Genomic DNA, 144,179 nt, shown 5'->3' with positions numbered 1-144,179 from the left:
CTGCTTTATGTGCACTTTAAACACTGATATTTAGAGGGAGATTTTTGTGTGATGTCACAGGATAGAGGAAGCATTTAACAGCAGAGGAGGAGAAGCAGAGTTTAATGGAGCGACCGTGTACCAAACTCTAAAGACGTGTTCTTAACGCACCACCCCGCCAATTGACTCCCACTTTTTATTCATAGTTTTTTTGTCACTGCCAACTCCTGTGTCGGCACCCGGGAAAGACAGACTACTGCTAACCGTGGGAGCAGACTTCATGTTCGCCCACGTTCACAGTGGATTGAGAGGGGGGGAAATAAATCATCTGCATGCACAGCTTTATTAATGTGAAGCGCACGCCTTTCTTTGTGGCTACTTTCACTCGTGGAACTCGTGCATCCAGTGCAGGCTTTCTGCAGCGGTGCAGATCAGCTGAGCGTCACAAAAAAAGCCAGTTTGACAACTCTCTCTGGGCCATTGAGCAACAGTGCTGAGCGGCGCTCGAGCTCGAGATTTGATGATTTTGCCCCTTGTTTTGTAACCGACATCCCAGTGGACTTGGCGTGAGCAGAGGTGTGGCTTTATGAGACCAGACTTCACATTCAACCCACTCAACATCTGCTCTCGCTGAGACATTTTGAGAGGCGTGCAGCAGCTTGACTGAACAAACAAACAAGCAAACGGGTGGACAAGGACACCTCTGCCAAAGAGGACATGGAGGGCCTGAGCAAATATAGACTCTCAGCTCTGAACATTACACTACACCACACACTGCTCTGACTCTGGACTGACTCCAGATCAGCCATTGGCCCCAAAAAAAAGAAAAGCACTGATTTGACGGCCGTTTTTTAACTGCTGTAATGATCCAGTCAGTGGTTCACAATTGTTGGTCCGACGTGTTCAGAAAGGAACCACGCGTGAGTCAAAACAACACACTGTATGCTCCAAAGTACACTGAAGCTGCGTTAAACACGTTTGTGTTGGGGTCGCATTTTAAAAAAAAGGAAGGGCGGGACAAAGAGCCTCCCACAAAGACAAGATCAAATGTGCTTTATTATGAGTACGTTGTGGTCTTATTAATGTTGGTTATGCTACTGATTTATTGCTCGTACTGTCTGACTTCATATCTTCATATCTGGAGCACTGGAGCAAACGATGGTACTCGCTGGGATTTTACCCGCCCACAAAACCTCATAGACCGGCGGGTCCGTCCTCTCTCTCTCTCTCTCTCTCTCTCTCTGCTTCAACCAGTGCAAGTACTCTGCTTTGAGCTGACATTTTTGACCTTTGCGTATGTTGCGAATGAATGATAGCAATCAGTAGGGTTGTGCGGTATACCAGTTTCAGATTTCCGTACGGTATGAATTTTGGCAGGCAACAACATTTAATGTTCACAGCTTAAAGCTGAAGGAGCAGCGGACCGAGCTACTTATGTCTCATGTTAACTCACGTGACTCATGGTGTGCAAGAAATGACATCGTCAAAATGCATGCTGTGTAAATGACACCGCCCACACAGGAAGACTTTTCTTGTGCCGGAAGAAGTATTTTCCTGTGCAGCTAAGAGGGCGGGCTTTACCCATCATGCATTTTGGCGATGTCATTTTTTTCAAACCATGAGTCAACTTCTGTCCATGAGACGTAAGTTGCTCAGACCGCTGTACACGTATCTGTGACTGTAAACATTACATTTTGCTGCCAGCCGAAGAATGACAATAGTCGTTACGGCTGCGCATGCGGCACTAGTGTCAAGGGATTCCCCTGGGTCCTAAATCCCTCCAGGTTAGCTCCCTATGTACCAATCAAAACAGCTACTGGCCAGTTGCGAGCGAGTGGTGAATAACGATGGTGGTCCTTTTCGGCGTCAATAAATAAATGTGTTTATTTGGAAAAAAAATACTGTGATATACCGTGAAACCGCCAGAATCTTACAAAATACCGTGACATGAATTTTTGTCCATACCGCCCAGCCCTAGTAATCAGAAGCAACCAAAGCGGCTCATCTTATAAAAGTGGGGGAAAACCCCTCTTTGGTGGACACGGTTCCTGAGCTACTGTGTAAAAAACCCAATGTGTTGACTGTAAAACACAATAAACCAGCAGAAGACAACCCACTCTGGTGATGCTGGAAAGCTTCGGTGCTCTCCTGAGTCTTGTCCCATGACTGGACCACAATACATCTTTCACAAAGCATCTTAATGTCTTAACTTGATACTCATAATAAGTTGAATAATAGCAAGCTTTTCTTTCTGCCTCTTCATTTGCTGCAAATTGTAAAAATGCGCCACCTGGAAATATAATCGAGGGACGTGGTCGGACATCTTGAGAGGAAACATGGCATCCCCTCTCCTTTTCTAGCAAATCCCTCACACAAGTCTTTCCCACAACTGCTGGCTCTTCCCCAGATGGCCGGCTTCTTCGGGCCTCCTCTCCAACTGGCTACTTTTGTGCTTGTAATTTATTTATTTTCCTAAACGGTCACGCATCCGTCCCCATTTGCACGGAAAAAAGGGGAACATTTGCTGTTTCCTAACCCTCCCAGTTTTAAAACATACACATGCGAGCGTTACCTCCGCGTGTAACCGGATGTGCAAAGCCCTAACTTGGCATATTTCAGTTATTACGAATGTGTAAAGCCGCCCAGCATGAACACGAGTGCGGTGAGTCACACATTGACCCGTTTGGTTTGACTCAGCTCAGCTCGACACAGCTCTCGGTTATTTGGGATAAATAATGAAGCAATAATCCACGGAAGGCCACAGTGCAGCGATATTAAATCTGTGACAGAGTAACACAGTGAGTTGTTTGGCTGGGGAACATTGTGTTACAGCTGCATCTTCAGGCTGCTCTCATACGCCGATCGTACCTGTGAAAAGTAATGCCCTGTATTTCATTTTGTACGCCACAAAATGAAATGGTATTTATTCCGCTTTACCACAATCAAAATTCAGAGGGCGGCAAACGCCACAGAGGGAGGAGCTCAGGGTGGAGTAACAACGTGAGAACGCTTTAGTCATGTAGCGCAACATCCGAAGGTATTTTAACCCAAACCACGATATTTCAGTCACCTAAACCAAACAAAGTCGTTCCCTGCGAAGACGGAAGTTTATTTTGAAAAGCCTGTATCCATTTGGTTTAATACGTTGGTGTCTGCTGCGTGGATTAGACTAATTGAACGTGATTAGGCTGATGCGTTGTAATAATAAAATCCTCAAAAGAGAAGAGAAATTGGCTCAATCTTAAAATGATTTTGAATGATAACGTCTCCGATTTTAAATTGAAAAGAAAAGAGGGGAGCTGGTTTGTTCCTCTTTATTTGCTGATACCGATTCTCTTTGCAGCCCCGGGTGTGTAATCAGTATTGTCCACCTGTAATAATAGTGATGCCGGGCTCCTATTTAATCTGTTCACGCTTATTTCCACTTGTTTAAAAGTAGAGGTGGTAGTTTGTTCCTGCTCAGATCAAGAGAAACACTTTTCCTCCATAAGCTAATGCATAAACTGCCGTTTGTTACAGAGAGAGAGAATAAAGTATCAGTCTGCTTTGGCTGACAGCTGTTCAGCGTATGTTGTTGTGTCAATAAATTAACGAGGTGATATTTTGAAAATCGTTTCTTTCTTTTTCTTGCCAAAAGGTTCAGGTAAGGATGCTCCATTGTGTCCTTCATTGTGTGAGCGGAGGACAGTCAATTATCCCCATCGCTCTCCTTCAATGTCAAACCTCTGTCTCCCTCCTTCACATAATCCTTTCATGCTTTTAGAATAAAGTGTTTTTCTAGCTTTCCGTACACAGAGCACATACTGTATGTTTGCGTTGAAGGCGTCGCGGTGCTTTCATGAAACCCAGGGAGATGCGGCTCCTCGCAAACACCTCCGTCTCTTTGAACTGCTCTCTCCTGAGCTCCTTCTGCTCTCATTTCAAAAAGCCTTTTTTTTATAAATTTGATTTAGGGGACGCACTGATAGTCCCCCGATACCGATAGCGATACCTTCGGGCTTTGGGGACCGGCCGATCTGATACCGGTGTTTAATTAATAAGATGAATGCCTCACTGTGCAGAGGTGACGGGGATCATTCTTTCATGAGGAAGGCGACGTCGGGCTCGACTTAAACATTTCTTTCCTAACTTTGCAAAAGAAAATGTAACAAATATATACCTAAATTGTCATTTATCACTTAAATAAAATTGTGCACCAGCAACTTCATGAACAGGGATTACAATTCAAGCGTGAACATTTTATAATGCAGCATCAAATTCCAGTACATCATGTGTGTAGTATGTAAAGATACAATGTATCCTCATACAAGGGTTCTATTGTGCATTGCGTGCTTTTGCATATACGAAAGTGTCAATTTCTTCTCGTTACATGCATAAAGTCCTTTTAAAATAAACAACTCAGTTGGGTTTAGGCAACACGACTACTTGGTTTGGTTGAGGCAACATTTGGGTTGTAGTTACCACAGAAATGGAACTACATCGCATGAGTTGCGTGACAAATAAATCAACAACAACAACACGTCTTCTGGCCGGAGGATCGCCGTTTCTTGGACCCTGAAGTCCCGCCCTTCCTGTGTGTCTTTGTTCTTCTTCTATCTACCAATTACGGCACATTATTGTTTGTGGGTATAGCTCCAAATAGTGGATGAGACCAGCCTGGAATATAATTTAATTGAGTAGATCTGCCCCATTGTTACCGATACCCGATCCAGCTATGTGAGTCAGTGTCGGCCCGACAGAGGCATCCTAATTTTAGATTTTGGGCTTTATTTGCTCTACAACCTCCTGTTTCTTCTACTGCTTCCTCCTCCCTTTCTACTGTACACTCTGTAATTGCTACCACCACTTAAAGGGAGACAAAACCTGCATCAGCATAAAAGCCACACAGATATAATTCAATTGTACGGATCCGATCAGTTTAAAAAAACAACAACAACGCTCAGCAACTCTGTTCGTGCTTAATGTTAAAGCAAGCAAGTGGTTCATTTGGTGCTCTGGCCCTTTAAAAGCCATAATCATTTATCCATTCTATGTATTTGAAACGGCGTGACGGTGTTTTATTGTGACGCCGTCACAGGGAATGCAATGTGTTCGTCACAGAGGTCAGCGCTGACAAGACAACGGGAGCTTTTGTTCCTTTTTTCTTCTTAAATCAGTCAATCAGTTTTTAAACAATAAATATATAGAGCAACGCAGCAGCTTCACCGTGTCCCTGCTGTGGAAAACCGCTCATGGCACGCTGGAGAAAAAGCCACATTGTTGACTGACGTCTTTATTAAAACAATGCGAGTTTGTTTGGCCGCTCAAACAGACACGGCAGCTGCTCTTCTGTCACGTTTCTGACAAACTACCCAAAGTACGTCTGTTCGTACTCTCGACTACGTCAACTACGCACACATGACGTCTGTTTGCTTGATTTCATACACCTGAATAGCAGATCATCTTTCCTTCTGGCGTGAAACCCCAAAAGGGGAAGAAGTGCTTCACATCTGGTGAAGTCAGCGGATTCAAACATTTGGACTTCATTATCAAGAGAAAGAAAGAAGGTGAAGGAGTCGGGAGGAAAAGACTTGGCTCTGCAAACAGCTGATTGAGGAAGGTCTTTTACGGCTTGATTGGACGCTTGAGGTTAATTGCGGCGATATAAAAGGTAAGCCCGATTATGACTTGATTGATAATGGGCCGGCTGTCGTTAGGCCTCATTCTGGACTCAGACGTGAATCGCTCAGAGCAGAAAGATTTTATCTCTGTGCTGCAAAGTGTACATGAGCGGGAGGGAGGCCTCCATAGCTGTGTGCATACCCGTCTGTCTTTCCTGGTTCTTTTCCTGCAGCAGGACGCCATGTTTTTTTTGGCATTATGGTTTTGGGTTTCCCTCCGTCCGTCCGTCCGTATGTTTGCCTGTTCTTGTGAACGCGATATCTCGGGGAACGCATTCATATTTGGCACAAGCATCCACCTGGACTCACGGAGGAACCAATTCCCAATTTGTCCGGTCAAAGGTCACGGGAATTCCTTCACTGTGACACCATGACTCAACAATATCTATTTGGCAGAAAAGTCCTGGATAAAATGGCAGACATGGATGTAAACGGCTTGGCGGAGGCTCGCCACCAAGAGGCGGTAATGAACAGTTTCCAATGAACAGTTTTTTGTTGAACCAAAAGTTGAACCAAACTGACCCCAAATCTGACCTCCACAACTCATGTCTAGTGGGATTCAGAAGTTATGGCAGCGACAATCTTACTGTAAAGGCGAGAGATGAAAAAGTTGATTTTGTTCGCGTCTGAATTTCAACCCCACTGGGACGAGGAGGGTAAGTATTGTTTTTGGGTACACTCTGATTAAGTACAGTAGTCCGTAGAGTCTCCTTCAGCTGCCTTCTGCTCTTCACTCTGCCCACTGCCTGGTGAAGACTAGTATCTCTGCTGTCAGTCACAGACACAGAAAGTGCAGAAACTATAGTTTGAGCCAGAATCACCAAAGTCGGACAAAACATTTAAGTAAAATGTTCTTTTTTGGCACACTTTGACTTTTCTCTGTCACCACTCTTTCTCATCAGTCTGTTTCCGCCCGGCTTCACGCATGCGATGTGATACTCGGTAACTTTTCAGATAAACACCTCCGATTACACGAACACGGCTGGCACGGGCTCCAGCGCTTGTCATCTAGCTTCTGCGTACATGTAATCAAACCTCACTGCATGGAATCCAAGTGGATTACAGGCAGCAGGCCGATGACATCACACAGGATCTCAAGCTGTTTCCTCATCACAGAGAGAGACTAAACCAAATGAACATTATGGCACGTTTACATCAATATATATATATATATATATATATATATATATATATATATATATATATATATATATATATATATATATGTATATATATATATATACATATGTATTTATTATATATGTATTATATATATAATAAGTAAATATCTATATAATAAATATATATACTGCATATATAATACACATAAACTTATTAAAAATATTAATAATATATATATATTAATAACATTATATTATAATTTTATAAAATAAAAGAATACATATAATATATAATCATAAATAAATAAAATAAATATATGTATTATATATATATATAATAAGTAAATATATATAGTTAATATATATACTGTATATATAATACAAATATTAAAAATAGATATATTAATAACATTATATTATAATATTATAAAATAAAATAAGAAATATAAAAATAATATATATATATATATATATATATATATATATATATATATATATATATATATATATATATATATTTAAATATTTTCTCTTTCTGCTCACCCAGCAGGGATCATAGGTCATTACAATAAATGTGTGTCCACAAAGAGACCACAGACATGGAACCTGAGAGTCTACAAAATATGCACAACATGCCCAAAAACATTATCCATAAAATGACCTTGAACCTCAGAGTAAAAACGGTTAAAAAAAAGAAAGAAATCTGCATCTAATCCCAAAGTAGCTGTTCTTTCTTCTCCTCGTGTTGCATCACAGTCGAGTAGCTGCAGAAACAATTGCAGACAGAGAAGACAGGGCAAGCGCTGCATTTAAATAGACACGGTGTAATATTCTCAGTGTAATGCATAATTCAGCCCCTTGCTGTGGATTAAACCCCCGCTCCCCAGCTGTGACACGGAGACACTTAAAAACAGCATGCAGCGCGACAGCGATATCATGAGCCGCCTTGTTGCTGTTCAGCAGCCCAATTTCACTGCAGAATGTGCGGTCACACAAAAAGTCATTCATATATTAGTTTTCTTTTTTTTCTTTTAAAGCCTTCCCTTTTCTCGTTTGAAAAAACTGTAAAATGCAGCTCTCCAAAAACACATATTTTCCGAAACCAAGGGTGAAATATGGGGAAAAAAGTACAAATGTACACACACAGATGTTGTTGTTTTTTACAAACACACACACACACACACACACACACACACACACACACACACACACACACACTTAGAGGATAGTGTTTTCCACAGGCAAATAGAACCTATCAGAGATTCCTGTCTCCGTGATGATGATTACATTTACCACAAACACTGGTTTTGGTTTTTCATGACTGATTGTGCCCTCCACCCGATCCGTAGGGAGAGTGTTTTCAACCTAATGAATGCAACCCTGGAACAACATCACATAGAGGCAATTGATCAAGTCTGACACGCGGGGCACGAGGGTTGTGAGCAGGGAGGATACGTTGACACATACACACACACAAAAAGACACAGAAACAAAAAAAAGTATCTACTTCGACAACGCTAAACAAACTAGAAGTCTCGTCGGGCGATGTCATACCTGTCACTTAAATCTCAGGAGTTCCGGCTGAACCTGCATACGTTTAATTTAAAGTAAATCCGTTTTCTGCTGCTGTCGGATATACTGGCTGCAGCCTGCAGGAACCTGGCTCAATGCTATGCGGAACAGTCTGGATCATAATAAAAATAAATAACATTTATGTGAAAGATACGCAAAGCCAGCAGAGCTGTTCACAAAATATTGTTCTTTAAGATAGAATCTGTTACTTCACGGAGATTGTTACCATGTTTGGAATGTGGAGTAGTGACGTAGAGACGATGTACACGTCTCTGGTCGCGGCAGAGACCTGTCAATCACCTTGTAGCCCCGCCCCTAAAGCGTCCCCTGCTTTATGGTCTGTTTGACTCTAAATGACCATAATTTACTAAATGAACATCATGCTGTATTGAAGAAGACTTGAAACTAGAGATTGAGACATAAGCTCATGTTTACAATGTTTACTGAGGGAATACATCAAGAGAGAAGTAGAGTCATTTATATATACTTCTATACAATCATAGGAGTCTCACCCTGGTGGTCAGAAGAGAGAATGCAGCCATCAGACATGAAGTATATACTTCTATACAACCAGAGGGGTCACCCCCTGGTGGTCAGGAGAAAGAATGCAGCCATCAGACATGAAGCATAGACTTCTATACAACCAGAAGGGTCGCCCCCTGATGGTCAAGAGAGAAAATGCAGCTTTAACACATGAAGCATATACTTCTATACAACCAGAGGGGTCACCCCCGGTGGTCAGGAGAAAGAATTCAGCCATCAGACATGAAGGATAGACTTCTATACAACCAGAGGGGTCGCCACCCGGGTGGTTAGGAGAGAGAATGCAGCTATAACACATGAAGCATAGACTTCTATACAACCAGAAGGGTCACCCCCTGATGGTCAAGAGAGAAAATGCAGCTTTAACACATGAAGCATATACTTCTATACAACCTGAGGAGTCACCCCCTGGTGGTCAGGAGAGGTAATGCAGGTTTTAAGACACTTCCGCATAGACTTGACTCGTCAGAACTGAGAAAAGTGGACTGGCCTTAGAATCTTTAACGGTGCGAGGTGCATTCAGTGTGCCAGACTTTCACTTCCAGATGAATAGAAAGCGATGCTTAAAACTGATTTGTGACACCAAAACAGTGTGGTGACATGGCAGTGTATATGTGGAATTACATTTTCAAGTTGTCATTTTCATTTCAATAAAGTCCCCTCTGGGCCTCCATACCACTGGGATGAAATTGACTATTCAGTCAACAGATTTGTGTTTTTGTTGTGTTATTTTACAACACCTCCCTTGTTTTCTTCTTCTTCAGTATTTCAGTGCATAATGTATTTTGTTCGCACTTTCACACGCTCTATTTCAGACAAAGCGGCCGCCACCAGAACTAACCCGTGGAGCCGAGGTGGCTCTTTCTGAAACACGGCAGGAAATGCTGCACCTATTTTTAACCGCAAGCGCGCCGTTTTTTTCTCTTCTTCTTCTTCAGCCGGGACACATGGGAGGGCTCCAATTAGCTCACAGGAAACCCACAGAGGCAAACACGGAGATGACTAATCACACGTCTCTCCCCGCATGCCGACACACTGCACCAGAAGGAAAGCTCATCGTGTGTGGAAAGATTATGAATTATATTCAGATTATCAGATGTCGACGCAGTGACAGTGTGGTGACAGCAGAGTGCCATGTGTTGCACAGGATGCTGTGCGATCTCGGCATTAGAAGCATAGCCACTGCACAGTACAGCTTCATCGCCATCAACAGCTTCAGCATCCGAACCAAACGTTGATACTTAACACAAAACCTCTGACTGTTGCGATCCCGTCGAAGATGAAGCACAATTTTACGATCGTAGACGTCGCCGAGTGATACAGCCGAGATTAGTGATGAACCAAAATGGTGTGAAAGAAGAGATTAAGGTGAAGGAAGGATATTATCTGCACTGATGACAGATTTAGCTAATTGTCTCAGTCGCAGTTAAAGAGGCAGTTCAGAAGCAATAAAAGCGAGGTGTAAATTATGAAGTACAGATGATGGCTTCAGATATATTAGACATGATATTAAAAGGACAGGAGAGGTGAAGGAGCGTAATTAAACTGACTTCTGTGTGTCGGTTGTCGAACATTCGAGCAAAACTTTTCTCATTCCCTCTGGTGTTTAAGTTTTCTTGATATCGCGGGCAGAAGAAGATCTCTGGCCCACACAAGGAGATAACGTGGCTGCGGGACAAATCAACAAATCAGCCATTTGTGATGTAGAAAAAAAAATTAAATGGAATTTTCCGTCGCTGCTGCGGTTGGCAATTTAAATCTGCCAACTGCACAGAGTCGGACGTCTAATGAAGAGGAAGAAAACCGTGACCGTCTGAAAACCGGGAGCTGGCTGCAGGGAGAAAGGATTTACTGTTAGTGGCCTGAGAAGTAAAACAAAAAAATCCTAAAAGGGACGCTGTGGTTTCTCTGCATCATCCAACAGACGTCAGGGAGAGGCTTCCAAAATAGCTGCGTGGATCCGGCCCAAGGAAAATGAAACGGCAAAGTCCCTTGAACATAAAGACGCTCCTTCACCCGGGGAGGTGCGAGCGAAGCCAAAAACTGGGAACATTATTTCCACGTCCTGTTTGGACAACATGGCGTGTCTCATTTGCAAAAAAAATCAACTACTGAATATTATGGAAACGCAACTCTGCAGCAAAGCAGTCCAAGCTGCAGCCGACGAGACATCAACGAGAGGATGAAACCAAATAAACAACGCAGTCAGTTTATTATTCAAGCCACTTAAAATAGATGATCTCTGAATCACTTAAAGGGTCAAATAGCCCACCAGTACTTCACACACATTGAACAGCAGCGCCGTCCTCACTGGCTCCTGCAGGGCCGGTGAGATGTAACTCACAGGTGAGGGATTCTCCTACATCAAGCTGCAGAAAATACAAATGAATCGCGTGCTCTCGCCTCAAAAGAAGACATCCAGAACTCACTAATTGGAGAGGAAGAGCAGAGAGAGAGAGAGATGGAGAGAGAGAGAGAGAGAGAGAGGAAGAGCAGAGAGAGAGAGAGGAAGAGCAGAGAGAGAGATGGAGAGAGAGAGGAAGAGAGAGCAGAGAGAGAGAGGAAGAGCAGAGAGAGAGAGATGGAGAGAGAGAGAGTGAAGAGAGAGAGAGGAAGAGCAGAAAGAGAGATGGAGAGAGAGAGGAAGAGAGAGCAGAGAGAGAGAGGAAGAGCAAAAAGAGAGATGGAGAACGAGAGAGAAGAGAGAGAGCAGAGAGAGAGATGGAGAGAGAGAAGAGAGAGAGCAGAGAGAGATGGAGAGAGAGAAGAGAGGGGAAGACCAGAGAGAGATGGAGAGAGAGAAGAGAGAGAGGAAGAGCAGAGAGAGATGGAGAGAGAGAGAAGAGAGAGAAGAGAGAGGAAGAGAAGAGAGAGAGCAGAGAGAGAGGAAGAGCAGAGAGAGAGATGGAGAGAGAATAGAGAGAGAGAGATGAGAGAGAGAGAAGAGAGAGAAGAGATAGAAGACAGAGAGAGGAAGAGCAGAGAGATAGATGGAGAGAGAGAAGAGAGATAGGGAGAGAGAGAGAGAAAGACAGAGAGAAGAGAGAGAATATATAGTGAAGAGAGAGAGAATAGACAGAGAAAGAGAGAAGAGAGAGAGAGAGAGAGAGAGAGAGGAGCGGTAACACATTATCTGAAGAGAGGTGAAACAGAGACCGTGGAAGTCGGTGGATTGTGTGTGTGTGTGTGTGTGTGTGTGTGTGTGTGTGTGTGTGTGTGTGTGTGTGTGTGTGTGTGTGTGTGTGTGTGTGTGTGTGTGTGAAATTGGGGAGGCTGCGATGCGCCACTAGGGAACCGGCGCAGCAGCTTGGTTAATCTCACAGGTCTCAGGTTTACATCCAAGGAGCGTTTGAGCTAACGTGACTTCTCCGGTCGGTACCAGAGACACGAGCCGACATTTAGAGGACCGGTCGCTCGATCCCATCACCACTACCCCTCCATTGTGTCGTCCCAATGCTTCCTCTCAATATTGGCAGAATGCAGATTGACACAGCAGCCCACAAGTTAAATTTATGAACAACTTATTTGCAGTGGAGCTGCATAAATAGATTATTTTCTTGATTAATCAATTAATCGTTCAGTCAATAAAACATCAGAAAACTGGGAAACATGTCTGTGTCAGTAACCTAAAGCGCTTTGGATTGTCTGACCGACAAAAACCATAAAGTATAAAACTCACTTCCACATTAAACCAAAAGACTGGTGACTTTTTCAGATTTGAAGACTGAAATGTTTGGCGTTTTTGCTCAAAATAAATGAATTGCATGACTACTTATTTAACAAAATATTTACAATACATTTTCTTTCAATAAACTTGAATCATTCAATTGACTGAACATAATATATATGTATATATCTGTCTGGTGCTGAATGGTGAAAAGTGAATATATGTTCACTGTTTTCTCGCTTGCAATTTATTTTCCACTTGTTGCAACTACAACCTTTTTCCAGCAATGTGTTCACATTAAAGCAACCATCGACAGCCGGCTAACGTAGCTTAGCACAAAGACTGGAAACAAAAAAATAACCAAACACCTACCAGCACCGTAGAAAGATCACCAAGTAACACATTATGTCTTATTTGTTTTATTCCCGCATAGAAACTGTTGTGTTAAAAACACATTTTGCTGTTTTTCTGGCCGTTATGTGTTATTGTTTTACTCTGGTCTCACGCTGCTCGTTTCTCTGGTTATGTTTTGGCACTCAAATATGTTGGTCTTAGATTAATAAATCATCAGTGACTTAAAGCTCGAGAAGAAATGTGTTTGCTTTAACGTTTAACCAAAAAACACGATCTTTGTGACCTTAACCAAAATGCTCGGGAGTCAAAGTGGCTACGCAGTATACTCCCAGCATGCACCTCAACACCCTCTCTCTCTCTTCTGTGTGGCAAAACATATCTCTTCCTCTTCTCTAAAGTGAACAATATCCCAGCAGCAATTACGCCTCCTGTCAAGTTATCAGGAAAACAAATAAATAGCATACACAGGCAAGGGGAAAAGATAATGTGTGTAAGAAATCGTTGATTGATGATTCGCCCGCTAGCCAGCTGCTGCTTTGAATTATTTTCTTTTTTTAATATAAAAAAGCTCTTCCTTCCCCTCGGCTCTTTATTTCTCCTCACAGCAACAATGCCCTGAAGAGAGCGGCGGCGAGGACAATGATGGTCTTTTTTTTTTTACGCCGCTATACTTTAACCGCCGCTAACCAGTGAACAATTACCTTATTACGGTGCAACGCAAATACGAGACTCCAGACATCTACCAATACGTGATGAAATCAATGAGGAACAGCGTGCACACTGTGCATCCACGTGCACACTCTGCATCCACGTGCACACTGTGCATCCACGTGCACAAGGGAAACAGAGTGCTTGTAAAATCTAACATTTCATAATTTATTGCCACGTATCACGTTTACTGCTAATGCTCAGGGGATGTTGAACAAATCTGAAGTACAGATTGTTTTTTTTTTACTTAGAGAGATGTTTTTGAGTTATTGATATCAGTTTTTTTCTTAATTCACGAGTGAATAGATACCGTCATCCACAAATACGTCGTCTAAATTGATCATAAAAAGCAAATTGTAACTCAAGTTTCTCATCAAAATCTGAATTGTGTTTATGGAATCACCCCCAATCTTTTCTTTATCGTCTGTATCTGTGTGCATGTAGACATAGTCGCTGTGACGCTGGAAGTATTCGTTCATTTTTCACCTATAATCTCACTTGAAACTGCTTTTATTGCTCATAAATTCTTGACGACACGAGGAAAAACTGAAGTAGTGACTACTTTTAATTTATCAAGAATTGGATTCACACAGAAGTATAAAAAATATCCTTTTACCATCGGGTTGTTGACGATTCATTTTGTTAGACATGCTATTTCGTGATATAGAGCGGCGTTGTGATACGACAATGACCCCCTCATGAGCGATAAGGGCGTTTCGGGGACGAGACAAAGACGATCGCGTGTCTCTAGAACCCTTGAGATTCCCACCGTTCCACACGATCTCCGGATTTTTTTAAGTCCAAAACCAGGCGCCCGGGCCCTCAGTGGACCTCTAACCCGTGTGTCCTTACACGCGTACGCATTAGCGCCGGGCATTACGCTCCGCAGTGACTCCCGTTCACGAGTACAAATCAAACCCATTTGCCTGGATCGAGATGAAGCATGCGTGTGTGTGTGTGTGTGTGTGTGTGTGTGTGTGTGTGTGTGGGTGGAGGGGGGATCTCGGTCTTTGCAGACCACGAATCTGACTCATCTTCATGTAAGCGAGTCAAGGCCCCAGCCTGCCGATTGGTTGCGTACAGCATTTGCGCGTGCACACACACACACACACACACACACACACAAATGCACGCACAGCGAGATACACCCGGGGCTCTTCAGAGCGAACATTAGTCACTCCACATGAAAAGCATGTAGTCACTCTAAAGCAGCAGAGCAGAGAGAGAGAGAGAGAGAGAGAGAGAGAGAGAGAGAGAGAGAGAGAGAGAGAGAGAGAGAGAGAGAGAGAGAGGTTCTGCAGAGGTTTGGTCGTGGCGGCCATTCTTTCCCCCCCTGCACGTACAATCGATGCCCGGGCAGAAAAGCTCCACTGTCGGAGAGCAGGGCTCAAGTTTACATAAGAGCGATCGATACGGGGAGGAGACGCCCCACCCCCCCACCCCACCCACCCTCTGATCCAGGGCTCATCTAGGATTTGTGTTTCACGTCCTCGCCGGCCTCGACCGAGCACGGGGTGAACGCTGAGGTCGTCTGAGTCTAATACGTGTTGACTGCTCACGCGGGCGCTTGTATAACCAGATATTACCTATCGGCACTTAACATTAACGGTCGCCAGGCTGTCCAGAACTAGAAGAAGAAAAAAAAAAGTGTCCGGTTGTATACGTAGCAGTGAATAGAGCTCCGATCCGATCTGGATCTTGAAGTTGCCTCTCGTTTAATAGCGCCACGAGTGAGGGATTTGCCGGGCGCCCGTATTGTCTGCGAGATAACGGCGGCGCGCGGCGCTCGCTGACAGTTGGGTGAGATGTAATCATTGAAAACATTTCGTCAAGCCGCTGCTATCTTGACAGACCGAGGAAGGAATGCGACAAAAAACCCCAAATGGGTTTTGGAGCAACAACAAAACAATAAAAAAGATAAGTAAGCAGAAGAGGGGGGATTGTTTTGCTAGCATGTAGCTGTAGTATGTAGCATGTAGCGGGTGTTGAGATACTCAGACACCAGAAAAGGTTGTGGGATATCCAAAGATATCCAGACTGGTGTGCAGTTTAAGTCACTGGCAATCACACACGTTGTGCTCTCTGCTCTTCTGCACTGTGAGAAGGAAAAACATGTTCCTCAGCCAGTTTGATCGCCGCGTGTCGTCTCGCGTGTCGTCTCGCGTGTCCGCCGTCCTGCACGAGTCGCTCCGTCAACTAGAGGCGATGGTGATGCGCTGAATGATTCATCGGCTGAGACGTGTGTCACTTTCCCCTCGACCTTTTTAGGAGAACTACCTCGATGCTGCATTCATGTGTTTGTAGTCATTAAGTGACTACTGAACAACACACAGGATACACAACCCCAATGTGTTAAATACGATATGATTCGTGCAGCAAATGTGTTGGCAAGAAGTTGACTTTTTTACACATCCACGAGTCGAGGAGCAACATTATCCACCTGTTATATATATATATATATATATATATATATATATATATATATATATATATATATATATATATCTATAGATATATATGAGGCCTGTGTATCCAAAACAACGACCGAGGCTGGAGAAGCTCTTCAGAAATTCTGGTAATAATTGGTAATAATGATCTGAATCAAACAACATTCATTAGCAAACCTTTTAATTTAATTAAACAATATTCCTCTTCATTAAATGTTACAGTGGAAGGTCCCGTAGAGATGTTGTAAGGTCGGATGTTGCTAAAAGTTAAGGCTGCATGAGCCGTCCGTATGCTTTGGCCTAATATAGCAGGCCTGCATTAATAATGTAATATGACTCATCATTAGTCAGGGCCTCTCTAAAGCCGACTCCTGTTATTTGGGCTGCATTATTCAGCAGCGTCCAAAGAGCAGATGTGTTGATCGAAAAGGGAAAAAAGAAAAAGCTCCATGGTTATAAACCTACAAGGTCTTTTTGTGTGTTATAATTCATTGAAATGCACAGCTGCCTTATGACTGATGCAGTAATGCCGCCGTCCCCATTTCGAAAGGTTTGGTTTGTCCTCGATGAGTCTTTTGTGCACCGAACAGGATAATTTGTCTGTTGTCTAATCTCATCATGAGGTATTTTTAGGCAAACTGCTTTAACAGCACACGGTCGACAGGACCGGACCGAAGGTCTGATAGCTACTGAGAGATTATGGAAACAAAAATCTAATGAATCAATAATGGATTGATTCTTTTGACGGGCAAAGACGTCGGACAACCAACTAAGAAAGTGCTAAACAAAAGTCCCAACACAGACATTTGCATATGTCGGGTTAGTTTACACCACAAACTAATTTCAGCTTTGACAAAAACAAGCTTTAACGGGCCTCATCTGACGTCACAGGAGCAACAAAACTGGATATGACCACATCTTTCTGAACACAGTGAGAGTTTGTGTCACGTACGATCTCGTGCCCAGACCCACAGACTTCCATGTGGTGCTTCAACCACTTCAAAATAAGGGTGGTGTGCTGTATGGAGATCAAATGCACCGCATGCTTATTTAGAGAGTTGGGGGACGATGAGAGCACCTTGGGGGGCGAATTAACACTACGGACCTGCGGAATAATCCACATCCAGACTTTTCATTTCGGAAAGGACGACCAGCTACAGAGATCCCATTGACCCTGGCAGTCCGTCTGGAAGCTATTTTTATTGAGTTTCCTCTCCTCTGGTTAACAGTCACACAGTGAACTGGATGTGTCGAGGGCTTTTAGTCTAAAAGGTAAGAACCTTCGTTAAGGTCAAAGAGAGGAATAAAGTTTGCTGTCTTGGAATCGGTCGACAGGGCATCGGTTGAAGCCTTGGTTCTTTGCGGTGGACTTCACTGGATCGTTATTTATCATTAAAAAAATGTATACATAGTGGTACTTTATTGCTTTGTTTAGTCCTTTTCTCTCATCCTCTTTTCAAACCTTTATTCTTGTTCAAGGCAGTGGGTTAACTGACACTCGATAAGCGTTTCAAAGTGCTTCCTCCTGTCCAAGAAACCAGCGTTACCTGAAGAGGAAACTCAACACATGTACTTGATAACGTTTAGAAAGCCGGGTCTTTACACTGTGCAACAGAGGACTCCTGAAGTGCATGCACGGCTATCAAGTTCACCCTGCCAATGACGCTGTGGACACGCGCAGGTGTGTGTAGGTGTGTGTGTATGTGTGTGTGTGTGTGCTTCTTGATTCCCACAGCGTGATCAGCATCTGCGGCCCTTCGAAAGTTTACAGGAAGCAGCAGGGTTGCCTCACAAGCTCATCCTCACAGGTAGCGGGAGAGGAAAACTTTTTTTTTTTACGGCTGAGCAGCTGCTCCATTTAAATCAAATCTCAAGCTTGTTTTTTTTTTTTTAAGCGCAGCGCTGTGGGATTTTAGGTAGCACTCTGGAAAATGAGAAAAAAAAAAAGAAGCCTAAACTTGATATGACAAATCTTTGAAACGCTTACCTTTCCCAAATCTGTAATCCTCTGTTGCCCCAGATTGTCTGTGTGACGGCGAACTTATTCAACATTTTGACCACTCGTACCTCTGTGTCTACTGCAGGTGGAGCACCGCACCTCATCATCATGAATATTGATCTATTTTTCATCTCACATCTGCCAGCAACTGCTGTTTTGTTTTGTGTGTTTTTTTTATAACTGTAAGGCAATATAGCGTGAGCACACAACAGCAGCAGATATGTTTCCTGCAGGGGGAGAAACCCAACACGGAGGCACAAGTGTAATTAGCAATACAATCTACACGTTCTGTAATGAAGTAACGTAATAAAGCCTCGGATGCAGGGGGATACAGTGGAGTCGTGCAGAGACTCGGGTTGCTGACCTTCAATAGAGGGACGTCATGCAGCGGCCGCATGGAAACCACCGGCTGGCTTAAACTTACCCCTTTCATCCCGACCGTGAACGTTTTGTTCACGTGGAAAACGGGAGGCGACAAACAAAAGTCTTGGTAGCGATTACGAGGTTGCCCAGTTGCCTGTTGGTTGGTCAACGAAAGGGCAAGTTGTCGTTTTTGTAAACGTCCGTGATCATCCTTGGAACGTACGCATCCTTTGGGCCAGATGAGGAAGTCCCATTGACCCTCCTCCTAACCAGCCACGAGTCCAGCCTCTGGCTCATTCAAAGAAAATAGCTTTTTATGATTTAATTTAGGGCTATTCAAGTGTTTGTATTGGGAAATTGATTCACCTCAAACATTTGATTTGCAGACGTCTCTTTTCCAATGTAGTTCTGTGTAAAACAGTCTTTTTGCATCCGGTGGTAATTGTGAGGTTTGACTACGACATGGAATTGGCTTCAAAGTCTGGCGCTCTTCCTGGAGGCTTAGGGGAAAACCCTTTTAGTGTTTTAAAAATGGGAAGTGACCAGTTGTCTGAAAGAAGCCCTGTTCTTGAACTGCAGTGGAGAGATGTTTGGTCCGAGAGTTCTAAGTATGGCAAGGTAACTTGTAAGATATGAATTATTTACCTCTTTGGGCTACTTAGCTTACATTTTCAAACAGCATGCCACGTTTTTCACATTTTCCAAAATAGTAAGAATTGAAAACTGCGGGCATTTACAGTTCTGCCATCAATTGTCAAAAAAACGGGCCACAAGTCAGTTTTTTTCACCATGGTTAAGGTTGTACTGTGACTGGTAAAACTGGATACTAACTTTGTAAACTGGAGATGTTTGATGGATGTTTAAACTTACACTTAACAACTAGTCTACAAGTAGGACACAAACAGAGGCCTCCTGGGTGAAAGTCCCGTGTTTGTTTGACGCATCCGCCAACACGCCCACGCCGCCCTGCGCGTGCTTTCTCTCTGTTTTGACTCCGATCAAGAATCTTATTTAACGAGTTCGGAGTTGTTTAATCCTTTCCCAACGGGTTTGCTTTTGTGTTCTTGGTTTTGGAAATCCGATGGACACCATTATCCGAACCCTTTAAATATTCAGCTTGCCAGGCCTGTAATTGCTTGTTATGGTCGCTGAGCTGCGATTGGATAATCTTTGTTTGGGGGGGAGGGCGGGTCTTCAACCTCGCTGCTTGCTCAGTACTCTTTCTCTCAGCTTCCTCCGGACCCGAGAGGTTTGGACGGCAGCTCGGCTTCTTGAGTTGAAAGTGATGAATGAGTCCCGTCCCCGTTAATGTCTTTACAAGAAGGTAACTGGAGCCGGCTCTTTTCTAAAAGGGAACAACAATTATCGTAAATACTCACGCGGCGACTAAAGCTGGGATCGTGTGTTGTGTGTGTTGGCAGCGAGTTGACAGGCCTTTATCAGGCCTGATTAATGAATTGGCCGGACAGATGAACGGAGAGACATTCCAGCCTCATGAAATTCCACTCTGTTTTCTGTTGTTGTTTTCTTTTCCTGTTGCTTTGGTTACTGAGATTGTGTCAGTGAGTTATGACAGCTCATCTATGGGTCGATTATTTACAATACTGACTGAAAACAGTGCACTCTTTACTCAAACTAACAGGCGTTTATTATGTAATTTCGCTTGATTAATGTTTTTTTTTTCACAAAATCATTACTTTTTTTGAAAAAAAGAAAAAATGACTGGCTGCATCAGTGGAAAAAAATAAGAGAAGGAAGAATGATCCTGCACAAATTGTTAACCCAACCTTTTGTTGTTTTGGAGGCAGCAATGTGCTGATGCAACATTTAAATGCCCCACACACCCTTTGGTGATTTCTCTTATCTGGACTGATTAGATCTGTCCTCAGGACTGAGTGAGTACTTTCACATTCACATCGTTTGATTGACAGCTCCCTCTCTCGCTCTCGTAGAATGGCACACGGTACACCTTTATAATACTGTTAAGAAGTGAGGTAATACACATGATTATAACAATGCAAAGAAGACACACATTGCCATTGTGAATGTGCATCCCCATGGAAAAATAACACTTCTTTTTACAATCAACATGACATGATAAAGGGACTTGCAAAGGACACGGTAGTACAACATGTAAACCATACTTTGGTGTTTCATTTCCACCTCTTTACTTAAGATTTTTTAAGACCAAAACTGTGGCGACGAGGAAGATCTTGGGTAGATAATGAAAAAAGGAATAAACATGAAAAAAAATGTAATCATACTCTCTAAAGTAAGAAGGCAATCTGGTTTGAATTGACATCAAACTCTATTAATAAGCTTGTTTACAAGATATTTAGCCATGGAAATGCTATTGACTCCATGAAAAAACAGAGCAAAAATGGCGGAGAGCTGTTGTTCCGTTACATGTCCTCAAGTAGTGCGCTCAAAGGAACGGTGGGCAGCATTTGGGAGGAATCTATTGGAATATCACATTCATGTGTGTAGCCCTAGCCCTAGCCCTAACCCTAATAACCCTAACCCCTAATCCTATTTATTGTTTGAGTTGTGTTTAGAGGTTGTACATTGGGATTATATATTATTGTAGCCCTGATTTTTATGTTTAATTTGATACCTAACATGTTTGTTTTTTTGGGGGGGAGGGATTTATACCATGATTTTTTATTGATTTTCCTGATATAAAAGGGTCCCCCAATCAGGTTAATCTCCCTGAAAAGTATGTTTTTGTTGCCTGAGAATGAGCCGCTGATATCTACGTACGGAGTCGAACGCCATGTTTCTACAGCGGTCCGGAAGGGACAAATCAAACACTGGCTCCAGATGGGGACGTTTGCGTTCTGCTGCCGGCTCGTTCGTCTCGATACCGACCGGGCTTTCAAGTAACTGCAGCGTGAACCCAGTCGCGTCATTACCAGACGGCCAGAGAATAAAGACCGGAACGGTTCAAACAAACACAAACACAGGACTTTCAAGCAGGAGACCGGCGTTCAAGACCGGTGTTTGTGTCCCAAGGTTGCGTTTGTGGGCTAAACCAAGTTGTTTCTTTTGAATTCACAATGTACATTGATTGGTTGAAAGGGATGCCAGGAGGTTTGGTTGAAGCGTCAGTCATTCTAACCCTCGGCACGCGGAAGACGTTTCAGTCGGTCCACAAGCATGCGAGTGACGCGGTGCACATTCCTGCCGGTGGTTCGGGTTACGCAATTCACACTATTCAGCTGATTGACGGGGTTGATGTCGATGAGGCAACAAAAGCAGCACCGCACCACAAGAAGAGGACCACAGGCTGTCCTCATGTAAACTAAAAAAGGGTTTCAAGTTTTTTTTATTTTTTTTAAAGGAAGAATATTTTAATCTAATCAACCATAATAACCATACAATAAATATGCACATATAAAATTCAATGTTCCTTGTACATGTTCTTTGTGTACTTTGCCTTTAAGAATTCAAAATGGAGAAGTAAAATATAAAACACAGTCTGCCCATGATGCATTACTATTACAGCAACGACCCGCCAATTAATTTCACCGTCTATTCTCACGTCTGAAAAATAGAAAAATACTTTCAACCACCATAGCACCCACCCTCCGGTTCCTCCTCACATAACACTATTAGTGGTAAATTATAGGCAGGAGGAAGAGAACAGTGAAGTAAAATGATTCATCTCGTGGCTGAAACACTGTAGACTCAGAGCGGTCTGAAGACGAGGCTGAATGCATGCATGGAGTCCATTTACCAATTATCAGCTAAAAAGTAATGCAACAATATAGATTTGTGATATTTACTGAACAGTACAAATACAATTAGCTTGGATTGTTCAGTTATTTGCAGAATCTGCTTTAATAATGGTTATTTTGTTTGTGGTGCTTTTTCATTGCATTGTGTTTTAATGAAAGGTTATAATATTTACTGGGGCCTTCCTCAATTGATATAAACTTGATAAACTCTCAGAGTAACACAACACAACACATCGATCAGATCCATATTCAATTCCAGCCTTCAAAATAAAGTAAACTTTAACTTATTATTATTGTTTTTTTCTTCTTTTTCTTCAGGCTGAATTAAACCTGGTCAATAAATAGCGGCATCGTCGTCTCAACATAATGTAAAGAGTTTCAGTAAAAGCTGAACATTATAACCTTCATAAAGGATGTATTGCTGATGTGTTGAAGAGGTTGATGTCTTATCCATCATCGTATACTTTAAGGTCGCCATTCATGGTCGAGTATCATCTCAGGTCAGATTCATTGGAGACTTTAAATTCCCTTCGTGGGGGGGAAATAAGAGTAAATGTGTTTGTCTGTCTTTATTTTGGCTCCATAAAGAACTGGCAACTCGTCCACAGTGCTTCCTGCCTCTCGCCCAGTCCGGGCAGCCGTCTGTGACCCTGAACAGGTTTTAGCAGTGGCAGAAGATGGATGATTGTCTTGGCTGCAGGTAGGGAGTCGTTCTCCGAGCCCTTTGTCAGCGGGGCGAGCCGTGACTTTGACCCCTGGGTGTCAGCACAATTTGGCTCATGTTATGCAGAGCAGGTTGTTTCAATCTAGCAGAGTCGGCTATGGGATGCTCGGCGCCTAATGCAGTAAAACACCGAGATGCCGGCGTGGTAACCACAGTGGAGACCCTGAACACTGGCCTGTTGCATTTAATCGACACTGTGGGACTCTGGGACATATTCGCTCTGGAGATGTTCTACCTTTCAGTCGCTGACCCCCTTTGCCAGCTGAGGATCATTATAGTTCTGTGAAAGTGCATTGGTAATTAAGGCAATGCTTTCCTCTTCGGTTCCAGATGTTACTGTGTGTTCAAAAACACTGCAGGTGGAAATACATTTTGTATTTGTGACTTTGTACCATAGACTGTAAGATGTGGACGTAATCAATGTGACGTGTCGAAGCCTTGAGTTTGGCATTTTGGCGGTCGCCATCTTGTTTTTTTATGCTTTTTTAGGCCAACCAAAATGTTAGAATTGCGGCGTTGTAAGACGCAAACATGGACCACTCCCAGACTCGACAACACCGGGGTAGCGACCTGTCAATCACCTTCTAGCCCCGCCCTAAAGCATCCCTTGCGTAATGGTCTGTTTGACTCTAAATGACCATAATTTACTAAATGAACATCATGCTGCATTGAAGAAGACTTGAAACTAGAGATTGAGACATTACAATGTTTACTGAGGGAATAAATCAAGAGAAGTAGAGTCATTTATATATACTTCTATACAACCAGAGGAGTCTCCTCCTGGTGGTCAGCAGAGAGAATGCAGCTTTAACACATGAAGCATATACTTCTATACAATCGGAGGAGTCGCCCCCTGGTGGTCAAGAGAGAGAATGCAGCTTTAACACATGAAGCATAGACTTCTATACAACCAGAGGAGTCACCTCCTTGTGGTCAGCAGAGAGAATGCAGCTTTAACACATGAAGCATAGACTTCTATACAACCGGAGGAGTCGCCCCCTGGTGGTCAAGAGAGAGAATGCAGCTTTAACACATGAAGCATATACTTCTATACAACCATAGGAGTCACCCCCTGGTGGTCAGGAGAGATCATGCAGGTTTAAGGCACTTCAGCATTGTCTTCACTTTTTAGAACGGGAAGATGCCGCCTTATTTGAACTAATCGAACTCTTCATTCTCCAGAAAACACTTTTCTCTAATTCTCTAACGTGTGTTAATTAAATACTAATTAAAGGCACTTGTTAGAAGTTTGGTTGAGTCCAGCAGAGTACAATTTAACAGTAGGTTCGAGGCTACAGGCCAGGTTGATGCATTTCCGCCCAGTATCCTGGAAACCAACCAGTATTCATCAGCTGGAATATAACCCGCCACTCACGTGAATACTCTACACTGCTGTAATAAGCATCCCTAACATATTAGGGATGCTTATTACCAAACTAATGAGTAATTATTTAAAGTATAACAACGTAATTGGCACACAGAGAACCTGAGTTGCCCACTTTGCCCAGCTGGTAGTCCAGCTTTGGATCTGTGTTGTACGAATGTGCCTCTGACCCTTAGAGTTCCCTCTACAAGAAAACCTGAATCACTGGGGCACACTGCTGTTTGCGCTGCATATAGTATGGAGTATTGTAAACAACACCGCAAAAAAACACAACAGAAGTCTTCCTGTTATATCGGTGCAAATGATCACCTCGGTAGTCCCTACAGCCGTTTAATGACTCAAACTTTTGGTTGATTTGCAAAAACGGGCGATACCCTTTCTGTCCAAGGACCCGACTCCCTTGTGCCATGATTACATAACCTCTGTCTGACATTATGTACCGCACACTCCCTTTTCTTTCCACCTCCCCTCTGCGTCCTCTGACAGGCACGGAATACCTTTTCGAGAAACGACCGCAAATAAACTCCCCCTTTGTCACGTGGCCAAGGCCGCACGGTCTAAATCTGCACTACAAAAGACTCAACGTGACGACGACGGGGCGCCACGAGACAGTCCAAAGCGCTCAGCTCCGTCCAGCCGGCTCAGGGCGACACACGCTGTTTTCACAGTTGGCTCAGAGCGGCTACAAGCCTAAGAATACGCCTGACCCACGCACTTTGCTCGGGGGAAACAAATCCACATTGCTCTTGCCATAAGCCACATTATGTAAGCGCTAAGTGTGAGGTATCCAGAGGAGTTGGCGTCTTGCCACGATGGTGCATTTGTGTGTGATTGGTTGTGGGGGCAGGTGTTGAAAATATCTTGTGTGAAGAGTTCCTCTGAGGGTATAAACACACAGTGCAATAACGTATATGCTGATGTAGGGATAATGTGCTGAGATGCCCGATGGAGGGAGTGTTTGGAACTACTGTACGCATCTCTTCGCTGTGACGGGAGAACGACACAAAGCATCTTCTGGTGCCTTTCATCTAAACACTGCAAAGTACTGCAAAGTAAACAAATTCAGAATTCTCATGACAGCAGCAGTTCAGAAGGTTTTAGTGGATTATAAATAAATGCTGAAAAATGTAAAATATATTTATATGTACACATATATATTGGTTCTTGTTTTAGTTTCACATCTTTCGTGATCCCATCTGTACTCTAACACCCCTCCACACTTGTAATAGGCCATAAAATGCTCCGCTGTTGACTAATGATTTGTGTCTAATACCATTTTGGCACACTAAAGTCCAGTCATCCAAGAGGGACGTCCCCTCCTTCCTCCCTTGAAAATCAATCGTCAATGAACATGCACACGTTTTACATTTCAGAAGTTTAACTGCTGGACACAATATTTCCCTGTATAAGTCCACTGCCAGTGTTTTGTGCACTGGAGGCCTCGCGGTTCCACGTCACACTTCAAAGGTGTCAATCACACTCTTCAGGGAGAAGCGGGAGCATCCACTTTATATCCAATTTATATCTGGAGAAGGACACGTGAAAATGTGGCGAGGTAATATGTTTTTGGGCTTCACGTGTCACCATGTCCTCGTGCTGCATCTGTGGAGACATACACCTCACCTCATCTATGAGGACGACTGCACAGCAGAGACAAAACCAGAAAAACTACAATAATACAAAATAAAAAACTACAATCAATCATCTTCTGATATGAGTGCCCATCAAAACAGGAAGTGTGAACTCTGCAGCAAAACAACAACAACCTTTACAGCAGGTTGACCCGGTGTCTCCTTATAATAACACCTATTAATATGAATGAGGATGTGTCAGTGATATTGTTTGGACGCATGAGACCCGAGTGTAGCATAAACATTGACTCATCGTCATCCATCACAGGATTTTTACACACGTGGAACCATCTTTGTTCCTGGTGGGTTGTGCAGAGACACCAGACTGACGAGGAGCCGCTACGCCGGCTGTTCTCACCTCACTGGCACACAGCAGTCTGCGGGCTACATACCTTCTGGAAGACGTCCGCGTCCCGGAGGTCCTCTGAGCTCGGAGATAATCACATAAGTCCTCTTGAGTGGAATCAAAAACCAAAAAAAAAACACTTTGTGCACGAAGTCCAAGCGGACAGGAGAGGAACCCCCACCTCCATCCAATGAGCTTCCACAACAGAGTCTTTTTTGCTATAGCGTTCCATCGGCGTCCGTGTAAAGGGATATTGTCATTTTTGAGGTGGTTTAAATGAAGCTGGGAGGTTTGGGGGGGTCTTGGTCCATACAAAAAAAAAACTGCCGGGGCAAAGTAATTTATCCAGCCATTTATTATTTATTCCTTTAATAAAACTCTGATGTTTCCTGTGCTTAGCTCTCATATTACTGGGTCAACGATACAAGGCTGTGTGTGTGTGTGTGTGTGTGTGTGTGTGTGTGTGTGTGTGTGTGTGTGTGTGTGTGTGTGTGTGTGTGTGTGTGTGTGTGTGTGTGTGTGTGTGGAGATGTCACAGACATAATTCTAGCCCTGGTTTCATTTGATGTCTAGATCCTCTGTCTTTGTCAATGAGCTTGTCTAAAAGTTGGATCACTCACAAAAGTATGTTATCTGTCTCTGGCTTTTTTTTCTTCTTCTCCTTTATTGGAGTCCAATTTTGTATTGGCAGCGCATGAGAGAGGTTATTAATATCCTTAGTTTGCTCTCTCCGAGGAAGTTAGTCCAACATTCTTCCGCTAAGTGGTCAGAGAATGACTAAATTATTGCCATTTGCATGGCCTACAGTTTCTGTCTCTGAAATTTAAAAAAAGAAAACCAGCCAAACCCAGAGCTAAATTATATTATAGTGCAAACAATGATTATATTTTGCCTTTATTGCATGACAGCAAAAAATGTTTTTTTTAAATAAAGCATCCCTACCCTTCCCTGTTATTGACAGACGGAACTCATAAAGTGCGAATGCATATATAGCCACGTCTTGTCTGGACTTTTTTGACCCTTCGTGTCAGAATATTGATCATAATTTTTGGGGGAGAACCCATTCTGAGATGGGGAGAATGAAACAAGCCAATAGGTGACCTGTGAAGTGTGTGCGTTTGTGCCTTTGTGCGTGTGGGGTTGGGGGTCTGAGGCGCGTGCGTAAAACCACCTGCTGTTTGGGCATACGGTATCTTTATAGGGCGTTTTCGTCTTCTTTTTAAGAACAAAAAAAGGGGGTGGGAGGGGTGGACGAAACTCTACTTGTAATCACACGTCAGTCTGAATGGATTTTGAGATGGTACTGTTCCTCCTGCCTATGTCTGTGCCGTTCCCTTTACTGGGGCTCTTGTCCAGCCCGCACAGCGACTCCGTCACCCCCTCCTCCATCTCCATGTACTCCGCCTTGTCCCCCATGGAGGAGCCCGAGGGCGAGCCTCTAAACTTCCGTAAAAAGTCCGGGAAATACGGGCATCCGGGCGGCAGGCTCTCCACCGCCGGCGCCGGGTCGTCGTTGTTGTCGGTCTCCCGGTGGTAAAAGTAGTTGAAGTTGGACACGATGACCGGCACCGGGAGCGCGATGGTCAACACGCCCGCGATGGCGCAGAGCGAGCCCACGATCTTCCCGCCGACGGTGATGGGCTTCATGTCCCCGTAGCCCACCGTGGTCATGGTCACCACGGCCCACCAGAAGGCGTCCGGGATGCTCGTGAACTGCGACGTGGGCTCGTCCGCCTCGGCGAAGTACACCGCGCTGGAGAACAGGATGACGCCGATGACGAGGAAGAAGATGAGGAGGGCCAGCTCGCGCATACTGGCGCGCAACGTGTGGCCCAGGATCTGCAGCCCCTTGGAGTGGCGGGACAGCTTGAAGATGCGGAACACGCGCACGAGGCGGATGATCCTCAGGATGGCGAAGCTCATCGCCTGCTGCCCGTTGTCCTGGTGCTGCGCCAGGTCCGTGCCCAGCGTGATGAAGTAAGGCAAAATGGATACAACGTCTATCGAGTTCATAATGTTCTTGAAGAAAGCCGCCTTGCTGGGACACGCGAAGAAGCGGACCACGAACTCGAAGGAGAACCAGATGATGCAGACCGTCTCCACGAGGAAGAACGGGTCGTTGAACGGGGTGAACCCGTGGTCCGGCTGCGTGGAGTTGCCTCGCGGCTGCAGGTACTCCCTGTCGTCCCTGAACTCCGGCAGCGTCTCCATGCAGAAGATGACGATGGAGATGACGATGACCAGCACGGACACCACCGCGATGCCCCTGGCGGGACTCGAGCTCTCCGGGTACTCGAACAGCAGCCAGATCTGGCGCTTGAACTCGTCCTCCGGCAGAGGCTTCTCCTCCTCCTTCACGAAGCCCTCGTCCTCCCGGAACTTGAGGATCGCCTCGTCCCCGAGCTCGTAGAATTTCACCTCCTCGGAGAAGATGTCGAACGGCACGTTGGCGGGTCTTTTCAAGCGGCCGCCCGACTGGTAGTAGTAGAGGATGGCGTCGAAGCTCGGCCGGTTCCGGTCGAAGAAGTACTCGTTCCTCAGCGGGTCGAAGTACCTGCTCCGCTTGTCCGGGTCCCCCAGCAGGGTGTCCGGGAACTGCGCGAGAGTCTTGAACTGAGTTTCAAACTTCAGCCCCGACACGTTTATGACGACTCTCTCGCAGCAGCCGCACTCGCTGTACGCGTTCTCGTATCCGGAGTGCGGGCGCCTGTCCGTGAGCGAGCCGGTCTCCTCCTCATCATCCATGTTACACAGAAAGCTCGACCTCTTGCTTCCCCGGTCCCCCTCCTCCCTCTCCTCCCTCTCCTCCTCCTCCTCCTCTTCCTCCTCCTCCTGCCCCTCCGCCTCCTCCTCCTCCTCCTCTCCCTCGGCCTCCTCCTCTATCATCATGTCCTCCTCGGATCCGAGCAGCGCCAGCTCCGAGTGGCGCAGGTCCCCGCCGAGAGTCGTCCGGCTGCGTCTCCAGCGTCCGCCGCCGCGCTGCTTTTTCCGCTCTCTGAGAACTCTGTGCTGCTGCTCGGGCTCCTGCTGGTGCTGCGAGGAAGAGGAGGTGGAGGAGAAGGAGGAGGAGGAGGAGGGGCGCGAGGCGGTGCCGCTGCTCGCGGAGGAGGAGGAGGCGCGAGACTGATGCTGGCGGTTGTTAAGGAGATGCGCGCTGGAGGAGGAGGAGGTGGAGGTGGAGGTGGAACCCGCGCCGCCGCCGCCGCTGCCTCCTCCCTCCGCGCCGGTGCCACCCTCGGCAGCAGCCGCCGCCGCAGCCGCCGCCGCTCGCGACTGGCGATCCCTCTCCCGTGCGCGGGCATACCCGTAAGGCAGGCGACTATTGCACCCGTTGTCCGCGCCCACCATGGCAAACTCCATTTTTGTATTATTGTTTTAAGCAGTCAATGAGCGGGTTCGGCGTGGTGCATCCAGGCCAAGAGGATAAAAAAAAGTTGCAGCTCGGCGCGCGCACGGAGAGAAAATGAGGAATGAACCAGTTCGACCAATCAGTTGTGGATGCGAGGACGTCAGAACAACACACACAGACACACACACACGCGCACACACACACGCACACACACACACACACACACACACACACACACACACACACACACACACACACACACACACACACACACCTCAATCAGGTCCACGCCGAGAGCATGTCCACGTGACAGGAGGCATCGATCAGCCTGTCTTCCCGTTTAGGCACACGGGGCCTCCAATATGTCATGACATCATTAAACAAAACCACAACAAACTAAACAAAAAAAGAAGAAGCGTGGGGGCCGGCGGCATGGAGCCTGTTACGCATGCGCAGCCGTGTCCAACTTGCAGCGGCCCCTTCTATTTGTTGAGCATCATAAATCACCGAGTCAACAAGCTACGACCGAAAGGGTCTCTGCTCGCGTCCTCCGGTGCCCATCAGGTGGTTATCTGCTCCAACGGCCCAATGCGTCTTCTGATCCTCCGTGGTCACTGCTGGTTGCCATTTTATGTCATGAGATAAAAATAAAATAAAAAAGAAGACAAAAAGAAAGACAAAAAAACCCACAACAACTGGATCCGTGCTGCTGTATTATGGAGCTCCGATGGATCCGAGAGACTTTATTCCGCTGAGAGGAAGACAAGAGGAACACCAGCAGCGTGTTTAGGCAGCAAAGAAAACATACACATGCATATTGATGTCTGTTGGTGATTCATATAGAAGACGCCTCTTTTGCAATACAAGGGCGGTAAAACTTCATTTGCATATTATTATTATTATTATTATTGTTGTTATGATCAGGCTCGGAAATAAACGCATGGCAGAGATGTATGTTCAGATCAGACATTACGCACGACACCCCCTGCCCCTTCAAACAGACGTCTGGCATTCATATACTTACATGTGAAAAGGGGCCAAACGAGATCGCCTACAAACAAATCTGCTTCAGGAGGAGGATGAGGAGGAGGGGAGCTAGGCTAGGTGAGGATGCAGTTCTTCGCTCCTGCCCAAATTCCCGTCTTGATTTCGGGGAGGGGTGGGGGGGTAATATCGCAAATCCCTCGTCGTATCCAACCAGCGGACACATCATCCACTATATCCATCCGTGCTCTGACGCACTCCCGAAGAGGACACTTTTTTTTTGGTCTTCTTCTTCTTCTTCTTTTTTTTTTTTTAGGGGCTGCGGTCTCGACGTCTCGCCTCCAATTCAACAGGATCTATCTCCACTTCAGCCCCCGCTGCTGCTGCTGCTGCTGCGTCGCTCCTCGTATACGCTGCCAGCAATTACCATTGGAGAAGAAAAAAGAAAAAAAAGCCAAACAGAAGCAGGTGTGCGAGCGACGAACGACGGCTCCGCGCGGTCACGGCGAAGAGACGCGACGCGAGCGGTAAAAGTTTAGCCTTCACGCGGGCGACAGGCTTCGGCCCCGCGGTGAAGTCTGAGCATCGCGCGTCTGTCTGTCTGCCCGCCGCTGTCTAAGCCCTACCTATACTCCGGTATATCCCTCCTATTGTGTGTGTGTGCGCGCGCGTGCATGTGTGCGTGTGTGATGGTGGTGGGGTTGATGATGATGATGATGATAGAGAGCATCGGTGAGAAAGTCGTCCGTGTACCGCAGCGCACGCAAGCGGTGCTCGGTCCTCCCCCAGTGGACGCAGCCGGTCACTGCATGCGCGCACCGTGACTGCAGTCTCACACCCGAGCCTGCTCTGCCCTTCATCATCACTGCTGGGTGGCAACCGGTGTCCTTAACACACACACACACACACACACACACACACACACACACACACACACACACACACACACACACACAAGGTAGTCCACTACTCTCCATTCATTCCTCAAGTAGTAGATAGATACGAGCAGCTTGCATGAGGTTCCAGTTCCAATCCATCCTCCCGAGACAGTTGCAGTCTTTGTTTTATCTTTTAGAAATGATTCGAGAAGAAGATGTAATAGAAATATTTATTGAGCACCTTTTTTTCTAATCTTTTGTCTCTATAACCCACACGACCAAACAACAAGATTTCACCTGAACCTGCACGCGTTGGTGTCCAAAAATAGAGATATAAAGCATTCGGAATAAAGTACTCCGAATGCTTTATTCTTCCATAATGCTTTATTCTTGAATAATATATTTAGTTGTGTGTTAAAAACATTCAAACATCTCCTCACATCTGCAGTTTCCCTTGCAGTAAACAGGACAACTCAGCATAATTCACGTGTTTTCTTTCACTCCTTTGACATTTGAACAGTAAACAGAGCACTTAAATGGGAATGCCAACCATTTTAGGAGGGAGTTAATTTATTTGTTTGTTTTCTTTTTACTGCGTCACAGAAGGGTTTAGTCAATAGAAAACCATAAAGGAAAAACCTGCAGCTCAGACGAGTGTAATGAGCTCTTACATTACGTTGCGATGCAGCTTCATGTGTCTGCGGCGGTGGACCTTTAGGACACGAATGAGCCGCATAAGGCCGTCTCGTCCTCTTCATTCTCGTCCTCTTCGTTCTCGTCTTCTTCATTTCCTCTCACAAGTAAAACTAACACTCAATCCTTCCATCTGAGATCCAACGTTATTAGTAGACCACGATCATCGGATCAGTGCGAACAGTTAGGCTCCCTCCCAGGGGCGTTTCTAGGTTTCAAAGAAAGGCGGGGCTTAGCCCCAAGGGGAGTTTTGGCATTTTTTTGGGGGGCCCATTTGGGGCCGCGGATAGCCATTATTTCAGACAGTAGGTTGGTTCAATCAGAAATAGTTTGATTTTGCTCTGTAGTTTTGCTTGCGTTCAGTATATGATACACAAGAGACAGCATTCCAGGGTCATAGTGGAATTTGACAACACAAATATGAACTTTTCTTAAATAAAGAGAGAGAAGTACATCAAAGTCAAAGTCTGCTTTAATGTCCGATCTTCCATTTGTGCAAACATACAGAAGATTCAAAAGTACGTTTCTCTCCTTCCTGTCCAACATAAAGGGAATTATAATAACTGCTTGTAAAGGAAAGACGGATAAAAGCTTTCATATCTGGGGGCTTACAACGCCCCAGCTCCCTCTTGTGACTTAAAAGTGAACTGCAGACTTAAAAACGACAGATAAAAGACTAAATATATTTGGGGACACTAATAACGTCATCATCGGGTCCCTGTTTCAGGTCAGACGTCTTCAGTAATTTGAACCATATAATGTTAGTACACAATATAATAAACGGTATAATATGGTGGTATATGTTGTAATAGAAACAGCAGAACACTTTACTGACTCAGCTCTTTATCTTTCACTCAACGGAGATATGAACTAATTGGACTTTTTGAGAGTTAGAAGACTGTAACGCAGTCCAACAAATGACTGCCCCCATTAATTAGTCAAACAATGCACTACTATTGAAAAAGCAATGAACTGTGTATTACTTTCTGTGAGTAATGAGCATTGAAAACCCCACAGACAAGTCACTGGATTGGATATCATGGTGATTTGTCATTGATGTGGCCACGTGTTTGTACAGTAGTGCCTCTGTCTCGTGGGAATAATGACACTTAACAAAAGGGAAGGTTGTTTTACTGCACGCAATAAGCAATATGATGATTAGAGACCAAACAATTACAGCATGTGCTGAAGTAGTCACAGCCTTTTGCCGTAAAGACAAGTGAAGCAGAGATGTGTGGCAGTTTAAAAAGGCAAAATATTACCATATATCGTCCTGTAATGTGACATTTGCTTCATCGTTTGTTTGTTTTTTTGCTTGAAAAGCCAATGCCAGTAATTATGAAGCTTCTCAATAAAAATAAATGATGTGAACATTCTTATTATAACAGAGAGGTAAGTGAAACATTCTCTAAAAGCTGAATGACATGGGTTCATGAAACGCACACGGATTAGATAGTGCGGGGACAATGTTGGTGCGCGATCTTATTAGAGATGCGCTCACATTTCCAACCCAACGCCATGACGCCAAAAACAAGATAACAAGATATTTGGCACACAAAAAAAGCAAAAGTGTCCACTGGTTTTTAGGTTTGAATGTCGACCAAAAAGCTTAACCATTTTAATATCAAATAAACTACAATTGCCCGCATGGTCAATTAATATTACACCGCTAGCACTGCCGCTGGAACATCCGCCCCGCTGTTCGGCTCATTTTCTGTCACCAGCGTAGCGTGAAAGCGTGGCGGAGTTCGCTAGCTAACTAGTATGCCGTCTACTGGCTAGCTAGCTTGTTGATTCCACCATGCTTTCATGCTACGCTAAATGAGCGTCTACCTACGCTGTGACGAGAGTGTGTGGATAAGTTTAAGTTGTTTTATTATACTCATTCACTATTGTCACTGAAAGAAACCACACCTCACCTCACTTGCCGTAAGTCGGTTTCGTTTCAGGAAGTTTGCCGGCTACGACGGTTGCAACGGGACACATGAAGATGGCCGCCGCTCTGACCATCCTGCTATACGTCGATTTGAACGGGTGGCTCTTCCACTCCTGTTCTATTTCTCTGTTCTGCCATTTCCTGTCTCTGATCTGAATCCCTCCTGAGCTTGAACTTTTTTTGCTAGAAATGTTTAGGCTAATTCAGGAGCTCCCCTGAGAGTATACTGTCAGAATTGTTGTGAATACACCTGCAGATGTCTGTGCGGCTGGTCTTTCCCTGAGCATCAAAAGTGCACATTTAAAAACACAAAAAAAACTGACATTTCAGCACCTGGCGATGTAACTGTGGAATCACTGTAATTCATCTACCGCTCTTTTGCCACCACAGATTCATTTGGATCACTTTTTTCGCGACATGGGGCGGTTAAACTCTCATTTATTGCGGCTTTGAAACCACCCAGGTTTAATTTGACTGTGTAGATAATTGTTGTTTTTTCTGCAGGTGCGTGGTGCTGGGAAGCCCAATTCAGTGCATTTGATTCAGACTATCCGTTTGACTCCCAAAAATCTAATTAGGACAAGAACAGCCTGTTACTCCGGAGCAGATAACGGATGCAACATTCCTCTAAGGAATCCTAATCATTCCCGCAGGTGCATTTGAAGTCTCTAGTTGTAACATTCCTGTGCAAAGTCTGTTTCTAAACGTCTCAATCACTTGTGTTTCTTTTTCATAAACCTGAAACAAACTGTAAAATCCAATGCGTAGGCTTGTGCTTGTGAAATAATCAGTACTACAAGTAACACCCACTGATTTCTATATTTTATTACATTTTTTAAAGAGCTTGTCTTCTCTCTGTACTTTATACTCAACATTAGCAGAGCTTCTTTTTTTCTAGTCTGCACAACATGCACACGTCATGCACACTCCACCACTTGCACTTCACCGAGCATCCACCTCAGCCAGCACCAGGGGGAGTTGTGAGGTCGGTGATGATGAGAGGTGGTGGAGTGAGCAAGGAGGGTGCCTTGTTGTGCACAGGTTTGGATGCACTTTGAACTGAAGCCAGAGCTGCAACACCGCTGCGCCTTGTCGACGAAAGCCTCCTGCATCTTATCGAATACACATACACACAACAAATCCAAAAGCGTAGGAACATGCAGGAACATGCATTTATTTAGAATTCGCCCCTCGTTCGACTTCTAAAGAAAACGACAAGCAAAAAAAAGTAATATGAATTTTGTAAAAAGAAGCAAAAAAGAGTTTCCTTTGTGTCATTTGTACAAGATCAGAAGTGCAGAAAAGAGGAATACTTGTTACACCTAAGTGATGCAATGATAGCCTTTAATAATTGTCAGTGTGCTGGGAAATCAGTGGACATTCAGGGAAGTTTAATTTAGTAAAGGCGCATTTGTCTCTTTAAGTTTCCCAGCAATGAGTTGCATAATACTGCATTTAAAAAATTGTAAAAAGTAATTTGGCTGAGCAATTGGTTCAGTGTTCTGATATCGTGATGCATTTGCCTAAAGTGTCAACTAAAGTGTCTCACCTTGCTGCAGTGGTCTACAGGTGGACTCCAGGACACCGTGACATCACTATCGGGCGTGGTCACACAACTCTGGCGCCTAAAAATGTCATTCCCGTACAACGAAACCGCTTTCTTCATTACGTTATGAGGGAAGCGCTTGCAGTTTTTAAATTTGTGGTAAAGAAAACACACAAAACTACTCGGTTATGTTTAGTATAAAGTTTAAAATATCATGTTTTGGCTTAAAATGAGTATGTTTTGTCATGTAACTGAATTTACGTGAGATAAATAAGTCAACGTTGACTTTTCATTCCACACGGGACACAAACAGCGGTCGCCTGGGTGAAGGTCCTGTGTTTGAACTCAACCACCCGACCCGATCTCCTCACTGCGCGGATGTGTTCAGATTGAAAATTCTGATTTTTTTAAAGAAGTAACATATTGGAGAGGATGGGTCTGTGCTGTTAAAATCAGAACTTTGTTTTTAAATCCTGGCTTAAAAGCACAGTTAAAAAGAACATATATAGCAATAAGAACATTTTGACTAATAGTCCATTGATTACTCACATTAAGACAATTATCTTTTGTATTACAAGTTTTCTGAAAATGTATGTTTACATATGCAAATGAGGCATTATCTAATGGTAAATTTAGGAGGAACGTGAATACACAAAGTATTGCAAAATAAACACAAAAGTGTGTGTTTTGAATGTTTTCTTACCACTAGTCTGAAATGCTATGGGAGAAAAATAGCACAAATTCTCAAAATGCATTATTCTATGGTGAACAATGTGTCTGTATCTCCCCTTAAGGAATCCTGCAGGGAGGAGGCGGAGCTTCATGCTCGTGCTCAGGGCCGCGGACACCGTCTCCGTGCATGCGACACGATGCTTCAAGGAGTCTGCAGGGAGCAGGTGGAGGAGGCGAGGCTCTGCAGAGGCGGGGGCAAGGTGTGACTGAGTCGGGTTTGTGGATGTTGTCCGCCCTGTTATTGTAGTGTTTAGTGTGTGTAGAGGAACAATTATATATATAAAAAGGAGCTCAAAATCAATGACCCGTGACTCAAAATTGTGCACGATGGACGTCTTTATGTGCGGCTCCATATAAAGCTTGTTTGAGCTCTTACACCCAAATGAGGTTCTTTTTTTTTATTGCAGTGCTTAGAGTCATGAAGCAGAACATCATCCTTGGCACAGAAACCCTCACCTCGTCCATCACTTTTTACATTGACTCCCAGTGGACATTAGTGTGACCTTAATGCTCACCAGGACGAGCTTTTTCAATGCCTCCTTACTGCTGTTTTTATTCAACCTGCAGCAACACAAATCCACTATTTTTTTAAGACTTTTTAAAACATAAAAAAATAGTCCTATACCATGTAATTTCCAGAATCCAGGCTCACTGTGATTAAGGTGTTTCTATAATTAACGTGTTTTCCATTATTCACTTAATAAATACATTTGCGCTCATTTTTAAGAGGAATTACCTGCTGCTATAATCAGAAAAGTGACTCATGATGAATTCTGCTGTGAATACAAGATTAATCAGCAATGACATGCGCTTCATTGAAGAACAAAATGCAGGCTAGACTAGAGGCTGGATGCTGGACGCTGGACGCTGGGCGCTGGATGCTGGAGGCTAGAGGCTGGAGGCTGGATGCTGAATGCTGGAGGCTAGAGGCTGGATGCTGGAGACTAGACGCTGGAGGCTGGACGCTGGAGGCTAGAGACTAGAAGCTAGAGGCTGGAGGCTGGAGGCTGGATGCTGGAGGCTAGAGGATAGAGGATAGAGGCTGGAGGCTGGATGCCTCCATGCTGGATGATGGATGCTGGATACTGGAGGCCGTAGGCTGGATGCTGGAGGCTAGAGGATGGAAAATGGATGCTGGATGCTGGAGGCTGGAGGCTGGATGCTGGAGGCTGGAGGATGGATGCTGGATGCTGGATGCTAGAGGCTGGAGGCTGGAGGATGGATGCTGGAAGCTGGAGGTTAGAGGCTGGAGGCTGGAGGCTGGATGCTAGAGGCTGGAGGATGGATGCTGGAGGATGGAGGCTGGAGGCTGGAGGCTGGATGCTGGATGCTGGATGTTAGAGGCTGGATGCTGGATGCTAGAGGCTGGATGCTGGATGCTAGAGGCTGGAGGCTGGATGCTGGATGCTGGATGCTGGATGCTAGAGGCTGGAGGCTGGATGCTGGATGCTAGAGGCTGGAGGCTGGAGGCTGGATGCTGGAGGCTGGAGGCTGGATGCTGGATGCTGGAGGATGGATGCTGGATGCTGGAGGCTAGAGGCTGGATGCTGGATGCTGGAGGCTGGAGGTTGGATGCTAGAGGCTGGATGCTGGATGCTGAAGGCTAGAGGCTGGATGCTGGAGGATGGAGGCTGGATGCTAGAGGCTGGATGCTGGAGGCTGGAGGCTGGATGCTAGAGGCTGGATGCTGTATGCTGAAGGCTGGATGCTAGAGGCTGGATGCTGGATGCTGGAGGCTGGAGGCTGGAGGCTGGATGCTAGAGGCTGGATGCTGGATGCTGGAGGCTGGATGCTGGATGCTGGGGAGAGTCCCTGGTGGCCACGAGGGCAGACGGACCGGCAGTGGCATGAACCGTGGCCGCTGCCCAAGTTCTTCCATGTCTCTGCAGACCGTCCAGCTCGTGGTGCAGTGCTGAACGTTTCACTGAATGCAGCAGAGTACAGAAGTCCCACCAGTAGCAGGATTGGAGGCTGATTCAGCAGTTTTGAAACTCACACAAAAAAGTAAGAAAAAATAACTACATTCACTCCAGGGCTGCACTTATGTACAATTTGTAAGGTCCTTATTGGACGTTACTTCAAACTAAAAGTATAAAGTATTCTTTTCGGTTAAACTACCCGACAGTACCGACATTAAAATGCATTAGTGATAATGATCCAGTACAGTATATGACAGTATAATACTTTATGATGTGGAGTACTTTTACGTTTAATCCTTTAAATACGCTTTGCTGATTACTTGTACTTTTAATGCTCTCTTTTTTTAACCAGCTGTTAATAATGATTCAGCACAGAATTGCTACTTTTTTGTAAATTATTTGAAAACCTTTTCCACCACTGGATCCAAGCGACTAAAACTAAAACCATCAATAACAAAGTTTTAAAGACGTTTTGAAGTTGTGGATTTAATACAGATTGAAAGTGCCGACATGGTTCCCTGCAGTTTTTTGGATCACAAAATAAAGTACTTAAAGCCACTATGGGTAACTTTTTTTTAAACTTCTGCATCTCATCTAGTGATGGGAATAAAACTTTTTTTTCAGTCTTACAATATCTTGCTTTGGTGATGAATGGCTGCACTACTATATTCTCATCTTCCAACAAGCAAAATGCAACGACAATGATTTGAAAATACTTACATAATAGCATATTTAGGTGCTTTGAGGAATACAAGTCATTTTATCCTCAAAGGTCATTCATATAGCCTGCCACTAGCACCGTGGACACTTGAAGATGGAGCGTGGCATGACTCACTGATGCTGCTTATCAGTGTTTTCCATCTCACTGCGGGGGCAGATTTATTTTGGATTTTTCCGTGGTCCATCTAATCCTTTCACTCGTGTAATCCAAACAAGATGTCTGCAGATACCGACCCACTCCTCCTCGTGTGAAAGGAAAGGCCTTGAGCGGCGAACAATCACCCGAACTGTTGAGGGAAAGATGTGCTCGTAAATCTGAACAGGTGGGTGAAAGAGTACCGAGCCCAAGGTCGGATAGATTAAAGGGATTTATGAGCAGCACTATTTAAGTAGCGGAGGGGACAGCCACGGGTTGACAGCTGGAACAGATGTTGAGAGAGTGACAGAAGAAACCAGACGAGGTACGAAGCAACAACGGAGCTCTACAGGTACGTCTTTCTGCTGAGGATCCATGCAGGTGACGCACTCATACGTTTTCATAATATAATGAGTTATGCAACTGATTTTGAAGTTTTAATAAACTTTATTTACACAGATATTTCTATTCATAGCTTTGACAAATGAAAGCAGATTTATCTATATGGCGAGATAAGTGTACTTTAGGTTACCCAACACTTTAAGTCCTGCTAGAAAGTCTCCAGGGAGAATATATTGTGTGTATATTCATATTTTATTATTTATGTATGTACATATAGACATATATAACACATATAGTCACATATACATGTATATACATACAGACAGTATATATATATATATATATATATATATATATATATATATATATATATATATATATATATATATACATATATACAAATCTATATGTGACTATACGTGTTATATGTATATATATAAAATGTAAATACTATATGTTTATATGTTTATATGTGTTATATGTATATATGTGTACTGCATATACACACATAAAATATATATATACTGTGTATATATCTGTGTATATATCTGTGTCGATATTTCCATATATATGTTTCTATGTCAATATATTTTCGTATATGTACGAGTATATATGTATATATGTATGCATATATATGTCTATATATGTATGTGTATATATGTATATGTTTTTCTATATGAATGTATATTTCTATATGTGTATATATATGTTTCTAAATGTATTTCTATATACAGTATTTATTTATGTGAAAATATGTATATAGGTATTTCTGTATATATATATATATACGTATATATATACGTATATATATATATATGTTTTGGATGCACAGGCCTCATATATATATATATATATATATATGTATATATATATATATATATATATATATATATATATATATATATATATATATATATATATATATATATATATATATATATATATATATATATATATATATACATACACTTAAACACATAAATACATACAAACAGTTTTAAACAATGATTTTTTAAGCCTGGCTGCTCCACATGGTGTCATATTTTAACCAGAGATGATTTCAGTGTGTCCCTGTAACTGCAGCGGTATTTTAAATAGACGCGGGTTAAAGTACCTGACTCCCGAGGCCTGTTCACCTCCTCCGGCAGGCGTCTGCGTTACACCCGGCAGAGGATGCAGCTGGTTGTCATGGCAGCGGTGCTGGCGCTGGCGGCAGCGGGGGCGGGGCACAGCTGCAGCTTCGACTGCACCCTGACCGACGTCCCGCTCCCTGTGGAGAGCTGTGGCAGAACCAAGTACATCCTCACCACCATATGTGCGGGGCAGTGTGAGAATATTGTACGTACATCTTAAAACTCCACCCTCCCTCTATACTCGCATTCTCGTCCATGTGTTTAAACATCTACTGTCGTGACAGGGCTCAGCCTACATCAGCAAAGGCCAGCCTCCCGAACAGAAGATGTGCATCGGGGACTGGGTCTACGAGGAGAAACGCATCGACGGATGTCCAGAGGCCGTCACCTACCCCGTGGCCACGAAATGCGAATGCAGGCCGTGCAACCCGGATGAAAACACGGAATGCACGAGGTTTAACAGAGACCCATCCGACTGCCTCTCCTTGTAAAAAAAAAAGAAACCATATTGTCTGTCCTAACTTTTTTTGGACTTCTTATCTGTGTGACTTAAATAAACATATATCACTTTTGGGGTTTCGTCTTATTTTCACGCGTCACATATGTTTTAAATGTGTGCTTTTTTTTCTCTTCATACCTTGGCTGTCTCTCATCAAAATCACACGTTCCCATCTGCTCTGTTCTGCAGCCGCTAACACCTCGAACCTGTTTGCCGACGCGGACGAAATTGTCTGTAGATGTAGCCAGCGAGATAGCGGAGTGCCTTTAAAGTCGTAAAGGCCGATTGAGAGATTAAATGTCCCACCAACTGTTTCTCTTTTCTGTCCTGACCACTGACCCCTAAAATTCAATAGTCCCGCGGTCCAAGTTTTCATGCTGAGAAACGGAGTTTGTCCTCTCGGAAAAAGAGCAGGCCTCACCTCTTTTTTTCTGACAGGTGGAAATGAAAATAAAGAGTTTGCAGTGTGTCCAGAAGCTCCCCTAAAGTGGCTGCTGATCAGTGGCTCTCTGCATGAGAAACAGCTTAGTAGGCAAAATCCTACATATTTGTTTCTGCACTTGAGCCATTATTGCAACATCAATGTGTGATGTTGTTGCTTTTGAGTTTTTCCGCCCTGCTGTTAAAGGAAGTGTTTACTCGATTTGTACAGCCTGATGTTAGATGAGAGGATCTGTGCGAGGGATACGAGATTGGGAGCATTTTTTTAATTGCCTCTCAACGGCTCTCAACATGGCGGCTCGCAGCCAACGACGGTGCTGACGTCGCAAACGATGCAAGTGAGCTAACGAGGCGGCGTAAATAAGGAGAAGCTCTGATAACGACACACAAAGAGGGAGAGCACCTTCATTTTCAGGTAGACATTACTCCACTGTAACCTTCCATGGACCTTAGTTGTTTGCTGCTGTATTAATGCTCTGAATCCCTTACATTGCACCTTTAAATATAAAGCTACAGTCAGATAATTGTTAGCTTAGCAGGGAAACAGCTATAGCTCAGCACATGACCCCCTACAACTTTGTCATTTTTACTCTTTGCTTTTACAATAAACCAACAATATCATGTTTGAAGTGAGCTTTAAAGGTGCTGGTAGTTTTTTTGTTGTTTTACCTTTTAGTAATGCAAACTGTTTTCAGTCTTTATGCTAAGCCACGCTAGGCTAAGGGCCTCCAAGCTGTAGGTTCATCTTTCAGCAGACATGAGAGCAGTATCAGCCAACAAGCGTATTCCCCAAATAGTACAGTACATTACGTGTCTTTTCACACTATATTACCTCCATACTGAGAATTTACGTCCTCATTAGCAGTTTTTCCATCATTCTGTATCATTGGCCCTGTGGCACAGGTTCATGTTTAAGTTGCTTTAAACAACAGGACCTACTAGCCGCCTTTATTGTGCGCTTTGACTTGAAAAAGACTTCAAGAAGACTCAACAATGATATTAAATATTCTTTCAACCACCACAGCAGTAAAACCAGTGCATGCTTTTGTGCATTGCAAAATAAAAACATACACAAAAATGATTGATGGTAGAGGGGATTGTCAACATAATTAAATCGTAGCATGCATGTGTGCAGCGCAAAATAAAACCTATAAACAAACAAAAATAATACTTCAAAATTCAGGAAACTAGAATCCAAAAAGGCAGAACTGATGAACATCTTTGCAGGGATATGAGAAGAATAATATGTCATCTCGCCAACTCCCGAAGTCCCCCGCAGACTGTAATAGTTTCTGTGATACGGTCTGCAAAAGCCTTGTTTTTAGCCAAAAGCAGGGGCAGCTTCAGAGTCCGCATCTTGTTAGAGTAACGGCGTATTAATCCAGACTGACACATGGACAGATCTGAGGCCTGCTGATGATGGAGAACTCACTCATTAACACGAGAAGCTGCTAATCACCTGCAGTGTTGTGACTTGGCTACTCGCCAGTTTTTATGCTATAACGTGATCAGTGTGAATGTAATTCAGGTGCGATGCGGTGTCAGCGTTAACGGGTTGAAGTAATTTCATTGAGAAAATGATCATGTCGTAATTTACTTTAATGTTTTGCTGTTTGCTATGAGGCATAAAAGTGATTACCGGATAGTTGTTTCCGAGCAAGATGTCTTATTTTTTTCTTCTATGAAAAGTATGAGGGGAAAAAAAGAGCAACTCCAAATGATGACGTGTTTGTTTTATTTGCTTTTAAAAATGCAATTAAAGATAAAGTATGGTGAAGAAAGGGAGCGACCATTTTGTAGTGTTGCACTTCCATAAAGTTGGGTGACTCACAATAGTTTCAACAAAGAATGGCCTCAGTCCATAGACAATAGACGGTCATGGTGACGCCCCCGTTGGTTTGTGGACTGCCGGTATGAAGCCTTGAGTTTGAAGATTTGTCCGTCGCCATCTTGACTTTTTGCAACCGGTGAACGGAAGTGACCATATTTTGGAATGTGGAGGCCGTGTACGTCTTTGGTAGCGACAGCCACCTGTCAATCACCTTGTAGCCCCGCCCTAAAGCGTCCCCTGCTTTATGGTCTGTTTGACTCTAAATGACCATAATGTACTAAATGAACATCATGCTGTATTGAAGAAGATTGAGACATAAACCCATGTTTACAATGTTTACTGAGGGAATACATCAAGAGAGAAGTAGAGTCATTTATATAGACTTCTATACAACCAGAGGAGTCGCCCCCTGATGGTCAGGAGAGAGAATGCAGCTTTAACACATGAAGCATATACTTCTATACAACCAGAAGAGTCACCCCCTGGTGGTTAGTAGAGAGAATGCAGCTTTAACACATGAAGCATAGACTTCTATACAACCAGAGGAGGTGGTCGGTAAATTCAAGTTTTAAGAAAGTTCCACATCAGCTTCACTCGGCAGAATCGTAGTTACAGTTAGTTATTTTTAATAATTCATCTTTCATTAGACATCATCAGGGTTATTTTTTTTACCAACTTTGGAAAGTTCCCTCCAGGATCAAAGAAGACATTCTCCGATGTGTTCAGCAGCTCAGTAGAGCTCCTTATAACAAGTAAACATAGTACCCCGATGGATAAATAACAGCTGTGCAATGTTGAACACTTTTTGCCTTTACGTCTAATTTGGAGTGATTTTGAATGTGTGCAACTGGAGAAAAACTCGTATTTAAAGGGCGTCGATATTTCAGCCTGCCAGTGGTGCAAGGGTCAAAGCCAAAGTGCTCTAACAAGTGAGACAATCAATGAAATGATTAATGACAAAACCTAAAGAAACAGAGTGATCAATGGTGGAAAAACAGAGGTTGTAAAAGAAACAAGATGTGAATAGATTACTGAGTATTGTTCTACTTTAAGACAGCAGCATACCGAAAGAGTTCAGAAAATAAATGTGCTGAACTATTTCTAAGACGGACTAGTTTTTAGATTGCTGTTTGGAGGTGAAGCAGTCGAGACTCGACGGAGCGATGACCGACCCGAGCCGCTCGTAGGAGGCGAGTACACACTGGCATGTAGAGATGGACGGTGGCCCAGGGGCGCTGCTTCCTTTGCCTTTGCTGTGTCGCAACATCCATATTTCTTTTGTTTCACAAACACCCTGAGGTGCACAGCCAGCAGAGGGAGTGCAGGACAGATGAAGCAGTACAGTTCCTCCCCAGAAACACGGGCAAATAAAAGGCATGAGAAGAGCAGAAAACCTCCACCGGTGCTGAATAATAATCCCCAAAGACATCAATTCTACCATTTACAGCTTTGCTGAAATTAAATTAACCGATTCTCAAACGCTGGAACAGAACAGCTGATATTGATCTCTGTGATCTCCGTTAGTCTCATAGTGTCGGCTATAAAAAGAGAGACAATAATGACTGGAGTCCCATATCTTAATCGACACAAAGCTCTAATTCATTATTCTTGTTGGTCAGTAATGACCTGCGATTTTAAAGGAAATCTGACGTGTGAAAACGTCAACTTTAAATGCTAAATAGACAGAAACAGGACAATAACTGGTTTTAGGGCTGACGGTATAGTGATTATGTGTATTATTTATTATTTGTTCAATTACATTTTGTTTTTATCTAATTAAAAGGCAAAAGTAAAGAAAATAGTCAAACAAATGCTAATCACAAGTTCTCGTAACTTAAAATGAGATCTTAAGCGACGCCTTATATAAACTTACCTTTACTATATATTTTAAATCGTACACACATATCCATAATAAGCCACTTCTCTTATGTGTGTATAATCCTTATTTACATTTTCGAAATTGGGTATATTTTGGATTTAATCCCAAACTGTTTACCGGTAAAAAGGGTTAGGGTTAGTTATATGGTGTTCTGCACCTTATTGATCTATTTTTTGTATTATTGTATATTATTTTACATTTACACTGTTCCTACTTCGTACTGCTACTGTTGCACTACAATTTCCCTCTGGATACATTAAAAAGTTCTCTTAGTTTAGCTTAATTTATCGAAATTAGAAGATCAAATTTGACTCGCAGTCCATAACCTAAAGATATTAGATGAACAATTATATATATAAAAGCAGCAAATGTTAACATTTGAAAAGGTGGAACCAGCTAATATTTAACATTTTTAGCTGTTGGCTGTTTGGTCCAAACTGAAATACCTCGATAACTATGGGATGGATTCCCATGACACTTTGTACAGACGTTCACGTCCCCTTCAGAATTAATTTTAATAACTTTTTCAAGCAGCGCTATCGTTAGGTCAAAATGGGATATATAACATATTGATATATATATAATTAATTAAAAAATAATTAGATATATTTACTTATATAATATGTATATAATATTTCAATATATATCATTAATTAAAAATAAGTATATATATATATTTACATATATATATTTATTAGAGGGGATTAACATAAATACATATATATATATATATATATATATATATATATATATATATATATATATATATATATATATATATATATATACACACACACACACAATTGTACACAGGCGAGTGAAAGCTGGGACAGCCCTGTCACTTCCTCTTCTCTGTCAGCATCCTTCCTCCTTGGACCGACTCGCCCTCTTCATAGATTTAGTTCCAGCCTCTGAACTCTGACTCGTCCTCACGTCTCCAGCTCTGTGACCACTGCAGGCTGAAGATCCGCTGACAGATTTCAGTGCATTCGGGTCGTCTGTGTCCTCTAATGGCGGATTGCTATTTTTTATTGCTCTGCTGGAGGGAGGAAACGGACTCAACCATGTAGGGTTGTGTCAGGCGATGAGGAATTCTTCCTGGAGTTGAATTTCATAAAAAACTATTACAACATTGATTTTTTTGGGGAGGTTTTATACCTAACGGTCCATAGCAAACTTGTGTATTTTATTAATGGCTGCTAAAATCGCACAGGGCTTTAAATGAGCACATTAGTATACTGTAGTGGTTTCTTTATGTTTTTAGTGTTTTTGTTGTCGTTTTGGTTTGGCAGCTCGTGGTACCACGAAAGGGTTAAAGTTGTGAGACAAAAACATCGACAACTCCCAGACTGGACAATGTCGTGGTACGAACCTGTCAATCACAGAAAGCCCCACCCTAAAATATACCCTGCTTTATGGTCCATTTGGTCTCTAAATCTCTCCCAAATCATAGCACAATATGTGAAAATTCTCTAACCCAAATCATAAACAATATGTGAACATTCACTAACCCAAATCATAGCTCAATATGTGAACATTCTATAACCCAAATCATAGCTCAATATGTGAACATTCTCTAACCCAAATCATAGCTCAATATGTGAACATTCTCTAACCCAAATCATAGCTCAATATGTGAACATTCTATAACCCAAATCATAAACAATATGTGAACATTCGCTAACCCAAATCATAAACAATATGTGAACATTCGCTCAGCAAAGGTTGACTTTGATAAAGTGAAGCAGAACAAAGTTACAGAGGGTTTAGAACAGAGAACATTCAGGCAAAGACTTTGCAAAATTTGCATTGGGGCACATCTGTGAAATTTGTCCATGTACCAAACCATATATTTCACTTTTATTTTACTTATGTGTTCAATACATCCAAATACATCCAAATACAGCAGTTTTTCATTAAAAGGTTTAAGATACATCGTCTGAGAAAATGGGCGTCTGTAACAAGTTTCAAGGCAATCCGTCCCATAGTTGTTGCACACGGAGCATTTCCCATAAAACACACAATTGAACTTGAAGTTGGATTGCAGTCCGGAACAGAACTTTGATGAAACGACGCGTTGGCGTCTACTCGCTCTCCGCTCTCACAGACTTGGTTCTTATACATAATGAGCTTCATTTGTGCGTGTCGCCCCTTTTTAAAAAGGAGCCACACAACACATCACAAACACATTATTTGGCATGATTATTATTATAGTGATTTCCCAACAATTTACATCCACTTTAAAAACTAAAAACATCCACCGTGATGTCAATTCCTCAAAAGTTCCCCCAGAAATAAACAGGAAGTTATGGACGTAACCCCCAGAGTCTGCATGACACTTGACCTCCAGCTGAGGTCAAGGTCAGAAGGATGAGACATTACTGTCCGAGCAGTTCTGCAACTCTTTCTTTTAACAGCGTGATGAACTGCTGTGTCATGCTGCTTGTCTACTGCCTTTGGTCAGTGTGTGTGTGTGTGTGTGTGTGTGTGTGTGTGTGTGTCCAGCCTGTGATAAACGGGCAAGAAATAATGACCCAATGGAAGTAGAAATTAATTACATTTAAAAAAAAGGATGACCGTACCGTGGCTTTAATTAAGGTCTTTATTAAAAGGCCTCCATATAGCGCTGCACTGGCGGTGCCTTATTATGACACGTAATGGAATGAAGGGTCTGCTGTCATTTAGGAGGGATTACCTTCCTCTTACACACCACGGCCTCACGACTAAAAGTTCTCACCCCGGACACTTTAATTCCTCTGATTCATTCTGTTGATTTAACTTCGCCCCGAGATCGTGCTGAGCTTTTCTTCTCGTCGAGTGCCAAAACCATTTTTCTTTTAAAGAAAAAAGCATTGTTGGGTGTGTAGATAAAGCAAGAAAAGAGATTTAGCGAAAAGGCTTGGAATCCCATCGTTATCAAGCCACGCTTACAACTACATTTAAATCTAATTAATCTCATTAACCAATCCAGGGCCTAAAGGACCTTCTTTATCTAGCTGTACTTTGACTACCGATCCCTTACATGTGCAATAATCCGTTCCGAAATGGTCGCCATCTATAAACGTTCACAGGTCAACTTAATGGCCTCCCTATGGCGCCCCCTTTGGTCGGCCGCGGTACTGGACAGACGGTTCATTCCCGTAAATGCGATATCTCAGGAACGCCTCGAGCGAATCCTCCACCGAGTAAGAGCCGGTTAAAATGTGGTGGCCAAAAGGTCACCGTGACCTCAAAAAGTGTTTGCCATGACTCAAGAATGAATATGCTAATTATGAATATTTCAAACAAGGATAAGATTATGAAGCGATGGCATTTTGGACAGACGCTCCAAAAACTAAAAACTTTAAAACTAAATCAGTCCATTCTTATTCACAAGAGAAGTCCCACGTACAGATTTGTTGCATGGTGAAGCTACAAATATGAAAAAACATTAAGGAATTGATAAACGTTTCAGTTTTAATGAATATGAAAAAAGTACATATATGATTGCTTATAGTGAGTTTACAATTCAAGAGGTTTTCTTGGAGAAAAAATATTGTAATATTGTTTACAGTCGTTTTAAACAAAATGATGCATGAACATATGCCTCCTTTTCTTATTCATAAAGGTCACATCATTAAACCAACAGTTATGTGAAACTCTTCATTTCCCTTCAACTCTCATCATAATGATGTACTTTTTCATATAAAGTTTTACTCTTCTGGTCATAATTCAAGTAGAAAAGAAAAGAAGTAGAACGCGAAAAATCCTGCAACTCTAATGCGTCTACATGGACATGAATAATCTGTTTATGATCGGGTTACTGGAGCATCCTGAATATAATATGAATAAAATACCAGATGCATGCAAACACAGATGGCAGACTTGGACGGCAGGGTTTGGACCTGCAGACCTCTGCAGATGCTACAGTGCAGAATCTTTTTTAAATAAAGAATTAAAAAAAAACACCAAAACTTTAAAAAAGGAAAGCAAAACATGTATTTACACTCAGCAGAATACTTACATCGCTTTCTACCACAGGCAGAAAATCACCGTTTTGAACGGCAGCTAAAAGAGAAGCCGCTTTCTAAACGACAAACTTGTTCCGGATGATCTCTCCGCCCTCCACCTCCACCTGCTCGTACAGCCACTTCCTGTCGCAGCGGCACTCGACGCCGCACTTGCGCGAGCCGCAGTCGGGGCACGGGTAGAAGCAGCCCATGCAGTCCACGTCCAGGCAGTCGCACATGTCCTTGTTGTTGGAGAGCAGTTGGCCCTTGTTGTCGTACACTCGGCTCTTGGCCCCCGTGGTCTGTCTGCGGATTGGATTTTAAGCCGGCGTTACAGAGGAATCGCTGCGGAACGGATATTTGCATTATTTCACGAATCCGAGGGATGGAAACCCCGAGGGGGCGGGGTGGGAAATATATTCTTTCACGTCATCGTGAAGCGACGCTCAAATCTACATTCGGATTCAATCGGATCGACACAATCAGATTGGGAAGTCATTCCAGCTGTTGATATCGCCGACATCATCTGGAGCTGCATTGACTACCGAGTCCCTACGTATAAGGAGTGGCAATAACTCAGAATACACACACTCGTTTTGTATTCCCTTGAGAGACGATGGTGCTCGACTGCGCCCCCTGAGGCCAGGTGTGGTACTGAACATGCAAACAAGCAGGAAGGTCAGAGGAGCAAAAGTGGAAACGACAGCATCTTAACATCAGAAATATCTGTGATGGCCCTGTGACCCTCAGATCACTTCTGCTTAGCACTTTAACATTAGACACAAACAATCCTCTATGCAAATTCTGCTCTACCTTTTTGTAACATAAGCAATGCTATATGTTACCATTACAGAACGTTACTGGAAACTTTTGTTTTTTTGGAAATGTATAATTTATTTGACAAGATTGGCTTTCTTTAGGAGGCAAAACACTAAAGTAGAAGCTGTATTAATACATTATACAAATATGACTATTTGGGAGAAGTCGACGTCATAAACGGACAGAGGAGAAGTGGTTTTAATGTTTCTATTTGACTTCTTTCTGCCGTCTGAATTCCTTGTAGCTTCAAAGATGGAAACAGCAAAACCTCCACTGAGAATCAAGTCAATCTAGAAACCCCAGCATTTGCTCTGATTTATTTTAGATGCGACTCCATTTTGAGCCTAGAACATCTCGGCCTACAGACGCTGCAAAGTATCCGCATCAGAAAAGAGAAGTGCGTCACTGGTTACATCATAACCACAGAGATGTACGGCTTTTTTCTCTTTTGTGTGTATTTTTCTGTGTTTCACAAAAAGAAGAAGTCGAGCGTTGGCCACATCACAAAGAAGAAGCACATTTACCACTCGGGCTTCATACTCATCCTCACAAACCGAAGGACAAGGACACACTCACTGAATAGCAGAGAAGAAATGCTTCTATCTTACAATTCAGCAGAGCACACACACACACACACACACCTGTCGATCGGTTGTTTTCCTCCGCGTCCTCCTCGTCCACCCTGTGACACAACAGACGGAAAGTACATTTTATAATCAGCGCAAATTATCCAAAATAATAGCTTCTGCATTTTCTATAGAGCCGTTAATCACAAGAAGAAGAAAAGAAAATGCCAGATTGTGTTTTAATGCTGGTGGGACATTTCATTATCCAACCAGTGGATGCTGGTAAATGTTGTCGCCTCTGGAAATAATATTTTTAATATCCATGTATCACATTAGGTAGGCTCCACCAGATGCAACTTTGAAAATGTGGAATAATCCCTGCAATCTGATCATCTATACATTTATATTTTACTCTGATATAGAAAATAATATACCCATATTAATATATATATATGTATTTTTTTTTATTCATGATGAATCTTGGAACTAAATATTTTGTGATGCTCTGCAGACAAACACACAGCTGACTTTGTAACAAACATTATTAGACGTGTTTGTCTGTTTAATTAATTTTTTTGTAACTCAGACACGTTTGCACGTGTGTTAATGTGTTTTATTGTGATGTTTGGTCTTTATGCAGAAATTCCCCGACCTCAAAGACAATAAAGTAATGAGTATTACTTAACGGTATTAGCAGAAGGAGCGGCGGTTTGCAACTGTGAGCAATTCTTTAGCCTTTGTGTGTCATTTGCTATTAAAAACTATCAAAAAAAAAAAAAAATCACCCTTCAAAAAATATTTGCATGCAACTCACCCTCATGCCGCCTCTCTTTTCTCTGCGTAGATTGACGGCCTCTCTCGCTCTGTCTTTGTCTGCTTGCGTTCCGATTGGACTCACGGCCGCTGCCTCCTTCGGTACCACCCCTCTTTTACGAAGTTCAATCTGGGTGGGGGAGGGGAGCATTCAGATATTGAGTCAATTTGTGTGTGTGTGTGTGTGTGTGTGTGTGTGTGTGTGTGTGTGTGTGTGTGTGTGTGTATATATATATATATATATAATAATATGTACTATGCCTGTAAATAAGGAATGTCTATGTGTAAAATACAATACTTAAGAAAGAATATAAGCAATAAGGGGAAGTGAACCTTATGAAATTGTGTATTGTAACATGGACAAAGTCACGTTAGTTTAGTTAGTGTGTTCACATAGGAGATGTTGTAGGTAGGCCAGGAATGTGAAATCAAGAGGAGTTCATAGTTCTTCTCAAAAGGGGGCTGTGCCAGGTACCCCTTGATACTGAAAAGCAACTGGCTCAGTTACACAGAGGAGAGCGATGATGTCAAGAACCAGGAAGCAAAGCGTGCTGCGGTACCACCTCTGAACCAACCCAGATGCTGCCTCCACCTGTTAAACTTAGAACCAATTGGACGCTGTATAGCTGAGCCAATGAGAGGCGAAGACGCCCATTATATTGATCTATAGCAGTGGTTCTCAACTGGACCCACCATCACCCTGAATGACAAGCCGCCACCCAAATTGAGGAACATTCTCAACTTCTCAAATTAATTTAATGAAAAGATGGTGCAGTTTGAACCTGAGATAGTAGAGAATATGTATGCTAACACACAAACAAGTTTAATGATAAACCAAAACGAGCAGCTGGTGGCGATGCTAGAGAGGGAACTATTCCCTTTCACACTCAATTAGCTGCATTTTAATTAAAAACCAAAAAGTGCATCATCAGGACACAAGGTATTACAACATACATAACTATTCAGAATCTTCAGACATTTTTAAACCGACTCAACAGCTTTCATGCACAAACAAAAAAGTCCAACAACTAAGATATACTGATATATATAAAGCTAAACCAGGAAGACTTGTTTGGACTGAAGACCAACGGTTAGAAAAGGAGGCGTTCATACAACACCTTTGATGAATCCTGCCCCTGGGAGAAAATGGTGGGCACCGCGTCCTCCCTCAGGAACTGTTTGCCGTTATAGTCCCTGAAGCAGTCGGCCCGGAAGTGCGCCGAGCAAAGGCATGTGTTGGCGGTGGGGATGAAGTTTTTCATCCCCAAGCTGTTCACCCATTTGCCGGCGAGTACAGGCTTGCTGAGTGGGAACCTGGTGCACAGAGAGGAGGGGGTTTCTAACCAGGCGGCAGGATGAGAGACTTCCAATCACACCTGTTGACATAACGGCCTGATGGGAAGCTGTCCGCCAAAGCAGATGATAACAATGACTGAATGCAAGCAGCGTCTTTTTTATATATATATATATAGTCGTCTTGGCCAAGATGCTTTCCACATCTGTAAACTCCATCTCTTCTCTGTCGCCTCTCGTTAACAAATGTTAAGTTGCAAGTATTTTATTTCCTCACACCTTGTGTGTTATGTTTCAGTGTAGTAATATATACCTACCACATTTCAGTCTCTTCTTATCTGCCAATAGTCGTACACCCTTTTTGATTACTTTCTTTATCTGAGAAAAGCTCTTCGTCACCATTTTAAATTTAAAAAAGCATATGATCAGGTTAGTTTAAATCGTTTTAAAGTATACCTGATGCTGGAACAGGCACTAATTTTATTATTATTGCATTTGTACTACAACTTGGTATTTTAATAAATTAAACGTGTCCATAGCTGCTATATATATATATATATATATATATATATATATATATATATATATATATATTTGCATACGAATATTATAACAAACTTTGCTTTCAGGCCTAATTTAGCCACAAATATGTTTTAACAGGCAAATGTTTAAGCTCACTAATTGCACGACGTGGTATGTGTTGTAATGGACGGTAATACCATATATGTAATTAAATATATACGGTTATTATAGCTCATCTTACCAGGACTAGCATTAACGCATGTGCGTCAAATTATACAACCGAGGAGCGACTTGTTTTAATGTCGCCTTAAAGAGGACATTTCGTATCTTAAAGTCACGTAAATGCAGATTTATTAAGCTCGTTTTCTCTGTTGTACTTTTTACATAAAGCCCGCGGTTGTAACGCGTTTGCTTCCTCCCGTTAAACCGGTGGAAACTTACCTGTAAAATCTGATTTCCGACCCTTTGACGAACTTATTGTTGCAGCCTATTGCAGCGCAGATGACGGGCATGGTGCCGATGAGTCAGTTTATTTGTGAACAAACAACAATGCAGGAAAAAAAACGAACAAACCACTGGCGGCTTATTGTCTTTTTTTCCAATTTCTTTTTCAACTTCTTCCTCGGCGGTGTTGTCAATGTAGATCCGATTCAACTTCCGGTTTTGCACCGGAAGCGGCTGCCCTCTAGCGGCGGCTGTGCTAACTGCTGACGATAAAGAGGAACTGTGAACTTTATATTCCAGATCTATAAACGATATCATAAAAAAAAGGTCCTCACACAGTCTACATGCAACACATTAGATTTACAGATGAATCTATGGCTATAATAATCAAATATGCAATAACTAATGACAGGAACCATTCTTTATATACATATTACTTTTTTTGAGTGCATTTTCCTGATAATATCATAGATAATACTTTCAGAAGTTTACGATTAACAGTTTGAATACATTACTTGCATTTGAACGGTTCCATGATGAGGCATTGATGCATTTACTTGTTTACTTGATATGATTATGCCACCAAATTGTGTGTATTTGCCCCATCATTTGTCAGATAGATGTGTCTCACAGATCAAATAGGCAGTTTTAATGTTTTCCCCTTTTGTTTTATTTATAGGATTTCCCTTAATCGAGTCCCACAGCAGATTTTCCATTTTGGATGAATGTATAAAAAACAGAAAATAAATTGTATAACATTGTTATAAATTGTATAACATTGTTATCCTAGTTAATCTCATCAAACGGGCGACAAGGGGACTTTGTTGCCCCGAGTGAGACCTGTAAAGAGCCCTGCAATAAGATAAAATAAGATAGTTCTTTATTAGTCCCGCAGTGGGGAAATTTGCCGGATTACAGCAGCAGACGGGTAAAGTGCACAGAAGAGACATATAGTAAAATAATAATAATTAAAAAACAAGTAATATAGATAATCAGTAATACAAAAACAGTAAGAATCTACAATAACAATATTATATAGACAGAATTGCAAAATTGCAATTAAGTTTAGTAAAGTGAATTCCTCCACTGCCAGCTGCCTGCGAGACCAAACACTGGGCCTTTTAACCCCATTTAAGTAATGAAAGCCTCTTCCCGCTGCGCGCGCCGCTTTCTCGGAGCCGCCGAATCACATGACATAACTACGCTGGCTTGGCTCGCGAGCTAACATGCTAGCTCTCCGGTTGTCAGAGCCGCTGTCAACCGCCACCAACGGACGGAGCAGCGTCCTCCCCGACTAACGAGCAGCGCTACTCGCCACGTCTCCGGCCAAAGTGAACCGATTCCTGCCCCCGGTTTGATCGCTTTTTGCCGTAAGCCGTTATGTGACGTTCGCTCGGTGAGTTGAACTTGTTTTAAAGGGTGTAGCTGTCGAGTGCGGGGGTGTTAAAGCCACCGATATTGTCCTGGTTTCGGATTTTGACTTTGAAGCTAATCTCCCTTTACGTTTTTTTTTAACCGCCACCTGTACGGGGGTTTTAGCGAGCCAACTGCTGGTGACGTACGTTGCGTCTGAACGTCGTCGCCGTCTTGTTTTGTCGGTAAACTGAAGGTCGGCTAACGGGTAGTAGCACCGGGTCTGTGGCCTAAACGAAAGGCAAACATCGTCAGTATCGACGCGAAACTCGACAAATGTGTTTTTTTTGGTAAGTTGCGACATGTCGTAAAACAACACGATTGCGCAATTAACGCTCGTTCGGCCTGTGACGGTCTGTTTTTGTTACATCTGGTTGCAGCGTCTTGAATGTCCACTTCCACGTTGTTGTCTGAGTACTCCTCTTTTCTTGGGGTGTAACTTAACACACGTGACATATTCTGCACCTGCAATCATATTTTATATTTATTTAGTTGTGCGCTTACTTCCCAGCAGAGCCCAGAGTGCACTTCTTCTTCTTCTTCTTCTTCTTCTTCTTCTTCTTCTTCTTCTTCTTTTTCTTCCATCACTGTGTTGGTGTGGGAACTTTGACTCTTTTTGTGACTCCTGAAAGCACTGACTCTTTGCTTTCACACCAAGTTGCTGCTGAGTAAGGGAAGTCCACTTTTGTGACATCCGTTGGTCCTTTTTTTGAAAATAATAGAAACGTTTCCCACTCAGTCACACTGATGCTTGTTTTGATCATCACCGCCTGTGAGGCGTTAATGAACGCTGCATCTTTCTCACGATCACTGACCTGCAACCTGCCAACGTGGTCGCTGACATTGCTGCAATTTCTATTCAGGCTTTTGGCCGATGGACTCGGCAAAGTGTTGGTCGTGTTTGGTCTTTTTTAAAGTCAGAAAATTGTGAAAAAGTTGCCTTTTTTTTAATTCCAACCCGGAGTCCAAAGGTCTCGAGAAAACTTACTAGAAAACCTTCAAACATTCTCATTTGAGGAGCTGGAACCAGTCCTTTTTTTTAAAAACACATTTGTGTTTTTTAAAATGAATAAATTGTGCTGATAAATTTGCTGTGAATTGAGTAATTGTTTCCTGAAATCAGTCTTTTATATTTACCTTTGCTTGAGCGATAAGTTATCTATTTTGGGGCCTCAACAAGATATTGTGGTGGCACATAAATGTCGTTGGATTATAAAACCGTTGGTGGAAACGGGTTTGACTTGTTAAAACTGCGTCTTTTTTTAAGCTCGAAGCTAAAACGTAATATTGACTGTAGAAGATTATTATGGCTAACCCTGTTTTCTGTAATGGGAGAGTATGTGAGAGCACACTGTAAACTGTAGAGAACATGGGGAAAAAAGCAGCTATTGGTGCCATTCAGTGCTTTATTGATTTGGCTGGTGTGTTTTGTTTCATTTCCAGCTCTACAGAAACACGCTCATGGACAAAGGTGACTTCTGATAAGATGCAGGGGACATTGGACTTGTACAGAGAGATCAGCGTGAGGATGACATGAGCTCACAGGGAGAGTAGAACCGCTTTACGACCAAAGTATGTTAAGTCTCCCAATAAAATGCGATACCTCTTGAGTACCGGACCCATTGTGTCTGTGAGACGGACTTCAGAGCTTTAGAAGTCCAATAAGCTTGGACTTAACTGTGCCGACATGACATTCGATGTATTGATTTGTGGTTTCTCAATGTCTGAATTTTTGATTTGTTCTAAATCTAGCTGAATGTTTTATTAAGAAAAGAAGGAGAAAAAAAAGGGCTCTGAATGGTATCGACCTTTGCAGAATCGGGGATCACGGTGTTTAATTTGGAAGCGACCGGAGAAAAGATGGGGTCATCCTGAGGATATGTTGCTAAAATGTAAAAAAAAAAAAAAATAATAACGTGTGGAGCACCACAGCCCTGTGGGGATTTCGTAGCATCGCAGATGACCAATAGTAACCTCTCGTGTTCTCTCTCTCACCCCTCCCTCCCCTCTGTGTTTTCCCTCCCGTCTCCCATTGGGCTTTGTAGAAAGGGACTCGTCTTCTTCACCGGCTCACTGTCTTCAAGATATCGAGTCATTGCATTTCCGCCCGATAAGTCACAGGGGCTTTGGCGTCCTCCGGGCTAGTCGGGCGTAGCGAGTCCTCCATCAGCGCCGGGGTATCGACAGGCGGAGGGTGCGGGATGGACGGACGATAAACAAGACATCGACTTCAGAGGTCAGGTGAGTCCAACTGTCACACAGTCGCTGATGCAAGCTAGTTTGATCTTAATGAGGCTTGTTATTAAAATGTTGTCTTTTTGGTTGTTTTACGGTGTCCACAGCAGAGAGGCTCATAACAGGCTTATGGTTTTTCATGGAAAAGTATTGGCTCGTAGACTTGCAATCTTTCTTCGCAGACATTGCTGCAAAATGTTGATCTTTATATTTTAAAGACACACATGGTTAAAGATGCACCCATTTGTATCGGCCAATGCGAGCATCGACCCGATCCCAGTGTTTAATCAGTAAGCTGACTGCGTGGAAGAGACTGGGCTCATTCTTTTAAGTGTAAGGCTGCACTTAAACATTGCTTTCCTCACTTTGTGAAACGCATGACGCATATACATTTTAATGGAATGTATCCTTGAAATAATAAAACTTACGACAGCAACTTGGATAAAAATAGAATTACGTTCCAAGTTTTACATTTTTTTCTTCTTTTTTTTCAGCAACATATTGGTCAAAATTTTAACCGGAATTATAATTCCAATATATAATGTATGAATATACACAAACATAGACTTAAAATAATCTATCGGTGCATTCATGAACATCGTTTTATACTTTTCCTCGTATTACATGTGTGAAAGCTTTTATCTTGGACGTCTAGAACAACAACCGCTTTACTGCTTTACTATTGTTTTTAGGAGCTTATCAGTCGGCTGTCACTGCAATCGTAGCGTATTCATATTTATTGTAGGTAATGGATTTCCTTTTATCTTTCTAGTGTTGAGCTCCACCTTTATTCATGATTTTGTTGTTGTTGTGACTGTCCCGAATAATCTCATTGGCAATTTTTTGTTACAATACCTTTTTACTTTCAATACTTTTATTATATTACAGGGCCTGAGAGTGAGTTTTAGATATCGCCGCCTTCAGCTTTTAAGTTCCACTGTTGACAGAGCAGTATTTACATTGTTGGTAATCGCAGTGATATTGGGTTATTGGTGACGAAAAAGTGACATCACAAACGGTTGCGTAATACAAACCATGTTTTTGGTTCCTGAACAAGAAGCAAGGAACGGGACCACTAGCAAGAAGCTCTTTGGTTAATAGTACCAAGTTTAGGTTGTGCATTTTGCTGGCTAAATTATAAGAGATGGATTTATTACATCCTGAAGTGATTGATGGTCTGTCGGCTGTCAGATTACTGACATTTAGAAAACGACGTAAATCAAGGAATGTTTCATTCGTTCTGAGTAGTTTTGGAAAAGAATTGGAAGATTATTCATATTCCAAAATTTCTTTGCTGTTTACATAGTTTTGTACAGCATCTATGAGCAGGACTGCTTCATGGTAATAGTGCAGGAGTTTTATATCAATACATTACTTTCATTTGTCAGGTATTTCATTCACAGTATTCTATAATTGTATCCACTGCACTTATATCTGGTATCCATGTATGTGTGTATGTAGCATCCCCAACTATAATCTGGCAATTGTTGTAATGGAGTCATGAAGTTGTCATAATAAATACAGTGTTATATTATAATAATTTTCTATTTGTCACGACAAATTGCAGAAAGTCTTTATTTTTAAACCCGGGGTTTCTGTCTTGCAGGCGGGTTATGAATAGCCGAGAATCCGGCATGTGTGTGTCTGCTGAATCAGTTTCCTGAAAAGCACCCATACGTTGCACATGACACACTTTCATTTCTGCTTTTGCAGCCGGTCGGCTTTCACGCACACGCTTTTTCGTGACTCGGTTTATTCCAAGTCCTGAGATTTTGGATCTTTCTAAGTAGCGCGTTATGCGTTTCAAGCTCTCGTCACGGTGATTTCCCCTGCCATTGATGTGATATAAGCACCTGTTCTGAATGTACACACTCTTCACGCAGGAGGTTTCAGGAGCGTTACATTCCTTCCCGTTCATCACCCCTTTAATATGCATGTCTGTACTTTTGCCACTGTAACTGAGAGTACGATTGTTCCTTTTTTGTCGCGCAGGTGCACGTTGATTTCGTAATGACAAGCTGCTGTGCAGAAGATGTCCACGCTGTCTGTGACTGATATCCCAGATGTTGGTCATGGTAAGAGGAGCCACTTCTGTGTTAGTCACGCTTGATTATTAAACGCCAGGAAGTCAGTATTCTTTTCCTGTTGTATGCTCCAGAGAAGGCTTTTTATTCCATCATCTATTATGTTGCCCATATAAAAGATTTATAATGCAATCAAGACCATGCACGGGTTTCCTAAATGCATCCCACATGTTTGATTTCTAATATTATAAGCTTCACGAAGGTAGTTTTTATCCTGTGAGGATTACATTGTGTTGTGTAGCAGCTCCCTATCGCGTTAGAGACGAGCCGAGACGTTGTTTTGAATGCGACTGTGTTTGTTTTTGTCCCCTCCGTCAGATGAGAGAAAGGTGTTTGTCGGGGCCTCTGAGCTGCAGCTGGACTGCATGGTTGAGGAGAGCGGCGGAAGCAGCGCAATGAAGCACGGCGGCCTGCTGTCGCTGGCTGACCTCTCCCGGCCAGATGACTTCCCCGCCCCCCCCCACAACGGCCTGCCGACCGACATGAGAAGCCCTCTGCCGGTGGAGCCGAGCGACATTAAGCCGGATCCGTCTGCAGGCGACGCACCTGCCATCTTGGGTGAGAGAGGACTGCTTGCAGCTAAAATGCTTTTCTTCACAACTGACATTACATTTGGAACATTAAAAAAAACAGAGTAAATACAGCATGTATTAACCCGCTGAACCCCAAAACCCGCAGGCGGGATTGAAAAGCATGTTTTCTTCAGTCGCCAAAACAACACCGTTTTATCGCAGCCAGAAGCTGTAAAAAAAAAAAAAAAAAAGACATTTGGTCAGATTTTCATCTTTCTGACCGTCCTTGAACACTTCATGTTTGACAAACGCTTCAATCAGAAAAAGCAGCCAAACTGAATTTTTAAATATTGCTCCAACATTGGTAATACTTTTAGACTCTTACCAAAATGTTCTATAGATTCCAGTGCTTTCCAACTTTTGTAAAATGAATTGAAAAAGAAATTAAACTTGAGTTTTTTTATTTGTTTTAGGATTTATGGCATTATAACTGTCAAACAACACAAAAGACATTTTCGAGTTCTCGCTCCACTTCTTGCCCTGATTGTGCTGTTTCCATAAAGATGCAGGACTTTTTAATATTGCAGTGAAAATCAAGGCCATGGAGAGAAAAATGTGATGGGAGCAAAAAAGAATAAACGCCCCGAAACTGCTTTGGGGTGGAGAGGGTCAACTAAATATCGCACATCCTTTTTTTGTGGGAGTGCCCAGTTTCATATCTGGAAAAACAGGTAGTTTCCACTAATAATCATAATTTAAGGACAGCTGGACATCACTGGGTGTGTTTATCATTCTGAAAGTGAAAACATAAGGCGAGCCAACATTTGAGTCCTGACTTTAATGTCTGTTGTTACTAAGTTTTGGTTGAATGTAAGTGTGTTTTCATTGACCTCTTCCTCAGGCTCTGGAGTGTATCTGTCGGTGAGTGTAATTGTAACTTCTACAGACTAAACAAACCCGTATTATTTTCAGTTCGTCTCTTAATTTCAGACATGACTTCCCGATATTTTGGCCCTTTTTCCTTTAATGCTAGCATTAAGCATTAAAGGAAAAAAGGGCCTAGAATCCTAGTTGCAGAAGGAGATTTTCAAATTGAATTTGAATAGTTGCACTCTAAGGTATTAGTTTGCCAGATACACGTGTACAATTTAATGCGCTTCTATCTATTAGCCGTGCAATTATTCTTTATCTTTATTTCTCGTATGCACATTAATATGGTAGGTGAACAAAATATATTTTTAATTAACTTCATTGCTTCCCACACAATCGGTTAAAGCCTTTATAGTTAATTTTAGACCTCTGGGGCACCTTTTGGAACTTGAATCAGATTGTACGAGAGTGTCAAAACTTTGAAAGTTCGGTGTGAATATTATGTCGCTGAATACTTCATGACGTCATGTGAATTTGAGCCAAAACACTATTTATTTTCATTTAGAAATAACATGTTTTCTTCAATATGTCTGAATGCAATCTGTTATTACACTATGTATGCCAGAATGTTCTAGACTTAAGTTAGCGGTGCGTTTACAGTCCAGGCAGGTATGTTGTCTATTGAACAATTTGCATCCAGGCTTGTCTTTTATCTGATCTGCGTTTTGATTGGACGCCTGGAGGAACTTATCTTTTTCCTCATTCAAATAAGAGACACAATAACCCTCTGTGTGTAAATGCTGCTGCCTCTGAGACTCATGGTGGAAGTAGTTTGAATTTCTTGACATGGTTCGTCCCCTCTTTTTCTAACGCGTGCAGATGGGCAGCCAGTGAAGAGGAAGAAGGGCCCCGCGCCGAAGATGCTGGGCAACGAGGTGTGCAGCGTGTGCGGCGACAAGGCCTCCGGTTTCCACTACAACGTGCTGAGCTGCGAGGGCTGCAAAGGCTTCTTCCGACGCAGCGTCATCAAGAGCGCCCATTACAACTGCAAGAACAACGGCCGTTGCGAGATGGACATGTACATGCGGCGCAAGTGCCAGCAGTGCCGCCTGCGCAAGTGTCGGGAGGCAGGCATGCTGGAGCAGTGTGAGTGTTATTTTAAATAAATGTAATAAAGCAGCGGTCCACAACTTTTTTTTTTTTTTTTTTTTTTTGGCGCCACGCAGCAGTTTTGTGACGTAATAAAATTATACGACCGGCATTAAAACAATAATAAAGTGCTTAAAAATACAACTCACCATTACGCCCAATTAGTGGGAGCCCTGAGCTTGTTTCTCTGCAAGGAGCCGGGTCGGGGTGTTGGGAGACAACCGACGTGTGTTCTTTATATCTGGTCTACTCCGTGCCTTGGACCTTTTATGTCCAGTCTACTGCTTAACCTAAACCCCGCTTCACAAAGACAGGATAATGAAATGGAGGCAGGTTTTCAGAGCTTTTTTGGCGATCTCGGGATATTCTGCCTTGATTTTAGATCAGAACACCGGCAGAGTTAAAACGAAAGCAACGTCTAATATCACCTTTATATCATTGACATCTGTCAAGAGGCTCAGACTGATGTATCCGGTCATTTTTCAAAACAAAACATCTTCCAAACTTGACAGCGGTCCCCTCGGTGGTTGGGGGCCGCCGTCATAAAGTACATCCTGTTGACGCCGAGGTCGAGCTGAGCGTCTCCTCTTTGGCCCGCAGGCGTGCTCTCCGAGGAACAGATCCGACTGAAGAAGATGAAGAAGCAGCACGAGGACGAGACGGCCCGCTCGTCCTCGGTGGTCACGCCCACGCCGCCGCAGGAGATGGCCTCGCTGGACCCGCAGCAGCAGGAGATGATCGATAAGCTGGTGTCCATGCAGAAGCAATGCAACAAGAGGTCGTTCCTCGACCGACCCAAAGTGACGGTAAGTGGACGTCGCGGAGGAGAGAACGAGAACCCGCCTCATTGGCCCGGGGATGTTATTGGCCAAAGACGTCGAACGTGAAAACCTCAAAATGAAGGTGGTGCCCTGAAGGTCGAGGAGTTGGATCATCCGTGGTGGACCCACTCAGTCGACTTGACATTCTTGAAACAGCCAGCCCAGTGTTGCCAACTCTTTTCTAACCAGAGTAGCTCACAGCTTTAGCTCCAAAAGCTGCTAAACGTAGCATGAAATTTGGCAAAACTGACAGATTGTCCCATCAGGCCTCGTTCCAAAGCCACTCCCTGAAAATGATCAAATTGTAAACGTATCCTAATGAGCGTGAATAATGAATTGTTAGTACGCAGTGCTGTCAGGATCACAGCTTGTGGAACAAAACAGATGACAACATGATCTTCACTTGGAGAATACACAAGAAGCTGCTTTTAGTGAAAGTGTTTGTGTGGTTGGCGTTCTGTCACGACGCGGTTATTACTGTGTGACTGCTTCTTCTCTCATCAATACTCTTTATTGGTTCGGCTCTTTATCGATACTCTGAGTTTTTTTTCATTACTGAACAATTGCCTTTTAAATATTATTCAATAAAAGACTTTTTTTTTAATACAAGACTGCTGTTGTTTCTAGAGCGGCAACAATCATATTTTAAAGTCATAATAGAAACTCTTAATATCTTACTGGAAACAAAAAAAATAATGAAACGTATCATATTCCTGAGTGAAGTTTATAGAGAATGAACAACACAAGATATCTGTCCTCTGTGACGCACTGCCTGCAGGTAGAGGGAGGAGGGGCTGTTGCAAATTTACAAGATTATTATGATTGATAAACTAAACAACTTTGCTTCAGCTCGTTTTGTAACAAGTCGCTTTTAGCCGTAGACTGCAGACTGCAGACGGAGCAGAATACAATGCCACTTTGTACATGTTTACATGATAGCCCTTTAAGCCCCAACCCTAATAACCCTAACCCCTAATCCTATTTATTGTTTGAGTTGTGTTTAGAGGTTGTACATTGGGATTATATATTATTGTAGCCCTGATTTTTATGTTTAATTTGATACCTAACATGTTTTTTTTTTGGGTGGGGAGTGATTTATACCATGATTTTCTTTTTTCCTTGATTTTCCTGATATAAAAGGGTCCCCCGTGTTGAACAGATGTATATTAACTTTGAGGTTTTGGGCCATTTATTTATTTATTTATTTATTGTTTGTGTGTGAATCCATCAGCCGTGGCCACAGAGTCAGGACTTGCAGAACCGGGAAGTGCGTCAGCAGCGGTTCGCCCACTTCACCGAGCTCGCCATCATGTCGGTCCAGGAGATCGTGGACTTCGCGAAGCAGCTTCCTGGTTTCCTGGAGCTCACGAGGGAGGACCAGATTGCTCTCCTGAAGACGTCAACCATTGAGGTTCGTCGATGCTTCCTGGGCCAAATGTTTCTTTTTGCTGCTTCAAGTTTGAAGTCAACACTTTATTGCATATGTTACAAATGCCACAAAGTGGACAATGGGCTTAAACATTTGTTTGAATGGTCTTTATTTTCAGTTTTAGCAGGCGATGTGCAAAATAAGTTCATAACACATTTAGGAATTGAGAGCACTGATGGACATTCTGCTCCTCAGCAATGCTGTTTGAAAAGCGCAGTATCTTCCTGAATGTTTTTTGTCTCATTTTGTCTGTGTATTAATATTCCACTCACCGAGATGTCTCCGTCTGCCTCAGATTATGCTGCTGGAGACGTCTCGGCGGTACAACCCCGCTATAGATAGCATCACGTTCCTAAAGGACTTCAGCTATAATAAGGAGGATTTCGCCAAAGCAGGTGCATTTACGTGTTCCCTGTTGGATGTTTATGGAGTATCAATATCTGGCATCGCTTGATTGCCTTTATTTCACATGTCTTGCATGCTGTTAATAAAGTATTAGCAGATTTAACCACGATATGTATTTTAAAGTTTTTTTTATTTTCTTGATTTGCAAATAGTCTTGTTTTCTTCTTACTCAAGCGTGTCTAAACTATTACAACACAGAGGCTGTCACCATCAGATATTAAATAGAGCATATTAAACTCATAAATACTGGGTTTTGACAATAAGATATGTTTAGTATAGAAAAGGAAACGCATGTTCTTCATGCGTCCCCCTCTCGCCTCCTCAGGGCTGCAGTTTGAGTTCATCAACCCCATCTTTGAGTTCTCTAAAGGAATGAACGACCTGAATTTGGACGAGGAGGAATATGCTCTGCTCATCGCCATCAACATCTTTTCTGCAGGTCAGAATTCCTAAACTACACAACAATGCAGAGAATCCTCAAAGTGAGAATGCAGTCCAAGAGTTAAAGAGGCTCCTGTCGATTCTCGCAGGGTGTGTTTTTACTTTTGCATTTGACTAAAACGATCCGTAATAAAATAAAAGTGTCTCTCTGGTAAATCTCTGTTCAGATCGGCCCAACGTGCAGGATCACGATCTGGTGGAGCGGCTGCAGCAACCCTACGTGGACGCGCTGCGCTCCTACATCATGATAAAGAGACCAAATGTGAGTTTACGTAACCCCTTCTCTCTCGTGACCGGCGGTGTGTCGGCACAACCGGGAAAAGGCACTTCGGGTCAGGGCTGAGGTTACTTTTTTCCAGACAGGAGGGGAGGGGCTTAAAGTGTTATGTGATCAGTTGTTTGCCATATTAAAAAAAAGTCTGTTTTGGAGAAACGGCTCTGTTGTAATGCTGTGTTACGTTTCCACACAACACTGAAAACAGAGCTGCAGTCCAACTTTAACTCTAGAACACTAACGTAATTTTCATTGTGTTGCTTTTGTCTGAGTTGCGTGGGTCCTTGTGTAGCTTCATGCTGCTCACTGACGTTAGTGAAGGTGGGCGTGTCTTATTGAAGGTGGGCTTGTCTCTCTGCTCCAATCCCTGGTTTTCAACAGGCACGTGTTCAGTGATTTTCACCTGGCGTTAGTGATAGAGGGTGAAATAATTTCAGGTGGACATTACATTGCAGGGAGACTGTTTCTTCACAGGACAAAGCTCACATGTCCCAGAAATGGGTGGACCAAAGAACACGTCCATAGCTCCATTTAGGGCTTTGCAGTATACCAGGTATATACGGTTTCAAATTTAAAACTTTAAAACAACAATTAATAACCCACAACTAACGCTCTTTAACAGGGTAAAACATCACGACATAAACAATTTGTAACACTAAGAATTGTACATTTATAAAATGACACTGCCGAACTGCATGCTGGGTACAGCTCGCCCACTTCACAACAAGAAGAAACTCCTCTGTCTACTCCTGTTTTTTTTCCACCTACATTCCCCTGGGTCCTAAGTCCCTCCATGTTTAGCTTCCTAACACCCTCTATGTACCAAGGTAAAAACAACAGCTGTTCAGTTGGCCGGTGGTCCTTTTTGGTGTCAATGAATGAATGAATGTGTTTACTAGGAACAGAATACCGTGAAACCACCAGAATCTTCTAAAATGCCACGATATACATTTTTGGCCATACCGCCATTTATGTTTTTAATCATGTTTTATTGATTCCCTAATTTTTGAGCCTTTTTTTACACGGTCCCGTCATGATACCTGTTTTTCGTTTTATGAGAAGTTCTTTAGGGTAAACTAAAAGAAGGGTACTTCAACTTGCCTTGTATTGTTGCATTTTAATATATTTTGATGAGAAGTATATTCTATCAGGTGCATTATATCGGGTAAAATATACCCGACGTTAGTGATGGTGTTACTATTTTTAATGTTTAAGTTCTAGGGTTAAATGTAATTCCAGCAGGAAGTCTCCTCTGCTCCCCTGGATGTATTGTTTATTCACTCAACATGTTTTCATGGTTTCCCCTCAGGATCATCTGATGTTCCCCCGCATGCTGATGAAGCTGGTGAGCCTCCGTACACTGAGCAGCGTCCACTCGGAGCAGGTCTTCGCCCTCCGCCTCCAGGACAAGAAGCTTCCCCCGCTGCTCTCTGAAATTTGGGACGTCAACGAGTGACTGCGGACCGTGATGTCGCTCTCTCTTTGGAGCCGGCGACCGGCAGGAACACTGACTCCTCTCTGCCCGTGTGGTCAGGGATCGGATATAGCAGTGAGATTGTTTTTTTGTTTTTTTTTCTTCTCTCATGGGAGGAAGAGGAGGAGGAGAGCATCGCCGCCTCTTTGCTCTCAAACAGACTACAACAAACAAAATGTTTGTTCACAAGGACAAACATGAACACCTAGTTGTCTTTGAGCCTCGTTGTTGTCTTTACGTCTTGCGTAGATGCTGACATGATTATGGCGATTATTAAATACCAGCATAATAAGGCTCCTTAGCCAGTTTTCTTTGATTTGTGTTGATTTCTAGTGCAGTTCTATACACATCTTCTAACCATCATAATAATCTGAGCAGGTCTTGGTTCGTCAGGATCACAGCTGCACATTCAGTTGAAATGGTGATATCTTTTTTTAGTTTATTTGTTTGCAGTCGTGCAATAGTTGGAGACGGATGCAGAGTTGAGCACGAGCAGACAGACACACACACTGCTGTTCACTTTATTGACGTTGGGTTAAAATGGGAGGCCATCTGGTTTGGCATTGTGGGTTGTGATCTGGCAACAAGTAGTCCGCGTCCCTGTCAGAGTAAGTGCAGGAATCACAAACGGTCGGCAGCGTCGCTCAGGTAAAGTAACGTGAAGTAGACCTCCGGGCGTTCGAGGCTTCTTTGATTCCCGTTAGAATACTTTAGTTTCCTCCCGAGTGCATGAAGGGGCCCTTTGTTGGTCGTTCATAGACACCCATTGACTTTCATGTAAATTGTATATTTATTTTCACAAGGAAAACAGATGTGTAGAGAGAGAGCGAGCAAGCGAGCGCGCGCACACACTCACACACAGATTGTACAATCGCATACTTAACGCACAAGAAAGTAAAACCCATTGAGAGGAAACTAATGATGCGACAAAGTCTTTATTTTACACAGAGCACTGGTGACTTGAAATCGGCGGTACTGACGAGTCTTTAAATTCCATGTAAAGATTTTTTTTTTTTAAACAAAGGAAGTCAAGCTACCGTCTCCTTCCAAATATATAAGAAATCCACCCGGACAAAGATGCATTTATTAATCAAAGTGGAAAGAATCAAAAATTCACCTATTATGTCATTAACGTGTATGCGAGATGTACTTTTTATTCATTTAATTACAAAGCGGTTTATATTGACATTTGGTTGTTTTTACGCATTTAAAGGTGTGAGAAATGTATAAGCGACATTCATATAGCTTGAACGGGATGTAGAGGATGTGACGGCCTTTTATTTTTGATAATATTACTGTGTGAATGACGCTGAGGGCAAAATGTACAGCTGAATGTCAGGTGGGAAACTATCTGGATCTAAAGCGTCTTACTGGGAACCAACAGCTTTATTAACTGGTCAGATTTAGGAAAAGCCTCGTTCAGAAACAAATGCACCAAAATCTCTTTACGGGAAGCAGAGAAAAGATTACACTTTTGAGTTATAATAAACTTCATAACTACAGAGATGTTTGTGCTCGTGCCGTGTTTTCGATGCTTCCTCCTGCGCCGGTGTGAACTAGAACAGAAATTGACGCAAATTCATAATTGTGAATTTTATTTAATTGTTTTAGGGCTGAAAACCGTGTGTGTGTTTGTTTGTTTGTTTGTTTGTTTGTTTGTTTGTTTGTGTTTCCAGGTGCTTCACCATTTTAAAGTGTCCGAACACGGCTTTTACCAAGTTCAAATCAAGCGTTTTACTGGATTGCTTTTGCTTCTTTTTTCTTCTTTTTTACTATTTGCAGCTGCAATTTATTTGGGTTTTCAATTTCACAAGCCGGAACATTAATAGAAATACAAATACACACGACTCTCGCAGCAACACGAAGCACAAGTGACGTCCTTCTCAATTATTCCAGCAGCCAGGCTGAGTTTTGATTTGATCCAAATCAATTGTTTTGATCGTTTTTAATTTTAATCTTCTACATTTCTATCTCTCGCTCTCTTCATCCAAGAATGGCTGTATTAAATATAATGTTTCTTTCATTTAATGACCTTTTTGTGGATCTGACAAATGGTCTTTTCTGCGTGAGAGTCTCTGATCTCTGGCAGAACACGGTGAGCGCCACCTATTGGTTGGTTGAACACAAACAAGTAGATGCTATCCTTCCTCATTCTTTGTCGTAATAACCGGCCACAGAAACAATAGTAACCAGAGCGGCTTTCCTTCCTCTTTCTCAACAAAAACAAAAAACGCCTTTACAAAAGGACTTCTGGTGATGTTTTTTCTTTTTCTTCCTGCTACCCAACTGGAAGCGATTTATTAATATTTTTTTAAAGGGCAACATGAGGAGCTTAAGTTTCATTCTCATCTTTAGCAGTGTGACAAAAGTTGCTTGAATTAAAAGTCAAACTTGATTCTAGTAATCTAAAAAATGACGCAGAAGAATTTCCAGAGTCTAGACGGAGTAAAAGATGTTTTCTGACTGTTTTGTATCGAGCTGTTTTTGCCTCCAAAATTTCATGACTTTTTATTGACGCTCAATACATGATTATTTTTTTATTGAATTTCTTAAATCCCTCTAACCCTTAAATAATGTAGTTTAATTGTTTTGCTTTTTTTATGACAGGTCAATCAATATTAGAAGAAGCAGAATAATCAGTGTGCAGCATTTTCACACCATAAAAGTGATTTTAGTTTTTTTTGGGTTCCTTTTGAGTTTTCTTTTCTTTTTCTTTTTTTTCTGCTTGCAGTTTATCTTTAGCCAAACAATAACCATTAAGTAAAAACTTAGGTTCTGTATTATTGGGGGGGAATTTTCCAACATGCCCCAACTGAACCCCAGGTCTCGCTGTTATCAAACAAGAAAAAAACAAAAATGCTTTTTCTTGAGTGTACATGTTATGTTAAAGCTGTCGGTATCAAAGGTTAATTGTTCTGTATATACTGTAATTGTCATCTCTGATCTCATTTATGTCCCATCTTCAAAGGGCGACACTGTAAACATTGTTGATGTATAGAAATGCAAACCTATTTTAATACTCGTAACTCATGAAGACCTTCTTGTTTTGTATGTACAGTATAAATTAAAGCTATGCTGTAGTGCTGACGTGTTTGGAATCGCAATCACTTGATATTTTACATCGAGGGCGCAAATCGGACGTACTTAAAAACCTCCGTGAACATCCACGTATACTGAGATTTATTTGGTATTTAAATGGCCCACCACCTTTATCTGGCCATAATTTTAAAAATGTATGTTTTGATGTCACAAAATGACATTTGGGGATTATACATTTTAATATAATTATTTGGAATTGTAAGCTCTCTTTGTGGATGCTGTACAAAATGTGTGTAGCAGCGTCTCAAAACTAGTACTAGTATAAATGCAGCTAGTAAAAATCATTCAATTTAGGTCATTTTTAATTATCACAAAATATTGTCAACAGCTCAGGGCCCCGGAAAAGGCTTTGCAAAAACTGTTTGTATGGATTATTGACGAAACCATTGCAACCACAGACACATTAGTCCCTGTACAGTCTGCACTTCATTTGGGGTTAGGTTTGTTTTATGTTAGGATCCAAAACAGTCCTTTTTTCCAGATTAATGTACCACTTTTAGATTTTACAGATTAAACTGTATTGACATTGCTTAGTACAAGTAACAGTCAAATACAATTTAGCATCAAACCAGAAGTGCAATATAGTGGTAATATAAATAAGGGGATATATATATTTATATATTTTTTTTTTTAATCGAAGTTGTGAATGATAGTTTGTGGGGTGGCTCTTCTAGGGCTCCAAGAAGGGCTTCCTCCGGCCCTGTGAGGGGATAAAACCCCGGAAAACACGACCCACTGTCCAGACTGATTATCGAGTGAACCGCCGCCGACACACGACGCTAGTCCCCGCGGAAGGAGCGCTTCGTCCGGCTTGTTGTTCGCTTCCGTTGGGTCTCGATATGCGGAACTCCCTTCGGAGCGACGATGATGAGGATGTTGTGAAGGCAGGTCTGTGACTGACTGAGCCGAGAGGCGGACACACTCTCACACACACACACGTTTTCGCATCACCTATTTACGCAGAGAACCCGTGAGAGGAAGTCGCCGCCTCGTTTTCATCCGACATTACGGACGTTACACCGGTGATATAGCGAGAAGAGGAGGCTGGACGGACAGCTCTGTGACCGCGCAGGGGTTCCCATCCCACCCGGGCCTGATGCGAGCAGGAGGTAGGGGTGTTCCCACTCAACGTCGCTGTAATGCATTTGTGGCGACTGCTTTCTGATGTTACAACTGTTGTTGTTGTTTTTTAACGTTTGACAGGCTTTTATTTTATAAATCACCGTTAGCAGCTCACGTTAGCTGCTAACTGTAGCTCGAGCGACTTATCTCGTCAGTTAACGCTAATTGGTTATCCTTCGTTGGCGCTAGCTAGCTGACGTTAGCTGCTAACCAGTAGCTTGAGCGACATATCTAGCTAGTTAACGTCAGTTCGTTAACGTCGGCTAGCTAACCAAATGACATTAGCTGCTAACAGTAGCTCGAGCGACTTAGCTATAGATAAGTCGTGACGTAGAAGCCCGTTAAGATAGCTAGCTGAGTGGAGGTGAGAGCAAGCATCTTTTAGGGGTGAACGTGTAGGACGAGTTGAGGGGCCTGACAGCTTGTCGTAAACACAAGCTAGCTCTCCTGCAGCGAGCAGGGAGGCGTTGACACCACGTTAGCTCCGTGTTATTTCCCTCCTCGTCGCACAGCTACCTCTAATCTCCACACACACCTCATAGCCGACGTCTAGCTGTAACAGACACCCCTTTTCTGTTGAAACCGTGTCGCTCTGCAGCTGTATTGCTTTACACGATGTCAAAACCAGCATCAGACACACACACGAGAGGAGGGCAATGGATTTAAATTGGAAAATGTAATGTAACTCTATTTTTTTGGAGCTATTTATATGTGTATAATGCGTAGTATTTGTGTCAACAAGAGGATCAACACATTATAATGTATTATAACCATGTATGTATGTTTGCATGCATGCTACTCCTTAATGTTTGTTAAAGAGGACCATCCCACCTTTTTTTGTATAGGATGCACTGGTGGGGTATCACCTGTGCAGTGCAGCGCTCTGTGATTTATATATTGAGTCAAGAGGCCTTCAGGTTTTGGGAGAAGCATGAATACACAATATCACCACAATCAAGCGACGTCACAAGCAAAACCTTCCTTGTGCATTCTGAATTTTAACATGCATTCAGGTCAGAAATATGAGAACGGTCTATTTGTAGTACCAAATACTCTGTCTCAGTTTAAGCAGCCATAGATGTTGAATACTTGCTTTATATTTCTGACTTAAGATGAGATTATATCAGCTTCATTGATCCTGATGTAACATTTGACTTGGATGACAATATATGTAAAACAAAACACACAATACAAACCATTAAAATGATTAGTAACGTGCTAAAGAAAGTGAAAGGAAAAAAAGTCAGCCGTTTACAGCGAGGGTCATAGACAATAAACTGGGTTGACAATAAAACAATGACAAATACATCATCTATTTAAAAAAGAAGTCGTGGGAAGACAAAAAGTTTTGGTGTATTACCATTCTTGAACAGAAACAAGGGAGGCATGTCATTACTGTTATGTGATGCACACCTCCGTGGTACTCTGGAAGAAGTAAAAGCTTGCCATCCTCACTTTCGCGTGACCACTTGCACACGACTCCAATATTAACACATACTATTGTTTACATATGAACACCATACGTGCTTCGGTTTTGGGATGAAAAACGGGGTTCACAAGCTGGACAAAGTTGAAGAACGTCTTTTATGCATTTTCTTTTAGAAATGCATATGCCAATATGCTAGGGAGAGTATGGTTATTTAGTCAGAGAGGGCCCGGAGAGATCCAGACTCATTTTGTGCTCACCATTTTTATTGACGGCACCAAATGGTTCTCCTATCTGTTCAATCAGCTGTGGAACATTCTACGATTGGATCAATAAGGATAGCATTGTAATCTAAAAGGGAGAACGCAGAGGATCAATACTTACTTAATCCACACTTCATCTCTCTCTCATTTGTGTATCCTCTCCATCTCGACATACTGCCGATCAGTGCAACCGTCAAAGTTCAAGGCCCGTGAATCATATCTATTTCCTCTCCGAGCTTACATAAGCAGTGATGCCGCCCGCAGACCAGATTCATCTGCTGTGTTCACCGACATCGTTATCTTTCCTTTGCGACTCTTTTATCCCGTATTTATTTGTATTAAAAGGAAGAAACAAAGATGAATACCAAGCTCATTCGTTAAGTACAATGAGTGAAGTGGCGTAGTCCATCCACCCTCATCTAAAAATAATGCTGTGGTTCTGTTTCCTGCTGCTGGATGAGTCTGCCTTCTGCTCTGCTTCCAGCGCTGCTGCCTCATAAAATAGCAATTTTGGCTTTGCACCAGGACGCATTCGTGTTGCCAGACCCGCACATTCATTCATTGTCCTGATGGCTTTTGCAAGATAAAGATGGTTAGATCTGTATTCTGTACTGTGTGTGTGTGTGTGTGTGTGTGTGTGTGTCAGTATCATGTTGATGGGGTTATCGCCCCATCTGTATTTTGCCTTTGCTGTTGGAAAGGTTCAAGTTCTTACTCCAGCAGGGATGCAACGTATCAGGTCGATACTGACTCAAACAGCTGGATCGGGTATCGGTGACAATCAATTCTATGTCTATATACATTCAACGTATCCTCATACACACAATACCTGACTAAAAGTTAAAGATATTATTATAATATATACATTTCTGCTCGTTACATGCATTACAATCTTTTCCTAATAAACCTCTGTTCAGAGGAAATATTTAGGCATCAAAGCTACTTGGTTAGTTTGAGGAAAAGATTTTGAAATACTTAGTTAGGTTGAGGCAACAAAACCACTGAGGATCTTAGGAAAATATCGTCGTTTAGGTTCAAAATACCCACGGAAGTGTACTGAAGTACACGAGTTATGTGACAAATAACATCACCGTTGAGTTTTAGTTTCACACGGGAAACAAACGGTCTCCTGGCTGAAAGATCGCCTTTTGTCGGCCTTGATTTTCCATCAAGTTGCTGGTACATGTTTTGTTGTTTTTAATGATGGATAACAATTCAGTAAATGTATTTCTTCTTTTGTCGTGAGTTAGGAAAGACATGGTTTAAGTGAAGCCTGATGTTTCCTTTCACCTAAAAGAAGGATCCCAGTCTCTTAATACAGCTTACCAATTAAACACTGGTATCCGATCGGTACTCGCTATCGGCCGACACCTAAAGTCCAGGTTCCTGTATCAGGACTTGAACAAGTCGTAGCGGTTCATCTCCAACATGCTCATGATATAGATACAGAACAAGTGTTTCAACGCAAGGCTACGTTTTCTCAGTCTCTCTCTGAGCAGATCTACTTATTCATGTGAAGTGACGGTTTGCTTTGCTCGTCTCGTTCATTTACATGGAGATAGCGCCGTGTCAGGCTGTCAGTACATTTGAATATTTATACTAAATATGACGAGAGCTGACATTAAGCTGACTCAGCGAGACATATTTTAAGCTCTCCAAGTCATCTTATGGCACCTCACGCATGAAATACTGCTGCAGTGGACGGGGTTACTCATCCATAATGCTGAAGTTGCTGTGTTTTTATATATATTTATTTGTGTGCTAATGCCTCTGTGACAATGGAGCAAGCGTTGGCTTTTCTTCTTCTGGGATCTATTCTGTAATTAAGTAACATTTTGACCAGTTTACCATCGTGCTCCATTAGGAGTCTAGTTCACTTCTGTATTATGTCCCTCTATGAATGGCTCCCCTGCTCTCAAGGGGAGCTATTAGACATAATTAGACCCATAATGCATCTGGAGCCCTCTGATAAAGTCACCCCTAATGGACACGGCTGCGTCACATGGCCGTGGTGCGGCTGCCGGGTTAATGACGGCCAATAGGACGTGTGACCGCAGCGCCCAACTCATTACTTGCCTGCAGTCCGGTCGTCTGCCTCCGTTCTCCTTGTGATGCGTGAAATGGGACATTTGCTTACGATTGGCATCAATTAAAATTGAATCATGCATTTAATATGTCACTCACATTGGAGGTTGTCTTTTTTTACATTACATTTAATTTAGCTGACGCTTTTATCCAAAGCGACTTACAATAAGTGCATTCAACCACGAGTACAAACTCGGAACAACAAGAATCAAGAAAGTACAATTTCTTCAAGAAAGTTAAGCTACAAAGTGCTATAAGTAAGTGCTACTACGGTGCTACTTTCTTTATTTAATGTTTTTTAATAATATGTTTTTTAATGTTCAAGACAAACCTGTGTTTTGTGCGGCTAACTTGCACACAATAGGCTCAGCAAAGTCTGTATTTCATACAGGTATGTATGTATTTTTCCTTATCATCTTTTGTTGAGCCCACAAAATGTCAAAACTTTAATAGATATATTTCTTTATAGTTATCTTTTGGTTGAGCCTCCATAATTCTCGACAGGCAGAATGAACGCGTAGAGAAAATATTAAATTTGCAAAAATCCCAAACAAGATGCTGATTTGCGTATTACAAATAGCATCTATTACCACTATACGCATGGTAGGTCATTTGCGGTGGAATTTTTACTTAAAAAAAAAAAAGACAACTAATACTAGTGCAAAAAGGGCTTAAGTCTGTTATCTGTGTTTTATTCATGCAGCCATCTTGACCAGGACCCTTTTGTCAAGAGATTCAAAAATATCAATGGGATTATCCTGGATAAATAAAGGTTAAATAATGACATAAAACAAATGCAATCTCTTTTATAACATACAGCAAAACCAGTGCGTGTTCATGAGTCAGTAATACACAAGTCCAAAAACCATGAAGGATTAGGCTGCTTCTTCTGCCTGTGAAACGCATCCAGATGCCATAAGTATGAACCCTCAAGTCTTCCTACTAATTTGTATGAATCCTCAAATAAGTAAACACAATGATGCTCGTAGAAAACACGCTCCAGTCGCTTTCCTCCAGGGTTACTCTTTCAATTGGAAATTTAATAAATGGCACAGTGCATGAACCACTGGTTAAATTATGCATCCATTATCTTATCAGTGCAGGGATAACAACCTCAAAGAGACATGGAAATGCTGCTCTTGGGCCAGTGTTTGCTTTTCAGGGTGGAGTTTCTGAATGTGGCGTTTGTTGCTGTTGGGTAAAAGGCTGTTGGCCGTGGCTTGAAAGTAGTTTCCTGTCACTCATCACACGTGCGTTACAGTTGCTAATGTGGGCTTATCCGGGCTGTCAGATATGTTTTATCACCCCCATTGTCCCCGCCTGTTATTATACTGCCCCGATGTTTGAAGTATAATATGATATTGAACATACGTTTTGGTTTTCAGCAGTTTTAATGCGTTTAGAGTTGCCAGTTTTCGGTGCTCGTCCCTCAGCGTGACGGAGCGCAGGCTTTTCTTTGTAGAGCCGCCATTTTACGACGACGTTTGACAATCATGCTGAGAGAAATCTGTTGTGGGAGAGGCTGTAGTCTCAACAAGCCAGACTTCACTGCAGACAGAAGTGGTTCTTTGTAATGAAAATGCACATTGTTCGGCTCTTCCCATGCTGTTTTTATCCCTGTGGATGTAAAAAAAACGACAACCACATTGATAGTTAACGAACAGATTTGTGTGTAAATGAAGCAGTTTGATCCTGACCTCCTCGTTTGGGAGGTGTGACAACTTCCTTCTGCATTTTAGTAACGCGTCACATTATTGCGGCTAATAACATCACATGAAAAAGTGTTCCTGTAAATAGTTTCAGTAACAGGTCTTGAGGCGAGCATAATCCCTCCCTTGTTTTAAATGGAGTGCTTTCTCATCCCATGTACAGCACATTCAGAGCGCTGAGACGACTGAGCACCAGTGGCGTTGTAACTTTGTTTGACTAAAGCACAGCTGGCTCACTTGCGATCATGTGCCGTCAACAAAGCAGCAAAAACATAGTTTTTCGATGGCGTAATGTTGTCAGGGAAGTCACGATGAAATGGGAAACTCCTAGGTCACAAGAACTTATGCAGAAAAACGACAAATCAATTTTGATCAAATCCAATCATCTTTTCTTCTATAAAAATATCCGCTACCACCGACCAGTTTCAACCAATGACATCATGTGCGGGTTTCTCCTCGTGGCCAACCGGCATTCTCAAAGTTCCTCGAGGTTCCCCAGTTTCAGAAACTGTCCGTCCTGCTGTTTCTAATGTGAAGACTACAGTTTCTTGTGACTGTGGGATGATGCTGGACTGAGTGGCCATCTGTTGAGGTGCCGGTGGAGTCTGCTGCAGTTACCTTGCAGGGATTTAAGAGCCATAGTTCAAGCCATGAAGTGGATTATTCCAGCAAGGGCCCTCGGCTGCTTACCATGTCACTGACCCTCGACTGAAAAGTCCTCATCCTCTAAAAAAAAAAGCAAGCGGCTATAGAAAGAAACCAACGCTAAAACACTTGCAACCTTATAAAAGTTTTATAGGATAGTACCTCTTTACTCTCTGTTTTTAGGGATGTGTTAGTCACCTTTTATTATCTTTGGTTGACTGCACATGCTGGTGGTAGGCTTGTCATGTTTGACATCTTTTTTTGTGCATCAGCCTTATCCTCACCATCTGCCGTGTACCTGTCTGGTGCCGATGATCCCTCTGTAGAATGAGAACGCCGACATGACATCATTGATAATTGTCTTTCATTTCGTGTGTAATGGTGTTGTGATATTTCAGTGACTTTCCTCCGGCAGAGGTACAATGCCGGTAGATGGCAAGAAGACCTCTTGCAATATTAGCCGGTGTTTTTTCCTGAGACTCCATGAGTTTTTGTTTAGTTTCTTCACAGGCAAAAGCCTCAATCAACCAGAATGCAATGCTGTTACATTTTGCGTCTCTTTCGATCTGGCATCGGTAGTTTGGTAGACATAAACGCAATTCCCTTGTGTTTGAACAACTGGAGACGGCACAACACAACGTTGCTCATGTTTTATTGATACTGATACAACTTCTATATCATTTATCTGGAAAAGGCATCAGTCCTCTCCTCTGTAAACTTACCTTCATTTAAACTGTCATTTGGAGTTGAAATGTAGTGTTGGTACAGGTGAAGTTGAACCCACTTCAAACTTGAGTAGAATAATAAGGGACTCGACTTCTTTTATAGTCCTCGACATAAACCCCCCCACTATAAATCATGATGCCACATTTAGCCTCATTTTGCAGCTGTGTTTTGCAGCGCTTGGGACCCGATATCTTCACAATACATCCACGTTGCTTATCATTCGTTTACATGCCAGTGTTTATTTAATTTTTAACCTAAAAGTATCAATACCAGTGTCAGAAAGGCCTCTGATACAGCAGATTATAACCTTATCATAATGTGTTCAAATGTAATCTTGTAGTTTTTGTTGAGAAACTTCAATTAATACAGTTGTTTGACGGGAATTTTTTCACAGCAATATTAAATGGATATTAGATTTATTTGTTTTAACGCTCTGGTCTCTTATCGGTACTCTGTATCTGCCGGATACACAAGTACAGGTGGCGCAATCACTATCGGAACATCTCTACTTAAGAGTTAAGTCTTTTTTCTTGTGTTACAGGTTTAACTTTTTCGATCCATCACAATGATAATCAAGGAGCTGCATTTCAACCGAACACCCGGACTCTCCCAGTTGTGATGGGAAGGCACCACTGACTCTAAAAGGGAACGTAAATCCTGGATGCCGTGACGTACGGGACGTGGTCAGCTCAAGATGGAGAAAAAGAAAATGTGCCCTCGTCTTCTGGACTACTTGGTGGTGGTCGGCGCAAGGTAGGAACCCACTCCGACTTCTAGAAGCAGCTTTATAATATAAATATCCCGGTCATCTTGGTCATGAGGGAGGCTGTAAATATGCTTAGTATCGAGACAGAGCAGGAGATTACGGTTCCCACGATAAACTGCCCAGAGTCAGACAAACCAGGTTCAAAGGATTTGTAAACCGCTTTGTGGCACGTTGCCGTGTGATAAGCAGACAAACTGGACTCCCTGGTAGTTAAATCATCTTCTACCTGTAGCCTGCAGAAGCTCATTAACAGCCCATGTGCCTCTTTGCACTGTTTTTGTGAAAATACACATTTCAGATTTTCTTCATTTTCAGGCTGGTTCAGTGGTTTTGGAGCTCGTCATGGTTGAACGTTGCGTAATAGTGATACTCGTTTCTAAAAAAACAACCTATGGCGCTAACATCAGCAGATTGAAGCACTTAAACATTTCTATGCTACGCTAGCTAATGAAGGTATACTGAATGTATACAAGAGTAAAATCCTTTTTAGTTTAATCAAAACAGCAGCTCGACACACCAGACTCCATTGTCATTTTAGTCTTTCCACTTTTTCCATGTCTTACCTTCCTTATTCAAGGTCTAGTCGAAAAATATGTGTTTTTAGTTTGAAACTGGAGATGTCGAGACTTTCTGCTCTCTTGATGTCAGTGGGGATCTCATTCCACCATTGACTGAGATGGGTGCCGTGCTAAAACTGCTTTTTGAAGTCCAAACAAATGTTTCTCCATCTCTCCTCTAGGCAACCAAGTAGTGACAGCGTGGCGCAGACGCCTCAGCTCCTCCGCCGCTACCCGCTGGAGGACCACCCCGACTTCCCGCTGCCACCAGACGTGGTGTTTTTCTGCCAACCAGAGGGCTGCCTGAGTATACGGCAGCGGCGGGTCAGCCTCCGCGACGACTCCTCGTTTGTTTTCACGCTGACGGACAAGGACTCGGGAATCACCCGCTACGGGATCTGCGTCAACTTCTACCGCTCTTTCCAGCGAGGCCACCATCGCGCCCGCGGGGACAAAAGCGGCCACGCGGAGGCGGCAGCGCAGGCGACGGAGACCGCTAGCGACGGGTCTGACGGCAGCGGCGGCGGAGGCCCCGCCTCCGCGTTATGGCCGCCTAACAATGCCGACTCGGCAACCCCACCCGCCTCCGGAGAGGAGAGCGGGCAACCGGGTGCCGAGCCGAACGCCGGCAAGTCCCCGCAGCACAGGCGGAGCGCCGCCAAGATGGCGGCCAGGAACCGCAACAGCACGCTCACCTCGCTGTGCATACTCAGCCACTACCCCTTCTTCTCCACCTTCAGGGAGTGCTTATACATTCTTAAGAGGCTGGTGGACTGCTGCAGCCAGAGGCTAACTCAACGAGCCGGGCTCCCTCGCACCACCCAGAGGTGAGGCTTAAGACGGCATCTCCTACATGCTCTTCTTCAGTGCAGCTTATGGTTTAATGGGGGTTTTCTTTCTTTCTGTGTACCATTTCACCGTTGGTGCACATTAAAACATACATGTATTTATGGAAAATATATTTTAGATGCCCCTGCTTGCAGCTATTTTGGTTTAAAAGGTGGTTCGAGCAAATCAAACTGTTGCAAAATACTGACCACATTCACGCTCGCTTATTCCTTTTGTCACGGCTTTACTCCAAATGTCAACTCATTATTGGGCAGATTGCCACGAGTTAATTCACATTACCAAGGGCATACCACCTTTTGCTTTGAATGAAACCATGGCATTTACTTTCTCGTCGTCGGATTTTTTACTCCTTGAATTTGACCGTTTTTGTAGTGTGGACTGTAATTAACTTGACAGCCTCTAAGTCTCGGTCACATAAATTGACCCCATATAAATCTGTACATGTATGCACATCAATACAGATGAATAACATGCAAAAAAATGCAAAAAAGAAGGTGAATACGGCTCATGCTTGATGATCTGTCTTCTTTATCTGTAAGATGTTGAATTGCGTTCGTGACGTGGCAATTTATTGACGACAAACACAGTCGCTCAAAAATCCTTTTCACTTCACTGTTTCAAAGCTAGAAACGTTTCCAAGAAAATAACAATGATTTGTTGCTTCTACCGTGATCCCAACCCTCCTCCCCTCCATCTGTTTCTCTCATTGTCCGCCTGCTATCTGTATGTTTGTGTTGCACAATTAATACCAGGGATTTTGTCTGTGGCTCCGTGCAGTTTTGCAGGCCATCTGCAGCTCGCGTCATGTTTTCACAGTGCGCTCTATGCGATCACACTCCACCTCCATGATAAATGCCGGCAAGCAAAGTATCCACCGTGCATTTTAAAAGGTTTTATATTCCAGCGATTAATATTTAATCCAGTGCTGTCGGTTCAGCCGAGGCACAGAGACAGTTTTTAAGAATAATAAACTTTTATCAACTGATAACTTGCTTTTTAGTTGTGCACCCGTTCTATAGAAAAGAGATGCGTTCAAAATAAACTTAATGTAGGAGCTGCATGTTTTACCCGCGGCATTCAGCAGTGTGTTGTGCTTATTAGACTGGACAACCCAAGAGTTGATCGTTTTTGTGTGGTGGTTTTTCTTCTAAATTAAACAGCCATGTTGATTGATTTCTTATTGGTTTCCTGCTGCAGAAAACACCCACAGCCATTCACTGTGTGTTGTTGTCGCAGTATTTCGCTCTTGGTTATCCAGGGTGACACAACAGATTGCAGTTTTGGAGTGACAAAGTGTTAATTAGGCTGTCACTTCACACTGGCTTAGGCCCAGTATGATTGTTGGTCACCCAAAGTGTTTTCCCCACAGCCGACTTATTATATATGTATATGTATTTATAGCTGTATAACCAGCGCAGCGTTTCCCCTCATTATCCATCCAAAGCACAGATAATTTCATACCTTTCTTTCCTCTGATAAAATGCTGCAGCCAATATCATCGATGTAGATTTCTCCGACAGCCTCGGGGTAAAAAAAAAAAGGCTATTAAAGCCATAGAACAGAACTGAGAACCCCCCCCCCCCCCCCCCCCCCTTCCCAGATATGGTTGGTTGAAAAGTGGCGTGGCAATGACAGAAGTAGGAGCGCCGTTGCATAACGGCTGCGAGCGCTTTCTATTCTATGGCGGCTCTGACAGATTGAGGTCTCTGGCTGCCTTTGGGTAGCAGCTGCAGTTGGTGGGAGGGCTCCAAAGGACTAATGATTTATCTACACACACACACACACACACACACACACACACACACACACACACACACACACAGTGTCATTAAACCCTCTCTCGAGTGTATATTCTCTTTGTGTGTAGAATGGAGGGTTTGCACATCAATATTTCGGTGATTGCTTAAGAGCCTCTCGTGTATTAAAATCTCATTTGCTCGTTATATTAGGGATTTCGTTGGCCTCGTGGTGCCGGTTTGCTGCAATTAAATGAGCAAATCGTTTAGTTTGATCTGTTTTTAATTAAAAAAAATTACAGTTGATAATACATCGTTATTTGTTAAGCTCAACATATTTAGCATGTTGGTGACATTTCTTTGCTTATGGAAACAGGAGTCGCCATATATTAGGGCTATGGCACTCCATTAAAATAATATTGCAATACTTAAGTGTATTGATATTGTTCTCATACCTGTTCAAACTGCCACTATAATAGGGCCAAACTATGTTATTCATTCTTTATTATATGTTTCAAGCTATTTCTGAAAATATTTCAAGTTCATGCCAGAAATTCTTATTCCAGTTTCTCAGATGTGATGATATATTGCTTCTCTCTGTTTTATATCGGGATGCATTTAATATCTTTTGTTTTAGATTGGTGGTCTGACAAGCGAGACTATTTGAGGTGTCACACTTTTTGAATTGCGTGAAACCAATTTGAAGACCTTTCGTTGGGATTAGGATATTTGTTGGAGATCAAGAATGAATACAAAGAATCGATGAAATGCATGAAATAATTCCAAAGAAATCCCTCTGAATGCACGCTCTGTTTCCGTCCTTCCCAGGGACACCATGTGGCGGGTGTTCACCGGGGCGCTGTCGGTGGAGGAGAAGGGCAGCCAGCTGCTGGCGGACCTGCGGGAGATTGAATCCTGGGTGTACCGGTTGCTCCGCTCCCCGGTACCAGTGGCCGGTCAGAGGCGCGTGGATGTGGAAGTCCTGCCGCATGAACTCAAGCGGGCGCTCACCTTCGCCCTGCCGGACAACTCCCGCTTCTCCATGGTCGACTTCCCCTTGCACCTCCCCTTAGAGCTGCTGGGCGTGGACGCCTGTCTCCAGGTCCTCAGCTGCATCCTGCTGGAGCACAAGGTAAGGGACAGGCACAGCGACCTTCCCGAAACCTGCTTCTAAATAAATAAAGTCGGAGTGAGATCTCCTCGTCGTAAATCCTCTCTCGGTCTTGCACGAGTTTGTGCTTTACACCGACGTAGAAGCTGATAACTCGTCGTCATGAATGCAATAAATCCTTAAAACTAATGGAGGAAACACAAGCAATGTATCACAACAATTGGGCAACAAGCAGAACATCAATCTGCAGAAATGATCAGTTTTCGGCTGTTTGTCGAGCCGTCCATCCTCGTCCGCTGCAGGTAACGTACAGTTTGATCATAAGAACAAATGTATGAACATTTGAAGAAAAAAAAAAAAAATCTCCTCACAATAAAATCAAAAAGAACCAATACGAGTATCGCTAAGGAATCAATTGGTTCTGTCTCTTTGTTTTCATTTATATGTATTATTGCCAGGAGGAGAACCAAAACGCCAGTGGGACTTTATTAAAGATCGACCTGATTGTTTCAAGGAGAAAGGGCAAGCAAAACTATATTTAGTGCGTTGTGATTGGTCAGTGGTTTCTTCTCGAGAGCAGCATCGTGTCCACGCTTCTACTTGTTCAAAAACCCTCCTGAGAAATCTCCGGAGTGACCTTCATCAGGCGCTTTCTGTTTGACGGAGGCCCACTGAAGCCATTTCACTGCAAGGCAGACAAAGCATGATGGGTAAAAAAATAAATAATTGATGCACAGCCTCATTTTCTAGCTATTCCAAATCTAAACCTCAGCTTTGTAGCTTCAGCCACCAACTAAAGAAGCAAACTGCCGGTTAAATCCTGGACAATTTCTCTGCTTTTTTTTTACTTTGTCTGTTTCTCAAATGCAGAATGTATCTGGGCCAACCTGCCTAAATAGATGTTCCCTCAACCAAAACATAGGTTGTTGTCCCAGACGTCCTTTTGGAAATTAGATTGATCGAAAAGTCTTCCTGAATGGGGGTCGACCACCGCGAATATGTCTGTCTGTCTGTCTGTCTGTCTGTCTGTCTGTCTGTCTTCTTTTGAAGTGGAATTCAATGCATTCATTAAATTCAGTCAGGCTGAACTAAAGTGCTGCCTGGAAGCTTTTAGAGAGACTTCCCTTTCAAGCACTTTGTGCTGCAAAATGAATTTTTCATAAAAGCTCAGTATTTTTTTATGTTGCTGGCAAAATTAGAGATTTACTTTAGAGATCAAAAGAGGAAATCTGGAGAGATCTACGGAGAAATGACACAGCAAGGTGTCTGTGTCTCTGTTTTAAATGCGTGTTTCTTTTACTTCCTCAGGTCATTCTTCAGTCCAGAGATTACAACGCTCTGTCTATGAGCGTCATGGCCTTTGTCGCCATGATCTACCCTCTGGAATACATGTTTCCCGTCATCCCCCTACTACCAACGTGCATGGCCTCTGCCGAGCAGGTAAAACCTATGAATACATGTTCTAGTGACTGGGTGAATACAAATTGTCTTTATTTAAAAGGGACCATGTACAGTTCGAACATAAATGCCACCATTTGATGCACTGTACCAGATTATAGCTTCGGCTAATTTGCATCTGTAGTCCCTTGACAGGTCATAACAAACATAACACAATAGCAAACATTACAGGATGGAAGACAATACAACATTACATGTGAGGAGAAGAACACGAAAGACACACAATACAAAGCTACAGGGCAGCACATTAAAAGTAAGTCGTAAAAACCATAATGACCTTTTGGCTAAAGAACTTTTAACCATCACAAGCTCCAAATCCACGAAACCAGTCTGAACATGAAGAACATCTTGAAACCATAAAATGAGTCTGTGGAGCCGACTAGTTGTCGGACCCTCGTCCGCTACGATTGGCCCGTCTGCGTTCGAGGGCGGGGCTTAGAGAAGGGTCAACTGCAAATGCTCTCGGGCGCAGCGACGTCAAGTTGCGACTGACCGGTATGTTTTCTCCCCACAGCTGCTTCTTGCCCCCACCCCCTACATCATAGGTGTACCTGCCAGCTTCTTCCTCTACAAAGCCGATTTCAAAATGCCCGACGACTTGTGGCTGGTCGACCTTGACAGCAGCAAGGTCGGTGCATCGACACGCCGTTTCCGCTCCTCCCTTCGGATCTCGTTTTGTCTGTTTTTTTTTTTTAAAAATGTTTTACAACTTCTTGTTTATTTTCTTGTCTCCAGGTCATCGCACCAACCAACGCAGAGATTCTACCACCTCTCCCAGAGCCTGAAGCAAACGAGCTTAAGAAACACCTGAAGCAGGTACTGCTTGTGATTTACGTCGGTCCTCTTGAATTGTTATCAGTGTTTATATATTATTTTTATTCCGCTGCTCTGGCAGCCGGGGGCTCGGCACAAAACCAGTGCGTCGACTGGAAACCACATGAACCCTGGAGCCGACCTTCCAATGCTGTTCACTGATTGCTTATATAAATGTAAAACTTCTCTTTTCAGCAGTGGGGAGAGTAGGGGCTTCCTTCTTCATCACAGTTGTATGTATTGTAGATGAGCGCATTTGAAATTGGATTTGTGGTGCACTAACATAAACAAATGTTTTTCTTTTCTTTTTTTTTCTTTCCTGTTTTCTTTGCATGCTCTAAGCTCTTGGAGGTAAAGAAAATAAAACCCTAGGACCCCGCTACCCAAGCTAAACCTTTAGCAATGCTGCTAGTAACTAACTTACCCCTCTAACCCGAATAATCTAACACAACATCAGAACCTGGATCTGATTCATGGAAACGCCTCACATGACGGTGGGCTTATCGTCCACGAACACTTAGCCACGGCTGAGCTTTTTGTTCTCATTGGCTGTTGATCAGATTTCCAATTCATCCTTGTGTTTCCGCAGTGAAAACTTGGATGGATAAGAAGTTAATTACCCTAAACTCTTATCTGAAGGACTACGGGACCAAATGGTTCTTATCCACAGGAAGGCCCTGATCGGACGTCGGAGCGCATTCTTTGTGTGCTGCGTCTAAACCACCAAGTAATCGTAAATAGTTCAGTTTAAACGATTTACCTGGATTCTCAAGTACGGCACTTATTTGCCTTCTGCGGTTTTCCTGTTCAGACCATAGTGACGACAGTTGGTGAAGTCGCACAGCACCAACTGTCGTCAGCGAAAGAAAAAACGCTTATGACGTTTGGTGCTTTTCTACTCGGAGGTGAGTTTTGTTTTCTTTTATATTTTTTCATTCGAGCCGTGCAACTCGTTTCACCCTCATTCAAAACGATTTAGAAAAAGCTGCACCAGGTTGTTGAAACACCATCTGTCTGATCAGGGCCTTCAGGCATTTTCTAAAAGGAGACCAACATCATAAAATGGCCCAACCCTCATTTGTGTAATCATATATTTAAAAAATTACACCAGGACAAAACTTATTTATCTTTTTATTTTAGTGGTTTGAATTTTTATTTTTTTATTTGTATAACCTTCACAAGCTACAAAGTGAATACACACTTCTTAACTGTTGAAGGGACAGTTTGGATGTTTTTAGGTGGGGGTTGTATGAGGCAGTTTGTAGAGACGGCTCTCCTCAAAGTCACTAGACTCCATTGACAAAAACTCTAATTTCACATCACAGAACACTGGAGCTGCCGGTGCACTTAATCGCTTGGTTTGTTTGTGTTGTTGTGTGAATTTGGGGATGCCAAACTAACTCTTTAAAACACTTGACTGTTGATCAGGACCTCATACAACCCTTCTTAAAAAAAAAAACAATCTCACATACACACATTTAGTTTTATACGCCTTGAATCAGAGCCGGTTCGGTGTGTGTGTGCGTGTGCGCGTGCGCGTGCGTGTGTGCGTGTGTAATTAGCAGCTCTCTCCCATGTGTGTGGATGTGTGACCGAGAAGCTGGTGTGAAGGAGTGTGCAAAGCCTCAGTTTAGCGGTTGCATATTTAGAAACGAGAAGCAGATCAACAACAACAATAATATCTGCGATTGGAGAAAATGACGCTGAAGATGCTTTAAGTTATTACCGGAAGACTGTGATGCCAAAAGCAGAATGTTGCTCGTGTGAGTCCCTTTTTTAAAAAATACTTGCACTGAACACTGGATAACAAAAATAAATTGGTCCCAGAACGAGCGACTAATTTATTTTACTTTGACCAAACCGGTGGTTGTGTTATTTCAGCTCGTTATTAAGGCTTTTATTTTGAAACGGGTGCTTTATTGTGCAAGTATTTTATCTGTGTTTCTGAAAAGATCTGCTGTATTTCGTATCTATCATCACCACTCCATCGTAACCACTGGCTCGTCCCAGCTGGTCACCATGGATGGCCTCCATGTGTCTTTTTTGGTGTCTCTTTTTTTCTGTAGGTTAAGTCTAGTTTTTGGTCACATGTGTGCTTGTCTGTGTTCCTCACCGTCTTTCATGTTGAGCATACAAAAACCCATATTCCTCTTTCTCTCTTGGTCTTCCTCTTTTGTCTCTCTTCACTCACTCTCTTGCTCTTACTGGCCGTCCATCACGTTCTCAAAACAAACACAAATGTATCTTTTCTTATCTCCTTTCTTCAGTGAATTGTAGAATATGAAAATAAAAAACGAAGAGACGTAATCTCGTCTTTGCACAAAAACAAATATCGTCGGCAAGTTTTTTTCCGTCAGCGAAAAAGTGCTGCTGAAAGGAGACTAAGAAAAGGAAGGGAAAGGGCCGTGTGGTCGCGACCCCCTCCCGTCATGTGCTGTTGCAGTGTCGGTTCCAAGTTGTCATCCCAGGCCTTCATGTGACTCTCCTCGCATCTCTCTTATCCCCCTTCCTAGTGTCTGGTTAGGTTGACCGTGATCACCCAAAAGCAGATCTTCTCCTCTGAAAATAAGGTTACTTATTTCTCCTCCTGTGGAATGTGTAATGCCCCTGCACGGAAATCTTCTTTCTTTCTCTCTCTCTCTCACATTGTTTTTGCTTGCGACTACAACTCGTCTCCCGCCCTTCGGAGACTTGGATAAACTGCATAATCACAGGAATGTTGCGGATCGGTTTTATATTTTTAACACACTGCTTAGCTCTGGCTTGAGCATGACTGAATGTGCGTGCATCTAACTTGGCATCAGTTAGTGTTCTTCATAGTTTAAATAAAACAAAAAGATATGATGAAGCTAACCACCTTGTTGACGGAGTTTTAACATCCATCCAGACCCGGCAACTAAATGTTCCATAATGCTAAGCTAAACATTTTGACTCTTGAGTCTGCAGCAGTTTCCCCTTAAAGCAAACCATGCATATTGACTCCCTTCCTCTCAGAAGTGACACACCCACCGGAGGCATCAACATGCACAACAACTGAAATCCCTCAGCTGCTGTTTGTAATAAGGGTAAAGACTAAAAGTGGGCGTACTATTTATATTAATTTCATTGGGTCATCCCATAAACCAGATTTCCCATGTTTAGTCCCCATCACTCACTCACTCAAGGTATTTCCCCTCAAAAGCGAGGGGGAATGTTTATATTATGTCCCCTTAAGTGTAGACATTCTTATTTTAAGTAAATGTTGATGCCAATCGTGGGAGTGGTCCAACACAGTGCTGTGTGTTTTTTTTTTTTTTTTTTTTTTTTTTTTTTGTTGTCTTCAAATCTACTGCTGTGTTTTTTTAACGTGGGTCCACGTCACCTGTTCTAGGCCTTGGCCAGCATGAGTTTGAACACCCAGCCCATCCTGAACCTGGAGAAGTTCCAGGAAGGTCACGAGATGCCTCTGCTCCCTCCGGGCCGAGACAAAGCCTCGCCGTCCTCCACTGAGTTCAACCCTCTCATTTACGGCAACGACGTTGACTCTGTGGACGTGGCCACCAGGCAAGCTATGAACGTTTGCGCTGGTCGCCTGAAAAGTTACTAACGAGTTACATCTATGCAGTTTCAAATGTCAGAGTCAGTTTTATTGTCACTTCCTCCAAGACCTGAAATTATGTTTCTCTACTGTCTGACATAAAGTGAATAGTGCAAAACAGTTAAAAAAGTACAAAATAGACAACATGTAAACTATAAACAACATTTAAACATACTGCAAAAACAGTGAAAAAAAAAAAGAAAGTAAAAGATAAACAACATATAAACAACATAAATTAGGAAACTATTCAGGGACGATCACCAATATTAATCTGTTCGTTCTAGCCAATACTGACTCAAAAGCCAATAAAATTATCTTATGAATGCAAGAATATGAAAAGGAGATATATATTTTTTAATTTTAAGCTCACCATCCTTGGAATAGAACATCCATTCATTCATTGTGAACTTGTTTGTATTGTTTTTCACATTTAGTCTAATTACCTCCAGACCTGTGCTCCTTACTGTGAAGCATGTAGAGGCTACAAAGTGACTCAATATTCACTTATTATTATATTGTATATCTTCTAAAAATGTCCTTTTTTATTTTCGTGTGTGTTTTTAATTCGTGCAACGTAATAATCGGCTGATGTTCTATTATCGTAACAATAATTATATAATTTCCGTACTTATCGGTCCGTGTATCAGCCACCAATATATCTTGCAATCCTAATTATATTTTTGCATATTTACGATTTTAAAAAGAAAAAGATATTAAGCCAAACTAACTTTCTTTCACAGGGTCGCCATGGTTCGCTTCTTCAACTCCCCGAATGTTCTCCAGGGGTTCCAGATGCACACTCGCACGCTGCGCCTCTTCCCCCGGCCCGTGGTGGCCTTTCAGTGCAACTCGTTTCTAGCGTCTCGGCCGCGGCGCTCCTGCTTTGCAGATAAACTGTCTCACACCCAGGCGGTGGAGTACTACGGAGAGTGGGCTCTGAATCCCACCAACCTCGCCTTCCAGAGGATACACAACAGTAAGGCTCGTTCGTGACGACGGTGGTCTGAACCTTGTCCCGTTAAAGTTAAAGTCCGCTCCTCTCTTCTGTTTCAGACGTGTTCGACCCCTCCTTAATCGGAGACAAGCCCAAGTGGTACGCGCACCAGTTACAGCCGGTGCTCTACAGAGTGTACGACGGGAGCTCCCAGCTGGTGGAAGCCATGGCCGGTCCCTTGGAGGATGAGGGCAACGAGTCCGACCCCACGGACAGGTAAAGCTTTGTTTACGCTTTGTTTATGCTTTGTTTATGCTTTGTTTATGCTTTGTTTACGCTTTCATGCGCGGCGCGCTGTCCCAAAGGTTTTGTAGAAGTCATGTCAATGTGTTATATTCATGTGTTCATGACGTTCATTTACGCTAAGTTTGAAATAATGAATATACTTTTAGAAGAAAGATGCTCAAAATATAAGCAGGCATGCATACAGGCATCTATATAAATGTTTATTCTTTTAATCAAACTATTGTCTCATTCATTTGTGTCATTTAAGGTTCACTGTATGCTTTGAATCCTCATTGTTAGTTTAAATATTACATTTTCTCACTTTTTCATGTTTACACCGAGATTTCACAAAATGTTTGGTCATGGAAATTTGGTAAAAAGTCAACATGTGTATGAACCTTAACAAAATGTATTGTGAAGAAGCAAGAAGACCAACCTCCGCAATGTTGAGGGATTTTAATTAACTGTCCATATTTATGGTCTATTTTATGGCCTTTTACACAAGCACCGTAAACAAAGAAGTCATATATATTTATTTATTTATTTATTTATTTATTTATTTTACAGATGGAATATAAAATGTATCTATATTGCACCAGTTGAAGTAATTCAATATCCTGTAGGCAATATTGCTCGGCGGAGTATAAACTACCTTGAAGAAACCGCAAGATGCTTTTTAAAGGAAAACATGTTGATCAGTTTCAGTGATGCAGTTTCAGTGATGCAGCTGCAGTTGATACGTTTTACTTGTTGCAGCGGCAGTGACAGCGAGGCGTACGACGACTCCAGCTCGTCCTATTCCTCACTCGGAGACCTTGTGAGTGAGATGATCCAAGGCGACATCCAGGGAGACACGCCGAGTGAGTTGTTGTTTCGCCTTCAACATATTCACACCTTCCCTTTTTTCTTTTTAAATAATCGTTTGACCTTGATGTCTCAGGCTTGGACCCGCCGACCCACGCTGCGCTGGGAGACGCTAGCGAGGTCGAGTTTCAAGACCTTCGAGACTCCTCGGGTCCCCCGAGCGGGGACGGACCGGCCGAACCCTCCGATGGACAACCTCTCCGCTCGAGCTCCAGCACAACCGCGAGCTCGAGTCCCAGCACGGTCATCCAGGGGGTCAACCAAGTGGGTGATCCGTCCAATATGAAACATTAAACAATATTTTTAAGCTACATATTTTATTTTTGGACAGGGCTTTATTTATTTTAACAAAGAGCTGTACATTTTACAAGAGCAATGCATTTAATCGTCCATAATTGACATTAATCTGTGCATTCGTTTTTCCAGGAGCCAGGGGAAGCACCTGAAATTGAAGCCTCAGCAGGTGTTGCCGCGTTACAGAACCCAGTCTCCGGACTGGCCGGTCCGCCGTTCCTCAGACCCCCGGTCGATTCTGGCCTGGCGGACTCCGCCAACAGAAAGCAAGAGTACGACAACCCGTACTTTGAGCCTCAGTATGGCTTCCCCTCAGAGGATGACCCTGATGCAGAGGAGCAAGTGGAGTCATACACCCCTCGATTCAACCAGAACCTCAATGGCAACAAGTGTGTTAAGCTTGTTCATCACTTGAATGAATGCGCTAATCATCATTCAAATGGGCTCTCTGACCGACCATGCAATGTTCTCCTATCAGAACCCGGCATGTCAGAACTACTCCCTCATTCATGGTGGTCTTTGAATCTGTGGCGGTGCGGTGTGATGTGTGAATGCTTCAGAGTTCCCTGTACTGTGTGGTTACGAGCGTTCTGGTGTCTTCGGCGCGCGGTAACGTCTTTTTGGTCGTGTCTTCAGGGCTCAGCGTCCTCTACGTCCCAGCAGCCTGAGGCTGCCAGGAGAGTCCGACGGGGAGGGAGACTCCCACAACAGCTCGCCGAACTCCACCATTTCCAACAGCAGCAACGACGGATTTGGAGGACTCATGTCGTTTGCCAGTAAGAGCATTTTAAATATCATTTTGCTTCTTTTTCAGCCAAGTCCAGTTTATGAAATATGTAAGGGCATAGGGCTGTGCGGTATACCGGTCTCAGTTTTCCGTACGGTATGAATTTTTCATATACCGGCATACCGGTCGCCGCTGTTTGGCAGGCAACAACATTTAATGTTAACAGCTTGAAGCTGAAGGTGCAGCAGACTGAGCTACTTATGTCTCATGTTAACTCACTTGACTCATGGTTTGCAAGAAATGACATCGCCAAAATGCATGCTGGGTAAATGACACCGCCCACACAGGAAGACTTTTCTTGTGCAGGAAGAAGTCTTTTCCTGTGCAGCTGAGTGCGCGGGCTTTACCCATCATGCATTTTGGCGATTTCTTTCAAACCATGAGTCAACTTCTATCCGTGAGACGTAAGTAGCTTAGACCGCTGTACACGTACCTGTGACTAGGCATTAAATGTTGCTGCCTGCCGAAGAATGACAATAGTCGTTACGACTGCGCATGCACCACTAGTATCAAGGGATTCCCCTGGGTCCTAAATCCCTCCATGTTTAGCTCCCTATGTAACAAAACATTTGCTGGCCAGTTGCGAGCCAGTGGTGAATAACGAATGCGGTCCTTTTCGGCGTCAATAAATGATGTGTTTATTTAGAAAAAAATACCGTGATATACCGCGAAACCACCAGAATATTACAAAATACCGTAATATGAATTTGTGGCCATACCGCCCAGCCCTAGAAGGGCAGCCTGATTTCGGTGGGCGGGGAAGAGATGGAGCCGCCAAACCGATCGCACCCGTCAGACCCAGTTCTTAAAGTCCAAGTGAAACCGAAGTTAATGCATCTTGAGCTTCTGTATTGAAACCGAATGATTGAGTGGCCTAAGGCTCAGTGCGATACAGAGGACCGTCTACTCCGCTCACACCTCCCTCACGTTCATCTGCGTGCGGCAACGTTTCCCTTGAACAAATTAGATCTCAGCCACATTGTTTTGGAAATGAAAACAAAGTCGTTGCCCACATCTCCTCCTGTCTCCCTCCGTGTTGCTCTGTTAGCTTCTAACATACGCAAACGGTGAAGTGCGTTCTCATAAGAGCGGTGTGGCCCCTGAGTGCAGGACGAGTCCTCAACCATCTGGAAAAATAGGATGTCAAAATCACTCTTTTTTTTCTCATATATTTAGCATACAACAGGAGATAAATAAACAAAAACCACGGGGACGCGGGATTAAAACTGTGAAACTGTATTTTTCATGTCACTGAGTCTTTAAAGACCAAACACCCAGCTGTAGCTTGAACACACCCCCTCACAAATTCAAAAAGGCTTTTTAAATCCAGTGTGCAGTGGGTGTAGTTGCCTACGTGAGAAAGAGAACATGATGTTGCCTCGTCATGCAATTTTCTCTGTGCTTCTGACAACACTCTCACCGCTCTTAAAGCTCAAAAGAATTACCAGTGTGCACCGGCTGCTCGGCACCAAACGCCTCACTGACAAAGTTGGCATCTGGTTGGTGAACTAGTTGAGCTTTTTAGCAGCTAAAGAGCCAGAAGTTTCCCCCAGAAGTTAGTGAGGTTCCAAACTGGCTAAAAGGAGAGTAAATGTTCCACTTTAAGTTAATCAAGCCTGGAGGGAATTTGATCAAATTTGGCACAAACGTCTACTTTAAGGATGAACCAAATAGAATCCGGAGGTCAAAGCTCACTGTGACTTCACGAAACACTTTTTGCCATAACTCTAATTATGACAATGTTACACAAACGTCTAATAGGATGAAATGATGACGTGGTGACCTTTCAGATAGACATGGATGTAAACTGGTTGAGTTATAGAATCGTCATTCTAGTGAGTTATAGATCTGAACATTTACATATTTACTCTTTCTGGGTGAGTTGCCTCTTGTTTAGACTGCCGAGACATGATTACAATAAGAGTAAACCTCTTCTCCAAATTGTCTGTGACGGGTAAATAATGTCAATTATATTTGCATTTGAACTGTATATCCTTTTCTCACTACAGGCAATCTCTACAAGAACCACGGCACCAGTTTCAGTCTGTCCAATCTGGCTCTTCCCAACAAAGCCACGAGGGAGAAAACGCCGTTCCCCAGTTTGAAAGGTAGGACGACAACTCGACCGCTTTCACGTTCGTTCAGGATCCTCACGAGATTCTCCTGTCTGTCCTCATCTTATTCAGTGGGATCTCAAAGGTAATGAGAAACGTAAAAAACACAAAAAACATTTAGTTTAAGGACAGTAGAGGAGATCAAATAAGTCACTATCTTTTAACATTTGTGTTTTTTTTTTTCTGACTCACTCATTTTATGTTTTTCCATCACTGGCTTCATGTTTGCAGTCATGTAGCTTTTTACCATTGAAATTTAGATTACACTCAAATACTAGGATTTAATTCTCTACTTTTTAATATACTATTCGACGGGAAAAATAAAACAATCATAAATACATGTGTGGCCACTGCTTATCTACTAAAAAAATGAATCCATAAATTATGTAAACTTGTCGAAATTATTTTTTAACTTAAGTATTTTAAATTAATTTGTTGTCTTTCCTCTGTCTTTTTGTTTTCAATTATTTTTCTTTATTAATTTGCTTTTGTTGGGTAAAAGAATATTTCAATTTTGATATTGAGGAGGAAATGGAGGAAGCAGGTTTGTAGATCTGTTTTTATAGCTTGACTTTCTCTTCCCGCTGGATTGCCAAACAGATATGGTGCTATTTTAAAGGAGACTATTGAGGATGTATCAAACTGTTTTTCTCTCAAGATTAATGGGAAAATCCACTCAAGCGCAGATTTGATGTTGCCACAGTTTGTTGTTGATTAGAAGAGATGATGAACTATTTCTCATGTGCAGTTTTTCTCATTAATTTGCCTTTTTTTTAAATTGTTCTTTATACTTTTCTTAAATAGTTTGCTCCTTCACCATTAACTGAGAATTTTCGAAAGTGTTCAAGCACTGGTGCAATTGGAAGCAGAGGCCGCTCAAGCGAACTGTCCAAAACAACTGCACAATGTATAGTTTTAATAAGGATGTTGAGACATCAGAAACTGCAGTTATGCATGAATAGAAACCTAAACATAACTAAATTAATCCAATTGTGGTCGCAGCCTTTTCTCAAACAGAACCATTTCGCAGACAAAATCGGTCACGCTAAATTGTTAGAGGGACTGAGAATTGCACTTGGGAACAGAGCAATTAAACTGGTTAATATTTATGATATTTATTTTTAATTTTGGGGCGAGGAAGGTTTTAAGATAGTAATACAAATTCTGTTTAGGCTGGATTTTCACTTTAAATGAGAGAAAGCAGGTGAAGCATGGTAATCTAACTCAATAGCTCCGCTCTAAGTGGAATAGCTGCCATAGAAAATGTTCTGCCCCGTTTTGATTCTGATGTGTTTTGTCTTTGTCGTTCAGATGACCCTGAAAGCCCGGGTATGTCATGTCTGGTGTGATAGTTTTGTATTTTTAGCCCCCTTACTAGGCATCTCTCGATCCTTGAAGTGACCTCTACCCATCTTACACCCTGTTTCTCAGCATAGGACTAAGATAGAAGAGCTTTTAACGTCTTTCATGTCCCTTCTGTTCCTTCGCCATTCTGCTCCGTGTGACTGTGGGAGTCTTTATGATGCACACATGCACCGTCAAAAGATGTCTTTCCTGACTCTAAACGTAGTGATGTGGCATCTGCACATCTCGCTGCTTTAACCTAATTATTGTTTCTGTAGTGTCGACCGTCACATAATGGTCTCCCGACTCGTGTGTTTCACCTCGCTTGCTTGTGTGGTGGCTCCTCTTTCTGAGTGTCTCCTTCCCCGTTTGAGAAAACTCAATAATTTCACATAAAGCTGTTGACGATCTCAGGAGTGTTTTACTGTCGATCATGATCATCTTTTGTGTTTTTGTGCTAAAAACAAGATTCCTGCCTGGCAACATGCACAAAATCTACTTCAACCATTGCTCTAGATTGACATTTTCACAGTTGAACTGGACTGTTGAGCATCATGCACATGGTTCAGGCCACTGATGTGTATACACAACAAAGTACGAGCTACACACAGCTCCTACTTGGTGCTGTAAATGTTGAATGTGTTGCCCATAGACATAGAATAAGGAGGAGAACGGATATTGAACGGTTTTCTGTGGTCATGTTGACTAGTTAAAAAAGAAAATGATTAGTTTTCATGGTGACAACATACGTCAGTGTAATAAAGTGTTATTGCTGCTCCGGAGAAGGACGGTTGGCTAGTTAGCTTGTTAGCGTGTTAGCATGTCCTTCTCTAGAGTGTGAGTAAGGCGGAGGGATTATTAGACCCAGCGCAGCTCAGTTCATGTAACCAATGTAGCAGCAAAGCATGCTGGGATTAGCTGGCGAGCTATTGGCCACGGTGCAAATAAAAATGTCCACCACTCCATCCTGCTACGTTGATTTGAATTGGGAATGTCTGTGGTACTCCTATTCTACTTCTATGGTGTTGCACAACACATGGCTTTAGTCATCCTATCAAACACTTTCAGGGTTGATGCCATCATCAGCACATGTTGTCGTTTTCTCTTTTCCGTCCGTCCCCCTCTGAGCCGGTGTCCCTCTCTCTGTTCACCTTTTTTTCCGTGGCACTAATTCTGGGTTTTGTGTGCAGTATTTGGGCTAAATTCTCTAATGGAGGTAATTACAGAGGCTGGCCCGGGGAGCGGAGAAGGTGGGTTCTGCCTTTTCATTGAGTGAGCTGCATGCTGCTCCAAGCCAGTCGACTACATCTCCCAGCATCCCCCTCTGTCTACCCTCGTGTGTGTGTGTGTGTGTGTGTGTGTGTGCGTGTGCGTGTGCCCTCAAAGGTCCAGTGGAGCATTATGTCTGTGTTATCACGCCGTCATTCACAGTGACTTTTCCCCTTCCCCAGACTAACTGTTATTACACTTTATTTATTGAACTAGAGTTATCACAGAAAAGTTTCAAAGGACTTGTACATTGTACATTTAAAATATATATATATATATATATATATATATATATATATATATATATAGCTAACATCCGTCTTCACAGAAAGAAGTCAAACAATACATCAAGCAACAAATAGCCACAGGGAAGCAAATGATGCACAAGACGGTGAACAGGATGTTGGAGATACAGAATAAGAATACAATGAGCTAAAATAATCTCCCAGCATGCTTCGTTTCCCATTGTTTTTCTTGTCCTTTCTGCTCCCACGGAGTATAAACGGGGTTGGACCCAATCATGCTGCGATTGTCCTGTACACAAAGAGCAGTGACTACAGTGAAAAGAAAAGAAAGAAGCCAATTGTAAACCTAACTGGTGGAAAATGTTTATTATTAGTGCGCTTTATGTGCCGGCACGATACCGGTTGTCTCGATGTTTGTCATGCACACGCCAACCTGGTAGATGAGTTATGGTTGTCAACGTTGCGTTGCAGGTGTTTAGATGAAACTCTCCAGACTTCTTCTAAGGCACAATGTCACAGAGTTTTTTTTTTTTGTTTTTCCTTTTGAGTTATTGGGGGGAACTGAGGCTGTCACTAAGAAACCCCTCAAGATGCTTTGTATTGTTGTCACAGAACTGAAACAATAATACGTTTACCAAAGCAGTTGGCAGTGTAATATTTAAAAAATGGATCGAACAGGGTTCCTAATTAAAGTAAATTTACTAAAACATTATAAAATGTCCCTTCACTTGTACACTGGGGTTTGTCCCAGTAACTTAATTCTGTCTCTGGTGGTGTCATATTCATGAGGCAGTTGTTGTTTTTATTACCCTACTGTGTGAGAGAGAGAACTTTAATAATCCACAAAACCAGTCCGATGGCTCGCAGCAGCAGACGGCAATTAAAGACATAATGCAACAACAACAATAGAAACACACACACAGTGCTGCAGGAAAGAGTCGCCATTTTTGAATTCCGGTTCCCTCGTCAATCGATGCCGATGGTTCTTTTATTATGTGTTTTTGGTTGGATGCCAGAAATAAGGTCCGTAGTGAACACGACATAAGAGTTTTTACCGTGTGATTTTTCGTGTTAAAAAGGCTAAATGAGACTATTAAACGTCATTGGCGTCATGTGACCGTTGTGCCGTTAGTTTGTAGCCCGACGTTTCGGAAAAGGTTGTTTGCCACTGAGCTTATTTTTTTCATCAAGAGGACGTTAGTGGAGCTCAGGAGCCCGTCTATCCACTAGATTTAAAAACAGGATATGAAAACAATCAATCAGCCGATGACTAAAAAGCAAGCGATGCACCTAAACACGAGCCAGTGATGCATGCATTGCGTCTGAGATGAAAGCTCTCAAAGTATCGGCGTTTTCATCGTCCAATGGAGCATCTCCAATGCTCCATGAAGTAGTCTAATTGACTAGGGATATTTCTCAAGTATTTCACATCTCTTCTTCTTTATGAGTGTGAACGGCACTTAAGTGACCGACTGACTGAGGGATTTATATTTTCCCACCTGGCCGGGTCAAAGCAGGCCTAACATCCGGCTGATGTTGATACTGGAGGGACGCTTTGCTGAGGAACTTTGTTTGCAAGCTGACCGGTTGAATTGAAGGTTTTGCGGATCCAGACTTTGGGATTGAGATCTTCTTCGCTACAATCCCTGTCTTGTTACTCAGGCCGACCAATCATTTGACGCCGAAGGGTCATTTAAAAAGAGCTGCAGCCTCAAAGTGTCCTCCATTAGTGGACCACTGGGCTCTCCTAACTAAAGTTAAAGGCTGCAGGCCGACCAACGAAGAATATTGACGGAAACCTTCAGCTTGAGACTCCGGTGGGCTCCCAACAAACTTTTTAATTTATCCTGAGTTATGTCTGGCCACATTCATCTTTGAAAAAAATCCATAACCGCTCCTCTTGCAGTAATGTTTGCTCATAAAGAGCCGTCGGGGTGGTGTGGCTGCTAATATTGCAATCAGTTTATGATTTGTTCTCAAACAGCTATGCGTCATTGGTTTCCAAACAAAAAACATGCTGGAAGATTTCCGCTTTCCACGCGATCAAGGTATTGGTATTGGGAATAAAACCGTGTCTCTCGTCTCCTTTTCACTCCAGCAATAATAATAATAATAATAAACGATCGGTGCCCGCTGTCACGCAAAAGTGACAATAAACCGGCCTGTAATGACGGATGTCGGATCAGAAGAGCTTTTCCGTCCCCTGCATGTAGGAGTGGACTCCATCTTCCTTTCATGCCTTCAGAAACAGAATCCGCCAGAAAGTGTCGGTTCAACTTGCCCTCAAATTCTTGTAGCTCAGGTCAAACTCTCCAAATGAACGTATGACAGTGTGCGGCTGTGGATCACTGTTTGCACCTGCAGACAAAGTCCAGTACTCGTATTTCATTCGAGGTGCTTTAGGAACCATCGTACGGCTGAAGCTCGGCGCTTGAGATCGTGCAACATTTGCATAACGTTTCTGATTGCCAAAAATAATATTGTGATCATGGCACACTTACTTAATGTTTGGTTTCACATGAACTTTGACCCAAACCCACATCGGCCTGACCATGTGACTTCCATCCAGGTCGACTCTTAATTTCTCTGAGTTGTAAGGTTGAGTTTTATTTGTGCAAAGGGACTCGGGCAGGAAGCTTTCCTCACCAGGTCGTTTGACGATCAATCCAACGGGACTTATTGATCGCTTTAACGATCAACAGTCTGGCTGTCGGAGGATTGGTTGGATTTCTTGCATATCGGGGATTCTGGTCTTGGATCCCAAACTGAACTTTTCTGCAGAACAGTCCCCATATTGTCTGCGTCTTCCAGCTTTCTGTGGCTTCATGTTTGTCTTTTTTATTAGTTTTCTTCTCACGCTCCGGTTTATAGAGGACATGCAAAAATGAATGCTGACTTTCTCTCCATTTGTGAACATCGTTGAGGACGTGGCCGTCTAATTTTAAACGCAGACCAACATCTGTGTTTACGCGATGGACCGTACATGAGAAGCGGGAGCAGTCGCCTCGGGTTGTGGGATGCTGTCTTTTTTTATTGAGACATAAACTCATGTTTACAATGTTTACTGAGGGAATAAATCAAGAGAGAAGTAGTCATTTATATAGACTTCTATACAACCAGAGGAGTCGCCCCCTGGTGGTCAGGAGAGAGAATGCCGCTTTAACACATGAAGCATTGACTTCTATACAACCAGAGGAGTCGCCCCCTGGTGGTCAGTAGAGAGATATTTGATTATAATTGATAGGTACAGAATGAGTCATAACAGTTGTAGGTTTTGGCCATGAAGAAAAATGGGAGTTGACACAACGTGCATAGTTTATAATGAAATGCAGCGTCTGCCCAGTTTTGAATGGAATGATTTAAAAAAAAAAAATCAAATCAGGGGAATTTATTTTATCACGAGAAGATCAAACGACTTTTGAAGTCATTAATAGTATTAGGAAAATTCGACGGTGCCTCTAAAGTATGAAAAAAAAAAAGAGAGTCTGCAACAAGATATGACGCTCACTAATGAGCCGCTTCATTAAATGCTGCAGTGGATTGAACTCAAGTCTGGTCAAGTCTCCTAAGTATTCATTTGAGCCAATTGAGTGCGTAAGAATAAAATGTTTAAAGCCTCTTTTAAGCATGATATTGTAATCTAATCCTAAAAGGATTGACTAGTAGTTCCCTCTCGTTTTCACAGCGAGTCGCCTCGTGACCTTCGCTTGCAGCTCATTTTCCTCGGCCTCTTTATTTTCTTTCATGCATGACATCACCGATGTCGTTGCTGTACACACTCTCCTCCGTCTGACCTCACATCTCTCTGCTGCTAACGTGTGATGCCAACACCAAGAGCACCATTTAGACGTGTGTGTGTGTGTGTGTGTGTGTGCGCGCTCACACCGTGTCCCTGTTTGATTTGTCCTTCGCCTCCTTTGTTGTAATAATAGACTCTAGCAGCTAGTGCTGCAGTAGATAACCTTCAGTAGAGTCCAGGTGTGTCTGTCCTCTTCACACAGTGATGTGGTAGCTTTAAAAACACAAAAAGACTAGTTTCAAAGTTGATTCCCGTCCTGGTTTACTTTTCCTGGTGAGCTTGTGTGTGTGTTGTGTGTCCAGTTCTCTTCTACTGTGTGATCTTCTGTCTAGTGACCTTTTCTTTTGTGTGTGTTATTTTGATTTTCTTGCTCTGTGGCGTTCAGGAACCTCATTGTTGTCGGTTCTTGTTCCAGGCGCTCGTGCACCTCGAGCCCTCGTGGACCAGAAGTCTTCGGTAATCAAGCACAGTCCAACCGTGAAGAGGGAGTCTCCCTCTCCTCAGGGCCGAGTCAACAACACGAGGTAACGACTTCAACTTCCGTGAGAGATTCGGAAGATACGAGTCACGTCATGTATTTAAATGTTCATCCCGGCATATCTGTTGATTCCATTCAGTGAGAACCAGCAGTTCCTGAAGGAAGTGGTGCAGAGCGTTCTGGACGGTCAGGGAGTCGGCTGGCTCAACATGAAAAAAGTGCGCCGCCTGCTGGAGAACGAGCAGCTTCGCGTCTTCGTGCTGAGCAAGCTGAACCGAGCCATCCAGTCGGAGGAGGACGCCCGGCAGGAGATCATACGCGATGTGGTGAGACGCGTGTTTGTGCCTCCCCAAAAATGTAAACGGATGAGCCAGAAGAAGCACGATATTCACCTCAAAGCCAGAAGAATAAAAGTTATTTCATACCTTTTTTTTAAATTTATTTATTAGAAGTAGCACGCGTATTTGCAGATATTGCTTTTGTGCGTATATAGGTTAGATGTAGTTTTTTGTTGTATTGTATTGTATTATATCAGGGCTGCAAAAAAAAAATTCATTGTTGATTAGTCTGCTGATTAATTCCACTTCATACATTTTTGTCGATAAAATGTCAGAAAATATTAAATATAATATCCCACAGCTCAAGTTGATGCATTCAGGTCGCTTGTTTTATTTAGTAATGGACAAAGATATTCAGTTTAATATCCTATATGAGTCAAATCCTCCAATTTTACATGTTGGACTGAATATTAAAACACGATCAAAACAATTACTCTTATCAAAATGGTTGCCTGTATGTAAGTGATGTTTTCTTGAATATTAATTTTAACGGCACTCTGCTGGTCACGTTTCACGTGAACTCGCTGCACCGTGACTTCGACTTAAATGTCAAAAGTCACGTTGTTGTCTTGTGGGAAGTCTTTGTAAACCTCATCACTGTTTTTGCTTCAAGGAGGTGAGCAGAAAGGTGTACAAAGGCATGCTGGACATCTTGAAGTGCACGGTTTCCAGTCTGGAGCACTCTTACACCAACGCGGGCATTGGAGGGATGGCCAGTGTCTTCAGCTTACTGGAAATAGCGCGCACACACTATCAAACCAAAGGTACGTCCCACACACGGGTTCACACTTTTCCTGCTGCATTGTGTTATTTATGCAAAGTAGAGAACTAAAAGTCTGTCGGCTTATTTATTTTAACGCTTGTCCATGTCTTCGCTTTGTCTTTGAATTAACCCGCAAGCTGCTAGATTCACTAAAACACTAACTGTAATGGTCAAGTTTAGATTTCAATTAATTTTCCTTCTTTTGTCTAAAACTGTTAACCCTCTCCCAGTTTAAACCTCCTCATATTTTCTTTTTCTTCAACGGCGATGAACTCTTGTCTCTGGCCCCTCCCCCCCCTTTCACTTTGGTAAATTGGTAGACCCAGAAAAGCGCAAGCGAAGCCCCACAGACAGCGCCGGCAGCCCGGGGAGCAAAGAGAGTCCTTCTGGTTGCACGGAGCCCGCCAGGCCTCAGGGCCTCCTGAACGTTCCCCACCTGCAGCTGCCGCACCACGCGATGGGCAGAGGAGCCCGCCATTTTGATACGCGGAGTCTGAACGAGGAGAACTTTATTGCCTCGATTGGTGTGTACACCACTCCGGCCCCGGTTGCATGTGCACTGTGAGCTCCCTTACCCTCAAGCTCGTCAACCTTAATACTAGCCCCCCCTTTCCTCCAACCTTTACAAAGAAAGGTCCCTCCACTTGTCCCCGACAGATTCCTACAGGATATTCCACACACTTTGACCTGCAATGCTTTATTAACAAAACATATGAATACAAAAATGTTACCCTGTGTCTGGTAACCCAACAAACAAAAAAGAGAATTCAGAATTTGGCCCTGGTTGAAGTCTTGAAAAGTGTGTGTAATATGTCCCTGTCTTCCAGCCTGGACTGCGTGTGTTTGTCTCCCTTCCTCCAATATCTGTGCCCCTGTTTGCCTCCTCCTCCTCCTCCTCTCTGGACCCCTGTCCTGTCGTGAGCCTCTTAGCACTGTGAATGCATGTCTTTTTTTTGTTTTGGTCTTCCAATACCTCAAATCTGCAGTAGCGGACGAAAGGGAAAAACCGGAGGTATGTGCGTCGATTAAAATCGGTGCCCGTCTGTGCCTTTACTGCAGGTTTCTGCGAGGCGTGCTGTAGAAAAACAAAAAAAAATGGCAGCTCCCTTCGCTCTCAGCATGGCGGGTGGAAGCAACACTCCCCAGTAAACAGTCCCAGTTTCCCCACAATTGTTTCCATTTAGTCGAACCAACTGATTTAGGAAATCCGTAATAATCTCTTCACCACCTAATTTCCTGAGACTGATTCTGGGTCTGTGTACGGGGGACACTTTGAGTCACCCACCCTGACGCCTCTCCCACCCGCACCCCCTTCTCTTCCCGTTAGAAAAGTTGCACCTTCAATTCTACAGTTTTGCTGTGAGACTTGCATCCCGGCTTCTGCAACTGCTCCATTTCACCCGCTGGCTAGTCGGCCTCTCAAACGCCAAACCCCACCCCCCGCCCCGCCCTCATCCCACGCTCTTTTCCGACTCCAACACCTCCCGCCCCTTTTCGCTCTGGAGAGCCAGACAAATGCAGTCGATCATCGCGACGTCACTGTGTGGCTCTCCAGGCCGGAAGGCCGGGAGCTCTGGGCGTGTTGTGATGTTAGCGTAGCAGCTGCTGCACAACGTTAGCTCCAACTCGACAGCAAAATGCTTTTCATTTTGTCCAGATTGAAGCGCAGCTGCATGCGAACGTTACAAAACGCCTCCATTCAACAAATGACAGATCCTCAGTGCTTACTTTTGTTTTTGTTTTGATTTCAATGCTCATCCCCCATACATGCCTTTTCAAACCAGCTCTCTGACTCTCTCTCTGTCTTTCTCTCCTTGCTTGCAATGCATCTTGGGTAGAATTGTGGAGCAAGCACCAGGATAAGCAAAAAGCTATGGAAAAACCACAGAGTAAGAGACTTTTCACACACGAAAAAAACAAGAAAAAAAAAGATTGGGGTGTTAAGCTGTTGACCTTTTCCCACCCCGTTCTCTCCCACCTTTTCAAAGTCACCAGTGTCTTTATACATGAATAAATAAAAAGGCTCCTAATAAGAATGTATGACTGGGTAACGGATAAAACGTAGGCATGGATTCTTTATGTTCCACAAATAAGATGTGCATCGGGTTAACTTCAGCTGAGAATGAGATACTCTGATGTTGAAGATAGTTGGTATCCTTATTGCTGTATTTGAGGGTCACATTATTTCTCACAGATTTATTGCTGTGATAAATTAAGCCCCTGTTATAGCTCATGTGTTTATTCCAGACTTGAGATGGCAGCCAGTCTTGGTATGTTTTTTTTATTTTGTATTTTTTTCCTTGACCGTTCTTCCAGATGGAATTATTACAATATGTGCTTGTTTTACTATAATACACTATTTAATGATATCATCTTTGTTAAACGAATATCATTTAAAATACAATTTAAAATGATATCTGTCTCAGGGTTTTAGGGCTGAACAATTAACCCAATTAATTTAAATATTGTTCTGACCGATATAATACATTATATCTACAGACGTAAGAAAATCCCTTTTTTATTATTTTATATTATACAAATCCCGACAAAAATCACACAATAATTTGAATATGATTACAAAATATATATTATGTAATAACGATCATTCCCTCGAATATCGCAAATCATACTACAATTATATCAGTCTAAATAACTGCTCCAAAAAAAATCCTCAAGTTGTTGACTTCATGTTTAAAGTCGAGCTCAACAATATTTCATTTTATTTACATTTTATTTCCCAGTGTTTTTTTGACCTCATGCTTCAAGATGATCTGCACTTTAAACATTTTCTCCCCCCCCAGTTTCAAGTGGCTCGCTGTAAGTTGTGTATTTACAGCCAATATTTCACAGTTGTTAGCACACTTATTTAATCTAATAAATGGTTTGCAAAAGTAAAAAAAAAAGAAAGAACATCAAGGAAGCGTACTGATCTACTCGTCTGCGTCCTCCGAGGCGACGAATCCCAACGTCCAAACTGAAAACGTCTCCTTTTCCGTCCACCAGTTTGTCTGCATGCCTAACTGCTTGTGTCTGATGGTTGTTTTGTTGTAACTTGGGCCACATTTGCTTTGAGACTTGAGAATTAATGTCGCGCTCTTGCAGTTTTGTTTTCATTTGTAATTTATTTTCTCCCAGTTTGACGGCGCTCTCTGCTTGTAACTTCCCTGTGATCTTTAAACCCCTCCATCTGTTGATGCTCAGTTGTATACAGAAAGGTGTGATAACATTCTAATAAAACGTGTTGTCATACCTCTTTTTTTTTAGATTAGCTGTATTATAGTCACTGTATTTCAGCTAGAGGCAGCTTAATGCTGAGTCTTTGCTCTCAAAAGGCAGCTGATGCTTTGCTGTGTAACGGCCTGTTTAAACGGAGGCTTTGGCACTAAAGATGGACGTAGCGTCGGTGTTGCTGTGCTGTGGTGGCTTTGAGTGAGGCGACTCCCGGTAAGGCAAGAAGATGATGTCGTCCCCGTCCGTGGAAACGTGCTGACGGTCGCGGTTCTGTCCTTCAGGGTCTGACGGGACGAAGCAGCAGCGCCCCCAGGTGGCCGACGCCGAGGAGAAGAAGTCCCAGATCAGCGCCGACAGCGGTCTCGGTGTCACGTCTGGATCCCAGGTCTGTCCGTGGAGTATTTTAAGTGTGATTTCACTGTTGTTGCACTAAAGTATACCAATGTATCCTCCCCTCTGTTTCTTCTCCCCCTCCTTTTGGGTTGGCAGAAGAGTGACACGGAGTCGGTAACGAGCTCGGAGCCGCCGATCCTGATGAGAAGCACCAGCCAGGACTCCGAGGCCAGCACAGTGGTAGGGCACGGCCAACCCGGAGGTCACTTCGGTCTATTCCAGCTCCACTGGACCTCCCAGTGGGAGCCGGAGATGACTGGTTTTAAATCTGTTTGGCCATTTCCTCTTTTCCCGTTAAAAACTGTGAACAATTGATCGATTTGTAGGTTACAGATTATTGCTTATAAACTATTTGAAATGCTTAAACCCTTAAACTTGACTGATCAACTAGTAATTATAATCTTTATGACAATAATAATGACATCATAAAAATAAAGACAAAGTTTTATTTATATAGCACATTTTTTTATGAAATGTAGTCGCATAAGTAAGATGTGATATATATTATAAAAGATGCATATATCAGAAGTGATCTCGTATTAAATAATGATAGAATGCCAATAATTTTCCAAATGCTTGACTTAAAAATATATTGAAATATTAGTGCACAAAAAAATACAAAAACAAGCACAATTTAAATTCATATCAAGAAAGTTAAAATAAAGCACCCTAAAATAGTAATAAAGAGGAAATATGGAGTTTTAGTGACAGTTATTATGAACTCACAGCGTGCAGCCAAACATTAACCCAATAACCTTTTATTTCAATTATTTTAGTGCACTAAAACAAAAAGACACACACACAAACAGAGAGAGAGACATATAGAATTGTGTAATAAAAAAAAAATTTAAAAGACATGCGATAGTGTAACCATTAAAAAACAATAAATATATACTTTCGAAGAAGGACTGGACTTCCAGCTGATAGAGCATACTGTGTGTGCGTGTGTGTGTGTGTGTGTGTGTGTTAAATTAAAAGCTGCTTTTATACCAAACCTCCTGCACTTGAAACCTCCCTCATGTATTGTTCTTACACCCATTTCTTTGTTGTCTAGATAAGCAACAGCTCTGGAGAGACTCTCGGTGCCGACAGCGACCTGAGCAGCACGGCTGGAGACGGCCTGGGCGGGAGAGTCGCTGGCCATTTAACTCAGTCCAGAGGGGCTCTTTCTGACAGCGAGATCGAAACCAATCCAGCCACCAGCACTGTCTTTGTAAGTATAAAGGTCCCCGATGCGTAGAATACACTTTTCTTACTTCAACTATTAGGCAGTTTAATTATGAACGTATTCAATTTGAGCTTTAAAATGGCATCTGGTTCTTACGGTCATGGAAAACCTGGAAATGTCATGGAGTTTTAAAATGATTCTTGAAATAACAAAAATCCCAAAAGTTTTGTAAAAGTCATGTAAATGTGTTATATTCATGTGTTCATGACGTTCATTTACGCTGAGTTTGAAATAATTAACATGCTTTTAAAAGAAAGACGCTCAAAATATAAGCAGGCATCCATACAGGCATCTATATAAATGTTTATTCTTTTAATCAAACTACTGTCTCTCATTCATTTGTGTCATTTAAGGTTCACTGTATGCTTTGATTCTCAAAAATACATTTTCATAAATACATTCTCGTAAATACATTTTCTCACTTTTTCATGTTTACACCCAGATTTCACAAAATGTTTGGTCATGGAAATTTGGTTAAAAGTCATGGAAATCCATTGGTCAACATGTGTATGAACCCTGAGTTAAATATAAATAAGAGGTGAGGGTCATTTCAAACCCCATCACTCACTCATCAAGATTACTTCCACAGTCCTTCCGCGTCTTCGGCAGTCTGGTGTTCATGCGTTAATACTCCAAACACACGAGCCTGTATTGTTTTTGTTGGAGGGGTCATTGTTCTATCTGTTGGTTAACGTGTCCCGCCTCCACAGGGAAAGACTCACACTCTGAAACCGAGAGCGAAGGATCCCGCGCTCGCTGTGGCGAAGGGGCCGCCGCCGGCGCCCGTGGAGGACCTCAGCATGAGGATCTACCTGTGCGAAGGCCTGCTGGGTACGTTGAACCACGACCGCGCTCGAAACATTTTCCTTCCTGTGTTCTTGAAAGCACTGCATTGCTTCACAAACGTTATCCGAGGTGTAACGTTGTTTTACTTTCTGTTACTGCAACTCGTGCATTGGCTCTGAACCTTTTCTGGCCGATGTTATTTTATAGGGGGCGACTATGGCTAAGTGGTCAGCATGCCTGTCTTTCAATCAGAGGGTTGGTGATTCGCGCCCCGGCTCTGCTAGTCCACGTCGTTGTGTCCTTGAGCAAGACACTTAACCCCTAATTGCTCCCCGTTGCTGTGTCTACGGTACATAGAGCAAAAATGTAAGTCGCTTTGGACCACTAGAAGTGGTGTAAAGTTCTTTATTATGAAACGGTGAAGGTCAGAGGTTACACCCTGATGTTTGTGTCTCCTGACGCAGTTTTACATTGAGGTGAATTAACGCGACTGATTGAGGAGGGAAGTTGCATTTATACGCTGATTCAGAAACCTGAGTACGTTACACATATGGGAGTTTGGTGACAATAAACACGGTGAAAGACGGCATTCAAAAATAGAAAATATGAAAATGTAAACAAAAATAAGTGTATTTAAAGAGCAGTTGTTGTCTGAGAGGTTTGGTAGACTTGCATGCAATTAGACCCCTGGCAGAGATCTGCACAAAACAAAAATGTATTAATTTGAAAGACACTTTTTAACCATAATATTGACTTTAAGTCGGTGTTGTTTCCACACGGTTGAACGGATCATAAACGCTCAGCGTCTCCGTTCCTCCCCGGCGGTTCTCGGCTCGCTCTGCTCTTGTTTTTGCCATTAAACCCTCGCCTCTCGCCTAACCCCCTCCTGCTCTCGCTGCTCCTCTTCCCTCCTGCTGCTCCTCCTGGGAAATTCTTCCAGGCCGCGATAAGAGCTCCGTTTGGGATCAACTAGAGGATGCTGCCATGGAAACCTTTTCGCTAAGTAGGGCTAATCTCTTGCCTTTCGCCCTCTTTGTGTGTGTGTGTGTGTGTGTGTGTGTGTGTGTGTGTGTGTGTGTGTGTGTGTGTGTGTGTGTGTGTGTGTGTGTGTGTGTGTGTGTGTGTGTGTGTGTGTGTGTGTGTCCGTTGCTCATGCAGACTGGCTCGGTGTTTAATCTTCGATGTGATATCATGTGGGTTTCTCCTGTCTGTTGGTGAGCAGCACATCAGTTTTGAGATTAAAATAGAAAATATAAGCGGTCCAGAAGAATTTGGTTGCAATATTCTCCCAGAGGGGAGATCAAAGAAAGATTTACATTTGCTTTAATGTAACTTTTAACATTTATTTCGATTTCTGCTCACTTTTCTGTACATTTTTCACCCAGTTTTCTGACTAACTTTCCCACTTAAAAGCTTAACATTTCATGAGTTTGCTTGTCCACTACGTGCATGTTGCCTTCAAGTGCTGTCGGAAATGCAATTATTAGTTGAGCGCACAACGACCAACCAGCTGGTAAATAGTGAAAATGTCATCTCTAATAAGTTACCACAATGTGATGTGGAAAGAAAAGCATCTGGCTCTGCGACTGATATTATAAGTGAAATATTTTGCATCCTGTGAACTTTGTGTTATTTACTACATCCTTAAAATGTAGATGCTTTTTTTCCTCTTAAACAATTTGACTCTGAATGAACTGGGAGTGTGTGTGTGTGTGTGAGACTTGAACAGTACGTTTGAGGTAATGTCCACGTGTTCGGAGCCACATATGTTCTGTCTGCGTGTTCAAAGGTAAGGAGCGCTCCACACTGTGGGACCAGCTGCAGTTCTGGGAGGACGCCTACTTGGATGCCGTGATGTTGGAGCGTGAGGGCATGGGCATGGACCAGGGACCGCAGGAGATGATTGAAAGGTTCAACACGGACACACACACAGAGACACTAGATTATTTAATCATGATAACATTTGGACAAACCTTTGTTTTGTTCGTCAACACAGATACTTGTCTCTCGGCGATCACGACCGCAAGCGCCTGGAGGACGATGAGGACCGACTGCTGGCGACCCTGCTGCACAATATGATCGCCTTCATGCTAATGTTGAAGGTGCGGAACGGCGGCCTGTTTGTCAGCTTAATCATAACTAGGGCTGTGCGGTATACCGGTTTCAGTTTTCTGTACAATTTTTCACATACCGTCATACCAGTCGCTGCTGTTTGGCAGGCAACAACATTTAATGTTCACAGCTTGGAGCTGAAGGAGCAGCGGACCGAGCTATTTACGTCTCATGTTAACTCACTTGACTCATGGTGTGCAAGAAATGACATCGCCAAAATGCACGCTGGGTAAATGTAAATGACACCGCCCACACAGGAATACTTTTCTTGTGCAGGAAGAAGTCTTTTCCTGTGCAGCTAAGTGGGCGGGCTTTACCCATCATGCATTTTGGCGATGTTTTTTTCTTCTTCAAACCATGAGTCAACTTCTATCCGTGAGACGTAAGTAGCTCAGACCGCTGTACACGTATCTGTGACTGTAAACATTAAATGTTGCTGCCGGCCAAAGAATAACAATAGTCGTTACGGCCGCGCATGCGCCACTAGTATCAAGGGATTCCCCTGGGTCCTAAATCCCTCCACTTTAGCTCCCGATGTACCAATCAAAACAGCTGCTGGCCAGTTGAGAGTGAGTGGTGAATAACGATGGCGGAAGCGGTCCTTTTCGGCATCAGTCAATGAATGTGTTTATTTGGGAAAAAAATACCGTGAAACCGCCAGAATCTTTCAAAATACCGTGATATGAATTTTTGGCCATACCGCCCAGCCCTAATCATAACTTTACTTCTCTTTTTTTTCACCCCCACATATCTCAAGTTTTACGACAGCTTTTTTTGTTTTATCAGCTGGACAAAAACGACATCAAGAAGAAAGTGAGGCGCTTGATGGGGAAGTCCCACATCGGCCTCGCGTACAGCCAAGAGGTCAATGAGATACTGGACAAGCTGGCCAGCATGGTGAGCGTCCGGCCGCCCAAATACAGCCGGCTGCTCTTCCGGCCGCCCCGACTGCCACTGAACTATACGTTTTTGTTTTTAAGAACGGCCGCGAGCTGTCCATCAGGCCCAGCGGCAGCCGGCACATCAAGAAGCAAACGTTCGTTGTGCACGCCGGCACCGACACCACGGGAGACATCTTCTTCATGGAGGTACGGCGGGTCTTTGGTATTATAGTAGCCTAACAACAGCCCACATACTAATAAAACACCTTTTTGGAAAGAGAAGGACCTAAATAATCGGAATCACAATAAAACACAGCATTGGGGTGGGCAAAGGAATTTCAGTCAAAAAGCGGTGTCGTTCGGTTCAAAAATGGAAACACTACTTAGTTTATGCCCAAAGATTGTCTGAATGGAGCATGCTGGTATTTAAAATGGCCGTCTCCTCCCGCACATGCTGTATGACGTGGTTATGGAACGTGAGCTGAGCAGGAAGCCTTGAGGACGAGAAAACGTGACACGGAGAAAAAAATAAAAAAAGATACTCTGTCCGTTTTGTGATTTTTCATGTACTAATAGGGGGTCTGTAAAGCTTATGTTTTATATTTAGACTCCCACAAGAGATGTGTTTGTTAGTGGAATCTACTTATTAAGGATTTAGTAAAACCTTATGGTCTCCCGTAGAAAGTTGACGGAGCTGACTGAGTTTACATAAGTACTTAAACTTAACGGTTACTCAAATTATTTTTACAACTCGTGTCTCTTCTCACAAGGGTTGCGGTATTGCAGAAATTCAAATTTCAATTTCAAGTTAAACAACGATGTGGTTCTGAGATAAGAGGAGATAATTAAGGAAACGTAAAAAAAAATATTTGATTGTCTGATAATAGGCGCAGGGGGATTTTCGCGCAAGGTTTTTTAAAGGGTTAAAGTCAGCTTTATTGTCAATTCTTCAACATGAAGTTGAAAAAAATTTTTTTTTATATATATACATATAAAAGGCTATAACATGGACACTGAACTGTTTGAGAAGATGTAAAATAGGTTCAATTTAATTTCTGTAATCTCAAAAGCTTTGCTCATTTTCAATTGTTTAGAAGAGAAATATGATAGACATTCAAATACGTTTCTTTACTTTTTAGCTTTTACACAGTGTTTTAAGCCTTTATAACATATAATAATGACAGCTACTTGCCAGATTTTGAAAGTTACATTTCTCCTGAAAAAAGGAGCAAAAATAATTTTGCCAAAAGGACATTTTTTTGACACATTTATTGATAAATAAGGCAAAAAGGACCAGGCGGACTGTCATCATTACATATCTAAAAGGGTTAAGAGAAACGATCAGTCTATATTATAGCAGCAGTCACACATAGGAGTCTAAAAAGAGGAGTGGGGAGAGTTCAGCTTCCCGGTGGTTGAAGTCGTGTACGTCTTCGTAAAGAAATACACTCACATCCTCCAATGTCGCATCTCATTTTCCTGAACATTACTCATCGCTGCTTCAGGTGTGCGACGACTGCATCGTCCTGCGCAGCAACATCGGCACCGTCTACGAGCGCTGGTGGTACGAGAAGCTCATCAACATGACCTACTGCCCCAAGACCAAGGTGCTGTGCCTCTGGAGACGCAACGGCCAGGAGACGCAGCTCAACAAGTTCTATACCAAAAAGGTCAGAGCGGGGCCTCTCTCCGCATCCTGCACCTTTTTGATTATTAAGAGCATCTGTTGGAGAGTTAAATTAACTTTCCCCTCTTTGCGCTCTAGTGTCGTGAACTCTACTACTGTGTTAAAGACAGCATGGAAAGAGCTGCAGCGAGACAGCAGAGCATTAAACCAGGTGAGGCGCTCTCTCTCCGTCGTCTTGAATTGTTGCCTGTTGGGGTTAGAGACTTGGATATTCTCTGTGATTATAGTTAAAAGGTTTCTTTACATAGTTTTTGTTCAAATGAACCACATTGCTTCAGCTGTGGCATCTGGTATGACTCAGTTGTTGCAGATTTATGACTTTATAATCGCGTAAAATACAAATTGAGTGGATATCCAAGATCTTTCTCGGAGAGTTACGACGAAAATCTCTACTTTTTTTTTTCTTCTCTCTCTGAATATTTCCGTAGATTTCCCTGATACCACGTCATAAAGATGTCATCTTTGGATCAGCGTGGAATGTTTTCAGCCTGCTGAGATTCAGGATTACTTATCTACACTCGCTCTAAACTCTGTCCTTCTCCTTCCTTGGCTCAGGTCCTGAGCTGGGCGGAGAGTTTCCCGTCCAGGACATGAAGACTGGGGAAGGTGGACTGCTGCAAGTCACGCTGGAAGGAATCAACCTCAAGTTCATGCACAGCCAGGTAGGAGGCTCCTGCCGCGGCAGAGAAACCGCTTCTCATCTCACACACGGGCATGGAAATAAAAAAACAATCACTCGTGATGGCTAAGAGTTCATCCCCTCCTTCTGTTTGCCTCATTTCCTTTCATCTCGTGATGTCTTCCTCTATTGTTAAGAAAGAAAAAGTCAAAAAAGTCTGTGACGACAACTAATTTGATTGACGTTTACTCCGACCTCTTTTCCCTTAGAGGAAGAATTCCTGTCTGTGCTTTTGCTTTTTTGGATTTTTCTTTTTGTTCAGTTTATGGTGTGTGTGTGTGTGTGTACGTGTGTGTGTGTGTCTGCATTCGTATGCATGCGTTTCCCAAAACCGATATTAACACATCCCTCCACACAAGTTTCTTTTTTTTACATCCGTGGTGCACAAACCTCATTGTTCATTTACTGTGTGGGAGGAGACGAAGTGTTAATGTGTTTGTGTGTCTTAATGTGTGTGTGTGTGTGTGTGTGTGTGTGTGTGTGTGTGTGTGTGTGTGTGTGTGTGTTGTGCATCAGCGGTAAGACGGGTGACCTTGAGCAAAGACTTTTCATTAATAATTGGCTATTTAAATAGCAACTTTTCACATTTCAAGTTTGGACCCTTGAACATCACCATGTGTTGTCTTCACGTTGTAGTCGGGGGGGTTTGTATACCTCCTCAGGGGTGTGTGTGTGTGTGTGTGTGGCTGTGTTTGAACAATGTCGTGAGTAGTGTGAGGAACAGAGACCAGGGAGCCACTAACGGACACTTCATACATATTGAGCATCTTCAAAAACAATGCAATAAAAGAGGGAGGTGATCCGACACCTTTAGACAGATTCCTCAACAATAAAAGAAATTTTAAGGGTCAGTTCCCCCAAATTACAAGAATAAAAGACGTCTTCTTCACCTCTTGTGGCGTCTGTCCATGCAGACGGTTTTGGTTGAATCTGCCTTTCAACCCAATACAATGAAGGTGAATAAAATCTCATCTGTTGGTGGTCACTCTGTCACAGCACACAAAAACATGCACTTTTACCTCCTTTTTGAGAGAAAATGTACTGAATAGAGAGATATGTGCTAAATACATTTTTGTTCCAGCCTCTTTGTTTAGATTTTTCCGGCTTTACCTTCTTTTTTTTTGGTTCACTCTGTGAAGAAGCTCTAAAACTCACTTTCCGCCAGACAGAACGCAGAGAACGTAGCTAGAGAGTCAGATATTTCTCTCAGTTGGTGGAGACTAAAACCAGAGCTAAAAGCTTAGTGAATATTGGTGGAGACTTAACCAGAGCTAAAAGCTTAGTGAATATTGGTGGAGACTAAACCAGAGCTAAAAGCTTAGTGAATATTGGTGGAGACTAAACCAGAGCTAAAAGCTTAGTGAATATTGGTGGAGACTAAACCAGAGCTAAAAGCTTAGTGAATATTGGTGGAGACTAAACCAGAGCTAAAAGCTTAGTGAATATTGGTGGAGACTAAACCAGAGCTAAAAGCTTAGTGAATATTGGTGGAGACTAAACCAGAGCTAAAAGCTTAGTGAATATTGGTGGAGACTAAACCAGAGCTAAAGGTTGAGTGAATATTGGTGGAGACTAAACCAGAGCTAAAGGTTGAGTGAATATTGGTGGAGACTAAACCAGAGCTAAAAGCTTAGTGAATATTGGTGGAGACTAAACCAGAGCTAAAAGCTTAGTGAATATTGGTGGAGACTAAAACCAGAGCTTAAGGCTTAGTGGATATTGGTGGAGACTAAACCAGAGCTAAAAGCTTAGTGTACATTGGTGGAGACTAAACCAGAGCTAAAGGTTGAGTGAATATTGGTGGAGACTAAACCAGAGCTAAAAGCTTAGTGTACATTGGTGGAGACTAAACCAGAGCTAAAGGTTGAGTGAATATTGGTGGAGACCAAAACCAGAGCTAAAGGTTGAGTGAATAAGCTTCCCAATGAGTGGTAACGTCGCTCAGCACAGTCGGTCGGTGTGTTGTGTTTTTTCCGTTTCTGTGAGCGCCACAAATACAGTTCCATTAATCTCTATTGTAAAAACGTTCTGCTGGGCCAGACGCACGGTAGTTCTATAATTTGGGTGAACTGACCCTTTAGCTCGTTGCTACACCGAGTCACGGTTTTGACCACTGCCTGCTTTTCCTCACCGCTTCTGCTTTTTTCTACCTAGGGCTCTTTGGGCTCCAGTTGATTATTTTTTTTTTTTTAAAGAGTTTTAATCATACAAGCGTAATGCAATTAACCTTTTAAAGACATGAGTTTGTAGAGAATGTAGAGCCAATGAGTTCTGAGATTGAGTTTTTTGACGATCGGCTCCAGGAGCTTTGCTCTTTTTAAATGACTAAATTCAACTATTCAACAGATTTTAATTATATATATATATATATATATATATATATATATATATATATATATATATATATATATTAAAAATCTGATGTGAGTGAGCGCTGGGCCCTCGGGTGCTGCTGTGTGAGCGTGGGTGTTGGTGCCGGCCCTTGTTGCTGGAGGAGGAGGCATGGAGGGCTCTGGGGGACTGAGACGTTTAAGTCCAGGAAAACAAAGGTGAATCCAGCTCTCGATACTAGTCAAACCTCTAGTCCTCTTTTTGTATTTATTTAACCCCCCCCCCCCCCCCCCTTTATTTTTTGGGGGCTGAATCCTCTTGTGACCTCTTTTTGTTGTTGTTGTTTTTCTTTTCACATTGGCGCCGCTAACTTCTTAGCTAACGGTCGAGTTGAACCCGAGCAATAAGCGCCGTCGAGTGTCTGTGCTCTTCTGTCCGATAATAATCCAAACCATTTCTCTCCCATGCTCTCTCCCCCTGCAAGGAGCGGAAGGTACACAACCTCTGCTGTGTTTGCTTATTAGCAGTTACATCTTATTGGATTCCTTTTTGTTTGTGTTTGTTTTTCTTCTACCTATTTTTTTTTTTTACTGTTGTAGCTGTGTGGCAAATCTAATTTTGTGTCCTTGTCTACATTTTTATATGGAACTTCCATGTATGCATCATATGGGCCATATTGCATCCCTGAGCATTAAAATAAATGTTTTTTATTTCTTTTTGTAACTACCTTTTGCGGTTTACGCCCCAAATATAAATATAAATGTGCCAGTTCTGTTATGAAACATCATTTAACCGTCGCCCACGTATGCGTTCGATCATGGAAACTTCTCATCGTGTGCTTTTTCTTTTCTTTCTTTAGCTGTTCAAAGCTTGCACTTCCATGTATAGTTTGTTTTAATTTGACCTTTCACACTGAATAAAACAAGTTTAACATGTTACATTTAATTTTTAAATATGAAGTGTTAACCTTTCATCCAGTGTTGTTGAGTTAATAATGTTCTGTCTTGTTTTGTTTGTGTTTTTGTTTGTTTTTTTAGGTTTTCATAGAGCTGAGTCACATTAAAAAGTGCAATACAGTGAAGGGAGTCTTTGTCCTGGAGGAATTTGGTAATTACACCATCTATTGATTCTAGGCCTGTACTCGGCACGGCAGTAACTCAGCGTCAAGGCAAATGTATTGACGAGGGCTAATAAGGGTTTTCGCTAAATTGGATACTCGCTCACCTCGAGGAACGTCGAGACTCTGGCGTCTGCAGGTGACTACGTGAGCGATGAATTCTTCAGTCGATGTGTTTTTTTTTTTGCCAGGGTAAAAGTTTAGAGCTACGCTTTTAGTTTGCTTGATGAATAGGGACGAGGAATCAAAAGTGTGCAGCGTAAAACAGGAGAGTGAGGAAAGTGTTAGGCGTTTCTATTTTACAACAAGTAGGCGCGAAGTAACGTCAGTTCTTAAAAGGTAGATGTGTAATTTAATGTGTAATTCATTTTAAAACCTTTTTTAAGTGATGAGTCCAAAAATAGCCACTATATATATATATATATATATATATATATATATATATATATATATATATATATATATATATATATATATATATATATATATATATATATATATATATATATATATATATATATGAAGTTCGTATTAATCCACGACTGAAAATAGTTCCCAACAAATGCACTATTTACTACTGAAACTACAATGCTAAACTACACAATTATTAAGGCTCTTTTAAAGTATGTAGTAATACATGTGTCACTTGTTTTTAAAAGATGTACGTGTTTGGACTAACTTGGTAATAAGAATATAGAATACCACCGCATAATGAATATATTTCTTTTGTTCATGAAAATGTCTTTAATAGTCCTAAAAGGAGGCAGAGCAACCTGATTTGTTCACTGACTATAGTCAACCTGTTATAGGATCTAGTGACAGTTTGAGCAACTATAACAACATGATTGCTATTTAAGTTACCAACTGTAGCTTTAAGTGACTACTTTTAGCAATTAAACTCTTTTCGTTGCCTTAAGTTTGAAAAACACAGGATTAATCTAAATTGACAGTAAATTTATTTTTATTTTTTAAGTGTTAATACGTCAATAAAGTGTCCATTTCACAATGCAAAAAAAACACGTTTAATAAATACAATTATTTAAAGGAAACCGTATTTAGAGCCCACATTTTATTTTATTGACAACATGACAAACAACTTTATTTAAACAAACAAACGAACACGAGCCTGATGGAGAGAAGTAATACAATGATTCGTACAGTAGTTCAGGCCGCGTCTTTTATGTTTTTAATAAAAAAGAGTCGCTCCAAGTTTACATTGGTAGGAATAAGTCCTAAAAGCCTCTTGGAGCAGGAATATGAAGCCAGGCTGGGTTACTGCCGTGTCTCTGTGCTGCTTTTGTAATGTTGCCCTCATCTTTGCCACTATGAAAACCTTCATTCTCCAGCAGGTAAAGTCTTGTCACCTTTCTCCTTTCTTACCCAAACTTAACTCTGTGCTGAATACTTTCCTCACTCCGGTCCTTTTCATTGATGTTTCTTTCTGTGTTATGAGTTCCCCCTCCTTCTGCTTCCCTCATCGCTCGCTGCTGACCTCAGACTCCCATCACTCATTCTCCGGTAGTCTGCCTCTGAATCTCAGCAAGTGGAGATCTTTGGTGGGACCGTTTCTTTTTTGGGGTTTCACATTTCCCAGACCTCCGCCTCCTCATCTCTGCTGCGGGTTCACAGTTACTAATGAAAAGTCCACCTGTCCTGTGGGCAGTGACGGGGTCCCGGGTCAAAGGGGGTTCGTCCTCTCGGAGATGCTTTTCCTTTTCTGTGATGTCTTTTTAACTTCCAGTTCATTGGTGGGGGGGGGGGGATATCTTTCTTTTTCTTGATCTTTTTTCAACATTTTGTGTCTTCATTTGAACATTTTGTGGGCCATGAACGTCTCGCCGAAACAGTCACAAATTCAAATTTAACACTTTAACATCACACAATGTGATCAATATGCCGGACAAGCGCCTGAATCAATAACATGGATTCAGCAGCAGGCGAGCGTCTGTTGTTCTCGTCGCCTCCCCTGACTGTTGCGGTGGACTCTTCTTGGCCCACATCCCATTTTACACCCTCCCCAAATCTCCCAAGCATGAACTCATTAAGGTTCCTGCTGCCTTTGAATTCTTTGTTTTGTCTCTCGCACCGGCATAGTTCCTGAAACTAAAGAAGTGGTGATCCACAAGTACAAGACCCCCATGGTGAGTCCTCACTCCTTCTGTCAGAGTCCATACTCGCACCGGTCACATGGTCACACTGCAGAAATATCCCTCTTTTTCACTCCGGCGTTTTAATCGGTAAACATTCCCGCTGTGGAGGTGAGCTCTCATTCACACTCCCCTTTGGGAACACTAACACGAATTTAACTCTGAAAACTGATGCTGTAATCTCAGTGGAACCACTTAACGCTTTATAATGTGTGAAGTTAATCACTATAGTGCAGCGGTTCGACTCCCTCTGGTGATTAACGGATTAAAGCACCTTCTGAGGGTTTGGCCCCGTGTTCACCTCGCTCGGTGTTATGACTCCACTTCATCTTTCAGGATGTTCAGACCCGACGCCGCACGGATTAGAAACGCTGAACGTCACACGGCAGCTATTTAGACCCTGCTGAATATGCTACTTACTTTAGCAACAGTTAGCTCGGCGGAAAGATTTAGGAAGATGAAGAGAAAGTACGTTTAGGGAGTCGGTCCTCGTGGATTAAGGACTTTTACCCGGCAGACCGGGCTGTGGTTTAGATGATGATGAAGAGGAAGATGACGAGGGCCCAAACCCAGATGTGGCAAAACATGTAGGAAAAACACAGATCAGTGGACGCTTCAGCTTTCTTTAAGTACGTCGTGATTCATGTCATGAAATGAACTGCAATGTTACATTTTGCTTTTATAGATGGACCAACGTTTCCACCTCAGCCAAGCATGAAGACTGTCTTGTTTAAAAAATATATATATAATTTTTTTATAAATAACTCAAAATATTGTTATTTTCTTACTTAAAGATGCGTTTTTATGCACCAACAGGGACATTTTATGCTCTTTACCTCGTGAACGGCAAGACTTTCATGTTAAAAAGTAATAGAGTTTTGTAGATTGATGTCTCGGTGCGTTTTCTAAGAAGGCCGGGCTCTTTCAAAACACTAGTGGCAGGTGATTGGATGACCCACCTGTCAATCAAACCGTTTTAAAGGGAAGCGAGTTGGGAGAAGAGCGACATCATCTTTTCCATCTAGAAAACCCTTCAGAGCTCTTAGAGAACGACTCTCCGGCTCCGATGTAACTGATGCTACAGCAGCATCTCCGCTAACCCTCTTGGGGAGCCGCCATTGTTGTTTTAGGAGGAACGGTCGCCTCTCGCACACCTGAACCACACCTGAACCACACCCACACCTTAACCACACCAAAACCACATCTGAATCATACCTAAACCACACCTGAACCACACCCACACCTGAACCACATCTAAACCACACTCACACCTGAACCACACCCACACCTGAACCACACCCACAGGTGCCAGTAGCTCCGTGAGCGTCATGAAACCGGCGGGTACCTCAGGACTCTTTTAAAATATCAAAGCATGTTTATTAGCACTCGTCTTTGTTCCTGGTGTCGTTTGTGACGTCACGTCTGAGTCGTTATCCTCCTCATCCGTCATTTCTTTCCTCCTGCAGGCGCATCAGATCTGTTACTCCGTCCTCTGCCTTTTCTCCTACGTGGCGGCAGTGAAGGGGAAGGAGGCGGAAGGAAAACCCAAGATCCTGTCACCGAGACCCCTTCCTAGCTAGTCTACACCCACAACACCACCGCCACCCGTCCTCGTGCCTCTCTTACTTGAAAACGGCATCTCGGCTCTGAAAAGCAGAGACTTCTGACAATCCCCGCCTCTATTCTAAGCACACCTCCCTCCTCTTGTGTACATACCGGCCTCGGACCCCTTTTTAGACCCCGTACGTGTAGACGTGTTTAGTCCGTGATGTTGTGTAAATACCTTCCGCCGCTAAATGTTAACCCGCTCCCCCAACGCGGGAGGAGCGACTCCTTCCGATTGCTCCCGCCGCCAAGACCCCAACCGAGTCTACCCGAGGAACAGAGTGCATGCTGGTCCCGTGCACAGCCTCGACACCCCCGTCTCCATTTGACTGTGAGTTGAGCTGTGATTAAGTGTTTACTGTAAAGTTCCAGTCTGTCCAAGTTTAAACTGGTAAGAGCACCAAGAGGCCCTCCTCTGTGTCGTGCAGGTCGTCCCGTGTGCTGGAGCGCCGCATGCAGACGCTTCTTCAAAGTGTTTGAACCCCAAAAGGCCGTGCGTGTTCTCGGATGTGTTGAAATTACTGTTCTAGTTCTACTGTAAAACTTCTCGTCTGTGCTCTGCTGTTATCAATCGCATGTTACTATGAGGATGACAAATAAATATTATATATATATTTCTATATATAGTATTTATTTAATATATACATATATTGACTGTACATTTCTCTAGAAGAAAAAAAAAATCCAACTTGTTGATTTGCTAGATGTGCAATACTTAATGAGTAGTTAGCCGTCGCCATGTTTCCTTGAGTTAACTGGCTTCCACAGGGTGAAGAATGTAAGGAAGAGTTTTTGTGTTTGTTTCTTTTTCTAAACGTACACATTGGTCCAAGTGAATATGACGAGTTTGACTGTTTTTAAAAGTTTGTCTTTTTAAAAGGTACATCGACAAGTCACACGGGAAAAGAAAACCGCTGCCGTCTGTGGTGCGTCGTCGTCGTGATCCATCCTTAAAACGGGATTACATTTCAGTGTAAAGGATCAGATTTCACGTGAAATCATTGAGTCAGCCGACTTTAAAAAGTAGCTACAAACTGTTAGCGCCACGTTTCACTCGTTAAGAAACCGCTTTACATATTTAACGCAACAAAGAAAGCTGTGAGTTCAAGACCCGCTGGGTTCTTTTCCATGTCTTCTCTCTTCAAAACAGGCTGGCAACGGTTTATTGGTTTATTGCAGTTTTCAGGGCCCTGGTCACGTTTTCTGATGGCCTTTTGTTGGAGATGTTGCCACGTCTTCTGCTGTGCCGAGAAAAATATATATTGTCGCGCGTTTATAAAGACTGAATGACGCACCGAAAATAAAACCAAACATTTCTGACAAAAATATGTACCTGGAAATAAAAAAATATTAAAAGCAACCACAGTGACAACTACAATCGATAGCATTGATCAATAGTTTGGGGTGTCTTTTAAGATTGATTGTTTTGTCTGACCAACCGAGCAAAATCCAAAAGCAATTAAATGAAGTATCATAGAAAATTCACATGTGAGAAGCTGAAGCCAATGCAAAAATATATTTAAAAACATAAAGTAGAGATGTTACTTCTTAAATGATTAAATCTTGGTATAAATAAAACCATATGGCGTAACAGAACAAACTTTCCCGTTTCGACATCACAGACTGGAAGAGTTGAGACTTTTGTCTGGACTTAAACTCCTCGGCAGCCGTTTTCATCCTGTTCAGACGTGACGACGCCTCAATGTTGTTTCTGTTCCGTGATCGTAAACAACGGCTGAATCTGGTCCGTTAACTTTCACTGTGTGTGTGTGTGTGTGTGTGTGTGTGTGTGTGTGTGTGTGTGTGTGTGTGTGTGTGTGTCCAGGTGGTGAACAGTTTCTCCAGATCAGCAATATATCGGTACAGCTATATCACTGGAAGATGTTTCTTTTTGATTCCGACATGCTTGTATTTTTAGTGATTTAACTGTGCAAAGGAAAACTAATCTGTAAAATATTCAGAAGATTCTGTTCCACTGATGAATTATATTATGAATAAATAATATATGTAGAAGACCAAACTCGATTTTGAAGCGTCTCTAAAACTGGTTCTGAATGGGACGCGGTTCTAAAAAAGAAAAAGTGGTGTTTTTATTTTTTAACTGGAGTATTACAACTCATCTGTCATTGTACGAGCCGGCTGCCGTCGCGAGAGGGAATACATAAATTGAGATGCAAGGCGTGAGTATTCCAGTGTTTGACAGAGGGGGAAAAATTATTTATAGAATATGTACAGCTTTGGCAATATAATAAAGTTATCGCAAATAAAGCTCATGGTCTTTTTCTGAAGAAAGAAGAATGACGTGAAACTGAGTCCTTAGCAAACATCTGCTTTGTGACATTTTATTTATTTAATGAATCCGAGAGTATTACATTTTTTTTTATGGCATGTTATGATTATTTTACCATGACAATAACGTTTTTCAGACAGGGTTCTGACGGTCATGGACAACCTGGAAAGGTCATGGCATTTTAAAATGGTTATTTCCAGGCCTGGAAAACTCCTTAAACAATAAATATCCAAAGGTTTTGGAAAAGTCATGTAAATGTGTTGTATTCATGTGTTCATGACGTTCATTTACGCCGAGTTTGAAATAATTAATATGCTTTTAAAAGAAAGACGCTCAAAATATAAACAGGCATACATACAGGCATCTATATAAATGTTTCTTTTAATCAAACTATTGGCTCATTCATTCGTGTCATTTAAGGTTTACTGTATGCTTTGTGTTCTCATTGTTAATTTAAATACTACATTTACTCACTTTTTCATGTTTACACCCAGATTTCACTAAATATTTGGTCATGGAAATGTGGTTTCAAGTCATGGAAAAGTCATGAAAATCCATTGATCAAAATGTGTAAGAACCCTGTCAGACAAACTACAATATGACTTTTGTGAAGAAGTTTTTTTTTTCTGACTCAATTATACTATTACTTTGTATGAAACTGACTGTCAAAGTCTTATTTCATACTAGAATGACTCTCATACGACATGTTTTAAGACATTTTTTCCTTCCAAAACTGCCTTTTTTATATCGTGTTCAGGTGTTGAAACATGAGCACACTGCTGCTTAATTACGTGGTGATGAAATGTTTATTTCACCAACAAGTATTACAGGCATGCGGCTTGCTTATGAAGCCCGCCGCTGAGGACCTCAACCCCACTACAGTACAGGTAACTCCTGGCATCACATGTACCGCCACCACCAGAAATGCATTAAAATAGGATACACTTTATTCATCTCCTCTGCATGACCTCTATTCACGTTACACGTCACCATAGAGATCGTTTAAAGCCCACGTTTAAAAAAAAAAAAAAAAAAAAAAAAAGGGGAATTCAACTTCACAAACACCCCTCCACCAATTACCACATGGTGCTTCCCGGGGACTTTTAGGCCGCCCGCCCTGGAGAGGAGACGGGTGAACACATTGCATCTTATTTGACCGCACAAACAAAATGTTTATAACCTCGATCATTTTAGCAAAGATAGTCAAACTAATCATGTATTTGTCTTTACAATCAATTCCACCCGAGGCCACAACATCTGAGTGTCTCATTCCTTAAAGCTGGACACACATGTAATGGACCTCATGGCAGTACCTTTTTAGTGGAAATATTCTCTGGATAATCCACAGAACCAATAGTTTTCATTGGAACTATTTTATTTCTTTGGATAACCTACAGATCTCACAGGGGAACTATTACATTTTTTTGACCAGAGTTGCCGTTTATCACATTTTTAATGTTTTTAAAAAAGCACTTCGACCCGGGCAACTTGTTATCAGTGAAGATAAACGGGTTGTTTTTCAGCTTTAGTGTTTTAAATGGTTTCATTGTCTTTAAAAACATTCAGAATCTGGAAATGGCATATCTTACAAATCTGAGGATGAAGCAAAACAAGTTTGTTAATAAGGTTAATTAGAAAGTCCACACCTTTATCATTGTTTTATCTAAAACTGCATGTAGCTCGAGGCAACTTTCAATTCAAGGACGCCACATACTGCAGCAGGAAGAAGAACACTTTGACACCTTAAGGCGCTTCCTCGCTCACTACTTCCTAGGTGCAGGAATAAACCCGGTGAATGAAAGCTAAGACTGTCAGATGGTGATTAGTGTGTAAGATGTATAATAAGGAGTCATTTCAAGGCTCAGCAGGGAACTGGGAATGATTTTCTTTAAAAAAGAAATATAAATATAAATTGCACAATATCACAATAATAATGTGGCTTTATCAGAACAATTTATAAAACCTCGAAGTAAAATTTAAGCTTATAAAACTGACTGAATCCAAAATGTTCAGTGTTTCATTTTCTTTGCATTGACTCGTTGCACTTTGTTACATGTTTGCTGGCATAATTTAAACTTATTTTAAAATCCTAGCTCTTAAATCAATGTACATTTCATCAAAAGTGTTAAATTCATGAGCTTTAGCGCTCGACCCGTCGTCTGATTCTTTCAAACATCGTCAACTTTGCCGCGTTTTGAGCGCAACATTCAACTGAACTGGCCGCGTAAAACCGCTAAAACCCGCTGGGCTGCGTCTCCGCGGCTCAGACGTTTCCGTGGACCGAGCTGCGGAGTATCCGGAGGCGGGACATGACTTCGTCCCAGTCCATGTAGGCGCCCTCCAGGTGCCGCGGGCTGTCGGGTCGGCTGCGGAAGGGCCTCCGGCTGTGCAGCAGGCGCCAGTTATCGAAGGTCAGCACGTCGCCTGCGATGCAACGACACCAAGACATCAAGAAACGTGAGAGGTGGATTTCACTTTGACCCGTAGTTCAGTGTGGAATTACATTTGATATTATCAATGGGTCTTTACTAGCAGGTCATGTGCCAAAAATCTTTGATAATAACTAATTACCTTCTAGTTGCATCAGATAGGGGACTTTGTTAGACCTTAGTGCAGCGTTCAACACCATTGACCATGACATCTTATTACAGAGACTAGACTAGTCGATTGGTATTAAAGGTACAGCAGTAAGCTGGTTTAAGTCGTATTTATCAGATCGATATCGGTTGTATTTGTAAACAATGAAGCCTCGATGACCACCGCCGTTCGTCATGGAGTTCCACAAGGTTCTGTGCTTGGACCAATTATTTTTTGGATTCACCTTATACATGCTTCCTTTAGGCAGTATTATCAGAAAACACTCCATAAACTTTCATTGTTATGCCGATGATACTCAACTATATCTGTCGATCAAGCCAGATGAAACACACCATGTTGATAAACTTCAAGTGTGTCTTAAAGACATAAAATGCATGACCTGCAACTTCTTCATGTTAAACTCTGACACTCGGCCCAGAACACCTCAGAAATCAATTGTCTGATGATATGGTTTCTCTGGATGGCATTGCTATGGCATCTAGCACCACTGTAAGGAATCTCAGTTATCTTTGACCAGGACCTGTCCTTTGACTCCCACGTGAAACAAATCTCAAGGACTGCCTCCTCTGTTGCTCTCCCGAAGGTTTCTTCCTCTTTTCCCTGTGAAAGTTTTTTCTTTTTTTTTTTTCCTGATCCGATGTGAGGTCCCGGGACACCGATGTCGTATGTGTACAGATTGTAAAGCCCTCCGAGGCTAATTTGTGATTTTGGGCTATACAAAATAAACTGAATTGGATGTCATTGCGACATCAGAGAGCTTGTTTACTTCAAGCCCGAGTCTCTCTGATTCGGAGGGCTTTAGACTTTAAAGATGCGCTTCCCTTTCCTTTGTTTTGTGACGTTGCACCGGGAGAGTTTAGGGAGGCGCACTGACCTGGCGTCATCCTGTAGGTGACCATGTTCTCTGGCCGGTTCATGAGGTCCACGTAGGCCCTCAGCGCTCTGTAGAAGGGCTGCACCTGCTGCACCGGGAGGTCCAGCACCGAGCCTCTGGTGCTGTTGTTGTAGTTTATCCTCACGACTCGGCCCTCAGCGTCAACGCTGCTCAGAGAGGAGGAGGAGGGAGGAAAGAAAGAAAGAGGAGGAGGGGGAAAGAGGAAGAAAGATGGAGGAGGAGGAGGAAGGGAGGAGGAAGAAGGAAGGTGGAGGAAAGAAAGGAGGAGGAGGAAAGAAGAAGGGAGAAGAAAGGAGGAGGAGGAAAAAGGAATAAGAAGAAGGAAGGAGGAGGAAAGAGGAAGAAGGATGAGAAGAAAGAGGAGGAGAAGGAGGAAAGAGGAAGAAGGATGAGAAGAAAGAGGAGGAGAAGGAGGGAAGAGGAAGAAGGATGGAGAAGAAAGAGGAGTAGGAAAGAGAAATAAGAAGGAAGAAGGATGGAGAAGAAAGAGGAGGAAGAGGAGGAGGAGGAGGAGGTAAGAGGAAGAAGGATGGAGAAGAAAGGAGGAGGAGGAAAGAGGAATAAGAAGGATGGAGAAGAAAGAGGAGTAGGAAAGAGAAATAAGAAGGAAGGAGGAAGAAGGATGGAGAAGAAAGAGGAGGAGGAGGAGGAAAGAGGAATAAGAAGGATGGAGAAGAAAGAGGAGGAGGAAAGAGGAATAAGAAGGATGGAGAAGAAAGAGGAGGAGGAGGAGGGAGAAGGAGGAGGGAGAAGGAGAAGGAGGAGGAGGAGGAGGAGGAGGGAGAAGGAGGAGGAGGAGGAGGGAGAAGGAGGAGGAGGAGGGAGAAGGAGGAGGAGGAGGAGGAGGAGGTAAGAGGAAGAAGGATGGAGAAGAAAGGAGGAGGAGGAAAGAGGAATAAGAAGGATGGAGAAGAAAGAGGAGTAGGAAAGAGAAATAAGAAGGAAGGAGGAAGAAGGATGGAGAAGAAAGAGGAGGAGGAGGAGGAAAGAGGAATAAGAAGGATGGAGAAGAAAGAGGAGGAGGAGGAAAGAGGAATAAGAAGGATGGAGAAGAAAGAGGAGGAGGAGGAGGGAGAAGGAGGAGGGAGAAGGAGAAGGAGGAGGAGGAGGAGGGAGAAGGAGGAGGAGGAGGAGGGAGAAGGAGGAGGAGGAGGAGGAGGAGGAGGAGGGAGAAGGAGGAAAGAGGAAGTAGAAGGAGGGAGAAGGAGGAGGAAAGAGGAAGGAAGAGGAAAGAGGATGTTAAAATGGCTGAAACTATTTGCTGAAAACAACTGGCAACAACTTTGACCATAAATGAATCATTTGAGTCAAATCAACGACAATCAGTGGACTCATCAATTATGAAAATCATTTCTGTCACCCAGAGAGGATTTGAAGGCCTCTTGACACATTCATTAAATATCAACTGATCTCGCCATTTTATTTGTAACGCTTAAGTTAAATGGACATTAGAACCAAACAGGGTTGTGAGAACTAAATATAGTATTACTTCTTGTGAGCCACATAGAGAATATTTGGACATAACAACTCCGACCAGCAGATGGCAGCATCCCATTTCAAAACACACACACACACACACACACACACACACACACACACACACACACACACACACACACACACACACACACACACACACACACACACACACACACACACACACACACACACACACACACACACACACATTTCTTTCTTTCTTTCTTTTTAAACACACGTCATTTAGATTCCTACGAGGTCCGGGCTCAGAGAGAGTAAGTGTGAGCGTGTGAGAACAAAGCCGGCGTCTTACTCGATGATCCTCTTCTTGGCCTGCAGCATGAAGTCGCAGTAGTCCGTCCCCATGTCGCTGAAGTCCACCTGCACCGAGGAGAGCGTCCTGAAGGCCTCCGGGTCTTCTCTCTGCAGCAGCTCGGCCGTGTGGAACCCGTCCACCATCTCGCTCTCCCCTCCTTCCTCGGCGTCGGTGATGCAATGCAGCAACTGCACCTACAACACACAAACCCAAACAAACCTAAAAAAAAAGCAGCACATGAATGCGATGTTTAGTGTCGTTTAAGACCGGTTTACTCACTCCAGGTGCGAAGTGCAATGCCGGGTAGTCCGTGTGGAGGCTGAGCTTTCCTGAGGTGTAGGCCACGTTGTTTGCCATGACTTTGTCCTGGACCTGCCACGTGGGCCTGAAGACAACGATAACGTTTATTAACAAACATTAGCATGATTTGACTTAGGAGAAAAAGGACGAGAGGATGGGCATCTTCAAGTTAACTTGCGTCCCAATGACGTTTATCTCCCGGGTTTTGTTTGGATGCCCGACCCGTAGAACCGGTCTGGTTTCGGTGAGCTTTCGGCCCGCGGTGTCTTTACTTTCGGCCGTATGAGCTCCAAACCTCTGTTCTGACTGAGTGCACCAGGTAATTCCTCTGGCTTAGAGAAATAAAAAAAGAAAAGCTGGAATGCTCTGAGGTTGTTTTTCGCCGGTCTCCGTCCTCCAGTAATCAGCGCGGCGGCACGTCACAGTGATGAACTCTGGGACGAAACGGCCAACAGACACTCTCTAATCTTCGCCGTGGAAACAAAATGAATCAAAGCTTACAGATAATTGACCAGTGGGGAGTTTCTTTTTTCTGTTCAAAAAATATCTATTTTCCCCTGGAGGAGGGATGTAAATAACATTCTGTTTTTTTTCTGTTTTTTATATATAAAATATAGCTATAGTGTGTATATAAATGTATGTATGTATGTATGTATGCACACACACACACACACACACACACACACACACACACACACACACACACTAATAACTCTCTCTGGGCTCTGTTCCAGCTGAAATATGATCTGTGGAAACTCTCTCCGCTCATGGCGGTCTCTCACCCGTAGAACGTCATCCGGAGGTAGCCGAGCCTCTCGGCGAGCCGAGCCACGACGCCCTGCTCCGCCGGCGCCCCCTTCAGGTGGACGACGCCCACGCGGCGCAGGGCCGAGAGCCAGTCCAGCGCCGCCTTGTCGTCGTGCAGGACCTCCTGGTAGTCGGCCGTGGGGACGCGCAGCTTAGAGTCCCAATGGTAGCGCTCTGAAACGAGAGAGGACTAATGCTTCATCTTAAACGCACAACAAAGAGTCAAAGCTCATTTGTTTTCTTTGCCTTCGTACCCGTTATAAACTTTGCGTTAGCTTCTTGTCGAGTGAGAACCACGTTAATAAAATCCTTAACAACCGTTTCATTCATTAACAGGATATTTGGCGGAGATTTTTAGCACAGATATGGACTCACAAAGAAACGTCATGTTTTCAAGAAAGACATCTGCGTCGTTTTGGAGCGACCAGGTGTGCAGCAGGAATGAGCGACAGTAGAGGGAGAGGGAGCGCATGACCTTATGTTTCCACACGTCAGCACTTTTAACACACACACACACACACACACACACACACACACACACACACACACACACACACACACACACACACGATGGAAAGAAAGTTGAATAGTGTGCGGTAGGAGCTGTCCGCTGAGGGCAAAATAAATCAAGCACACACACTTTCTACCCCATAAAACATATCATCAACGTGTGTAGCAATGTTTTCTAGCTTGAAAATGAAAAGAAATTTGAAAAGAAAGATATAAAAAGTTAACAGTCGCCAAAAAAAAAGCAAACAATTAATTTATAACTTAATTGCTAGTCCCTCGTCTTGTCGTATCCAAAAAATACAAATTCAGTCCGTCTCCGACTGACGGACAGGAGTGGAAAAAGAAAAGAAATCCTCCCACTGCTCTCCACCCAGCTGGCTCAACTCCTTTCTTTCCACGCAGTCCGTCTCCAGTGGCTTCCACAGAAACAGCTGCTAAGAGCATCGCAGGAGCAGGACGACGCTTTAGGTGAGGAGCCTGATGTCGGCGTCTCGTGGAGACAGACACGTTCTCTTAACTTCATGCGTAATTCATCTTCCTTCGAGAGAGGAGCGAGGCTCTGAAGGCCGGGAAGATTCGCAGCCGACAGACGGGCGATGAGGACTCAAAAGCGCACCGAGGCCTCCGGGCCGTTGTCACGAGCGATCAGCTTCTGGCCGCTCCGGTTCAAAAGGTCGGGGGAACCCCCGTCCTGTCTGCTTGTTAAGGCCCATCGAGGAGGCGGAGAGGAAACCGAGCAGGGGATCAGAAACTGGGGCAAAGGTCAAGCCTGAATGTTATGTTTGCTCTTGTGAAACTAGATCCGGATGTGTGTTTTTTTTGTTGTTTTTTTTTAAGTGCTCCCCAGGTTAAGGTGCCACCCGTGACATAGAGGCCACATGGTCTCTGTGTGTGTGTGTGTGTGTCTGTGTGTGTGTGTCTGACGCACATGAGCTGTGTCCTGATCTCATTCCTGAACTCGGGTTCACGCTCCGGTCGGAGCAGAAATCTCCCCTCTCGACCCGACCGGCTCCTCTGTTCAAACAGAAACGCTTAATCACGAACCTGAGATGTGATCACAAGACGTTCTGAAAGAGATTAAAGAACAAATAACTCAAACTGATGTGAGAAACGCATCTGGGCAAATGTAGAGCCGAGGAAATACACTTATTTAAATATTATACCAGTTTTTAAAAAGGACTTCCTGCACTTCTACCGCAAGTCCAAAAGAAAACTGCAACTATGCAACAGAATAAATGTTTCCTTCAAAAACATGCAATTCATTTACTGGATATAATGTAGTGGATCTCTGTAATCTTGTCGGTTGCTGAGCGGTTCTGTTCTGCCATGATGTTGCTAATGCTGCATCATCGATCATGTGACTTGATGTTGGCTTTGTCTGCGTTTTACATTAGTTAAAATGCTGTAATATATCATGAATAAACACTCTGAAAGGGGCCCTTCTCATAAGATCTTTCCCATTCAACATGTTCCTGGATGAGTACACCAGCGTCTGTGTCCCAGCATGCACCAGGGTGAGCGCTAACAAGAGCAAACCCTGGTTCACAGCAGTCAGACAGATTGCACTGCCAACATGTTGCACCATTACGGTTCATTCGTTACACAACGAGCTCACTAGAGGGGCATCTGCAACTGAAGAGCAACTAAATGACGGGTTTTAAAAAAGGAACAGCAACACAGGTAACATGCTGTTCTATTAACAGCTCAAATCTGCATATGCCAAACATATTTCATTTGAGACTTTGTGTTTCTTCTGGGAGGATTATATTGCAGTAACTAAAGAAAGTGATATATATATATATATATATATATATATATATATATATATACATACACACATACACACACACACGTTTGTCTTTGATGGCCTTCAAAGAGGTTTCAAAACAATTATTTTTTTCTCCATCTAACCAGACCCACGAGTCCAAACATTTGAAAAAGAAACTGTACTCCTAGTTATATTCCAGTCAACAACTAGTGTGTGTGTGTGTGCGTGCGCGCATGCAGCTGCACCCGTTCAATAAATACACCTTTATCGGTGAAGCATACCTGGATGACAGAGCAGCCAACCTCTGCACTCCCAGTTTGGAGGAGACAGAGTGAGCAGTGTTTCCTCACAGGAGAGCTGCCGTCCCTCAAAACACACACACACACACACACACACACACACACACACACACACACACACACACCCCCCCCCTCCCCCTCCATCAGCAACTTTAGCTTTCCAAAAATTCTCCTGAGCCTTGCAGTAGTTTGTCAAACGATGTCCCCGTTTTGCCAACTTACACTCGATGCTTTCAGCTCTATTCAGAGCGCCAGGTCTGGCTTTCCAGAGAAACTGAAAAAAAATCCAAATCACTATAATCACCCAGCTTTCAGTGCAGTCTGACGTAAAAAAAAAAGGTGTTTAAATTTCAAAAGAGACGACAAAGAGAGAGGACTTAACCCAAATATAGTTGATCTGTGAAGGAATTACAGGAAGACACTGTGGAAAAAAAGAAGACGTGTGTGTGTGTGTGTGTGTGTGTGTGTGTGTGTGTGTGTGTGTGTGTGTGTGTGTGTGTGTGTGTGTGTGTGTGTGTGTGAAATAGTGACATTTTGTTGAAAGGAGGCCTAATTTCTCTGGAAAAAGACATCTGATATGCGGAAGCTTTAGCTGGCCGACGGTATGTTTGACAGATCTGAATCTAGCGCTCAGCGATAAAAGCTCCTTTAGACGAATGAACCTTTACAGTTTGGAGTCCTCACATTCCTTTGTACGTTGATAACACGTGTGTGTGTATATGTGTGTGTGTGTGTCAGCACGTGTTTCGGAAAGACGGTTAAGCCGAAGCTGTAAACGGCTTCGGAAAACAGTTTTTCCACGGATGGACCTCCGCGGTTTTGTTTCCAGGGAGCCTTTTTCTATCAACTGACGAGTGACGACACAAGAGGGTTCAATTCAGACCAGATGGCAAAGAGGAGAGAAAACGTCGGCCGGACGGAGCCGATCAGCTGCTGCTCGGCCGAGTCAAGTCGCTCAAACTTTATCCCTTTTGTAGCGGGCGTCCATCGGGGCTTTGCCAATGACCGACACGTTTATGGAAGCAGTGAAATGATGGGAGCAGAGCTTAATATGTCAAGACTGAAGTAAAAAATAAAGTTTAAAAAAGGGAAAAAGAATATAAAATGGCAGGAAAAGTGTCGTAACCTCATAATTTGTATTATCCTGTCCAATATGTGTGCGAAATTGTTAGAATCAGTATCAAATCTTGACTTGGAGCCACTGAATTCAGACAAATTCTATATCTGTTGTTACTGAGATATCGTGTTCAATGCGTGCGGCTAAAGCTTTCAAAAGAACAACAAAAAAAAGATTATTTAAAGATCCCTGCATGCACCATTTCCAGTTTCCCTGACAGAAGGTCCTTGGGCAGGCTGTCCCAAACAGTAAAACTCAAAAAACACGTAAGCGGGAAGCAGAGATCCTCATGAATACGGCGGCCGTCAGAACCAACACATCACTGCCCTTCATGGCTAAGTGGATGTGGAAATTATGATTTGAGCTTAATGGTTTGGAACATTGGAGCTAAAAGCTGCAACATAAAATGCTTTCATCAACCGCTTAAACAAAACAATTAAAGCTTCTTCAAAAGGTGCTATTCTCCGTGGCTTTGTATTTAAAATCCGGCCGTTGAAAGCTTCTTCTGGTCCTCGGGCTGCAGAGCTCTGGATCCACGAAGACAGAGTCAAGTATTACGAGTCTGCTATCATCTGGTAGTCTTGCTATCTATTTAAATGTATACTGCAGCACCATGAAGCACACACATTGCTGAGGAATATCTTCCACCTCGTATTTAGGGCAGGCGATGCTTCTCAGAGATTCTCCCAAATGCTCCGATTGACTCAGACCAGACAGCTCAGGTGAAGACGAGCTGAAGTGCCAGAGGTTTAGTGAAGTCAACCTACAGCTGAAAGATCCCTTTTCTTTTTCCACGTTTCTTTCCTTTGGCTGTAAAGAGACGTTTTTTTGTTTTTGTTTTGGCAGGTCAGAGGCAGATGTAACAGGAACAGCTGTTGCAGGGAGAGAAACCTCATCGCACCTTCAGTGTTGACTTCGTTTTCTGTCAATCGAGAATTATTTTGATAGAATCTGTCCTTTTGGAGTTTAAGATTTGACATACTTGTATTCAGAAGACTGTTGGCCTAAACTACACTGTGAGCTGCCACAGACAAACTCCTGCGTCTCAAAAGGTCAAGAATATTATTAGTGAATCTATTATTATTACTGTTGACTTCACTGGTGGCTTCACATGACAGCGGCAGTGTTGATCAGGAAACCGAGAACAAAAACTAAAACTAGAGACCATCTTCCAACCTTCATTTTGATATCAACTACAAACCTGTTACGTTTGGCTTTGTCTCCAGACGAACACACAGACTCACAAAGTCAAAACAAAACCAGTTGTTGCGGTCGTGGCCGGTGATAAGAAGGATAACATCTGCGAATGTCTTTGATTTTGTGTCCTAGCATACTAAATTATCAATCTACTGGAGGGGCGAGAGGTACAGGAAGACATGCGAATGGGCGGCCAGGCCGTGGTACTTATACTATTAGTACAACTTGATGCAATTACTCAGTGATCCCAGCAAATGACTCAACTTGTCGCTGAAATGAGACGCCATTATGTCTTTATGAGGGCCAGCGACTCAAACAGTTTAGTGAGCCGGGGGATAAGTGTGTGAGAAACGGCCATTTAACCTGTTTCACGTCCCTCTTTTAAATACCAGTCACATGAAATTAGTCGTGATTCCCTCCCGGACTAAATAAACATGACAAGCTCAAAATGGGAGGCCCCCGAAACGATGACATGGCTCAAATATGAAAAGCATCTGGCAGGCGTTTGCGTAAATCACTGCCGGCTTTAAGGGTGAAGGGGAGAGTCGCGGCAGATAAGGTCGTGAGGGACAACGTGGCCGTCGTGTGGAAAACCCTGTAAGTCCAAAACCACTATTTTTCAGGAAATATATAAATAATATTGTATTAGCAATATTTCACCCAAGTGGCAACCTTGCAGAAGTACCATAAACGTGCATTCTCTTTAATGACCATCAGGGAGCGACTCTTCTGGTTGTATAGAAGTATATGCTTCATGTGTTAAAGCTGCATTCTCTCTACTGACCACCAGGGGGTGACTCGTTTGGTTGTATAGAAATCTATATAAATGAATGATGATAAATTCTCTCTTGATGTATTCCCTCAGTAAACATTGTAAACATGAGTTTATGTCTCAATCTCTAGTTTCAAGTCTTCTTCTTCAATACAGCATGATGTTCACTTAGTACATTATGGTCATTTAGAGTCAAACAGACCATAAAGCAGGGGCATCTTTAGGGGCGGGGCTACTGGGATTCTTGTCCTTTTTGGACAGTTGTCATTTAGCTCCTCCCTCTCGTGGCACTTCGGGTTGCAAAAAAACAAGATGGCGACGGCCAAAATGCTGATCTTGGCGCCTCAAGATAGAGGGAATGTGGCCAGGGAGGGCCAGCCAGCACTGGAGACTCATGAGGAGATCCTCCCACACCGAGCAGCTCGTCCAATCCCCCGGGCAGACTGAAAAAATGTGTTCAGTTCATTATGAAACTGTGGGGAACACTGCCTCAGAAGAAGCCAGGTTAAATATACGTCATGGTTTAACGTCAGCTGTGCTGTGAGGCGGAGATATGAGCTTCTGTCGACAACCGATGGAGTGACGAGGTTTTAGTCACAGGCTCTTTTTCAAACTTTTAATTGAAGTATTTATAAAACCCACAAACGGAAGTAAAAGTGTACCCCTAGCGCCGATAAGCTTCATGTATTCCTGAGAGAAACTCAGCATTATCACTCCACCAAGCGACGTAAAAAAAAAGAGTGCACATGGTGGTGAGAAAACCAGCATGTGTGAGTTCCAAAGGTCGTGAACAGATCTCAGATGAGACGTAATAAGTGTTAATGATTACAGGGATGAGGGGGAGTCTCACAGCACGAGGGTCACATAGTAATGGGTGAATTAAATATTTGACATATGCCAAACTGTATGTTGGGATATTAGAGACTTAACCCTTTAAAAACAGAGTGCGAAAATCCCCCTGCGCCTATTATCAGACAAAAAACAACGACACATTATCACCGGAACCACATCGTTGTTTAACTTCATTTAAATTGCTACAATATCGCAACCAATAATTCAAGTAACCATCCATCCAAACTCAATTTTTTAACCGAACGACACAGTTGTTTGACTGAAACTCCTTTGAACACCCAAATGCTGTGTTCTACTATGATTTGTGTTGCAGATTCCGATTATTTGGGTCCAAATCGTTCCAAAAAGCTGTCTTATTAGTATGTGGGCTGTTGTTAAGGCACCATAACACAGTTTGAAGAACTTGGTGACCGCTCACATTTTTGGGAAATCTTGCTCATATCGTGCTGGATGTTCGTTTTGATCAAAATATCCTTTCAAAGTAATTTTTTTGCAGATATACATTTTTTCCCCAAGACTTTGCTGAACAAATACATACAACAAACACAAGTGTTGGAATTAATTTGGGGTTCCGACGACGACTCAAACACAGGGGAATAGTAAAAAAAAAAAAAGTCTGGAACCGAAATTGGTTCCACCGTGCTTAAAGGGTTTCAAGGAAATGTCTGAGAGAGACAGCAGGCAGTTTGAGGTTAACTTCCTGGTTACACACACCTACAGGCTCGGGGATCTGTTCGCTCCCAAGGAAGGAACCACTGACAACGGTGAGCTTGTGTTTGGTAAGAACATGCAGACCTGCTCCTGACCCTCGCTCTTAAATCAGTTTTCCACATGGCAGCGGCAGAGGGGGTTGAGACTCATTTATACAGATGTCCACCTATCATGCACACACATGTGCAAGGACAATAAAGTACGCTACAGCAGACATACATTTATTTTATTTTTTGAAAAGGGATTAAATGAGGAACTGACTGGACATTTAAAAATGCATGGAAAGTTGTTTAAAAGTGTCCGAGGACGATGGAAAACACATTTCTATATCTGGGACTGTGTTAAAAACAGATTTGAAAGTCCTCAATATCATGAAGTAAGTGTCCTTGAGCAGTTTTATTTCCACGTCCCACTCCAATAATAGCTACCGCTGAACTACATACCGCGGTTACACAACTCCATAGAAACGGTAAAAGCAGAAGAGAAAACATTAGTTCGGACATAAAGCGGGAGGTACGGTGCAGGCGGGATGATATCCCCAGAGCTCTAATTTTCATATTGACCTCGCAGTGTCCCGCGCGCACTTCACTTTTCACTGCTGCGAGCGCTTTAACAGGCACACTCGGGCCATTAAAATGTAGACGCACTGCATGAAAAAGGGAAACAGAAACTCAAACTGTGGCCTACGCTCCAGCCAGTCAACGTCACGGAGAAGTAAAGGAGCGGGAAGCGGAGCCAACGCCGTTCATCATCCATCTTTGGAGAAAGTAGACCTTTTTTCCCCTGGGTATTTTTACGGTGCGAGGAATTTAGGGCAGGAGGAATTAAGTAAGCCCAGACAGAGAGTGTGTGTGTGTGTGTGTTTATGTGAGTGTGTTCAACATCATCTTGTATTGTGTTTTGGCGTTAACCTGATGGCATCTTCCAGGAGCACTAAAACCAAACGTGGTAAAGCCATCTCCTCCATATAATGACTATCTGTCTGTAAACTCTTATGATCTGTTTACACTTCAGCATGAATGGAGGAGTTATGCAACACGCACACGTTACTCTAATCAGTCTGGACCAGAGCAGGAGCCTCTCAGCCCTGTGGGTCCTTCAGGACCACGTGCGTGTGTGTGTGTGTGTGTGTGTGCGTGCGTGTGTGTGTGTGCGTGTGTGTACAATCCCGACTACAGTCTATCCCCTGCACCGCTGAAACGCTGCTACCTTGTTCCACGGCTGGACTTTCTCCTCTGCCGTCTGGCAGACTGTAAAACGTACTGGGTCATTGTAAATGTAAAATGAGTTATCTTTCCAGTCTGAAGAAGAAGAAGAAGAAGAAGAAGAAGAAGAAGAAGAAGAAGAAGAAGAAGAAAAGAAAAAAAAACGTCCTCCTTAACAACCATGTGAGGGTACAGAGAAAAGAAAATGTGTGGAAAGAAGAGTTTAAATCTTCTTTTTTCTAGAAAAGGTGAGCAGAGAAAATGTTGTTTTTAATGACAAATACATTTTCTTTTTAATTGCCACTTCTTGACGATTAAGCATAAAACTCACCAAAATTAAAGAATTGTTATATCTATTTCAATACAGTATTTGTTACACATACATGAATCACAAACTACACTTTGTCATTTTAGGTGGTCAGGAGAGAGAATGCAGCTTAAACGCATGAAGCATAGACTTCTATACAACCAGAGGAGTCGCTCCCTGGTGGTCAGGAGAGAGAATGCAGCTTAAACACATGAAGGCTAGACTTCTATACAACCAGAGGAGTCGCCCCCTGGTGGTCAGAAGAGAGAATGCAGCTTTAAGACATGAAGCATAGACTTCTATACAACCAGAGGAGTCACCCCCTGGTGGTCAGAAGAGAGAATGCAGCTTTAACACATGAAGCATAGACTTCTATACAACCAGAGGAGTCACCCCCTGATGGCCAGTAGAGAGAATGCAGCTTTAACACATGAAGCATAGACTTCTATACAACCAGAGGAGTCGCCCACTGGTGGACATTGGCTTCACTTTTGACAAAAGGTGTGTATGCAGAGTGAACTATGAGGTTCATAACTATGAAGGTATGACATTATAGAAAGTGTACTAGTGACAAGCTTCAACCTGGTTGCTTGCTACTAATGTAAAAGCAGGTAACACTCGCTGCCAGGAGGAGAAATTACTGTTCTCAGATAACACTTTAAGAAACGCAGTAAATCATGACAGTGTTTGTTCATCCTGTTAATTCTAAGACAGCTGCGTTGTGATTTATGGACTCATATATATTTAAAAAAAGCCCATCCCTTTGATCAACGGGGTAATCAATTAGAAAGTATTCATTAGTTTCAGACCAGTGCAGTCCAATCAGCACAGGCCCTTTTGTCAGCAGTTTGAATGCATTATGTGTATTCATTTTTAATGTATTAGCATAGCACCACTCTCTCGCTAATTACATACACATTATAAATACATTTGGGAGGAGATGAGCACATTGTGATTTTCAGATCGCATCAGCCTCCTCAATTCATTCCATTACATGAAATTCTAAAATGCAGACGTATTCCTTCAAATGTAAAGTGACAATATGAAAGCTGGACTCACCGTTGAGGAAAAGCTCTTCTTTCAACGCTCGCCTGGCAGCAGCAGAGAAGCAGCGTTTCTTCAGCCACTCTGCGTCAAACACACTGGCGTGCTGGTCGGGCCACGCAATGGACACCTGTCGAGAGACATAGACGCTTACTGATCCCGATTGACCCTTTGCTAAGCTCTGCCCCCTCGCAACCAATCCGTGACAGGATGGTGGCAGAATCGCTAACGGCAAACGAACGAAGGATCCGTTCGGTTACGTTACGATGCGTTCAGGCTCTGTCCAGTGAAAACTAGTATTTGGCGAAGGTCTTTTATAACAAACATTATAGTGATCGCCGCAAGCAGCTGTTTATCACCATTTATCGAACCCTTCAGAGATGATGACAGAAAAAGGAACTGTAATACATAAAGAAGTGCATAAAATATCCCTTTACGCTGATGATGTATGATTATATCTGACGCAACCTGCAGCAACAATACGACATCTAAAAGGAACTCATCTCACAGTATGGATACTACTCAGGCGATGGATGTCAACAGTAACATCTCAAGACGTTTAACACTCCAAAGTGGCTTCAAACGGCCAAAAGACGGTGTAAAATAACTTGGCATATACATCCCGAGGCCAATTATCGTAAAATAATTTGGTGCATTGATAGGGACCTGGAACGATGATATACACTCCCTTTGTCCCTGTCGTTCTGCCCAGACGTCTCTACTTATTTCAGATGCTACCTCACAAATTCCCAAATCTAGTTTTGATAACCTGGATAAAATGATTTCCAAATTTATCTGACGAAAAAAGCATCCTAGAATTAGACTAAACACCTTTAGCTAAATGAAGGATTTAAACTCCCAAACTTAAAATATTACTTCTGGGCTGCACAAATGAAGCCTCTGATAGTGTGAATTCAGAATAGCACAAACACTCGCTGGCTTAATATTGAGAAAAACATATGCCCAGAGCCCTTACAAATCTGGCCTTTTTTAGATGAGCCCATAAAAGAACTTGCAGGGTGGACTAAGATCACTGTTACAACCTGGAACAACATACAGACAGCTTTTGGGCTTTCAAAGTTAATTTCATTATTAACAAGCATGGGATCTATGAAGACCTTCAACCCGAACAATCAAGACACAGGCTTTAGAAAGAGGTCAGACATGGGACCTGTTCACTGCACCAGCTCTTCAACAAGGACAACCTCAAGACATTAAAGAAGCTGGAAAACACAAAGAGTGGGGAAAGCTTGTGAAACGTACGCCTGTGGAAAGGTTTTTAATAGAAAAAGAAGATAAGAAAACAATAAGTAAACTATATGACATATTTCTACAGAATTCCCAACAGATGAAGCAGAGATGGGAAGCAGAAAGGAACACGATCATACCACAGAGTAAATATGCACAGAGGCACATCTTGTCTCAAACTCAAACTCCTGGAGGGAATTTAAATGCAAAATAGTAATAGTGATTGCCAAAATGGGCCCAACACGTTCCGGCTTGTGTTTGTGGAACGGCGGAAGCGCTGCCAATCACACACACACATCTTCTGGCTATGGCCCAAATTAAATACACACTGGAGAGATATTCCAACAGGACATCCAACAAGAGCCCACAGTGGCACAGGGAGCGATACCTGGAGGTTGGGAGGGTCACAATATACCTTCTAAACATGCTACTCACAGCAGCATTGAAGGGTATAACCATCAGAGGGTTACAACCGGATCCCACCCACATACGATGTAGGGATCCAAAAAGTATGGGACATCCATCAAGTGGAGCGACTCACATATTCATTAAGGCTCCAGAAGCATATCTTTACTAAACGATGGGGTCCTGTCGCAGTATTATTATTAAAGTGAGGGTTAATACGTTATGTTACCTGTTAAGTCTATACACACACATTATACACACTCCTCTCTGAAAAGCATACATAGCACCAACAACACTACACTCAGGAGAGGACAAGTATTAGTTCTTCATCCCTTGTTTTTATTTAATTAATTATTTGTATTTAAATATGTACGTATGTAATCTATTAATTAGTATAACCCTTATTTCCCCTCTTTGTTTCCTGAGCACCATTTGATGTGTGTTGTTCTTTCTGAGTGTTGTACACTGTACCTGAATATCATGTGTACCAAGACTACGTATAGATGAAAAATGGACAAAGTAACTGTCTGAAAATGAATCTGTTATGTTGAAAACTAAATAAAAAGTGAGTAAAAAAAAAAAATGCAATCTTTTATTTTGTAATCATTTGAATTGTATGTTTTATGAAGGAAAACAAACACTATAATTTTGTTATAGTCATTTTAAAGGAAAACAATTTGACATTTTGGATGGTTTACACTGACTTCAGAGCGGTTTAAATGATTTTTTTGGACGGTGACAAAACAAATAAATAGTCTGAAGCCTTGTAGACCAGCTGTCTTATTATAACAACAAATGGATCTGCGGCAAACAACGTGATCAGGGATATCTAAATCCACAAAACCTCGATCTGAATGTTTTCTCTTCTTTCCAAATAAAAAGATTGGATCGGTCTGTCCACCATCTGCTTTTTCGAAACTTGTGTGTTTTGTTGTTTTGGCCCATGCAGCCATCTAATCTTTTCTGCAGGCACAGGCCAGCATGAACACATCGCTGTGGTGCCTAAAACACATGTTTACTATAATACTGGATCATAGAGTGAATCTTGGTACAGGAAACATGATTGCTTTAATTTCTTGTCGACAGAAGCAAACGGCACACAGTAGCTTGGCAGCAGTATCTTGTCCAAGCAGTCTGTTGGTAGCGGTGACCGACTTCAGGGACCTCTGAAGGATGCTGCTGGAGTCGGACGACTTTAAAGGTCAGACTGAACGTGCGCTTCTGCCAAAAATAGATCTTCTAACCTCACAGTTTATCACCAGGCAGTTGCCCTCAAACAGCCAAAGTGTAAATGCCATGAGTTAACTGGAACAAGTTTCATGAAACTTTCACACCGTGTGAAATACAAACAGTTTCAGTAATAAGCGTAGTATCGGCAAAGTATCATTTATTACAGTAATGATGGGATGGGTTCAGGAATAGTGTAATGTTGGGCGAAAATGTTTTGGTCTGTGAAACATCAGAAAATAATTATCTACAGCTCAAGGTGATGCTGTCAAATGTCTAAAATTAAAATGATAAAATGGCTTTATTGCAAGAGAAGGAAAGGCAGCCAATTCTTCCATTTGAGAAGAGTGAACAGTCAAAAATATGTCTTTTTTTTCTACTCTTTTTTTTCTACTAAAGACTACCAATAGATGACCAAGATCATTGCAGATTAATTTGCTGTTGATGAATTAATCGTTGTAATTTTCATGTCATTAAATCTTGACAGTTGAGAGTCAAACCCGTAACTTTTCTTATATGGAAGTTAGCAGTACACACAAAGATATCCGGGATCTGATGGGTCGATTTGAACGGGAATGTCGGTTCTACGTCAAACTGTATCTTGCATAAATTAGTTTTGTGAACGTCCTAAACTTCCACGCTCAATATTTGGAGAACCGTTTGTTTGCGTAATGGGTGGAGAAATAAAATAAGACTGTAACGCAAATATACAAGGCCCACCCCATCCCACCATCGCCGCTAACCCTGAACGCCCCTTTACTGCAGCACAGGCCATGGTGAGGATAGGCTGTACTTTATGAGCGTGTCTATTTGGTGCCCGTGAGAAGAGATGAGATGTCACACAAATCATACCTGGTGTCGCTCCAAAAGAAGCTTGTTTTTTTGGGGGTAATAATTCATTCAAACATTTATCTTTTTCCTCTCCATATACAAGGTCATACCGAGCCTGTGCACCCTGACAAACCAGCCTGATAATGGCCCTACCTTGTCGTCGGTGGCCTCCACGGCATCGACTCCCGTGTGGACGTCGAGGTCCAACATCAGCAGCCTGCGGGCCTGAGCCGAGTCCAGGGTGCACAGCGAACACTGGCAGTTGTCTCTCAGCCAGGTGAACGGGTACAGGCTGCGGCCTCCGTCCTCCCACTCCACCTCCACCATCCGCTCCTCGTCCAGAGCGCGGACGTTCCTCACCGAGTGTCGAGCCAGAGGGATGGAGGCGGACCGCGTCTGCTGCCCGCGGAGATGCATTGGAGAGGGAAGCGGCCTACGGCGAGCCCTCAGAGCCCGGCAAGCCATCGCAGAGGCGCTCCTCTGCAGGACGGGCAGGGCGAGACGCGACAATGCACTCATCCACATTGTGTCCGATCAAACAGGGCCACCAACTCTGTAGTTAATGAGAAAGGGAAGCAATGAAATGAAAAAAAGGGCGTATAATAAATGTAATTAGGAGGAACCTAATAAAGCTAAATTGACTGATTTCAGTTGTCAGCTAATAAATTGTCTGTATGGCATATCATTAAATTGCGTTTAACATTTGAGAAGCAACATTTTGGTCCTGCACCCATGTGTGGTTTTCTTGAGCCACATGGTAGCCGAAAACATTATGTAAACTAAAATTGAGGCTGCAACTGACTGCATGAATAAATAAGTAGATCTCTTGATTTATTGTTTAGGCTACACGTTTTCTTTTTCTTTATATCGGTGTGCTCAATCCCAAAGTGGTGTGTCTTGTTTTGTCTGACCAGCAGTCCAAACCCCAGAGATATTCAACTCATGTTGAGACAAGGAAAAGCAGCACATTTTCACAATTAAAAAAAAAGGTACATTATAATGTTATTAATCACCAAACCCCGCCCCCCCACAAAAAAAAGTTAAGTGCACCCCAAAAAAACATAACGGAGAGTGAGAGTCAACATCCTAACTCTTTTATATCCCACTTTCACTTTCAAAACTTACCTTCTTTTCACTACTTGAATTAAAGTGACATTAAAAAAAAGCCGTAACGTGAGTGTTTAAAGTTACCTGTATGTAAATATATAGTTTAGTTCTGATGAGGCTCCTTCTTCTTCTTCTTCTTCCCCACGAGCGTCGCCTCCGTCAACAACACGGAAGCTGCTGTGAGCGCGCGCGTGTCTCTCGAGCGGAAGTAGGTGAAAGGTTGCTCCCGCGGGATGACGTAACCACTGCGAGTGTGCGCGGCCGTTGTTCCACATTCCTGGTTACGTCACTCCACGTGAACGTGTTGATAGACAGCCGCGATAAAGAACTCCTGTAAATGTGTATTATCAGCATACGTTTACATTTTAGCATGTTCAAAATATTCATAATATTAAATAATAAAAAAGAAATAATTAGCTGACAATAAACCCCAAA

At 42.7% G+C, this 144,179-nt stretch overlaps 5 protein-coding genes across 5 annotated transcripts; 2 read left to right on the top strand and 3 right to left on the bottom strand.

Annotated features, from left to right (window-relative positions):
• Positions 1–27,504: 27,504 nt before the first annotated feature.
• Positions 27,505–29,595, bottom strand: kcna4 (potassium voltage-gated channel, shaker-related subfamily, member 4; the record flags this gene model as incomplete). Its single annotated transcript, XM_079216738.1, has 1 exon — positions 27,505–29,595. The coding sequence occupies one exon, from the start codon at positions 29,593–29,595 to the stop codon at positions 27,505–27,507; it is 2,091 nt and encodes a 696-aa protein (XP_079072864.1).
• A 19,724-nt stretch (positions 29,596–49,319) lies between these two features.
• On the bottom strand, positions 49,320–53,767 carry arl14ep (ADP-ribosylation factor-like 14 effector protein; the record flags this gene model as incomplete). The annotated part of the gene is made up of 5 exons (XM_079216804.1): positions 49,320–49,548; positions 50,703–50,743; positions 51,442–51,570; positions 52,559–52,754; positions 53,697–53,767. 5 exons carry the CDS (start codon positions 53,765–53,767, stop codon positions 49,320–49,322), a joined length of 666 nt encoding a protein of 221 aa, XP_079072930.1.
• Positions 53,768–59,336: 5,569 nt separating this feature from the next.
• On the top strand, positions 59,337–66,932 carry nr1h3 (nuclear receptor subfamily 1, group H, member 3). Its single transcript, XM_079217581.1, has 9 exons — positions 59,337–59,422; positions 59,750–59,989; positions 61,693–61,959; positions 62,563–62,768; positions 64,015–64,194; positions 64,508–64,607; positions 64,943–65,056; positions 65,226–65,320; positions 66,642–66,932. Exons 1-9 carry the CDS (start codon positions 59,380–59,382, stop codon positions 66,786–66,788), a joined length of 1,392 nt encoding a protein of 463 aa, XP_079073707.1. The 5' UTR covers positions 59,337–59,379; the 3' UTR covers positions 66,789–66,932.
• A 15,685-nt stretch (positions 66,933–82,617) lies between these two features.
• madd (MAP-kinase activating death domain) lies at positions 82,618–120,437 on the top strand. Its single transcript, XM_079216975.1, has 35 exons — positions 82,618–82,921; positions 84,209–84,340; positions 84,873–84,986; positions 85,094–85,174; positions 87,685–87,741; positions 88,542–88,714; positions 89,489–89,724; positions 89,802–89,958; positions 90,724–90,827; positions 90,908–91,095; positions 91,258–91,514; positions 91,762–91,901; positions 93,922–94,020; positions 95,338–95,355; positions 96,561–96,620; positions 101,099–101,207; positions 101,301–101,487; positions 102,113–102,263; positions 102,583–102,786; positions 104,101–104,151; positions 105,775–105,878; positions 105,983–106,066; positions 106,941–107,099; positions 107,825–107,945; positions 108,841–108,903; positions 109,690–109,810; positions 109,897–110,002; positions 110,799–110,909; positions 110,993–111,100; positions 112,399–112,563; positions 112,659–112,731; positions 113,136–113,242; positions 116,628–116,697; positions 118,802–118,848; positions 120,321–120,437. The coding sequence occupies exons 1-35, from the start codon at positions 82,625–82,627 to the stop codon at positions 120,432–120,434; spliced, it is 4,368 nt and encodes a 1,455-aa protein (XP_079073101.1). The 5' UTR covers positions 82,618–82,624; the 3' UTR covers positions 120,435–120,437.
• A 4,566-nt stretch (positions 120,438–125,003) lies between these two features.
• Positions 125,004–143,894, bottom strand: bbox1 (butyrobetaine (gamma), 2-oxoglutarate dioxygenase (gamma-butyrobetaine hydroxylase) 1). Its single transcript, XM_079216976.1, has 8 exons — positions 143,829–143,894; positions 142,791–143,190; positions 138,942–139,056; positions 129,120–129,318; positions 128,317–128,422; positions 128,035–128,231; positions 126,222–126,388; positions 125,004–125,173 (listed from the first exon to the last, which is right to left on the bottom strand). Exons 2-8 carry the CDS (start codon positions 143,160–143,162, stop codon positions 125,013–125,015), a joined length of 1,317 nt encoding a protein of 438 aa, XP_079073102.1. The 5' UTR covers positions 143,163–143,190; positions 143,829–143,894; the 3' UTR covers positions 125,004–125,012.
• Between the last annotated feature and the right edge of the window lie 285 nt (positions 143,895–144,179).

The sequence above is a fragment of the Taurulus bubalis genome, assembly GCF_910589615.1.
Source record: "Taurulus bubalis genome assembly, chromosome: 4".
NCBI lineage: Eukaryota > Metazoa > Chordata > Actinopteri > Perciformes > Cottidae > Taurulus > Taurulus bubalis.
This window is presented reverse-complemented; position numbering and strand designations above follow the sequence as displayed.

Coding starts and splice junctions, on each gene's coding strand:
- nr1h3 (XM_079217581.1), top strand. CDS start 59,380: ATGTCCACGCTGTCTGTGACTGATATCCCAGATGTTGGTCATG. Junction 64,608..64,942: donor GGAGGATTTCGCCAAAGCAG/GTGCATTTACGT, acceptor TCGCCTCCTCAG/GGCTGCAGTTTGAGTTCATC. Junction 65,057..65,225: donor CATCAACATCTTTTCTGCAG/GTCAGAATTCCT, acceptor ATCTCTGTTCAG/ATCGGCCCAACGTGCAGGAT.
- madd (XM_079216975.1), top strand. CDS start 82,625: ATGTGGCGGGTGTTCACCGGGGCGCTGTCGGTGGAGGAGAAGGGCAGC. Junction 84,341..84,872: donor GCATGGCCTCTGCCGAGCAG/GTAAAACCTATG, acceptor TTCTCCCCACAG/CTGCTTCTTGCCCCCACCCC. Junction 105,879..105,982: donor GTGTCACGTCTGGATCCCAG/GTCTGTCCGTGG, acceptor TTGGGTTGGCAG/AAGAGTGACACGGAGTCGGT.
- bbox1 (XM_079216976.1), bottom strand. CDS start 143,162: ATGTGGATGAGTGCATTGTCGCGTCTCGCCCTGCCCGTCCTGCAGAGG. Junction 139,057..142,790: donor TGGAGGCCACCGACGACAAG/GTAGGGCCATTA, acceptor GTCTCTCGACAG/GTGTCCATTGCGTGGCCCGA. Junction 128,232..128,316: donor CATTGCACTTCGCACCTGGA/GTGAGTAAACCG, acceptor TGTGTGTTGTAG/GTGCAGTTGCTGCATTGCAT.